This window comes from Scatophagus argus, chromosome 13, assembly GCF_020382885.2.
Source record: "Scatophagus argus isolate fScaArg1 chromosome 13, fScaArg1.pri, whole genome shotgun sequence".
NCBI classification, from domain to species: domain Eukaryota; kingdom Metazoa; phylum Chordata; class Actinopteri; family Scatophagidae; genus Scatophagus; species Scatophagus argus.
The window spans coordinates 16,989,488-17,120,786 of NC_058505.1; the positions used below are offsets into that span (position 1 = coordinate 16,989,488).

The following is a 131,299-nucleotide window of genomic DNA, read 5'->3' on the forward strand; positions in this document are numbered from 1 at the left end:
TGCTGCTATTATTAGTTGGGTTGCTACTTCCTTATCTATTTTTACCAGAAATGTCTCACAATAGTTCCGCAGTAACTTCTTAAAGACACCTTGGTACAACAGAGCCAAAATCAACTCAGTAGATCAGTAGCTGGATTCCAGCTGTCGTTTCACATTGTCTCTCACGAGTGCACAGTGGTTAGTGGAGCTCATTGTTTCTTGTCCACATGCTAGAGATAGTATACCATCCGTGGACTCCCTCTGCAGAGCCCATGGGTGGGACAGTGATATGAGTATCTGTTCTGGGACAGAAATGCTTTACTGTTAGGCCTGGCAGAGGGTGACAAAAGATAATATTCGAGTCAAAAAGGCAAGATTGGTTTACTCAGGTACTGTAGGCCTCTTAAGTACAACGTTTAGGTACTTATACTTTACTTGAGTATTTCCATTAGAGCTCAGGGGCAAATATTGTACTTTTTTAGTCCACTACATTTGTCTGATAGCTTCATTACTTTTAATATTACAATTTTATCCCCTCAATGTGTTGATTGTGAATGAAAAAAAGGAGAAAATTCTGCTTAACCTAAATACACTATTTAAAACTCCACATGGATCATCTGGAAAGTCTGTTGCTTAGCTGAAAACACAGCTGCTTTTCTGAAAAGTTGACTATAGATACACGGTTCTCACAGGACAATAACCTCATATGATCTTGAGGAATATAATGCACTGCTGCAGATTAAACTAGCCAACATTACTTATGTATTACAATGAGCTCAACTTTAATCATCTACAGCAGTAAAATACAACATACACATTAATGCAGCAGTAGCAACACACAGTCAGTGCACACTTGCAGAATCAGTATTTTAATTTTTTTTTTTTAATTTTTCATAATACAGACTTTTATTTAAGTAAGGATAAATTCAGGACTTTTACTTGTAGTGGAGTAATTTTACCATGTGTGCTATTACTACTTCTATTTAAGTAAAGGATCTGAATACTTCTTCCACCACTACGAGTTGTTTGGTGAACTCAGTCTTGATCGGGCTTTCAGATTTACTGTACACTGTGTCGATATTACCAAAATCAGGACAGTGGTATGAGGCTGTGGCAGTGCGAATGGAAAACTCATGATGCCTCATCTTGTCTTGTGTATGGTTTTGTCAGTGCAGCTTGACACCAAATGTGCTGAATAGAACTGGTTTTGCATGTGCAGAGTTATAGGTAGTGGTAAGTGGTTTTGAGAAAAAATCTTTTGGCTTGACTTCATCCACGTCCCCTTTGCAGGTGTTGTGATTGCACAGGACTGTCTGGGTCAGCAGCTGCAGAATCGTTTCCTGTAGGAAAAAAAAAAAATCTCCCAAGGCCAACCCGCCAAATGAACACCTTTTTCAAAGCTAACCATAAACCAAATGCATAAACTTTAATTTGAGACATTTTGGGTCTGTTAGATGAATGTTACTATCAGGCTTTGAGCAGAAGCAGAAATAAAGAGGAGAACAGAACCGATTTTCACTAACTACTTCCCATCTAGATTGTGATTTTGCAGAACTACAACACAGGTGGTCAGTGGTTCATCTATGTATAGCCTACTTCCTTCTTTTGTCTTTAATAAAGTAACAGAGTTTCAGAGTGAGCTGAGCACCTAGTGATTCAAAAATGTGTAAATTAATAAAGTAAAAAGGGAAGACATTAGACAGACAAAGAATGAAAACAAATCTCTTTCTCCTGGCTTTTGTGAATAATGTAATTAACTGTTTTTTGTAAGTTAATAAGTATGCAGCATAAGGTATCATTAACAGGCTGGTTTTGTCAGATCCTCCAACACAGGACTTTATCCATAGAAGATTATACGTCCAGCTGCGGTTGCTGTGAAACCGGCCTCATCTGGTTTCTTAAACAATGGATCACCGCCACTGAGTTTACATCCTGCAAAGCCTGATCTCATAATTGACTTTACCTTTGAAACCAAACAGATCTGAGTGTTAATCGTTTTCGAAGAGGACATAAAACAGTTTTTAAATGGGATTGGGCAGTATTATGGGAAAAGGAAAGCATTTCTCTCTCATAGCGTCCTGAGCTCCCTGTGTCTTTTGTTGTTGTCATTTGTGATTTATTATGTGTGTTTGAGAGGGAACAACAAGAAGAAGGCACACGCTTGTGACAAGCTAATTTTAAGCAGTTGATATTTTACTACATTTGCTATCTTAGTTTAGCATGCAGCATGCACACATTTGCCAAATGGTACTAAACACAAAATATAGGTGAGGCTGATGAGAGTGTCTTAGTTTTGGAGATATTGAGTCATAAACCGCAGTGCTGGGCAAACTACATAACTTGATGACGGTGCAGGATAAAAAGTACTGGGGCCACCCAAGTCAGTAAAATTCTCTGAACTAAAAATGTGAACCCCAAAATTGTGCCTATCATAAAATTTATTAGTATAAATCATCTGGGGACCTTGAATATTCGTACAAAATGTGTGCTATAAGTGTAGTAGATGTAAAGCTATTTCCCTGAATAAGCAGGACATTTGACCTGCTGGTGGCACAACATGAAAAGTCAGCTGATCACCAAAGTCATTAGAATTTATCCTCTGGGGACCTTGGATATCTGCAGCAACTCTCAAAGCAGTTTACTGAATAGTTAAATGCTCAGTGTTCACTTCATAAGGCACACCTGTACAGTCTACAACTGTTCTAACTTGCTGATATTGTTTTCATTTGTTTTGAACACAGAGGTGTTAATTAAATTATATATTTTAGCACCGAGGTCATAGTGATGGTGTTGTACTGGACTGAATCACATGTGTGCAAAGTTAGAGGGACAAATAAAGAAACATATCTTGGTTTGAACACCATCTTCACCTCAGTAATGAACTTTTAATCGAATGTTCACATTTCCAAAAATGTCAACACACTGAGACGCTGAGTGTGTTTCACTCCGAGCTACACTGTCAACGTTGTGAAGTGGGTTGGATTTATCCTTTAGGGATCATGAATGTCTCTACTAAACTTAGTGAAAATGCACCTGATAGTTGTGGACATACTTAAGTGGTGGACCAGTGGACTGATATTAGCAGCTGTAAATCCTTTCTGAAATAAGGTTCATATGCAGATACAACTTACACAGGAGGGAGTTACCTTAAGTTTCTCAAAGGTGTTAATAGTTAACAATATAATCTCCTATCTGTCATCTCTTTGTCAGAGATAAGCTTACTTTTTTGGTCAAGTGTTAACATTTAAAAAACAAATACATTACGCATCTGCTTTGGACTTCATTCAATAGTTAAATGAATATGTAAAACCATATCCACTTAATTAGATTTATTCACAAAAGGAGATGTTTTCACATGCAAGAAGGGAACTGAGTTGTTGCAAGAAGCGTTTCTTAATCATTTCAGCACAGTGGTTTTGGTCTTGTAGCCTCCTGTTCATACTGTACACGTCTTTCTTAGCATATTTTAAGTCCTGATGTTTCCAGTGAAATTCCAGAACCTTGTATTACTGTTACATTTTCTGAGCAAACATTTCCTCGCACAGCCATTTTCACACAGTTTGGAGTATTGTTGCAATGCCATGAGTGGCAGCAGGTGCTGTGGAAATCTGTTAGGGCCAAGGTTAACAATTTAACTGAACCACATGAACTAGGGCATCATTACATGTTCGTCTGTGTCAGCATGACACAGTGTCGAGTAGTGATCACAGAGAAAAAAAGGACACAATTAAATGTCAGTCTCTATGGTGACTTTGCATTTTTGGCCTGCAGCACATGAAACTACAACAACGACTTGGTGTAAAAAATGCTGTTGGCCTTTCGGAACTCTAAATCATTAACTGCTCTTTGTGAGATCGGACGGAAATTAATTGCAATCACGTCTACTGTTTTGTTTAGCAGGAGATATACAGTAGCTTTTTAAGTGTAATCTTAGGTACCGACTTGCATGTTAAAAAAAAACAGTGGACCTTAAGGTGGCTGTTGCTGAATACATAAAATATATCTAGGTATTCAAAGTTACATTGAGCCCTGTTATGCCACTTAAAATGTCAAACCAATGATGGCAAGTGGCCCAAATGTAGGAAAATTAAACCATGGGAAAATGACTGAAACCTGAGCTCAGAGCCCCCAATGACTGTTTTGCACAAAATATACATTAGCAGCCTGGCACCAGGCATCAACATGTAATTACTGAAGTTACCCAAAAGAGTAATTACAAGGACAATAACACAACCTCACCAAGGCTATTTTGGTTAAATAATCAATAATTATAAGTGGTTGTAAATAAATAGGATTACAAAACCAGTGAACAAAAAAATAAAAAGAAGCACCTGTTTACAAGGATTTACTAATAATTTACCACCACTGGCGACTGCTTTGCTCCGGCCCACCACAAATGCCCAATCACAGGACTGATGATTTGTCAACCATGTCTGTGTGAGCATAACAGTGGGTAACATCATAATCAAATTATCAATATTGTCTCCATTGGAAGCTGCTGAAATAGGAGCTGTGTGTTTTTCTGTTGAAGGCCAATCAAAGCACTTCTGTATTTGCACTAAATAATTTACTAATGTTGCCCTAAATTCAAGTTTGCTGGCTTCGGTGGATTTCCAACCTTGTGCTTTATTCTTAAACAGTATAATACTGCTTAACTTCGGGATATTGGAAAAAGGAGCCAAAATGGTCCCAGACAACTTGAACTGGAAAAAAACTGTACATCTGACTTAGTCAGCAGTATGATGACCAAACTAAATAAGCCTGTACTTCCTTTCCTTCACTAAAGCAGATATTTTCACAGCTGCAGCATAAAAAAACCCACTATTTTGTGGACTGTGGGGTCTGAAACATCAACAGTCTCGGGGCACACTGGTCTTATGTTCGATCTCATTTCAAGGTGAGCAGCAGATGGATGTCGCCAATTTGTCTGTAGCACGCTAAGGGTCAATCAAGGTAAACCATGTCTGACGTGAGCCTTAGTCTTCTTCGTAAAATAAAATATGTGTGTGGTTATAATGTTTTCACAAGAATTAAATAAGTCTGTCTGTGAAACGAAACCTAAATTTAAAAGTCTCATTATTTTTACTTTTCATTAAATTAAGTTATGTGTCAGAGACAGCAAGAGATTATATGGCTATAATATCTATACATACTATTACTCCTATGGGCACATTTAAGCACAGCTTGCACATAGACACAGTGAAGCAGAAAGTGCAATGTTCTCCTAAAAAAGTAGGGGTATTAAGTAACATAAAATGGAAATACTAAAGTAAAATACAAGTTCCCAGAAACTGTAGCCTACACCCCTACAACAGTCACAATCTGGGCTATATAGGTACTTTCCACCGCTGGCAATGACCTTAATTACACTTCATGGTTTCTATTTCATGTCATATAGAGCAATAAGCCTCTAAGTTAGTTTGAAAGCTTTCCTGCTGCACTTGATTATCTTCTCTAATACACAATTTACAGCAGCTTACTTTTTCTTTAAAATCACTGTAAGCATATGTGTTAAGAAAAACTGCCCCTTATAAAGCGCTATAACAGCACGTGTAGTCCGGTAGAAAAGCTGCCTGCGTGATATATCCTCGAAATTTGGGGGGGGGGGTGACGTGACGTGACGTCGGTGTGCGTGTAGGGCTGTGAACTCCACCCCAAAGAGGAAGTGACGTGAAGCCGTGCAACTCCTAGCCAATCGGATAGATAAAACTGGAGCGGCATGGTTACCGGCTGAAAGAGAGCAGATAGCGAGGAAGCAGCAAGGAGAACCTCGTGTCAAGGGCTGTCACAGAAGAAGTCAGTTGGTTTGAGCCGTGTTATAGAGGTGAGAGTTTTATCCATGACAAACGGCTAATCTAGCTACAATAGTTGGAACTGGAGATGCGTTCAAGCTTATTGCAACATTACTGAAATAACGACATTTGATGGTATTTCATAGAGTGATTTGTAGGACAAAAGCCTTCATTTTTATTCAGGGAATGTGTTTGTAAATGGCATATGATGTATTTAATGTGCTAATTTAAATAACTTGGGTTACCTTTATGAACGAGATTCTACATGTTCAGCGAAGCATAGGGCACCTGTCACTTAAGACACGTTTCCTTTCTGCTTCCTCTTACTGAAGATAGGTATCACCCAATTCCCTTAACTATTGTCACGTTGCCAAGGGCGCCATAATGGAGAAAGGCTGTAGTCACGTTCGGCGCGATCTGTTCTGGGGGTGGTTGAATACAGCTAGCCGAATGACTCTTTTCTCCTCAGAGGTAACCGAGTTACTAGGTAGCCATTGCACTGTCCCTGTTTACTGACCTTGACCATGACAGCAATAAGCTGCTGCATAGATAAGCTATCTTTACAGCAGTATTCCTAGTTATATCCTCCAGTCTAGACGAGTTTCAAATAACACAAATTGCTTTCCTCCATTCAGGTGGAGGAAAAGCCGATTTGCAACATGCCTCTCAGAGACGTTATGCCATATGGTAGTACAGGAAGTTGATTTGGTTTTGAATGAGTTGTTCTTCAGGCAGTATTAACGGTCATGACTGAATCATTCTACACACTGTTCACACTGGCAGCAGTTGGATTTGACAAGCCCCACTGTTGGCTGTCACTTTTAATGAAAAGAGCAGTTAATTATTGTCTCATTGCATGTTAGGTCACATACAAACTAAAGCAGTTCTAACTTGTTATTTTCTGTGGGAGTGTTGGCTGCTAGAGGCCTGCTTGCAGTTTTAGTAGTACTACATTTGAATATATTGTTTTACTGCGAAAAATTTGATAAGCCACCGAGGTTATGCATACACCATAGTGCCACCTGGTGTTTAAAGAGAGGACCCAGTATTGCCAAAGTGACCTTCAGAACCTGCACTATAGTAAATATAAATATAAATAAGCTAATGAACTGTGCGACTCCTAGACTCTCTTCTGCACAGTATCAAATGGCATCCTGTGCTGTCCCTCATGTCTATAATTCAGAATGTTCTGCTGTTTCTTGTGCAGACCTAATAAATGAGACTGGCCTGCCCAACTGTTCTCCTTCACTTTCCCATGAGCTACTTGGAGCTTTTCCCCAGTGTGACTCTCACATGATTTGCCACTGCACAATGACTCCTACGTACCCCTGACCCCTCTCCCCTTCCTCTGTCCTGCTCCCCCTGTCGTCCTCTTTCTTTTAACATTTCTTTGCCTGACTTCTGTCACCACAAATTTGTAAAACTAGATCAAATTCTGAAATGGCTTTTTTTTTTCTTTTTTTTGTAATGGTGGTGATTAATGGGAATTTTGGACATAAAACAACATTTACAATGTAACTGCTTAATAAAATTATGAAATTAATCAAGTTTTTCGGCAGTGCATTTGTATTAATTTATTTAAAGTAAAATGACTTGTAGTTATATGATTGCTGTCATGTGTCCCATGTCATTGTCATGTCATGTTCTTATTCACTGTGTGTGCTTGTGTCCAGTAAAGGGTCAACCACTGGTTAGAAAACATTTTTCCTTAATTGCATGGTATTTGGATATGTGGCTCTTGTGGGAACGCCCCAGAACTCTTACCGAATCAAGACTATTTTTATCAGTACTTCATACCATTTTATGAAGTGTCATCATAGCTTGTTCTTGCATGAGTTGAGGTGGCTCTTCAACGCCAAATTATTAGGCAGTTTTTCTTTTGCAATAATTACTTGGTGTACACATGTACATAAACAAGGCATATTAACAGGATGACCATTTGCTGATTGCAGAGCCGTTTAGACAAATAGGACAGGTCTTTAGTACCACAATGCTCATAATTATGTTGTCATTGTTGTGGCAGGTTTATTTAAGGTTACACTAACCAGTAATAATTTCTAAAGTTGTTGAAGTGATCATTGATAAATGATCATTTCATTACTTTAAAATAACTAAATTAGACTGTTCATCAACACCAGAATGATACGTGCATGTCCAAACATGTTCTTTTGGTTCGATTAAGTGATAGATTGTGATTAATTCACTTGTTGTTTGAGAAGGACGTTTTCATCTGCGACTTCTTTGACTCCTCTCAGTGACCCTGAGCTAATTTCCCAACAGTGATGCTGTTGTAACGTGAACAATAGGCTCGCTCAATACAGTGCTATGTATGAAGCAAGGACTTTTTTCAAAGGGGTTTTGTTCATTTACTAAGAAGACTATGAGGAAGCTGCTTTGGCAACCTGTTCCGCCACAGAAGTCAGAAATGTACTTGTCAAACACGAATTGCGGGGCTATGCGGTAATTGAGGTCATAATCATAACTATAAATCATTTCTAGGCTCTTACAGACTCTTCTCTGCAATGTTTTTTAAGCTGAACTTTTGTCTTTGTCTTTGAAGTTTATTTTGAGAAAATAATTTCCTGATGTGAGACTAGCAGGCTGTTCTATCTTTTATTTTTTGAGCTTGACTTCAGGTGCTCAGTGTGCACATGAACTCTGTCCAGTATCATTTCTTGTTAAGTCTTAGGGGTCCATGCAGTCCTGTCCACATTTAGCATGTCTAACAGGTCATGCCTATAAGTGCAGTTCTCAGAAGGGCGTGCCTCAAATTGACTCTTACTATCTCTTGCACACTTGGCTAAAATTACCAATGAAGATATGAGTCGTGTCCTTTATGGTTCAGACTCCGCCAAAACCAACTGAACTCCTTCAAGAGTATAAGGGATATGCTATCACGTTTTAGCGGAGATGTTAGTGTTTGTGTTAGATGTGTGTTCTGTTTCATATTGCTAATATCCATAGGTGTCTCAGCTGAAAGAATAGTTAATCTGATTAAAGTATTAAGGCCTGGTATGTTTGGTATGTAAGATTATAGGCACAGTTCTGCCCACTTTAAGAGAGCAATTAGCTTTAAAAAGTCTGTTCTGAGTCCATTATTTTTTTATTTTTTTTGTTAAGTCCATATTTGTCCGATGTCTTTTAGGTTGCGTTTGCAGAACAGGCTACGAATAAGAAAAATGTGAGGGCCGCTCATCTGTTGCAGTTTCAGAGATTTAGGTCTTATATATTATGTTTTTAGTGGAGTTGTGTCACCCTTCCAGGTTATAGAAGTCAGTGGAGTCAGGGGCTGTCTGAAGCCAAGCCATGTTCTAAAGTTAGCTGTACTTCATAATGCCTGCAACAGCCAAAGTGTTTTCTGAGTTAAGGTATTCTATGACCTGGTTCCAACATGTCTGCACCCTTATTTGTTTTATTGAAATACACTTGGCGTACAAGGTTAGGCTTTTTATCCATGCTGTCTTGGAAGCATACTGTTGCAGTGTAGCAAGGCCATGCTTTGGCGCTGCAAATTAGGGCAGGCTTTCCTGCCTGCCTGATCATTTGTGTCCCCTTGGCATTTGCCCACACAAGCTCTCCTCACGCAATGTCCAGTTTGGGATGTCCCTCCAGTGGAGCTTGTAAATTGGCTCGTAGGGATCATTAAAAGTTTTTTTTTTTTCTGTGCTGACCAGGCAATTGCAGCACGCACTGAACAGACGACACACAGATAAAGTAACAAAGTTTTAACCTTGTTTGAGTTGTGCGGTTTTATTGAACCAGTTTGTCAACAAAGCAGTGTTTTATTCAGTCCAAAGTTCAGTCACTGTGGTAGTGGTTTAACCCCTGACACCATATACTTCTCACATAGATTGATTAAGAGCTGTTGGATTAACTCAGGGCTTGATAAGACCAGGGTTGTTTGAGCAGTTTTGGTCTGTTTTGCTCTTCTTTGAAGGTCAGACTGGGTAGGAGAGGCCAAGAGGACTCTGCCAGTCAAATCAACCTGTCTCCTAACTAGAACTGGGATAAGGGTTGCTTCAGAGCTGCTTTGCTCTTGGCTTAAGACTTTAGGTGGTTGGTTTAAGGTGGAGCTATGTGAAATACTGCTAGCTTTTCATGGCCATGTCTTTGTTTGGCAATTTAATGGTTACAGGTGAAAGTAATTTGTAAATGCTTTGAATGCGTAAGCCTCCTTTTATTTGCACCCATTTGGGTGAAAATGCTACAGGCAAGAATATGGAAATGTAAATTTCTGTGCAGCAGGCATTCGTATCCCCTGTCCATTGTATATGTAGGAATACATTTAAAAAAAGTGAGTGGCTCCATGTGAATAGAGCAACCTGTAGTCAGATGGAGACAAGCCAGAAAGGTGCATTTGTCCAGCCTGGTTATATGACCTTTTGTTGTCTATTATGATGGTGTATTAACCATTAAACAGTCTACCCCAAACCCCATTTGTTTATTCTGTTTTTATGTTAATCAGGGTATTGTGTTGTAGAAACAAGGTGTACCTTTTATACTGCATCTATGGTTAACAGTATAATATACTGTCAACTGTTAAACCACAGCTCAATTCTGTATTTCTTGTTGACATGTTAAGTTGAAATAATAAATGCATTGTGTTTGGCTGCTTTAGGTATTAGTTAATATTGTGACCTGAGCTTTGTAGTCAAGTGGATTCACAAAATTGTCACCATTGTTACTCAAAGACACTCCTTAGCCAGCATTAAGAAACAAGGACATGAAGTGACCACGCACTGTCCCATGTGTCAAATTTCAGTGAATCAATGAAAATGTACAGAGGTCAGAAATTCTATACTGTAACGTTGTTTCTCTAATATCTGAATGTGCATTTGTAATATAAACGATGACTTTTCTGATATGTATATTATGAAATGTTTAAGAACAGTGCAAGAAAAGCAGGATATGTGAAAGCAAGTTGTTATCAAAAGTTTATTTTTGTGATATATGCATTAAGAGATATAGGACTCATCTGACCTTCCATAGGTGAAGCACCTTACAGAGCAGGCCTACTGAGGATGATCACATGCGCGGCTTTTATTCCACTGGTAGTGCATTACTGTATCTAAGAAAAAATATGCAGAAGAGTTGAGTTTCAGGTCTCTTTACTCTGTTAAACTGAAACCTTGCTTTGTTTGGCTTGTCTTTTGAATCAAAGTCAGTAGGAAGTTAGTTATTCTGTTATTATATTCTTCTGGCAATGGAGTTCACATGAAGGCATGGACTCTGTTTTGACCTGTGCGGGACACTGGTCTTTTGTGTCCAGACACAGTGCTGCCTTTCTAGTTAGGAGCAAAGGAAACCCCAGGGATGTTTAGACAAGAGGCGGGACATGTTCTTTGTACACCTCATTATTCCCAGGAGTGAAACAGTAGCATACTGTTGGAAGCATACACACTGTACAGAAATCTTTAAGTAAGTTGTACTCCATCTTTTGAATATGAAACACTGAACCCTTAGTAGGCTTGAATGGTGGCTGTTATTTATTTGAAACTAAGTCTGAAGGGGGTGATTATTTCATAATCAATGAGTTTGGGTAGATTGCCAACACAACAACCATACATCTTGAAGCCTGTTGCTTTACTTTCTGTGTTTGTTTCCCTTTTTAGAATCCTGTGAAGCAGCTATGGACCAGGCAAGGTCAACAATATCCAAAATTGTGAGTATTATAAATAGTATTACAACCCGAATCCTTAAATAACAAGCTTTGCGATTATTACCTCAATGGAAATGAGTGTTATTGTATCTGTCTATGATCCAAACAAATACTTTTTTATCTCATACTGCATTGTTCTGTAATTACAGTTTAATGGGGAGCCGCACTCCTATACACGTTTCAACTTGACTCAGAACATGGAAGGTGATAACAGCCAGGTGGAGATGAAACTGTCGTCCGACATGGATGAGGAGGTTGGGACAAATGGCGTGGGAGAACACCTTAGTCACAACTCCAACCGAAAACCCTACATGGCTCAAAAACTTGGAGGCACCCCCAAGAACCTCTGTTTCTTGGCATCTGCCATCCTCCTCATCTTCATCATTGGTAAGAGGGAATGACTGTCTTTCTGTTTGCATCACTCAAAAAATAACTTATTAGTTTGAGCATCTTGAACTCAGAAAGAGAAACTGAATGCCCCCTGACTTCCCACTAGCTCTCAAGAAAACATGTATCTTTGGCTTAACTTCAAGTCAACCACTATGCTTTAGACATATGGCAACCAAACCTCAAGTGTGATCAAGTCTTTAGCGTGTCGTAATTCACCTTTTCCTCACATAGTATAAGGTATACATGCTGTGTGGTGCTGTTATGGTATAGCTTTTCAAAATGCTAACTGTGTAGTCTTGGCTGTAATTTGATGCCTTTCGTCTTTCTGTCCTTGGGTGTGTTCCCTCTTCCTCTCTGTTAATGCAATTGCTCTTCTGTCCCTGGTTGATTTTCATTTCAAACAACTACCAATTTCAGGGTTCTTGATTGGCTACCTGGTTCAAAAGAAGAACGACTTGGCTCCAACCTGCGCCTCTTCCATTGCCAGCATGGAAAAAGATGTTCCCCACGAGACAGGTGCTGCCCCCCTCATGAACTGGGATGATGTGAAAATGCTCCTTTTTCAAAAAGTCACCGCCGCCAACATTGAACCTGTCTTAAGGTAAATATAAAGCCCACACACTACCTGTGGAATCTACTGTGAGCATTGGCTTGTTTCCAAAGTAACTGTTCTGGGAAAATGTCTTTATTGACATTACAATTTTAAAAGTGAATCATTGTTTCATGTTTCCTTTCTTCATTTTCATTTCCCATCTTGTTTTATTTCTCACTATCCTAGTGAGTTTTCCTCAACCAGTCACCGAGCTGGTTCTCCAGGTGATGAGGTTCTGGGGAACAAGGTGCTCAAGAAGTTCAAAGAGTACGGCATGAATACCTGGAATGATGAGCACTTTATTAAGGTTCAGGACCCACCAGCTTCTGGCTTCAACAGAGTTGCTTTCAAGAATGGGAATGCAGAGCGTCCAGATGGATTCCTGTCCTACAGTGCCAATGGAACAGTAACGGTAATGGACAAGCTAAATTAACCAGAGATTTTTTTAAATAAGTGGAGAAAAATGTATTTTAATTTTAATTTTTTTGCCCAGGGTGCTATCTTATATGCATATTACGGGCAGGAAGATGACTTCAGGTTGCTGCGTGACAAAAATATAAACCTGAGTGGCAGGGTCATGCTGGTCAGAGCTGGTAGGATCAGCTTTGCTGAGAAGGTAGGTGCTTTCAGTAAGAATAAACAGTTGTCTTTCTTTTCCTCAGTCACTCAGTCCACTCAATTTCCTCAATCAAAAAATAAATGTCTTTTTCATATTCTTTTTTTTTGTTACAATAATAATTGATCATCTGTAGTGATTTTTTGTAAACATTTGTGTTCTCACAGGTAGCCAATGCTGCCAAAATGAATGCCTCTGCTGTGTTAATCTACCCAGACCCCGACGATTACTTTTTTGAAGACACCACCCAGCTTTTTGGACATGTGAGTGTGGGACCAATATGAAACTGAAACCCACTGGAGAAATAGAGATATTTAGTTTGTTCATTGTGCTGATCTTATTAAATATACTGAACAACTTTAAAGGACTACAATTACTGGCATGAATAGTGGCTTTGTGTGCTCTTGTGCCCTAACATACATGTAAGATGCATGTATTCTGCATACTGAATGTAAACATAATTGTCCATAAGGGGAAGCAGGTGCACTTTTCCAGCAGTGGATTTTATTTGGGTGCTCCGCAAGCAAACAGACAAATAATTAAACATTTAAATAAATACAGAAAGGTAAGCGAAAGGTATAAAGGAAACGGTATATTTTGTAATAACATGTCCAAAGTAGAGCCTTCCATTAATGGTAAGCTGTAAATGTAATATTCAAACAGCAATATTTGGTTTATTTTAACAGTAATCTTCAGTGTAAGAGTGTAGAACTCAATGTGAAGTTTTTTTTCATACAGTTTACTTAATTTCAAATGTAGAGGCTTGAGGAGAAAGCTCAAGGCTTCTGGGAAGATTAGCCTGGAATGCTAAAACATTCAAAGTGTCGCTGTTGAATCGTTTTTTTGGTGCACCTTGTGAGTTTCAGTCTAACCCTCTTCTGTCCGTTTCCCACAGGTGCACATGGGTTCAGGGGATCCCTACACCCCAGGCTTCCCCTCCTTTAACCACACTCAGTTTCCACCTGTCCAGTCTTCAGGCCTGCCAAAAATCTTGGCTCAGACCATCACAGCACGGATGGCTGCCAAAATTCTGGGGTAAGGTTCACATACGCTTTGGACCAGCTGACACAAGACACTTAAAATAGACAGGTTATAATAAATACAGTAGCTTGTCTGTCATTTTCAAACATGCCTCTTTCACTGTGATTGTCTTCTATGGTTGGCTCTGTAGTCGCTTACACTGTGTTAATGTTGATTGTCTGCATTCTACAGTCAGCTGGGCGGTCAGAGTGTGCCCCAGGGGTGGGGAGGCATGAGAAAACTGGGAGACGAGAATGATGTTGTTACTGTGGAAGTCAACAATGTCCTGTCTGAGAAGAAGATAAATAATGTCTTTGGTGTCATCAAAGGCTTTGTGGATGCAGGTACGATGAGATATTTATTCAGCGAGAAAGTCAGAATTTGATTTAATGAACAAGAACGAGGAATGAATGTCCTCTCATCATATTCATTTTTTAAAAACTTTTAGATCGATATGTGGTTATCGGCGCCCAGAGGGATGCTTGGGGCCCAGGATTTGCTACGTCGACTGTCGGCACCAGCATTCTTGTAGAGCTGGCACGTTCTATCTCCGACATGGTGAAGAATGGTGAGTCTCAAGTGGCAGCTGATATTTGGGCTTTAGTGCCGGCTTTTGACTGAAACAATACTGATGTCAAGTCATCAAGCAGCTGAAGATGGATTTCAAAGCACTGCTCTTTTTCTTAATATGGATTTCTCATTATCCTCTTGACAGACGGATTCAAGCCAAGGAGAAGCATTGTGTTTGCTAGCTGGAGTGCTGGAGAATATGGGAGTGTTGGCGCCACCGAGTGGTTGGAGGTGAGAGTCGCACAAAGGATTTATGTGCTTTTTTTGTACTGACTGGTGTTAGCACTCTTTATATATTATTTTTATTCTTTTTTTATATCCAGGGTTATCTTTCTTCTCTGAACATGAAGGCCTTCTCCTACATCAACCTGGATGGAGCTGTAGCAGGTATTTCTGTCTGTTTTTAAATTGTAGATTTGGCTATTAAATATTTAACACCTCCCTACACCTACAGTATGAAACTATGTGTGATTTTAAGAATAACTGAATAGAAATGTTCTTTTCCAGGTCGGAATGGATTTAAAGTAGCAGGCAGTCCCTTGATGCACAGACTGATCGAGAGCGCTCTGAAGGAGGTAAATCCACAGCTGCTGGACTTTGAGGCACATTTAATAGAAGCCTGGTATTTTCATTAGTTAAAAGATTTGTCTGTGTATTTGTTTTTCTTAGATACAATGTATGCAATTGTCTTCCCCTTAGGTGCGCTCTGCAAACAAGGATGTGTCTCTCTTGTCTCAATTTGGACGGAGCAACTGGCAATTAAATATGTAAGTCTGATCAGACTGTTGGAGCAGTCGCATCCACAGTGTCTAGTCCGTTTTTATACGTCACCATGACGTCCAAGCTTTTCTCACTAGTATCACATACACAGCTGGAATGTGTCAGATAGCTGCCTTTCCTATGATCTGCTGAATGTTCACTACCAAATTTTCTTTTTCAAAATATTTACTTATGTTGAAAGAAAGCACAGCTAATGCGCCAAATTGCATGTGTTTATTTTTCAGATTGGAGCCTCTCAAGGTGGACAATGCTGCATATCCCTTCCTTGCCTTTTCGGGCATTCCCTCCGTTTCATTTAGATTCACTTCTGGTAATTCGGTAAGTCAGCTCACTGTACACTGAGCCATTACAGTGAAGCTTCGCTCATGCTGGCGTGCATCATTGCTAATTTTAATTCTCAACATATGATGGTTTTCCCTTTCAGGAGTACCCATACTTTGGGACTATGCTGGACACCTGGGAGAAACTGAATGCGGCCACATCCAACAAGGTTCCTCAGCTGGCTGAAATAGTGACCCGTTTTGCGGGTCACATAGCGCTGAGGCTGGTCCATGATCATCTACTGCAGATGGACCTGACGAAGTACAACAACATCATCCGTACTCAAGTGGCTCAGATCAATGTGAAAGTCAAGGATATTAAGAGGGTGAGTGTCCAGTTCTCTCCTGACTGACTTTGATTGAACTTTCCTAACTGGTGTTGTAAGGGTTGTGGCCTCAAAGAATGTGTTCATGGCACATCTGTCTGCATAGAGATAAAAAATCAATAAATACATGTAACTCCCCATTTCACTGCTGGTTTTGTAAAGCAGCTTATGTGTTTTTAATGCCTTTTTAAATTGATTTTTCTTACTGTTTTTGCCGAACTGCTGCTTTGATTATGTAACTCAGATATGCTCAGAAGATGCATATCCGTTTAGTTGATATTAATCGGAACATTAAATTCCCCCTGTGCTTGGTGTATGTCCTTCCAGAGGCAGCCTGAGCTCTTTCCCAAAGACCTAACGGTGCAGTGGTTGATGTCTGCCTTTGGGTCATACAGCCGTGCCTCTTCCAACCTGAAAACAGAAGTCGACAACAGCGACCTGGAGGACATCGAGATGTGCCGCATCATTAATGACCGCATCATGACGGTAAGACCTCTACAACTTGGTAGATCTGTTAGATAAGTGCTGAAACTATTGTTGATGCATATTCTGTGGTTATGCACCCTCGCTCAACATGCCTGAACCGTATTTGGACAAATGAATTATAATTTATAGGCCATGGATGCTCTTTTAAAAGCCCTGAAAACTTATTTTCTTAATTAATGTCTAAGAACAGTAGGTGTCCTACATGAACACAATTTTTATTTTTTTGTGTTGAATGTGTTGATTACTCAGGCCGGTTGCTTTGCATGACGTACCAAAAGAATCATCAAAACAATATTCCGGTGACTTCAAAGAAGGCTTATTAAATATCCTTATTCCCATCATCCCTTGTTCCTCTTCTTGTTTCTGCAGGTTGAAAGGAACCTCCTGTCACCGTACATCTCGGCCAGAGAGCGTCCTTTCCGTCACATCCTGCTGGGCTCTGGCCCTCACACTCTGAAGGCTCTGATCAGTCACCTCGAGGCTCTCAGGAATGACAGCCCCGAGGCAGATGCCGACCTGTTCCGCAACGAGTTTGCCTTGGCCACCTGGACCATTCAGGGCTGTGCTAACTCGCTAGCAGGGGACATCTGGTCTTTGGATAATGACATCTAAAAATTTTCCTGTTGCCTCCCTTTTTCATTTTGTTTGCCCCTTAATCACAGCTGGCAGTGTGACAACCAGTAGGCCACAATGATTCACCAACACTCACAGCTACACAAGTTTTTCTTGTTTTTAATTAAGCTGATTGAGAAAAAGAGAGAAGTGGAGCCGTTTCTGAATGTATACCAATAACATCATTACTTCTGTTCCATAATTCTTAACATTTCAGTGATAGTTTGCCTCATCTCCCTTCATTCTGATTTATTCCATAAAGCCAAACATTAATGATATAACACACATAAACCTTCTGCCTTAAGGCCATTCTTTCATAATTTCAGGTCGCGGTTAGTAAATACCGCATTTTGAATACTTTCGGTGCTAGAAATGACTGCCTTCAAACAGCCACGTTCTGTTACTACTTAAATGTTTGTTTTTACCCTATGGTTTTCCAGCACGGTATCAGGTCATGATCACAGAACATTTTGTGTTTGCCAGCTCAGAGATTAATGGAACACAAAAGGCTCATGGCTTTTCCATTTGTTTACCATAATTAATACAAATCAAAAAAGCTGGCATTTCCACTGCTCTCATAGCCTTCCGTTCAAACCGGATCTGGTTTACATTGGTAGCTATAATTTCATACTGTGCTGAAATCTGCTGCTCAACTCATTGTCGGAGATTCAGAAGTTGCTGAAAAGGACTGGAGATTAATTTCCTGCAACATAGCTGTTGTTTTTAGAGAACACTTTGAAATAGATTTTGGACAATAAGCTATCGTTGTTTGACATTACTTGGCTCCATTTCAATCTTTTTTTTTTTTTAAAAAAGTCCTAATTACATGCAACCATAAAAAAAAAAAAAAATCTTATTCACTCATCTGAATCATCCACCTCCTGACATGAGAGCAAATCTCAAGGCCTTTCAAAAACCAAGGGAGGATGTCTCTAACCATGTGGCACTGAAACAGAAACCGTACGTCTATTTATTGTGTTATTTATTTATCAGTGGCAGGGTTCACTATAAATAGTTTTTTTATTGCCTTTTATAAAAAAAAAAATAAATGTATAATTATCGGGAGCAGTGTCTTCCATAATTATGACAGTTATACTGTCGAATTGACAAAAGCAGCATCTGCTAAAAGAAGTTTACATGTTGACCGACGGGCCACTACTGAACACAGAACAACTGGGCTCCTTTCAACAAACCACACAACTGAGGTCATCTTTTTCCTACTTAACTGACATCTGATTGGTCTTATAGACTAGACCAGCTCACATATCTCCCTGGAGAACTGAAGACCTCTTACTGTCTGTTCCGGCCCCTTGGTCCATGTACTCCTCTCGTCATGACAACATTATCGGGAGCAGTGTCTCCCATAATGTGAAAAAGAAGAAGGTAGTTTTTGCCTACCAGTGTGTATCCGTATCGGAGGCAGTGCCCTCCATATTTCACTGTAGGAGTGGTTGTTTTTATTATCGGGAACAGTGTTTCCCATAATGTGTGTACATAGAATAATATGCTACGCCATGCACTTGTTTGTCTGCATCCTTAGATCCCATCTATGATGTTTCCATGCTAACATACCCTCTGTAGTTTGCTCTGAGGTCTGCAGCTTCTGATCACTGAAAGACAGTAGGAAGTTTTAACATCAGCTCTTTTACAAACATGTCTCATCTGTCTCTGTAGTGAAGTTAACAAGCTGCACAGCCTTAAATTGTTCTGTTTGTGTTATTTGAATCTGAGAATGTGATGTCTTTTCTTTGGGCTTCATATGGAACTGATATGGAAGGTCACTTGCTTTAAAAAGCAAGATGTTACAAACATGTTTGGGACCACTGGTTACTGCAGCGTAGTCCAGTGTTTCCAGTAAAGATCACCACTTCAAAATGGGTTTTGTTTTTAATGATTCAGTCAGTGTGGAAGTACGTTGTGCTTTCTGTTTTGATGTGTTTATTCTTGTGAAAGAGATTTCTTTGTGCCTTTTTATTTCATGACTGCATACAGTACTTAAAGAGGTTTTGGAAGATATATATTTGGCTTGTTTTGTTTTAGTTTTGACATTTCTGTATTTCCTTTTGTCCCTTTTCTATGCTATAATGAAAAGTTACTGGTTTGTGCTGCAATTTTTTTTCAATAGTTATTGGAAGAAATTGGTAAAAAATGAAAGGACAAAATCAGCATAAATGGAATTTAAAAATTGGAAAGTGAATTTTGAAGTTGTTAACGTGGTCCTCCTTTAGCCAATCTGCAAAATGAGGGACCATCTTATGTTATGCTTTAGTAGAAAAACAAATTTAATCCCTTTTTAGATGATCTTTTAACCATTCACACATTCCTAGTTTGAGTGATTAAACTGACCTGTTGGGCTATAATGAGGCATATACTAGAAGTTGCATCTCTAATATTGGCCTTCTCTGTATTAGAGATGATGCAGATGTAGAAATTGATCCGCCAAATTGGTCTTTGGTGAGCTTTTAAAATTCAGACAAAGTTGATGAAGTTCATGTTTGGAAATTGTTAAAATTATGCTTTTCCCCCATCAAACTGTATGCAAGTTTGCTTAGCTTTCCCTTTTTGTTGCTGCAATAAACAATCACATCACAACTGTTGAGTCATGGTATGATTATTGCACATTATTTGTATTCAAGAGTTAAACTTATTTTAGAGTTACATGACAGTGAGATATAAATTGCTTTGTTTTATGTCAGACTAAAAGGAAGCGCTCATTTAGACAATCTTTTCAGTCATGCATGCATTTCTGAAATCCATTACTTCTACAGAATCCACTATTTTTAGACAGAAATCTGTGTTAAGTGGATTTTTATAAGCAGTTAGATATGTAAACGTCCTCGTCCATCACTCGCGTTATTGTTACTTCTGGATGTTTGAAATTCACTGTGCTGTGCAAAGTTTGACAAGATTTTTTTTCACCATATGCTGAAGGGAGGGAAGTTTCTCTGTGCTCGCCTGAAATCTTGTATGTACAACATGATTTTGTGACAAGTTTTGAAGAATTAAAGTGTGTTGTGCAGTTAAACTTTTGAAATAGAGAATATTTAGATATTCTCCAATTCTAATCAGGACTTAAGAATTCTTTCATGTGGGAAACAAATTTACCTGTTGTTCACAGTATCTTTATGTGTTTTAAAACATGTCAGGAGGGACCCTTTTAATATTCCTTTCTGTTTTTCACCTGTGATACCTGCCCAACCAGTGCACACCTCTTTGCCCAGGGACCTGAACAGCAAACAGTAAAGAAAAGTCGATGTGACAACCTTTGACCACACGATGGAGACAAAGCAAGCCATATGTTTAAAGCTGTCACTCACTGCCTCTCACTGCAGTTATTAGTGATTATTTATGAGGTGACGTTTAGGATTTAAATAAGATATTGCCATTAGAGGCTCCCAAAACGTTTCCTGTCAAAACACAAAAGGTTTTGGTGAGGGAAATTATTTACTTGTTATGCAACAGTTTGGACTACCACCACATCAACCATGATTTTAAATGATGTGCGTGAATACGTCTTAAAAACCAAAGCACTAAAGTTGATAGCAGAAGCTGCTGAACGAAGTGTGGTAATATTGGCATGTTCCTTTAAGAGTGGGCTGACAGCCTGAATGTGTACCAGAGATATAATAAAGATAAAGACCTCTCACTTTGATACTGGTTCCTGCTTCAGCAAACATCGACAAGAAGAGACAGGAAATAGATGCAAACAGCCAGTGTGTTATTCTCAGAGGGATACATCTTCAAATACACAGACGATCTTTGTACCATACAAAGACAGCACAGAACTGACGCCAGCAGGCTCAAAACCCCGGCTGTGTTTTCGGACAGGGCTTGTGTGCAAGTAAACCATTCAACGCGGACTTGTGCAAACTTTTTTTCAGTTTCAGTCTTTTTCACGCTATGGCTGAAGGGCTTTGAGTCATTACAGATGTCAGGACTTGTGAACTCGTAGCCGGTTTGTTGGAGTGCCAAAACCCAGCGGAACAGGAGGTGACAGCAAGTGACAGGAGCTGAGATTGACAGGTAGGCGCTCTCAGTGAAAACGTGAATGTAACATATAGCAAATATAACTGAAGTTCATGAATGTTTTTCGTTTATGGCTCCGCAGTTAAAGGATAGCAAGTACAGAAGATGCTATTGTGTGGTAGAGCCACTTGTCGCCTAATTCAGTGCTACCCAGCAAGCAATTTCGGAAAAGTTTGGCGCACATTAGCCAACCTGAGATGGCTACAACCTATACCGCACAAAATGAAAGGTCTAGGTAAAATTCATCATATAATTAAATAAGAAATGATTTCCAGTGGCCCTCCATCAGACTTAAGTACGGTCTCACAATAAATAAAAGTGCGCAGGTATCCTGGCTTTTAGTTTGAAAAATGCGGGTGTTTGGTGCACACAGCGCTCTTCAATGCAGTTTATCATGTGTAACTTTGTGACGGTCACATACTTTTACCTCACAGCATGGTGAGTTTCAAGTTAAAAGCACACCGTCCACTTGTTGATAAGAGTGCATACAAAATATTCAAATTTAACCTCCTGCATGGAAACACAGGGAAGAGGACAATGATCATCTTTCTACCTGGGTGTAAGGAAAGGGCACAAGATGTTAACCAATCACATTCATTGTTCAAATGTCCAATCAGATTCCATGTTTACTTCGTATTGGACAAAAACATCCAATGGCATGTAAAATTCAGTACATGTCAGGCTTTTTCAAAATTCCCAGTTGCAAGTTGGCTCCAATTTTCTGTTTTCCAAAGGATGTTTTGGGATTATTATGCTGCTTGGAAACAGAAGTAAGAGGACATTAAATATCGTGATTATGGTTACAATTAGGCCGAAAATCGCACTCATGTGACACGCTATAAAATCAGTCAGGCCTTTTTCACAGAAGACATTTGAACATGTTACAGACAGAGCGGTGCAGGCGTAAGTGATAACATTAATGAAGGCTGAATTCCTTTTTTAGCTGCTACCTGTCATGACTTAGTGGGACACTACCTCCTCTCTCCCTCTCCCTCTCTCTCCCTCTCCCCCTCTCCCCCCTCACACATGTTCACACACACACACCTGGTGTCAGATCAGAAGCAATGCCTGAGAGCAACAGAGCACTCTTGTATGTAAATTAACCACTACTGCTGGATCGAGCTACACACACACACACACACACACACACACACTACTAGCTTGCTGTAATAGCCCTCATTATCAGTAGATCTGTGAGTAATGCTCATAGTTTTATGCTTGGCATTATGTAAAACATTTTCACATAACTGTTTTTTTATTGGTGCAATTAAGCTTAATGGTTGCCTGTGTTTGACTTTAATATAAGACTGTCCCACTGTCTTCCAACAGGGTAAAGTCCAGATCACTCTGGTACATTTCAGTGTCTTTATAAACCTTTAGTGTCATGATAATCAGTTAGACAGCAAATGTAAACTAGCCCTAACCTAACGCTCTGATTTAATGTTGGCTGTTGTAAACCTCTTTCATTATTCCATTGTCTCTATATTTGTGTTTCAACAAGATGTGCTGTTGGATAACTTTGTGTGCTTGTCACCATACTCAATCATTTCCCACCTGTTTCTTCACTCTTGTAGTACATGAACATTTTGCACATTTTAGGAGGATAGACAAAGATGGTACGTGACACAGACATGATGTGATGTGATGAAGGCAGAAGACAATTTCTTCCACAAAGGCGGCTCGATAAAAATACCTGATTTTTGGCTCTAGGATGTCTTGCTTGAGCTGGTCTTCAAGTGAGCTTGTAATCTGAACGTAATATGAAACTTGTTGTAAAAATGTTCATATGATAGGTATGTAACTAAGTAAACATACCCATGGGTTGCAGGAATGTACAATGCTTACGCTTTATTCTGGCAACTGGGCTGGTATACTACATATATTTGATCTGATTACAAAGTGCATTTATATTTACATGAAGATTCGGGTGTTTTGTCTCAGTTGACCCAGTGTGGTGAGGGTGCTAAATGTGCTGTCTGGTTTTGGTTTGTAAATATCAAATGTCACCTGTTGTAATTTTTCTCAGTAGGGAAGAGTACGAGTCCACACATCATCACAGACTCAGCATGGGCAGTAGCTACTTCTACTTTTCATATACTGCAGCTTGTGTCTCAGTAGGACCACCCTCGGTTTGAAGTGGACACAATCCAGTGTTGCCCACTGTTGGTCTATAATGAGCTCTGTTAATTCAGAATTCCTTTGAACAGATCCTCAAGAAGCACTAAAGCTGCGGTTGAGGTATTGTCGCATACCTTCCTGTGAGGCGATACTGTGATTTCATCTCATAGTATTTTGTGCCGCCCACATATCCTGTAGTGTTTAATTGTATTTGAGTAAAACATTTCACTTTTTTTAAATGGTCCTGAATAAGGGTCACATATTGGCTTGTCAATGTATGATACATATATATATATATGTAAGAAAATGTTTAGTGTTTTGTTGTAATGTATTCTGTTTGTATTACTTGTTTGTATCTAAATCCAGCTCTGATCTTCTTACTTGCAGGGATGTTCCATTAGTTACATTAGCTAGCAGGAGGAGGCTGACAGTCATATGACATAAATGCAGTTAAACACATTTACTGACACAAAGTCAGTCACGCTCTCCTCATTAAAGACTGATTTAATGACGGAGGCCACAGGCCATGATTATATGACTGGTACTGAAGGGTTGACAGTTCGTTGTTCATTTGGCGGCTAACGCCGGTCCACAGCTGCAGTGAAGACACAGGCTTGTATGTTTTGAAATAGTTTTAGTTTTAGATTTATAAAATTGGTTTGTGGTTTCATTTTGCCATATCAGTCAAACCCATCCCCCAACGTTTTCTCACATTAGTGATGTCATAACTTGCTGATATTGTTTTTTTCCCCAAGGATGCACAAACCTTGCTGAGAGCAGTTTTCTTTGGAATTACTTTCTACCCAAAAAGAAGCCACAGTAAATGTTTATCATACCCGTATTTTCCAACACCAGGTTGGTGTGTGTCCTTTTCAACAAAACCATTTACAGTAGAACTTAAAAATCTTCATATTTATGTTGTTGTGTTGACGGTAGATGTCTAGATTTCATACTTAAAGACTGCCATCTTCTTTTTCTGAAATTAGGAAAATTTCAAAGTTTCTGTTGTTCCTTGCTCTATATGTTGACTCTAAATATCAACAGGCGTCATTACATTTTTCAAAGCCAAACATGCGACAAATGAAGCTTTAGAAAGGACGTAAAACTTGATCAGCCTCTGTGTGTATTTTGTTAATATTTAATTATGCCACAGTTGTAGAAATGCAAGAGCGTAATTCTGTATAGCTACCATTCATTATTGTAATGCAGTATGTGCTCATCACCACTGATACCAGGTGCTTCCTCCTTCTAAGAACAGTCTATGAAAATGAAATGAGAGGAACCACACTCTTCGGCCTGATATGTTTAAACACGGACCTCTGAACGTTTTAATGTAAAACTGCTATTTGTGTCTGACAAAGTATGAGTGCAGGTGACTGGACATGGATTAAGAGGAAACTATAAATTCTGGCTTGCTGCCCAGTGAGCAGTTACAAGAGTGTGAAATGCAACTGCTGCCAACTCCCCAACCGGATGTTAGAGCCTGCAGGAGTATTGCACCACCTTCCTGCATGAGAGAGAGAAAAAAAAAACTCTAAACACAGTTGATGATTCAGAACTATTCGAGGTGTAGTTTGCTGGCAAACGCAGGAGTTACTGTGTCTGTCTGATACAGTAACTGTGACTGGAGGTATATCGATGATGTTACATTTACTATTCATTCTCCCTTTTGTGTGTGTGTGTGTGTGTGAGAGAGAGAAGCAGAAATAGAAAGAGTACTGCATTTCCTGTACTCTGTTCTCTGTTGGTAAGAGAAGATTGAGTTTCACTCCCCTCTTTTCAGTGTCTTGTCCTCCTCATGGCAGCTTTACTTTGTCCTCAGGAGAGAATATTGTTGGCTTGGCCTCTGGTCATCTCTTATTACTAGAGCGGCATGGGAGTATCATCATTCAGTGTCCATAGAAACATCATCAAAACAAGGCGAGTTCTGTTATCAAAGTCATTTACAGTTCAATATATTACATTCAGTAGGTTTTAATTCAGTGATAAAACTAGTGTCATGAGCACCTGCCATATCGTTAGTATGAGTATTAACTTACTATAATGAGCAATGAGTAACTAACAGTCATTTTCATTATCATTATCAATTCATTGTCACTTAATTTTATGACTCAGTCAACATTTTCAGATTGCCCCTTGTGTCCAACCAACAGTCCAAAACCCAAAGACTCTTCATTTACTTTCAAAAATCAGTAAATACTTCCATTTAAGAAGTTGATTAATTCTAGTTGGTTAATCAGCTAATTGTTGCATCTCTGTTATTGTAGAAACAGATAGCAGGTGAATATACAATACAGCATAGTGTATGACTAAGGCCTTTGTCACTTTTGATTAGGTCCTGGTAAACTGAAGATGATGCAATTCAAAACAACAGGAAGCAGTGTGAATGAAAGACTTCCGTTGATAGAGGAGTGCATGAATCAGCCGTGACTCTGCAAAGGAAAAGGGAGGAGAGACAGGCTTTCTATTGAACCTGACCAATCCTGGTTAATTATAAGCTTATCTAAAAAGACAACGAACTGGGTGATGGGTTGAAGAGCTTTACGTACCAAAGTATTTTAGTAATGATGCCGAACATGCAGATGACCTTGTCACATTTTGTGGTAAACTGTCATCATTGTCATAAGTTTCCTACAGTTGAACTCAAGGACAAATTTTGCTAATTTTCACACCACATTTGCATCATGAAAACTATCAGACACAGAATACTCTCCCCATGTCCATGTCCAAGACACTTGATCTCCAGTCTTCAGCCATGTTAGCAGCTCTTTGAAGCTATAACAGGGAACAGTGGTGCATTTAGCTAAAAGCTCCCATCAGCATGTTAACATGCTCACAACGTTAGAGCAACATAGAGCAAATGTTTACTTTGTTCACCATCTTTTGTGTTAGGATTGTCGTTCTTAAACCAAAGTAATGGCAAATTATTTTTTTTGGCTTAGCGATGCCATAAGGCGAAAGTTTAAGGGATCACAAGTTGTTACAATTCATCCTGAGGGTGACATGAATGTCCAAACAGCAGTTGTGAAGATATTTCATTTGAAACCACAAATGTCAACCTGTTGGTGCAAGAGGAAAAGTCTGGAAATCATCAGAGTCTTGTGGGTCCATCCTCTGAGGACCTTGAATGTTATTTCATGGTAATCTGTCCAACAGATATTTCAGTCTGGACCAAACCAAGCTAAAATTTCCATCTAATTCAGTCATGTTCATAAACAGATAGTAAACACTACTCTTTTGCTGACGTTGGTACCTACTGTAGATGTATTTGTTCCACTGACCTCAGTTGAGCTGCTTTTCTCATACATTTGTAGTGTTCCAAGTGGCCTCTGTCCTTGACCGTGTTTGTGCAGTTTATTTCTGGCCTTTCTTACTCTCTCTAGGGATTGGGTGGTGTTTGTGTGTCCTAATGTGCAAGAGAGGGGGCTCCGGCCATAAACTACCTTCCTCTCGCTGCCTTGCCCACTGACTGAGTTGCGTAACAAATATGTAAAAACCGCTGGGGCCCTATGATACCGCCCTCTGGCATGTTACAGATGGCTGTCAATAGAACGAGATGCAGCTTACTCTTTTAGCCTGAGCCAATAATGCATGAATAGTGCACGTGTCGATAAACGAATGACATTCCAGTGGCGATTTGTTGCTTTAAAGCCACCAGATTGTTGAGCGTGTGTGTGTTCAGTTATGGCTCACGCCTGTGAGCCTGTACGTGATTGGTGTCCACAGTGCACAGTTACATACGTACTCTCTTTTCCTCACAAACAAAGGAGTCATTTTGTGGAGTGTATGCAGGGAGGGAGAATAGCTTGGTGTTTCTCCTTGTTGCGAGCTTCTCCTCTGACACTGTAGGCTCGAGTCAGCCACTTTACTAGGTGGTGGGTGTACTGTGTCCTTGTGCGTCAGTGTGAATTGCATTGATTCATTTATACTGCCCTCTCCTGCACAGGGCCCCTCAGGCATTTCTACCACAGCCCCCAGACCTGGTCTGGAACAATGTCAAGTCAATTCACATCAAGCACTGGAAGTTGCTTCCGGTTGGGGCCTACTGTAGCTTATTGATTCAGCAGACTACAGTCACACAGAGTTTAACAATCCTTTAAAATGAGTGTTTTCAGGATTTATATAAACTATATATGATCTTGGCCTGTGCTCTGAGTTGATTATTCCAAAGTTGAATCAACAATATCAAATTCATCTGACAGGAGTGGTTATGCTTTTTAGTTTTGCAATGAGAAAGTCCCTCAGCTCTGTGGTGTAACAGCTCAGGTGCTGCCAGCACTCTGTTTGATCATGTGTGTAAAGTGTGAGTGGGTGGATGGTTGTTGCTGAAATCTTGGCTTCCGCTTCATCTCAGTAGCTGTAAAGTTTCATTTGTTTGGAAATAAGAAGAAAGAAAAAAAACCCCAAATACCTGCAGACGTTCAACTAAAATGTGATAGCTGTGTGGTTGATTTCATGTCTTTTTACGAATGTTTGTGTAATAAATGTTGGGAGAAAAAAGTAATTTGCACAAAGTTTGTCTACAATAATTAAGTGTTAGGACTGCCATCCTTTCAAACAGGGAATGACTTATTATCATTTCATTAATTTTCCTTGTTTCCTAAGAACAAACTGTGCCTGTGTGCTCAGGCTGAGTGTGTGTCTGCAGGGGGCCCTCCAAGGCATTGGAGCGCTTTTATGGTGAAACCCTGTAAACCTCACCAGGTTCCTGGCTCTGACTCATTCTCTCATCACAATATAGGGTGACTTTGCACCAACACCCAAGAGTGCTCACTTTCAGTTATTTGGTGTGCTTTGTGGTTCTCTGCCTCATGTTTTTGTGTACACAGGAAATACAGCCCATCTTTAATTAGAACTGATGAGGCAAGCTCCTCGTAAAGTTTTATGAAAGAGTGAAACTGTGATATTTCGACACTGTCAGTGTCATCGTGTGATCTTTTTTTTTTCCTTCTTTTTTTTAGGCAACTCCTGTAGCGCACTCCTGGGTTTGTATTGACCAATGGATGAGGATGAGATCATGTGAGTGTGTGCCAACCTCGCAATGCCATGGACTTGTAGCTGGGCCAGACCTCACCTCAATGGACTGGGGGCCTTGTCTTCATGTGGCTGACCTTCTGTCATCAACCTGAGAGGAGTATCCACGGTGTGAGAGCAGACGCTGGACTACCTGGTAAGAAGATCGTACATGCTCATATGTTCAGTATCTCGGACAGTGTCTGTTTCAGAGCTAGTCTTTTTGCAGCTGGGTGTGACTGCGTGCTTTGCGTGTGTTTGGTTGTGTATCTGCCACACTTTCTGTTTGTTCTTGCATCTCAGCTTGTGTGTGTGTGTGTGTGTGTGTGTGTGTGTGTGAATTATGTAGACATGAGATCATACCAAACAGTGACTGTGCTCTCCTCTCCACTGACCAGCGCATTGTGTGTCTGAATGGGAACTATTCACCTTTGAAACGAGGAGCAAATACAGAGGATGATGTCATCGTGGGCCCCACTGTTAGTGTGAGGAAAGAGGAAAAAAAAAATCTTGCACGTTTTTATCATCTCCTTGCAGATACACACTTAAAAACACAAGATGGATGTGGCTGATCATTTGCTGTTTAATTACACTCTGGGAGTCCGTCACATCCCAGATTTATTTTATTTTCCGCAGTGTTTGTGCAACACAGCAAATTGTGAGCTTATGAGGCAGAGAAGGAGGAAGAGACAGTCATACTAATGGCTTTAATAGAACCCACTCTGTTCTTCAGGAAACAAACCGCACCCAGGACACCGGCAAGCCAAACAGATGTCTACATCTTTGGTACAAAGAGAAATAATCATCAAGTGTGTGTCTGAGAGCTCAGACCAGACTGAGTGTGTAGGGTATGTTTGTCAATGAATGTAGGAATTGAGCCAGCATGTCTGTGTGTGTGTCAGTAGTGTTAAGGTCATACCATTGGGATGTAACATATCATTTAACTTACTAACCATATTTTTTGTTTATATAAATAGAATTGATAAAATCATTGTAAGTATTCAGTGTGTGCTTGGCAATCCACTACGAGCACTGTCCAATCAGTAGACGTTATTTGCTAAGATTCTTCATAGAAATCTTAGGCACCTGCTAAAACTGGAGAGACTTTTTGATTATTGACGCTAATGATTATGTTCCACTACTGCTCGTGATGTTCCAAGAACATGCTTCCTGGAAAACTGGTGATGTTACTTGTTACTCAGGATGTAAATAAAAAAGTGATAGTGGGAGGAAAGGTAGACAGAGAAAGTATGAGGATGGAGGGAAAGGCACTAAAAGGGAGTCGAGGAGCGGAGAGGAAGCTCCCAGAATAGCAGCAGCCACCAGTGAGCATGCTTTTTGTGACGAGTGTCTCTGAATACTTGAAGGGCCTTGGGGGCCCGAACTGACAGAGGAGAACTCAGAGGAAAGGGAGCCTCTGGGACTCAAAGTGTGTGTGTGTGTGTGTGTATGTGTGTGGGTGGGTATGAGAAAGAGAGAGACTGTGGACGGTGTTATTTTAACCCTGAACTTAACATTCGGCTGTCACACTGTATCCCCCCGCTGCTCCAGTCTGCTGACTTCTCAGTCAGTCTACCTGCAGACCAGTTGTCACAGGCCTCACTGTTGTCGTTTTCACTCCTCCTTTTCTCTCCTTTCACCTTCAGCTGTTTTTCTTCATTATCTGTTCTCTTTTTTTCTGTTCCTTCACACAGATACACAAGTATTGCGTTACCAGCCCCCCTGAGGGCTGGCATGCTGTCTGACACTTCCGGGTGTATTGTGTGTTTGCTGTGTTGTTAGCGCCTCAGGTTTCCCAATGAGGTGACCCTGTAATAGATCACCTGTAATAGATACTGACTACTCACAGCCTCCATCAATAAAAACTTTTAATTTTTGTAGTTGTTAGTTCTCTAGCAAGCCTAGAAAACTAGTTTTCCACTACTGAAGGGGTTGGCAATATTGATACAATACTCTACCATGCTGTTTATCATTTTATGCACAGCTATTGATACATTTTGTGGTATAGCAAATATTCTGTAAAATTATTGTGACTGAAATATCTGGACATGAGCTAATCTCTTTTAAAATAAATGTGTTTCATTGAATTAATGCAAAAATCCTATCAGAACCCAATACTGTCTGAAAACAGTAATGTTCATTGACTTACAATGTTGTCTGACCGATGGATGTAAAAAAAATACCAGAATTTCCCTTTAGTGCATGCATGTGAGAGGCCTAAAGAAGTCCATGCTTCACACACAGTTTACCACCATGCAGCACAGGGACACTTCTGTGTGTTTGCTTGATAATGTTGAGAGATAAATCATGATGGAGACAGAGGAGTCTCACTGATGTTTATCAAGGTCGTCTAAGCGCATGTGGACTGAATTCAGCTCACTTTGTTGTTTCTCTTCAACCTTATTTTCACTGTGCGTTTTTCTGTAGTAAAGGAATGCTTCAGTTTTTTTGATAAGCTATATTTCAGTCCTTATCTTTGCACTTCCTCTCTTGTTCTCTCTCTCTCTGAGGGTGTATAAGTGTATTTCACACACACACACACACACGGACACACACTCTCTCAGGGCCACAATGTACAGTGCGTATTGCTGTCTCTCTTATCTGCTGTTATTCTGCTCAATCACTCACTCCTTCTGGATAGATAGGACCGGAAGAGCAGCTTATATATTGACCAGGCACACACACACACACAGCTACGACACAAAGTTTGCAACATACTGTGTGTTGCAATGTTCTAGTCCTTAAAATGCCATCTGACTGTTTCTGAGGCTGTGTTAAGTGTGTAGGTGGAACATAAAGCTGGCATTTTACTTTTTATCATTGGAGCTGAAGGATAAACAGGACATTTCTACACACTGATATCAGTCCAAGGGAGGGATGTCTGCTTTTTCCAAAAATAGAAGTAATTACATCCCTGTAAGCTGCCAACAGACATTGCAGAGAATTATTAACATCCAACGTGGCATCCGTTTGAGCACTACTCTACAGCCTTAACTTAACTAACTGTACTTAAATGATGAAAGGTCCACTATGTTTCCTATATGATTTCAAACACACACTGATTATGTCGGTGAGTTTTGATTGCAGTGAAAAAACTCAAGCTGTATGGTTTAAAATACGTTTCACTGAACACCTCCATTACAGCTGTCCTCCAACTGTCCCCCAGCACATCTAAGACAATTAGGTCCAGATATTATGTGGTTATTTGTTTCTGCTCACCATGTCTTTGGCAAAATAAATCAGATACAAGGGAGAACCTCTTTGCCACAGTTCTAACACCTGCCTGACACATGAATGAAAAATGCTTTGAATTGGACTTTCTCCTCTCATTGCCTCAGACTGCCCCCATGTGGCCAGCTGGAAAAATAACAATAGTAGTTTCAAATACATTTTTCACAGAATCCAGTTTCCAGTTCAGAACTGTGGCTGTGGACTTTGCTCATTTGTGCCCTATCATTAGCTCAGATTCAGTACAGTTTAATATAGATTGTCAATCGGATAATAGGGCTGGACATGTTTGAAATCAATACCGTGTTATCAATAAATTGTTTTTATGTGATACATCACGGTGTGGCAGATGTATGTAAAATCTTAAAATGCATTAAAAATGACAGAACTTATCGCATCTGTAAAACCAGAACTCAGTAACAATTACTAATTACTTGCTCAGGATCATTTTTGTAAAAGAGTAAGTCCCACATGTGGGATCTGCCTTGATTGGCATGTTAGCTGAGGGTGTGAATGAGTCGGTGTGTTCATTGTTTCACTGCACTGTCAAAATCACACACACACACACACACAGAGCCTCTGGAATGATGTACAGTATGAGCAGGCACCCAGATGGCAGTGAAATGCAGAGAGCTTTAGCTTCCCATGACTTGCATACTTCTTCACCTGTGACCTTGGCACTAAAACACATACACACAGATTAGGTGAGACAGCGGGACCCTCGTTCCGTCCTCCCATCCCCTTAAGCCTGTCCTTTGCTACCCTGTATGGCCAGCAGGCTTTAGATGACCCTCTTAAATCCCACCTGTTTGCAGGGACAGAGGAAAGCCGACACCGTACACACTCACGTGCCCACTCAACACTTCCCAGAAAGACAGCATTAGAGCTGAGGATTATATAGCACGGATTTCTAGTTGTCTCTCATATTCACACAAACACACGCACCTCATCTCTCTCACACACCTCTGTCCACAGTGGATTTTGTTCAGCATGCATGTCCACCTCTGGTTCAGCTGAAGTGGAAATCTTTCTGGGAAAGGGGTGATGAGAGAGGATTTGTTGGGGATAAAATTTCTCCTGACCACTCGGTATGAAATACTCTGTGCTCTCCAGCAAATGGAAGCCATTAGGACGTTTGACTCTGTGCCCAACCATGATTGATCTCAACTGAGCGTGCTGGGGTGGGGACAGACTGTCTTTCAACCACATCCTTTTCATCAGGTTTACAGTTTGGACGTACTGTTTCAATCAACAAATGGTGGCTTTTACTGTTGATAAAATGGCATCTTATAGGAAAGTCAGAGCGTGATACTTAATTTACCCACATATTGTAGGAACATTTATCTTTATGCTCACCACTATCCCAGGGTGGTCAGAGACAAAAGACGAATGGATAAAATAATTGCCATAGCATAGATCTTTATGTGCCAAATTTGTGTGTTACTATGTTTGGACTGGACAGTATAAAGAAACTTTGAGAATTTGTCAGATATGGCATGAAGCCCCACTGAAACAGATTTTTTAAGTATGGACAGGGCACAAAGGTTCAAATGGATTTGACAGACTAAACAGCTAAACAGTTTAAACTTAACAATTGTAGTTGCTAACTTGAAAGCTGGGACTTACCTGGCATCCTGTAGCTGTACTCTAAAGAACAAACATATCTGCTAGATATAGAAGTCCATGCTTCACACACAGTTTGCCACCATGCAGCACAGGGACATTTCTGTGTGTTTGCTTGATAATGTTGAGAGATAAATCACGATGGAGACAGAGGAGTCTCACTGATGTTTATCAAGGTCGTCTAAGCGCATGTGGACTGAATTCAGCTCACTTTGTTGTTTCTCTTCAACCTTATTTTCACTGTACATTTTGTCTGTAGTAAAGGAATGCTTCAGTTTTTAGATAAGCTATATTTCAGTTCTTATCTTTGCACTTCCTCTCTTGCTCTCTCTCTCTCTCTGAGGGTGTATAAGTGTATTTTTTAGACTTTGTAAATTAATTGAATAATGGTAAAAAATAACTGACAGTTTATTGTTAGTGTGATAATCATTTCCACTAGTTAATCTGTTGGTTATTTTTTTTAATGAACTGAAAAGTAGCAGTTTTTCAGAGCCCAAACATGTCACGTCTTTAAAATACATTTACAACAATCTAAAACAAGAAAAGCAGCAAATGTTCACGTTCAAGAAGCTACTGTGTTTGGTGTTTGAGCTTGATAAATGACTTAAAAGATGAATTAAATATCGACGCAGCTGGTGTGACTTCTACTTTAAGTAAGTAAGACAATGAAGATTTTCGGATATGTGGTAGTTTGCAGAAATGAGGCAGCAACAGAATCACATTTGTACTTTAAAATCTTATTAAGTTTTTTTTTTTTCAGCATATGATGCGGATTTCAGGAGAGAAAAGAGGTTTAGTTATGACAGACGGCACGTGGATCAACAGTCAGGTTTTAGTCCACTGGTATTGACGCTAAAGGTACAATCACAAGCAAGAACAGAAATGCTGAAGAAGCTGCTGTACTGTGTCTCATCAGTCCACACCCTGACCACAGCTGCATCAGCTTCCTCACTGGCCCATTACGTTTTAACTGTGTCAACATTTTCCCCAGAAGCACTGACCTCAGCACAGTCGCAATCTTAACGTCTCTTTTTCATATTGTAGGGTAGTGAATCATCTGGTGGCAGAAGTGGGTGTTCTTACTATGACCTGTGAAGAAATATTTCTCTTGGGAGACTTTTTAGGATCTGGAGCCCAAATTGCTGTGAAGTCCACCAGAAACAGGTCTAATACCTATTTAGTTCACTTACTGCTCAAGGAACAGAATTTTAATGTTTAAAGGTTCGCTGATTCTGATTCTGAGTGATTTTATTTTGAAGTTATTATCATTAGAAATTGCTAGAATAATTAAGTTAGTTGTAGTTATGATTTTGTTTTTCTTCACCATTTTAAACTGGTGCAAATGAATTAAAGGACAAGTGATGTAACAGTTTACTAGTTAGCCTTTATACATTTCTGATTAATTTTCATAGTTGACTCATCATTACTAAGTTTTCAACTTCATGGCACTGCGATGTGGGAGATGTACACACAATATATCAAATATAGTGTATGTAATATACAGAATGTGAACTGAATTGCAATTAGAGACAAAAAACCCCCCAGAAAATCAGACATTTGGAAACCAGTATGACTCGTGTGACGATTATATTTACACTCAGTGTAAATATATTGTATATAATTTCCACTAATTCATAGTTTGATGATAGCATTGATTATTTTATCAGTGAGTCTATACAATGGAAAAAGGTCCATCTTAAGTGACCACACTTTCCTATATTTAGTATGCAAGTGGATTTTTAATTGGTTGTTGATCAGAAGAAATAAGCAATTTTAAGTCATCTGTTTGAGCTGAACAACATCATCATTAATCTTTAACATTTTTAGATGTAATGATCAGTTAGTGGAAATCCTTTGACAGATTACTTCCCCACATATAACACACACGCACATTCACAGATACAGGACACCATAGCCTCTTCTTCTGCCCTGTCCAGTCACTAAGTAGGCTGATTATATTTCCACCCTACGAGCACCACATCAGTAGTAGACCACAGGGATTTCATCCAGCTCCTGTTCAAAAGCTTACTGCTGCCCCCAGAGCCTGACCTCTACATACTGATGGTCGTAAAGAGACAGGAGGGACCCCAGAGCCCCAGTCCTTTCAGTCTGTAAGGGCTCTAAATGGTCTCTTATACAGGAGGTTTGAAGGTCCTGCAATGTTTGGGCTGGGAACACTGTGCCGATACACCCACAGCCTGTCTGCTCTGCTTCTCCTTGCTTTCCATCACAGGGACAGAGAAGGCGTTTACATGTTTTAACAGGCTCAGCTTTACCTTCCCCATGACACAAGATGGCTGACAAATGAAGCTTCGAAGGTCAAGGATTAAAGCTCCAGCATTAGTTATTAAGGGGATTTTCCAGGTTTCTGGATGAGAGTGTGTGAAATGTGGTCTGTAATGGAAGCTGAGAGATCAGAGGTGAAGGTGTGCTTCTCATATTATATGTTACTGGAGTATTCTGTTCTCTCTGCAGTACTCTGTTTTGTTTTGTTTTAACCTAGGCATTATACTTACACACTATGGTGTATAACTGATTCCTACTTACCAAAAGGTTTGGAATTGGTCCATTAAAAGTGGGACTTTTTTTGGGGGGGGGGGTATTCACAGGCTGTGATTGTTATTCTAAATGGGTGGCAACTTGCAAATGATCCCGACGGAGATGGACCTCTTTGTTAAAGAGTAAAACCTTTCTATTTGGTATAAATATGTCCTAAGGTTTGTATTTTGACTATACCTGCTGACTGGTAGAGCAGGCAGTCATATCTCTGTACCTGAATCAGATATCAACACCCGGCAAGCACCAAATGTGGGTATATTTTCCGTTTGGTGAGTAAATCTTGCCAGGCTGTTTGCCACACTGGCAAAAAAAATGTCTAACCCGTCTTGGTATCAGTGACGAGCTGGCTGTGTCATAGTCTGCGCACACACGGTCAGGGTGTTCAGGATGCATCTCCTGAAGTCTCAATTCTACATCGCTTTGTATGGCAAAGTATGTGCGTGGGGATAAGTACTTCATGGTGCATTCAAGTACACCTCGTAAACCCTGGAATTAATGCTTTAGTGGCCATGGGGGTTGTTTAAAACAAGAAAATTATTTTCCCTTGTTGAAATACATAGGTCACGACTGTCATTTCTTTTTTGTTCTTTCAACACAGTATTTTTAATAATTAGATTCTAAACTCAAAACAATATCCAATTCATTTCTACAGGCAGTTACAGGCAGGCAGGAGTTTAAAAAAAAAATTAGAAAAATCAAATTGTTCTCAGCAAACACCACAATGTTATTGTTCGAAGCTGTTTTACTGCATAACAAAGTCATATCCAATATGTATATATTTTGGCCGTTAAGAAGTATGCTTGGCTGGTGAATTTCATCATCTACCAGTCAACTTGGCGTGTGAGTCATTTCAGTATGTAATGGGACATGCTAACTTCATCAGGGGGAGGTGGTGGAGCGCAGCGACCCCACATGGCCACACAGCTCAGCCCTGCTACACTATCATCCAACCAGGATGTCCCTTCTCCGTCCTCTGCTGCTTCTTTGTCCTCTCTACAGTCTGGCTCTGTGCCACTTTGCTCCTCTGTCTTTTATATTCAATGCTACATCATGCTGTGTTTGTTGTTTGTGTGTGTTCACAGTATTGAGGTCGTATTTATATCCCCCTCTGTACATGCTGTTTTAAGTGTCCAAACCTTGTTTGTTGTTACTGCCTGACTGTGGGTTGTGGATGTGGAGACGTGGATGGCAGGATAAGCTGACCTGGTGTGTAGGGAATGGGAGAGTTGGAGAGGCTGGGGTAGGAGGTGATGGTGAGAGAAAATGAGGTTGCAAGCCTTTGAGGGTTGCACTCAGTGGTCTGATAGGCTGGCTGGCTTAACCAATAAGGAGAAGGAGGGGGGCGACATAACAGAATACTCCAGAGACCAGAAAACAAAACCATTAACAGAGAAAGAACATGGGTCATCACTGGTTCATTCAGGCTCATGTATGGTGGAAGGAATTTGACAGTGCCCTCAGCATGTATATATTTATATAATCAACATGCAGTGGTAAATGTACAATTGCAGGCCTCCGTGTGGCTGTGTGTAGTGTGTCTGTATGCATGTGCAGCATTTCTGTGTTTCTGTTGTGTACAAATATTTGTTCTTTGATGCGTGTGCATCTGCCTTTGTGTGGAGGTGAGCATGTTAGTGTGTTTAAAGTGCAGTGTTGCGTGCTGCTCTCATGTGTGACAGTCGGCCTCCAGAGTAGCAGATTCAACAGAGCAGAGGAGAGGAGAGGCGGAGGAATGAGAGCAAAGAAGCCAGTGTTGCTCAGCAGGCTGCGAATAACCGGCCTGAGGACATCAACAGGACTGGAATGGACTCAGAGAGAGATGAAGGGGGAAAAAAAGGGAGATGGGAGACAAGAGGAAAGGCTCAAAAAATATGAAAAGAGGGAAAAGGAAAGAAGGCAAGTGTAAATGATAGAAAGAGAGAAGAAAAAAAGAGTGAGTGACATGAACCGAGGGGTGGAGAAAAAGACTTATGAGTCAAAGAGTGTGTGTACTGCTGTCATCTACTTGTGTTAAATGGCATCAGGGTGTAGAGTGCAATGTTACTGTTAGTCACACTACCACTGTGAAAGACCAGGAGGTAGTGACACGCACACACACACCACACACACACACACACACACACACACACACACACACGTTGTTCTTTTATTCTGTTTTCCCCTCCATCCAGATGTCCACTCAGCGAGGATCCAGATGGCCTGGATACCCTCCCTGTAGTGGAGAGGTGCTTTTGACGCATGCACACACACACACACACACACACACACACACACACACACAGAGCAGCATGGCCGTGTTTTTCTCCTTCTCACAGGGAGGATTAACTCTCCTCATTAGGGTTCCCCCGCCTCTCGCCTTCATCTCTCCTCCCCCTCCCTCCCCATGTCAGCATGCCTCGCCGCCATTGGTCGCTTCTGTGAGGACCACTGCTGACTTGATCACCGTGACTGCAGGACACAGGGAAGCGGGGAGGAGGTGGTATGGGTTGATGTTGCCACGGTAATAGAGGAGGGCGACCACTCACCAAATCATTGAGCTGGGGCTGAAAGGAAATAAAAAAAAAAAAAACGTCAAGTGGAGGGGTGTGGAAAGCGGGTTAGAGGATGAGGCACTGAAAGGAGGAGAGGAGAGGGAAAACAATAACAATAATAACAACAACAGTGAGGGATTAGGCATCGACCACACAATCGGGAGGTCCATTCAGGACAAAGCAGCGTTAAAAATCCTGGCAGACTTAAGTCGTGATCGTCAGAGCTGAGCTGCCAGTCCGATTGGAGAGCTCCTCAAGATCTGTGTGTGTTTGAAACGCACACAAAGGAAGGATGAAATGAAACAGGTGAAAAATGAAAAACAGCTCCTGTACGATCCTTTCCCTTGGCTGCTGTGATATTTCCCTCCCAGCGATGAGTGAGAGGAGGTAAGCTGGCTTGAGTGATGCCTGGGGCACAGAAATAGAAAGAGAGAGGATATGAAGAGCATGCGTCAGCACTAAGGCAGGGCCAACGAGAGAGAGAGAGTGACAGCAGAGATGAGCAAGGTGGAGCGAGAGAGAGATCGAGGGGAGAAGTGATTACTGTGGTGTAAGACTGGACGACGGAAATAGAGCCTGCTGGTTTTGTCACCTTCAGTGCCACACCTTGGCCGCGCCATCCCGGAGCTCCTTCCTGACTGCGGCAGCTTCTACACATGGGATTTCCTTGTCTAGGAGGACGATAACAATCAGTTTCACGCCTCGGCTGCTGGCACGTGAAAAGGACAAACTGTACTTTTTTTTTTAAAAGCATTGTCTTCTGTTTTTCTTTAGAAGAGGGAGATTCCCTGCCTGAACACAGAAATGCAAAACGAGGGACTATGTTCATTCTACACTGAGAATTATTGTCTGCAGCTTGCCAGAGGAAGGCATTACTAAAACCTATCTCTATAAAGACAAAGCACCTGTGTTTTTACACACTGGTCAGTCAGTGAACACAGCCCTGTTATCATTGTGTAAACATGAGGAACTCATTGTCTGACCATTTTTGGGGAAGGCTGAGTCTCCCTAAATGAGGCGCGCAATGAAGGTGGGAGTATTAGAGGCGTAGTTGGTTGAATGATTCGAAATAATGAACTCAGCTATCTGAAATAATGCAGCGCTGTACCGTGAGTGACACGCAGAATACTGTACTTGTCTTCCTAATGACTGCACAGAGCTCACGGCAGGCTGACTGACCGACTGACTGAGTAAGTGAGTGGGTTTGCTCACTGGCTGGAGCTGTGGCTGTTTGAGGACTTTGAGGACACGAAACCCCGGGCAGGTACCCGTTGGGTGCTGCAGCCCCACCATGGGGGAGACAGCAGAATACCAGAGGCTGCAGGAGACGTCAGAGTCTGACTACCAGCGCCTGCCCAGCGATGACGAAGAGGTAGACCTCTGCAGTTTCTTTCATTATAGTAGTGACATTGCCACAGAGCTAGAGACATGGATGACACATAGACAATGAGCTGCAGTTTCAGAAGGTATCATCCCGCTAAAACAAAATTAAAGGGTGTGAGATGATGTAAGGCTTTTGCTTGACTCACTGTAGAGAGAATTTATTTTAGGTTGAAAGATTTCAGGTTTCAATGAAAGATTTCAGGTAATCAGTAAATTATTGTTTCATGTTACACACACTATATTAGTATGTATCTTCTGTTGTAGGAAATGTCCCAATAGATAATTTTTTGTGGCAGTAACTGAAGCAACAGTGTTGCTTGTTAGTGTGTGACCGTGCAATGTTTGTTTGTGTCAGTACCCAAAAAACTTTTTGTCTGCCTCCAAGTGACTTTACTTAGACTCCTTTAGTCAGGGTCAATGATGTTCATGATATTTTAGTGTATTTTTTAACGTGTAATGGGTTAGCAGCAGGCAGGGGGACGTAGTATTATTTTCTGTAATTTATGTGTTATGTTATGTGTTCTGGTGTAGGGTGCATGCTGACTCACTGTCATGATTTACTTGAACACATAACTGATTTGAGGCATCATTAATGTTATAATTAACACCTGTGCTTTTCCTACCATTTATATGCTATAGTCCAATTATATGCTCTGAGCAGGACCTCGTGTGTAAACTTGAGTTAGAATCATAGATCTCCGTAAACGTTCATTCATCTGTCACTAAGAAACAGCTCTTTTGCACTCATATGTCACCATCACCCTCCTCAGTCTTCACATACACTCTCTCTCACACACACACACACAGCACCTCTCACCCACACAAGGCCAGTCCCTGTGTGTGCTGACTTACTGGGTGCAGGACCATGAGGTCATTGATGAAGTGCTGCTGAATGAGCTCGGTGACAGGCTAAGTATGACATTTTATACCCTCCCACCTCTTCCGCAAACTCCCACGTCCACTCACTAACCATCTGATGTACTGACAGGCCTGACTGTTCTTGCCACTATGCTGTTAGTGTTTTTGTCTTTTTAAAATCTGTATTTGGTAGTGTACTGCAGGATGGGAAATGTGGCAAAGAGAGAGAGCGATGACACGTAAAACGTTTTCCTGCTGGATTGGAAAAGTACACTTCAGCACAGTAAGTTGGCCAATATTAGCTAAATGTATGGACGTATGTCGGCAGATAAGTAACAAGAAACTGCACTACACAAATGCCTAACTAGGTTTGAGAGAATTTAGAAATATTGTCACTATTACATAGTTTGACCAAAGAGCAAGCTGAATCTTAAAATGTAAACTGTGGGATCTAGAAAAAGATTGTGTGTTAATGTTGGACAAAATATTGTAGACTAGTTTGTTTCAGAATTTCCCCAATTTTAGGATGGATTCTATTGTTTTATTTAGGCAAAGTTTTTATATAGCAGCTTTTTTTGTTAATTGGAAAAAAGATGGTTACAGAAAACAGTTATATTCCCTTAACTCAGCACGACTGTGAAAAGACTTCAAATGAGACTCAGCACCATTCCAGAGCACTCGATGACCGTGCACGGGATAAACAAAACAGACGGACAGATGAACCTGTAGATTTGTGCAACAGTTAAAATATCATGAATGTTGACTGTGTGCGGCCTTCGTAGTCAGTGTGCTGGTGCGGCAGAGTTAAGCCGGTGGACACTGCAGCTGTCCTGGTTGCTGGGGGCTGAATCAGATCACTCTCTCGCTACAGCTGCAGCTTCATGCTGAATACAGCAGTTTTCTAGTTTTACCAGACACAACCTTAACACACATCTTTGACTGAGAGTCAAAGATGTGTGAGAAGACATTAATAGAGAAGGGAGGGGGCTTAGTTTACATAAACACCTTGTTTTAATGCTTAATACAGATATATTTCTGATATGTTTTTCCCCCGTTTGGAGCATGGAGGGATTAGTGAGCATCAATCAGCACTACTACATCTGCTGTAGATTTTTTTAAATTGGAACAATAAAAAATATTTTCTGCTTATGTCACTGCAGCACACACTGGGCTGGATTTTTGCTTCACACACTGTTGATTTGTCAGTGATGACACTAAATCAGAATTCAGAGTCTGATTCAGTGTCATCATTGATAATTTCGACTTATGTTTGACTGACATTTTCACTCCCACCCTCCTCTCCCCTCTTCACCAGCTTTAGGGGACATGGCCCAGGACTGGGGTGACGTTAAGAAGCATTAGTGGGGGTTGTTTTGATAGTCTGCCCTCATGCATATTAAGCCAAGCTATGAAAAGGGGGCACATATGTTCTGTGTTTGCCTGGAAGCAGTCTGTTTGTATCCAGAGCTTTATTCATTCATACGGTCGGTTCTTGCCCTGCAGCACCTCTTCTGACTCTGAGAATGATGAGGTGCTGTGGACAGTGAAGGGATTTCAGGAGAACGTAAAAGCCAGACTTTGGCAAAGGGTTGCTATCTGTGAGATCAGGAATGACGCATCTCTGTCTGTCTGTGCATGCAGGCCTCCATCAGAGGCATAGTCTGTGTGTGTGTGTGTAGATATTTTCCTTGCACAGATGTAAGAGGGATTAATAGTGTTTGTTCTACTACTCCTTCACTCTGCTCTACCAGTTTTTGGCACCCGACACCAAACCGCAGATTCATGTTTTGCCACCAAAAGGTTGCGACTTATTTCAGAAATGCACTGGCATCGCGTCCGTCCAGATCCACTAAGCTGTTTTAATTCCCAGCACTGTACGTCAGTGTGAATCCAGCCGATGTGAGCGCATGCCTCTGCGTGCCTGTGTCTGTGTACAGTGAGCATCATATTACAAGCCTTGTCTCTATGTGTGTGTATGTGTGTTGCCATACTCAGACATGATGCAGACCTCACACAGTGCTTTGTTCATTTTCATAATCTTATTAGCCAGCGAGCCGCTAATTTGATGTCAATTCATGATAATACAATCTACACAGTGAGAGATTTAACTTTGGCTTTACAGTATTAGCATCCTTTTCATATTCCAGTTGAATAGCCAGATAGTCATGCTACTGTACGTGTGTGTGTGTGTGTGTGTGTGTACATTCAAGAAAGAGGTGGGGGTCAGAGAGGAGCAGCTGCCCCTGCCTGCACTAGCTGCTTGTACATGTGAAGGATCAAGTAAGTCAGACACAAGAGCCACAGTTCATCAACAGAAACAAATCACTTTAACTTTAATATGAACACATTTACCGATTAACAGGGCAAAGTAAGGCACCTCTTTCTGCATTTACATGCACATTAGTATCAGGTTTTTAGGTCTTATCCTTATTCTTTTAATCTTTTTTGGGCTATGATGTTTACATGGAGCATGGCAAACCTGTTCCAGTATTCATTTTTCTCAATGCCTTGATTCCTGTACATCTTAGCTCATCGGTTTGGTTTCAGCTGTTAAAACTCTGCTGCTTACCATCCGACTGACTTCTCTGTCTGGTGACAGCTAACGGAAAATACAATAGAATTCATGATCTGCATTATGGAAGTCGCACTTTCCCTTTATTTCAGCACCGTAATCATCATTGAACATTACCGTATGCTAACATGTAACTTGAACTGATGATGCCCCTGTGAGCATGGCGGATTAGGAACCTGGATAAGGTGTTTACCTGTCACAGGAGAACTCAAGCTAGCTTATCCATGTTCCTCAAAAGAGGCATGAGAGCTTAAACCAGGATGTTGTGTTTATGGTGCAGCTCAGGTGATGGATATTCCAAAAACCTGATCATGACCAGGAATCTCGTGCACAAATCAACAGCACTCAGTCATGTCGGTCTGCTCAATAAAGAGAAAAATCACGGCTTCACGGCTGTATGGCTCCATGCACCAGTTAAGTTGTGGTTTATATCTATGTCTGTCCAGATTTTTATAATATATGAAGTGACTGCTAAAGAGCTTTGTCACATGTTGCTCCATCAGTCACCTGAAGCTCGATATTAACACCAATGAGCCTGTGGTGGACTACAGGGCTTCAAATATGGACATTGCTGCAAAGAAACCACAGATTCTAAAATGTGGATGCTTCACACACAACTTTAACCCGTCAACACAGAAGATCAATACAATCAGCACAGTTTCAAGGTGGACACCCAAGATTAGTGTCAGAAATTCAGTATCAGACCAAATGTGAAATATGGTCATAATCTGGCCTTTTGTTCCTAATTTATGATATTGAATAATGCACCGAAATTGTGCATTGTGATATCACAGTGAAGTTAATTTTTCCACCTTTTCAATATAAAATGTTATCACTTCATTATTTTATCATATTGGGCAGATCTCAGCTCATAACTGCAGACCAATACAGCTGTGCCTACACACTGAGTAAGTTATCTGGACACCTGTAGGATTTCCAATCTGTTTTGAAGATAGAGGTTGTGTTTTGTCATCATCACAAGTAACTTACTCACCCAGTGATGAAATGTATGGACAGAATCAGTATGAATCAAAGCTGATAGCTTTAATTGTGTTAGGTCGTTCAGCTGACTGGTTTAATCCTGAATCCCTTCTGAATACAGTGCAGTAATAATCACTTGACCTAATGCTGATGGCTCATCCACCCAGCTGAATACTCCATCAGACTGGTGCTACCTAGTGGTGTCTTAGTGGAGCTGCACTTTCACTCAACATTAATCATGTTGCTCAAATCTACTTAGTTGGGAGGCAGCTGACAGCACTGCGACACATTCCTTCACTGATTTAAAACAATTGAGACATACACTGTTCAGTAAACAATGTCACTCAATCAGCTCCCTGCTCCCATCAGGCCTTTTCCTTTTTGTTCCTGCCCATGATCTGTTGCCTTGTCCAGTCACAACTGGGCAGTACAGAAGTTTCAGGCTCCTTGTCCAGCTGCTGATTTGAAGGAATGTGGGCTATTTAAAATCATGTTTCATAGTCATGTGAGTTACATAACTGCTCCTTCTGAAGCAAGCATTATTTTCTGACTTGTTAAAGCTTTAAAGTTGACTTTACTGTGACCCATTCCTTTGCAAAGTACATTAGTACTTGTTGACTTTAGGGAGTTTTTATACCATTAATGGCATAACTCACTTCAGGGAGTTGTTTCCAGCCCCAGAGACAGAGTGTGTGTTTTCCCCACTAATGTCCTGTCACATCCTGTGTGCTTGATGGTTTAGAACCAGATTCTTGACGTCACCTCTGCGTCTCAGTGACTGTGAGTCCAGGAGGAATCCACACTTAGTCTGTAAAATAATGGACAATGGGGTGGCCACACCCAGCAGCTCTCTGAGAAATCATTTATGAAAACACAAGAAGAGTAAAAGGTAGTTGTAGAGGCAGTGGACCTTTAGCACACTGCCACATAGTATATGTGAGGGTGTGTGTTAACACAGTGTAGAAGTATGAGCATTTGCGACTTAACCTCATCACTACCTTTTCTTTCGGTGTGAATAACTTGATTAGTTTGATTGTTAAATAGGCCACAGTGAAAGTCTACACACTGGATATACATTGTGACCAAGCTAGGACATCCTCTTTAAAAGCTATGGCTGTTGAGCAGGTGGACAAGCTGAAGAAGTCTTTAGCCATGAGGGCTCCCCAAAATCCATTTCATCTGGCTTTTCTGATATTAGGGGATTTATTGGTTACATATTATAGTTCCTTGTTTGTTAATTTCCATTAGGAATATGTTTTACAACATAGAGTAAGGTAAGAGGCATCTATCTCCTATGTTCTCCATTTTTTACACTATTAGACAATAGCCTACTATTTCCAGCATTCAGGTGATTTTTCAGGGTTTGTACTACTGTGGTCAGAGAGTTTCGAATTGCGTATCTGGCACACTGCCTTTGACTTGTCACCACTCACTTTTAAACAGCTGAGGTCTTCAGAATTTTGTCTTCCCTTTAATGATCAAGGTGAGCTGAAGCAGGACATCAGGTGCCCAAGCTCACATGGTATATATTTCCACATTTCAACAGTGCAGTTAAAAGGTAGAAATATAGCACTACAAATAGACCACATGTATGCATTGTTCTTTGGTCATATGGTTATATTGCTTATGATTTTCTGATAGATATTCTCAGAAATAGACTACTTTCTTCCAATGAATGACTTTATAGTAAATCAGATAACTAAAAACGCTATGCTAGTCTTCTTGTTCTGTATGGAAGCACACAGACACACACCGACAGACCAACACTCTCATAAACAAAACTGTACTACACAGCACCACATGTCTGTTGTCCTGTCTTTAATTAAAATCAGACAATTTAGGGCAACATCCCTGTTTTGTTGTTGTTTTTGCTTGTTGCTTTCCTTCCCCTCTGTGACTCCACCGCCTGTTCACCTCCCTTCCTTCCTCTAGTAAACCCAAATCTTCCTGATTAAAAGCAGAGTAGACTGACTGTGAATGAGAGCGAGAGGGGCAAAAAAGCTCCTTGGTGAAAAGCTAAAGGCCAAATCAGATGCTGAATGGACTGATTAGCAAAGCAAGGAGCAGAGAGAACAAAAAGCAGTGAAATTAAAAAACCAAAATCTCAATGATGTTAAGCAAGAGACACAATGGGAGGGGGCTAGCTGCTACTGAGGGTCTGAAAAGCAGCTGTTAAGGGTTTGTTTATAGTCAGCAGAGGGGGAGAGAGATAACATTTTTGGAGGATTAGAGACAGGAAATAAAAGGCAGCACCAAATAAAGAAGAAAATGCAACGGGTTGGCTAGACCCTGGGGAGGGAGGGAGTGAGGGGAACAGGGTGAAAGAGAGGGGATTAATGAGGGAGTGAAGGATAGGGTGAGGTTAGAGACTTTTATGCTGCAGTTGTAAAAAGACAGAATGGACGTCAGTGAGATGGAGGAGTGGGGCGTGACTGATGTCAGGTGGGCAGGTTGTGTTAGGCTAATTGACTTGAAGCATTAGTCATCCACTGACAGGCATCTGCTGGCTTTGTGATTTATGCTCACCATTCAGACTTCTCTGTTTGTACTATTGTAAACACAACATAAGTGGATTCAGTCTGGAAAGCTACTGCTGCCTTTAAAACACATGACCAGTGTGTTATTTTGTGACTACAAACAGTCCTCACCCCCACAGTGTATACTGACAGTCTAACTAAAAAGTCAACTATCCACTGTGGTTAATTGCGACAGAAGCAGGCAGGAATATAGGACAACACCGAGCAGTGGACAAGGGAAAGAAGTGGTCGGTGGTAGTTATGTGTGTGTGTGTGTGTGTGTGTGTGTTTGGGGGGTTGCATCACAGGAAACAAGCTCTCCATCCTGCAGTTGAATGTGACCCTTTGGCCCTGGATCAAATGCTCCTCCGGGCTGAATACCATGAAGCCTCTGTCCTCTGCACCACGCACTGCTCTGCACTGCACGGACCGTCTGACTGACTGCAGGAGGGATAGGAGGCGGGGGTGACAGAAAGCTAGGGTGAGGAGGGGAAATGTGCTGCAGGGGGAAGGTAGGAAGAGGAACACGTTGGGGAGAAAGTTGGAGAAGAGGGGGAACAGACAACAACAGAGGAAAAACAGACAAGCACACATTATTGTTCTTAGAAACCACCCAGACACTCATCTTGACGCACCTTAAAATGTGAAACCAGAGACACTCATTCTGGTTCTCGACTCAGCTGCCTGCCTGACTGGCAAGCGACTGAATCGGGGAGAAGTTGCTCCTATTTTTAGCCCCACGCTTGATGGAAGGATGGAAAGGAAACAGATAGTAGCTGCACATGCAAAGACAGAGAGATTGAGATGGAGGAAGTGTGTATGTGTGGGTGAGAGAGAGAAAGAGAGAGAGAGAGGGAGTGAAAGGAAGGGAGAAAGGAGGAGTGACTTATTTGTGAAGTTCTGCAAGTTTGGATTACAGGCTCATTGCTGTCTGAGGAGGACACATGGCTAGACTGGGCACAGGGCAGAGCTGGGTTGATTTCTTTGCAGCGGGCAGCAGCTCCTAATCACACTACAGCCTTTTTTCCAGAAGTTATAGGACTGCTTAAGTTCTGTTTTGCACACTGAAGTGCTACATGAATGCCTCTTTGCCTTCTTGAGGGAGCTGAAGCTAAAGAAGGGGCTTACAGAACGATTGCCCCGCCATGGAATGTAGTAGATTTACGTGCAGGATCATAGGAAGCTTTTCTTCCCCCTCTCGGGTTCGGAGCTGGGGGTCTGGATCCGAGGAGTGTGTGCACTTTTTAGAATACCATAAGAGACTGGGGACGTCAAACTGGGAGGACTGTGGCTCTGGTAGTGGTTTAAAAGGCAAGCAGCCACCTCTGGCCATTTAAACCACGTACACACATTTAATTTTTTTTGCACCCACACTCATCAGGACGAAGGAACTAAGGATGAGACGCTTTGACAAGCTGAAAAAGTCATTGCCGTTCCTGGCACACTTTCACGTGTATCGAGTAAGTCTGGTGTCTGTCTGATGTCGCACTGATCCTCTGAGGGGTTTTTGTCATTTGGAAATATGACATGAACAGTTGAAACTATAGTCAGGATCATGTGGTCTACCCAGATGTTTGAATATAGCATTTGTATCATTAATATGATATAGTGTGCGTGTGTGTGTGTGTGTGTGTGTGTTTGGACTGTCCAGCTGGACTGGGGCCGTCCTCTGGGAGAGTTGTTGTTATTGCAGCAGGATGTTAGAGCAGAACAAATCTGATACAGGACATGATTTGGCCAGGAGGTGTGTGTGTGTGTGTGTGTGTGTGTGCGCGTGCGTCTGTCTGTCTATGGGCATTTCTTCACCACCATGAGGAATGAGTTCAGTTCAGAGGCATTTCTCAGTAGGATCATCATGTTGTTTCTCTGTATCTGAGTCCATACATCCCTCTTTCCCCTCTCTGTGTCACCCTTTCCTTCTTTTTACTTAGGTTACCATATGTACGAGCAGGAATGTTGACTTTTAATCGTTGAATGGTTTATTTGAAAGTGAAGACCAGTTGTGCCATGCTCCATTCTTAAACATTTTATGTTTCCTTAAAACACACACACACATTTTTAGAAATATGGGGAGTTGGAATGACTATTTAGAGCCTTAATACTGGACCTCTGGCCCCAGGTTGGATTCCTCAGACTCCTGCCGCAAGTCACACCTGATGGTTTGAGCATAGCGTTCCTTCTGCTGACCTCACACCTCCACAACATACACCATCTATTCCCCCATCCTATCTCAAGAGAAGTGAAGACAAGCACATGGAGGAAAAATGATCTTTACATATGACAGCATAACAAAGGAAGGAACCTTTTTCTCACCTTTTTCTCTTACCAAAATGTGATTTGGTAGTGTCAGTTGGTGACAATATATGATCTTTGCCAGACTAGACACAACACATATGAATCTCCTCTCTGAGTGAATATATATAATATATACATATATATGTCTAGTTAATGAGACTTGTAAATTATCTTGCTGACAGTGAAATATGATATCAGGGCTTAAGCACCTTGATTTTGACCCCTCATGCCTCAGATCTGACACTGACATGGAAAGAGGCCCAAGAGGAAGCTGCCTTTATACGTCTTTGGCACTGTGCAGTGAAGTAACACTTACATGTTGACTGCCAGGGAGGGTCAGGCTTGGTGGATAATGGTGGACATGGTGGACGCCCCATATAGGGATATGTTTTGCTTCATAAAAAAATGTCCCTTTCATGGATGCAAAGGTTTTGTGTAAACTTCAGCTTCAAACTCTTTGCGTGCACCACAGATTCAATAAACATGTCACATGGTAGGACACATTCGGCACAGCTTAGCGCAGCAGTGGACCGGCCAAAAAAACTGCTGTATCGTCTTTCTTAGGGTAAGGGGTCAGGCATGATGCAGCAAAATGCAAAATATGGCAATGGATTCAGATGACTGCAGCTGTAGTTAATCCTAAAGCAACAGGCACTGCTGGCATTCCGTGTAGCCTGCATCTCTATAAAGTGGATCTTCCAAGCCGTATTATACTGGGTTGGTTTAATAACGGGCTTGTTGTCCCCGCTTCACTCTTCAAGCTAACATCAAAGACCATTCTCACAGTGTGCGTTTGAACTGAAACTATTTTCAGTTGCCCTGTCAGAGTAGACAGAGCCTCCCGCTGACTCGCAGAGCCAAAGCTGCGTGTTTGGATGTCGCTAAAGAGATCAGCTGACCCACTTTTATGTGCATTGGAATGAATTTGTATTAGGATATGGACATCTGTCATAGCCATTGGGGGGGTTGAGCCCATCCAGTAGATTGGATTCCCTCAGACCTTCAGAAATTCAAGGAAAATAAAGGACACTCACTGTGTTGCATGATTCCATTTAAAAAGCAGAAAGATGTTGTCAGTATTTATGGCCCAACATTAGGTGTGTATTTGTGTGAGGCAGACAGACGTTCTCTAACTCCTCAGGTCACAGTCATTAATCAATCGGAGGTGGCCTCTAACCAGGCCTATTATGAAGTTCAAATGACAGAGAGCAAGCTGTGACCCCTCTGACACTTTCCTCTGGACCTTGTAACCTTGGCTCAGCCAGCACAGGAAGTTCCTCATTCACACAATCTAATTACTACTCAGGGGACTGACCCCCTTCGCCCCAGAGCATCCACCCTGAAGGTCTCCCTGTCAGTCCCAGCAGATTAGGAATGTTTGTCATTGCATAGGTTGGTTTACGGGTTCACTGGGGAAAATGCTGTGGCTCAGTGTGAGCTGGTGCAATGGAGGGAGCAGACAAGCTCTTGTAGTGGTTCTTTATTGCCTAGTTCGAGCTCGTGACATTATGTAGATGGTGATGGATGATGTTTTAGGCTGGGATGGTGTTTTTGACATTCAAGATTGATGGTCTGACTCCAGAGAGGGATGTAGTGTATTGTGGAAAGGCTGTAGAGCCTCCTGTTTGTCTGAAACAAATTAACAGCTGACTGTGTACATTAACAGAGCTGCTTTATTTGGCCCTCTGCCCTAGCGTGTTTTGAATGTGTTCAAAACATGTGTAGTTATGAGTATTTGGACTGTGAGCGTGAATGTCTGAGCTTTCTAAGCAGGTATTTCAGTGTGCTGTGAATTCAAATTTTTTTAAACAGAAGAAGGTGTGATTGTTTCAGTGACTTTCTATGTAGTTGTATTTTGCAGGTTTGAGACCAAGCATTCAGAAAACTGTTGAGTGAATATTGATTGTTTAAAACTCAAGTTCCCTGTATCCTTTGTGTGTGTTTTACAGAAACTAGGCAGTACCATGCAGTGTGAGGAAGGCACAGAATGGCTGCTGGAGCTGTTGATGGAGGTGCAGTTGCAGCAGTACTTTTTGCGAATCCGAGATGACCTTAACGTCACACGGCTGTCACACTTCGACTATGTCAAGAGTGAAGACCTGGAGAAGATTGGCATGGGTCGACCTGGTAAGAAAAGATTGTGTGTGTCTGTGTGAAGTTGTAGATCTCATTATACCTAATAACATTAGCAGGTTAGCATTTTCATTTTGAACATGTTAGCATGTTGACCTAAGACTTAAGACACTGATGTTAGCATTTAGCTTATACTGCTGCCGTGCTATGAGCTAAATGTCATAAAGGATCCCCATAAAAGATCTGCTGACACTGTTACACTCTTAGTGTTGATTTTCCTTATCATCTCTTTGATGATTAGAAATGACCCAGCAAACTAGACAGACAGTGTTAATTTTGCACTGTGGCTTGATTGTTTCTTCAAAAGTCTCTTTGGCAGTTAAGCAGGGTCACAAAATCAATTCAGCAGATCAAAGAGTGAACATGAGATGCTGCCAAAGATGCTAGTGTCTGAGGAAACTCTCTGGCTTGTTTTCACTGTGTTTGCTCCTCTTTGCCTCCTCCTTGAATAGTCATAAACAGACGGTAGACTCTCCTCAGCTCCTGTTTTCTCTAGTTAGATTATATCACCAAGTACACCTTGGGACTGGCAGAGTCTCCCAGTCTTTCCTAATGAAATGGTCGTCTCTGTCACATATAAGTCATTTTTGTCCATTAATTATACATTGCAGAGAGATTAAGAGCTAAGTTATAATATTATCCTTCCAATTCTCTTCATTCCTTTGTATGGCTATATAAGGGAGTGTTCTACATCTTTATATAGCCTGAAGTGTTAATTTCGTCTGTGTGTCACTTGGCTCACCCTCAGCCTAGCTCGAGCAAATCCGCCATCACTAACACTCTTAATATCACTTAAAAGCCTCAACTGGTAATTAGGCACAATAGGATGGGACACTGAAGTGCCAAGTCTTTTGTCTGTGTGTGTGTGTCTGTTAAAGGGGATGGCAGCAGTAATGTTCAAAATCCAGTTAGTAAAGCCCTCAAGGCTTTGGCTACCAAGCCGCTTAAGACTAATTACACCCACTTCTCCTGCTCATATATTCACTCACATCTTTCTTCCCCTCTCAGCTCTCTGTTTTCTGTGCTATCCATCCTTCCTTCTTTCTTGAATATGCTGTTTGTTCATGCTTTATCTCCAATCTCTTGTCACATATTAGGTATATATGTGTGTTCTCCATCTTTTTTTACCCATAGGGGAAAAAAGCAGCTGCAGTCTTCATTATTTTGTGTTTACAGCTGACCTTCACTGCATTTGTCTTTTTTCTTTTGATAAAGGACAGAGACGACTGTGGGAGGCAGTGAAAAGGAGGAAAGCCATGTGCAAACGAAAGTCCTGGATGAGCAAGGTGACAGACATAGACAGGCACGACACACTCTCTCTCACACACACACAGAGGACTCATTTATTATGGTACATGGTATGCTTGACATTATGTCGCCATGGTGGCATCTGTCTGTCTGTCTGTGTGTGGACACAAGACCTTTTGAACAATTCATTGTAGAAACTTTACTTTGACCAGTTTCCCCCTGTACAGATGATATGATAGGATTGCATCATCAGTTGTTTTCTTTTTACAGTTTCTTCTCAAATGTAGCCTTTACCACAGTGGTGTATGTTAGTCTGATCCAGAGGGCCAAGCTGACTTGGATATCATAAGCGAAGGGCCACAAAGTGGGCCATTTATTATAGCAAACTGGGGTGTATCTGATCTAACCTTTGTTGTGTGGCATGGTAAGCTAGATTCCTGTACCATACAGTCTTTCACCACCAGAGAAAGGTTTGCCTTGTCATGAAGTTAACTTTTGTTGCCCATTCTTGGGATGGTTGACTGCTTTGTAGAAATATTCTGCCTGCAATTAAGTTGGAATACAGTTTCAGGACTTTTTCTTCCCTTTCATATGATGACAAGGTTGTGGCAGAGTTAGCATGCTTGGTGAAAAAAAGTCCTCCATGTTGTATTCGTTGAACATTGTGGTAATTTACCTCGAGATTCATCAACATAATCCTACCTTTTAATAACGGAGATCATTTTATTTTTCTCTGAGGAAGCTGTGGGCCAAATTGAGACGGTCCATGGGCTTATTCAAGCTCTGGGGACATATTTTGCAGTTGTGTATTAAGGGCACTCGACACTGCTTTGTTAAATCGGGACATACCGGTACTATTCTTCTAATTTCAAGCAACATCAGTCTTTATTGCTAGTGGTTGTCGAGTGTGAATGGCAGAGTTGTTTGGAACACTTCTGAATGAAACCCAAGTGACTTTTCAAAGCTTCAAGATGAGTGGCCAATGTGCACATCTTCATTATAGTTTGTTAGAATTGCATATGTGTGGAGGTCTGTGAGGATTATGGCCTCAGTGTTTTTTCGATTGGTTCTCTGACCTCTTTTCAAAAGAAAAGAACAACACAATGTTCTTTCCAGATGTAGGCACATCTGTAGGGAACATTCCTCTCTATAACAAGACAGCTTGCCCCTTCACACGAGAACAAGTGCATTCGGATGCACACACTGCATTCACAGAAATGTTAAGTTTGTGTCTTAAAGTGACAGAACCACGTCTGACTGTTCATTTTCTTAAAATAAAGGCTGAAAGTTTAAAAGCAGGAAAGGAGAGGTGTTTCACACAAACTCTGATACAACTAGACACACAAGGCTCGGAGGAATTAAGTGTACGAAGGAATTACTGAGCAGACGTTGCCAGTACTCTGTGTGTGTGTGTGTGTGTGTTGGCGGCTCTCAGTGGAAGTCGTGGTGCTCGTCGTCTATAATTACACCTGTCTGTTTTCCCCTCTGGCACCATCCTCAGCAAGAGTAATATGCTTCCTCAGCCCACCCCGTGTGTATGTGTGTGTGTGTACGTGCGCTGCCATAGTCAGAATCATTTGAATGTCGAGCCTCCTATTTGAAACCCCCTTACCACACAGTAACCACAGAGATGTGGTGTTTTTAAAAAAGGTCTGCAGCATTATGTCATGTCTGGTCCAGGGTGAATGTGAAACCACACGCTGCCTGCTACTGTTTATATCTGGCCAGTCAAATATGTTTGGCACGGGGGATTCATTGACACCTCGATGCTGTTTCTGAGCACTGACCTTTGTTTACGAGCCAATAACGAATTCACATTGGTTTCATTCACCTTATTGCCTTAGACTGAAGATTGTTCTGCCTGCCTTACCTTGTTCTATTTTGTATGTTATTTGATACGTAGCTTAATTTCCCCTCAGTATCTAACAGCAGCACCAGATTCTGTGCATTCCTATTTTGGTAAACAGTCCTATTTAGGGCTTCAACAAAACAAAGGGTTCCCTTAGGTTCCCTTAATGGCTCTGCACAGCACACACATTGTGCAGATTCAAATCTAGGAGAATGGAAAGCTCTCCAGGACACACACACACACACGTATATATAGGCACACAGAAACATTCAAGACACTTAATCTAATAGTGCTTCTTAATGAGTACTTCCTAACTCATTCCTGTTGTGTTTTCAGTGAGAAGCAGGAAATTTCTCTCTCTCCTACTGATAAATGTGTGTGTGTGTGTGTGTATGTGTGTGTATGTATTACTCATGTTGTAGGAACATAAACAGATTAATGTGTGGACTCGTGTTCCTCTTCGGGACAAATCTTAAGTCTGTGTAATGAAAATCACAAAATTTTCGGTTGAAGACTAGGTTTGAGGCTAAGTTTAAGCTACTAATGTTTAGGGTTAAGTCTTGATGAAATTAATATAAGTCATTGTCCTCTGAAGTGTTAGAAACAAAGCCGTGTTTGTATGTGTGCTGGGGGTAGACGAGCTGCTCCTTACGTCCCCCGCCAAGGGTTCCCTGGTCGGTGCTGGTGATCCCACTTTTCTGACTGCTGGATTCTCACAAGTCATAACTTGTCTCCTCACATCACACAATGTGTTGTAGACTTTTACAGCAGGAGAGGAGGAAGAAGTTAGGATGACAAGGCTCACTGCTGTAGACACTTTGTTTATCCTGTATTAGGGTTCATACCAGTTCAGTTCAGTTCATATTTATTGTTATACTTACACACAGTGAAACCATGTCTAGTCACTCATAGATAATGCATCTGAACTTAAAGGTATATTAAATAATAGTACAAAAATAATAATAGATGAAATACATTGAAAACACCACCCATACTTGTTTCTCTCATTTTCCTCTTCATTATTGGATCCTTCCACTACAACTCCACACTCACCATACTATTTCTCTTACACACACATTCACACACCAGCTCTCTCCCTCTCTCTGCATTCACTTTCCCACTTTTGCTCACCTTACTGCACGGCCAGCGTCATTCACTCTTATTCTTTTATCCTCCCTAGGTGTTTAGCGGTAAGCGCCCAGAGGGAGGAGACTACCCCCAGCAGGGCCAGCCGGCCTCCTCCTTTCGTAAGCTGTCTCCCACACCTCCACTGGGCCTAGGGGAGGGAGTCCTTGCCACGCAGTCTGGTGGTGCTCCCCTTGATGGGCAGCAGCAGGCTCTGACCTGCCTCATCCCAGAGAAGGATCTGACGCTGTTTGAGAAGCTGGGGGACGGCTCGTTTGGTGTAGTGAAGAGAGGAGAGTGGCTGACACCTGCAGGGAAGGTGGTGAGGAGACCTGCACTTCACATGTATTTACTTCTGTTCATATCCATAAAAAGAACTCCTGTTTGTTGCAGACATCTGTTAAAGAGAAAGAACGGCTCACATTTGGTACATTTGAAATATTTGTCCTTGTTTCCAGCTGAACGTAGCTGTGAAGTGTCTGAAGACAGATGTGCTCAGTCAGCCTGACGCTCTGGAGGACTTCATCTGTGAGATCAACGCCATGCACTCCCTGGACCACCAGAACCTCATTCGACTCTACGGTGTGGTGCTCACACACCCAATGAAGATGGTAGTGGACACACACGCACACACACCTTCACTTTTTCTTTACTACCCTCTCATTAAACCCACATACGCGAACACAGATGTCCCTCTCAGGCACTCTCTCAGTTTGCTTCATAACCTTACAGCCTGTTTGAATCAGGTCAGGCACCTTAAGGCCTTTGTCATGGCCAGAAAGAGTGATGGAGTAATGAAGTAAGACAGGAAGGGAGGAGGTCTAAAATAAAGGCTGACATTTTAGCCTTGTTATTTCATCCCACTACTTCTTGCGGTGTTTTTCTTTCCATTCTCGTTTTTTCTTCTACGTATTTCCTCCTCATATTCTCACACCTTTTCTTTTTTGCATATTGAAATGACACCTCCCTTTCTCATCTAAATCATATACTCCTCTTTCCTTCTGACTTGTTACTCCCATGTACCACTGTTCACTCTTTTTCCCTCCCTCTCTCTCTCTCTCTCTTCTTGTTGCGAAGGTGACTGAGCTAGCTCCTCTGGGTTCTTTGCTGGAGCGTCTGCGATGTGTCCGTCCACAGGGCCCCGTGCTGATCCACACTCTGTGTCAGTATGCAGTGCAGGTGGCCTGTGGCATGGCCTACCTGGAGCAGAGGAGGTTCATCCACAGGGACCTGGCAGCCAGGTAGAAGACAGACAACTTTTTACATAGGATTTAATACATTTTATTATATAAAAATCTTATTTTTTAAAGCAGGTGTTTTATTCACATTCTCTGTGAAACCTATTTTCCTTTCATTTTCTTTTTTTTTTACTGGTATGTTGAATTATTTGTATTGCTTCTCCTTCTCCTCCACCCAGAAATTTACAGGCCATTAAAGGGAGACTTGGCCCGAAAGCAAGATGAGTCAGTGGTTGGCAGCCCGTACTGGGTGGTCCAAGCTCTTGGCTTTGCCCAACTTTGTCACTTTGACTTAACTGTTGACATGATGTAGATGCTTGAGAAAATCTTAATAGTCGGTAAAACTGAGTCATTTTCCTATTTAAGGCTGTGATAAAATGGTAATGCTTCGACATGGTTGTTGCAGTACAGCAGACACAAAGAAGATTTCTCAGGTCCTGCTGATTTTAAAACCCTTACAGAACCTGATATATTGCAGGTTTGTTGATGCTTTCAATTAAAACCTTTAGCAGGTCCTGAGTTGTAGGGCTGTATTGAGACAATATACACATTATTTAAGAGTAATGACACTGTATAGCAAACAGTTTCACATGACTGGATCACATTCCAAACGTTGGCCAGGACGGACTCCCCCTTTTTTTGCTAGCTGTAGTTTGATAAATCACTTAAATCTGTTTTTGTTCATCTCCTGCTAAGGTTGCAGCCACTCACCAAAACCATAATGGGATTTAAATTTCACGTTTTAGGTCAAGTTTAGTTTGATAACTCTTTCTCTTCTCAACAACAACAAAAAACCACATTTCCACAACAGTAAAACTCTTATTTAGGAAAACAGTTTTTTCTGCCTCATCTCTGTTGTTGCTATGGTATGTGGAGAGTTTTATGAGCATCAGTGGAAATATGATGGTCAAATTAGTAATATACTAAACAAGCAAAACGCAGTTAGCCAGAGTTCAAATCAAACAGCAATGTTAAAACTATAGGTATAAGATTATACAGTAAACAGCATTAGAAAAGGTGTAGTTACACGCATGTTGAGATTAAAAATACACAGAAAGTTGTTCAACATTTGACCCTCTCTTTTCAGGAACATACTGCTGGCCTCAGCTCACAGAGTGAAGATCGGTGACTTTGGCCTGATGAGGGCGCTGCCGAACAACCATGAGCACTATGTCATGCAGGAGCATCGGAAGGTCCCCTTTGCATGGTGGGTGGACTGAGAGAGCAACACAATAATCAAAGCTGTACTTGGATGCAATCCAGGGATGGATATGAGTGGTTTTAGGGGTTAGGCTGGGAACCTGATTTATTTTTTTCCACATCTGACTGGTCACCACTACATTTAAGCCATGATGATAATTCTCATAAAACAATCCTTGCTCCTTTGCCAGATTCTGAGTCAGCCAAGAAGCTATCCAGCAGTCTTTCTTTCTCTCCGTTCATATACATGTATGATCTTAGTTGATGTTTCCAAACACAGTACACCTTTTAAAAAAAGAAATAAACAAATGCCTTTAATGTTATATATGAAATATATTCTCTACCCAAAGTGAGCATGACCTCTGAACAGACATGTAAATAACTGATTAATTGTACAGCACATGTTGAAGTTTGTCAACCGCCCTGCTGCAGGTGTGCCCCAGAGAGTCTGAAGACCAGAACGTTCTCCCATGCTACAGACACATGGATGTTTGGAGTCACTCTTTGGGAGATGTTTACACATGGCCAGGAGCCTTGGCTAGGCCTTAATGGGAGCCAGGTAATCAAGCACAGGCAGAAAATTCTAAACAGAGAATATACCAAAACATTTTGATTTTAAAGTAGCACAGGTAAAACTAGTTACATTTATTCACAATATATTATAACATATTATTTCCTCTTTCAATTGTTTTCTCCTTTGTGGGGAAAAAAAACCCTAGATCCTGCACAAGATTGATAAAGAAGGTGAACGCCTTCCTAAGCCTGAAGACTGTCCGCAGGATATCTACAATGTCATGCTGCAGTGTTGGGCTCAGAAACCAGACGACAGGCCAACGTTTGTCGCCCTGCGCGAGTTCCTGCTTGAGGTGGGAGGGCTGACATTAAGGTGGCTACAGGAGTCTATCCAGAGTGTTAAACATGAGGGGTTTTTGACCTTTTTAGTGTTAAGGATACTCTATTCATTAGCTTCTCCGTCTGCATGCAAGTCCTCTAAGAAAAAGACACTCTGTGGTAATCTTTAAACCACTACTCCAGAGAGGGCCCAGTGTTCCCTCAGAAATCCATCATTGAACAAATTGACTTTAAGCTCCCCCTGGTGGACTTACTGAAAAGACTTTGACTATCAGCTTACAGTGTGACCCACTCATCAGTTTAATGTGTCCAAAATTACATTGGTCTCTTGTGTTTATTTTTTCTTTTCAGACCATGCCCACAGACATGTGTGCTCTGCAGGACTTTGATGAGCCTGACAAACTTCACATTCAGGTCAATGATGTCATCACCATTATAGAGGGGAGGTGGGTACTTATCTAACAAACCTGCCAACCAACCTTACTTCTGTTAAATATTATTTAAAGGGTCTGTTGGTCTTTTGCAGTGACATTTAAGATATTTTCATTTAAGGAGCTCATCCATGATCACTATTAACAAGATAATGATTTATATTAAAGTAAATGTAATACATTCTAACTAGCAAATTGTTAAATATCCAGTAGAGTTACTTGGTTTGGTCAGATGGTAAGTCACCATGTCCACAGCTGTGGTTCATCCTGTTTCAGCGTCTGTATTTCTGTGTTGCAGGGCTGAGAACTACTGGTGGCGAGGTCAAAACAAGCGGACCCTGAAGGTCGGACAGTTCCCTAGAAATGTGGTGACATCAGTCGCAGGTTTGTCTGCTCATGACATCAGCCGGCCTCTAAAGAACAGCTTCATCCACACCGGACACGGAGACACCAACCCTCAACGCTGCTGGGGCTTCCCTGACAGGATTGACGAGTGAGGATACCCTTCTATCTATGAACTTTTAGTCTTTAGTTTCAAAATGTACCCAGAGAGGCATTTACTTTGTTTAATTGTCTCCTCGTCATTTTATAAACATCTGTCAGATGTGATAGAGGTCTTATTAGTTTTTGCTGAATTGTAGTAATAAACTACTCTCGCCAATAGATGGCAGTAGCACAGTATTACAAATGTCTACAAGAGTAGTAGGGCATCTGGACTTGTTAGGGTTCTTGAAGACGTTTCGCCTCTCATCCAAGAAGCTTCTTCAGTTCTAAATTTTGGTGGGGAGTGCAGAGTATTTAACCCCTGTGGGTATTGTATTCCTAAACAAAAGGGGCTGTAAGCCTATAGTCTCATCCCTGAAGTGGGCCTTACTTCCACCTGGGAGAGGTGATGAGAGTCGTTAGGGGGTCTGATGACCCGTTGACCCCCCTAAGTTGTTGACTGAGTGGTTGTCATCTGAGTCCTTCTGGTAAAAAAGGGGTCATTAGAATGAGTCTGTGCTGTGAATCTCCTGGGTAGAGAAGCCAGGAGGGCCCTGTAAGTGGGGGACAGGTTGTGGTGGAGCCCACCTCCTCTGTTATGACAGTCTACAAGGTTACTGCCAGATTATAACACCCAGGTTAGTTAGTATTTTGACAATTACTGTAATTAAGTCTTTCTCTTTTTCATCCAGTTTGTACCTCGGGAATCCCATGGATCCTCCTGATGTCCTCGGTGTAGACCTCAATGGTGCTCGGCCCACACAGCTACCGGGACGAGCTAAAAGTGAGTAAAAGAGGTCTAAATTAAACTTAAAACTTAAACTGTTCTTATGCTACTGTTCAGTATCTACCAAACTCTTTGGTTGGCACCACATTTACATCACAGATTGTGGGTTTGAATTTGAAGGTTATGGCAGTGCAGATCTTGCTTTGGAAACATGGTCACCGGACAGCTTGCTTTTCATTTTTGTTGACGCTTTCTGGCAAAGCTTTGTTTTGCAATCTGACATTTACTTCCTGCATTTTTCATCCTAATCTTATTAACTTAACTGCTGTCTCCGTTTTTCTTTTGCTATGGTGGGATTTGCTTTTATTTTTCCAGAGGAGCCTCCTCCCCGCCCTCCTCAACCAGCTGTGTTAACTAAGAGTAAGTCTGGTTTCCCTCAGCAGCTCCTCACCCATTGTTCCTGCCCTCTCTGTTCCCTCCTTGCTCCGCTCCTCAAAGGTACATCCCATGCTTTTTTTTAATCCTTCCTTTGCTTGTCTTTGAAGTGATTCTGCCATCTACTTTTATTTACTCCCTTAACATAACTGTTTCTCCATCTTTCTACCCTTCTGTGCTTCTAACAGGTGTGCGGTGTCCTTGATGTGCACTATAGGACTAACTTTGAACCTGAAACCTTTTTTTGAGAATGGAGGGTGTCTTGTGGATTTTGTGGTTTGAAGTGATCTTGAAGAAAATCTGTGTTGTCACTCTCCATTTTTTTCCAGTCATGAATGTATTGTTTATTTCTCCAGAGCCTTCCTATGATCCAGTAAACGATGATGAGGATCTGACTTCAGCAGGACTAAAGAGATTATCACTTCGGAAAACGGGTTCTGTCAAAGGCCTAAAACTTAAACCTGCTGCATGGGTCGCTGCTTCCAAACAGGGGAATGGCCGAACTTCAGGCTCAGGCTACAATCCCAACACAGAGGTGTCCCTCATTGACTTTGGGGAGGAGTTCCCCCCATCCACACCCTCCCCTGTGGTTGAAATTCAAATTCCTTTACTGGCAAAGCTCGCTTTAGAAGCAGAGAACATCCTGGACCGGACTCCACCTCAGAGTCCATGTAGATCATTGCCTCGCCCCCTTCACCCCACTCCAGTAGTGGACTGGGACGCCCGGCCATTACCCCCACCCCCAGCCTATGATGATGTAGCTCAAGATGAAGATGATATGGAGGTATGGTAGGAGGTGATAAAGCACATTCCACATTTTGCAACGATATAATGGAACTAAGTTGTTTATCTCCTGTTCTGATATCACTTTCATCCACAGAAGAATGTATTTAAGTGTAAGTCTTCTTTCCCCAGGTGAGCTCCATCAACAGCACAGAGCAGCAGCATGAAGAAGAGCAGAGCGATGTCCATGATCCAGATGAGGCTTTCTCCCCTGAGCAGAAGGTGGAGGGTGAGGTTCTTGTCTCCAAGGGTCCAGACAAACCAGCCCTCGAGGACAACCTCTTTCTCCCCAGTAAGCAGAACCAGGGTCTGTCCTCCTCTTTCTCCCAGTCAGCGGAGATCTTCCAAGAACTCCAGCAAGAGTGCATGAGAAGGCTTAACGTACCGACTGGAAGTGGTGCCCGGTCAAGTTCACCATCCCAGGTCTCAGCTTCGTGTCCCCAGAGTCCACAGACACAGGAAGGACACCAGCAGGCTGTCCTCTCCTGCAATGAGGACAAACCCCAAATCCCCCCACGCGTGCCCATCCCCCCTCGCCCCATAAAAAAGGGTGACTACACATCAGCTCGTTGGTCAAGGGATCTCTCCCTGTCACCGACGCCAGCTGACACCACAGAGAACTTTTTAGGCCCAGGCCAGGATCGACCACCTCAGATCCCTCCCAGGGAACCTTTGTCCCAGCCAGGCTCCAGGACTCCCAGCCCCATGGGCCTGGTTGTGGGCTCCCCCCAGCAGAGAGTCTACTCTGTCAGCCCTACCACCATGCAGGCTTCACTTACCTCCTGCTCGTCCACACACACCTATGGCTCCTACCTCTCCACCTCTCCAGGTAAACTCATGCCTACCACACACAGCTTTGCCTCAGATCCTAAATATGCTGCACCAAAAGTCATCCAGGCACAAGGGAAGGATGCCACCAACAAGGGCCCCTGCATCCTCCCCATTGTCCGTGATGGACGTAAAGTCAGTAACACACACTATTATCTTCTACCTGAGAGACCCCCTTACCTCGACCGCTACGACCGCTTCTTCAGAGAGGCAGAGAGCCTGTCTGCCAGCAGTGTGGATGAAAGGCCAATACGGCAAGCCAACACTGCCACTGTCAGACCCATGGTGGTCAGCAGCCAGACTCTCCAGGGACACACCCAGGGACAGGGGCTTGTCCAGCCAGGCGAACTGAAGGCTAATTTCTCCTCTAACAATAACAGCAGTCTAGGAGGGCCACGGTCAGGGATGAAGACATCAGTTAGTCTCCCTCGCGTCTGTTCAGACGGGCTGACAGCTCAGATGGTTGCTGCTTCCTGCACCAGGACAGATGGAGGAGGGAACTCAGCTGACAGAGTGAGGATGGTAAGGTCAAAGATATTTGGATTGCCTTTTGCTGCTTCTCATTTGAAACACATGTATTTTACGACTTATGCTGAAAGGTTGCTGTTTTTAGTTTCTAGCGTCATTATCACACAACAAAAAGCTAAAATATCAGTGCCCTGTTCTCTGTAATCCAGTAGGCTTGTAATAAGACTTTAAATGTGATATAATAGAGTGTGGTTCATATTTGATACATGACTTGTTTGACTTCTCTGAATTAAAATTTGTATTTTACAACAGTTAATGTAATGGTACTGTTCACATTTTGACACTGTGAGACCAAGATGGCACCTAACAAATGATCAACAGTACCTGGCCATAGCAAGGCTTCAAATGGGATGTTCTCAGGGGGAAGTTGTCACTGAGCCTGGAGTGTCACAGAGTGTCATAAGCAGGCTGCAACAGAGACACAGAGAGACAGGAAAAGTCACAGAAAGGCAGTGGACAAGGAGGATGCTATGCATCATCAGACAATAAGTTGACTTGTGAACAGCGTGAGATGTCATTGTCAAACTGTAATTGATGCTCAAGGACACATGACAAGTTATTGAGACATTTTTTTGTTGTGGTATACCCACCACTGGTGTTAGCTTTTGTTTCAGTAAATTGTTGGAGGTGAAGATGAAGATGAACATTGTATGTTTCTACTTAAATGCCCTGCTTTCATAACATAATATCACTGTAGCGTGAACTTTTTACATTTTCCATAAATTTCACCTGGAAGTCGAATATCCCTAACTTTTGTGAGTAGTGTATATAACCATAATGATGAGCAGTATATTAGATTTTCACATACACTGAACACAAGGGGGCAACAGAAGGTCATTTTTATTGGTGGTCTTCCCTGGCCATACTTCTGCAATTTGCAATTTCTAGCACACACAGTAGCAGGTTTTAACTGCACAAATCTGTTGTAACTGAAAGAATTTCCTCTCTAATCAACTTCAAATCATTATTAGAACTAAACTGCGATTGATGTGTAGCAGCAAAACATCATTTCAAGCTTGAGTTGAACTTATGAAAGCCATTGAATCAGACTAATTAAAGTGAAAGTTACATCTGAATATTTTTGTCAGCACAAAACTTGATAGCATACAAACACTTTTTTTCCTCAAAATGAAAAAGCACAAAAATGTTATAACTTCTCTAAGTTATTTAATATAGTGCTTCTGTGGAGACAGGGGAAACATTAATTTTGTAGTGAATTGAATTTAAAAGACATGGAAGCAGAGCTTGATTGTTTTTTTGGTTTTTTTTGCTGGTCAATTGATTCTGACACCGACTGAACCTGATTGAACTGGAGATCGAATCACTGCGAAACACCAAAGGCTCTCCATCGATCAGGCACTTGGCATTTTGTAATGGATACTGTGATCTGTGGCCACACAGGAGGACTTCAATGCAGGCTGTGGACATGCACATCACATTTACAAGCTGTAGCAGTTTAAATAATAGTGTATAAATAAAAAAATAAAATCAGTGGCTTTGCTGCAAAGTCCCATCACATACAGGAGGACAGTATGTGTGATATAGCTCAGTTAGTGAAGATATAGGGACTATACAAAAGGCTTCATCAGATCCAGTGATGCTTAAAGCTCCTCACTTGGTTTCCTACCATCAACTTTCTATGAAGCTAAAGCTAAACAAATGAGCTCTGATGAGTACCAAAAAAAGTTTAACAAGTGCAAGACCTAACTCGATTGTCAAGTGTGGGAAGTGTCTGAACATAATGGATGAATGCTAAATTAAGATGATGAGATGATTTCATTTCAAAGAAAGCACCTAGTCGTGTGTGCAGGTGTTGAAGACAGTATGGAGGTCAAGTGAGGAGCCAGAGGAAGGAGAAGCCAGGTGTTCTAACACTGTTGATGCTGTGTGATTCAGGTGCAGGAGGCAGTTCATGGTGTGACGATAGAGGAGTGCCAAGCCGCCCTCCAGAACCATAACTGGAATGTACAGAAAGCTGTGCATTATCTTAAGGTGAGAGCATTTATTAGTACGCTATGAAAAAGCCAATGTGCTGCAGCCAGTTACTGATTACCAGTGTGTGTTTCCCGTTGACCATACTGTGCTTCTATAGTGATCACAGTAATAAAGGATTTTTAAAATGGTATTGTCTGGAGCCTGAAATTGAACACATCAATAAATAATAGTTAAAAAAATAAAATGAACTGTAGAAAGAAAAATAAATCTTTCAATCAATTTGTTAAAATAGTTTAATATATAAATATATATTTCATCTATCTTTGTTTTTGCACACATTTAATAATTTATTCCCCTTCCCCCCACAACCTTTTCCATTTTTCTCATGCTATGCTTTATGCGTATATGATAATGAGATGGGTGTGTCCATGCCTGTCCAAGCCAGTGACTGGTTCAGGCTGAGTGTTAATGTGTGAGTGTAGCGATGAAGAGCAAGTGTGGTTGTGTCTAGCTTAAGTGAAAACACTGGTTCAGAGCCCCGGCCTTTTCCACTAACAGTAGTAGCAGTAAAAGGGAAAAAAAATAAATGAATAAGTTTCTGGATTTATAACAGCTGATTTGTTTGATTTTATACCTCACTTAAATTATTTAACTAACGGTATTAATTATTGATGTATTCAGTACAGAAACCTTTTTCTGACTGAATAAGGTTTTTGTCCTTTGTGGCATCAAAGTATCATACAAAAACAAAAACAGTTAATAAATAATGTTCCAGACAGAGTCAGGAGCAATTATAAATAATAATAGTCTCAGTGTGTTAAAAGAAAGTAAGCTTTCACACAAGAGAGGTGAACTGATTTGGTAAAGCTAAATTTAACACAAAGTAAGATCAGCAAACATGTCGTGGTTCTAGTCCATCAAAATAAAGACCCTATGAAGTGCGTGATTATATGTAGCACTGCAGAGCTGCTCCTCAGAGATCCAGTTTATTGCACAGACCGTGAATCCTTTCCTGTAATAACCTTTTTTATATAGGATATAACTGCAAACAGGTAGTCATTTAAAGTTGCTGAATGTCATTTTTATTTTATGGGTTCATATCATATGATAAAAGCAACTTTGTTGAACTTTAAAGGAAAATCATCTCAGAGCTGCAATGACCCGGGTACAAATAATAATAATACTGCTAATAATAATGATGATAATAACAACATATACACTGATGTGTCTTCAGTGTTGTGATGGTCAGCACCATCTTAGCTGCCAGCTGGAAGAAGTATTTGGATTGCAGTGGGCACAGGGGAGCACTTGACTGCTTCTTAATAGCTGCAAAGTTTAGGGGACAGAAAAATACAATCAAAAGGTCTAAGATTCAATCTGAGCAACACACTGAGCTTGCTGTAAGACTGAAATAATGTCACAATATGCTTACTGCAATCACACTCCCCTGAAGAAGTGAAAAAAGACGAATTGCGCAGTTCTGTCTTAACAGTAACTGTGGCCCTACTGTAATGCCCTCTCCCGCTCTGGCTGCTCATCTTTGTTATCTGTCTCTCTGCAGGTGGAGCAGTTGTTCTGTTTGGGTTTGAGAAGCAGGTCAGAGTGTTTAAAGCTGCTGGAGATGTGTGACTGGAACCTGGAAGTGGCCAGCACTCAGATGTTAGATAACTACGGATCTACAACCAGACAGAGGTACTGTATTCTATAGCTCAGCTCTGAGTCAGGACTTCTCATACAGAATCCATGCATTTTTAAAGGACTCTGCTCTCTGGCCAGCAGTGACTATCCATCCATCCAACATATTTAATATGTTGTGCTGTCTCTTCATACAGCACCCAGAGCCTACATGTAAAACCTTCTCTGCTCTGGATTGGGGCTGTCAGGATATCAGATTTTCACTACAATATTATTGTCAAAACAATTAATATTTAATTGTAAATAGAAAATGAAAGTAAATAAACAATTTCAGCCATTACTCGTACATTCATGCACTAATTCTGACAAAATTTTACACGGGGGCGACAGCGTTGACCCATCTTGGCACTAGGTAATGCCTACTAAAACTAACTGATGCTAAATCAAACAACTCTCTAAAACACACTAAGTTAAACTACAAGCTGAAGCTAGCCTGCTACCTAACAACTGTCTAAAATCGCTAACTAACCTACTGAATACTTTAAACACAGAACTAACTATAAAATTAACACCAAAGTATCTATGCTTACATTACAATGAAATAAGTCAGTCACAATATTAAATCCATGTAATCCGCTAAAACTGCTAATAACTCTCAAAGGTCGACAAAGTGTGTAGTCCTCGATTTGCCTCAAGCTCAGCCACCCACAGAATTCTGTTGTAATAGCCGGGTTTCAACCTGTAGAGGGCAGTCACTATACATATTTATAACACAAAACGGAAAATTCAAATACCATAATTTCCGGACTATAAGCCGTTACTTTTTTCACACGCTTTGAACCCTGTGGCTTAAACAATGATGCGGCTAATTTATGGATAAGACTACTAAATATCTATGTAGATTGATTTTCAACAGAAAAAAAGTGGTTTGTGGGTTTAGTTACCCTTTAAGCTTTCTCTGCAGTGTGTGAGTGACAGCTGCCCTTCAAACACAGGCTTCAACAGAACGTGCTCTGGATTTTTAATAATGAAAACGTATCGTAGGCAAATCTCTTTAATGAGATACAGAGACAAGAGATAAAATGAGCAAAATGACTTTTATGCATCAACTGTAAATATGAAATCTATTTTCTGAACTCTAAATATTCTAAACCGATAACATCATATTTTATCAATACTACGATCTTCATACATTTTTTGTTTTGGTACCCATAGTGGTAATGTGATGCCTGCTGTGCCTGTGCAATACCTTAGCAGTCAGAGCTGTCACACATGCCCAGTCAGGAGCACAGCTTTTGACTGCTCGACAGGCTCGGGCTAAGTCATCATGGGATTGGCAGTGCACAGGTAACAACCATGCACGGAACAGCAATAACAGTTCAACAGGGAAAATCAATAATAACATTCAATATTGGATTTATTCAATTCAATTCAATTTTATTTATATAGCACCTTATACAACCAAAATTGTCTCTAGGTGCTTTACAGAACCCCACAGCCTGAACCCCCAAGCAAGGAGACAGTGGCAAGGAAAAACCCCATTTAAAAAAGGAAGAAACCTTGAGCAGGCTCACAAGGGAGAACCATCCTGCTGATAGTCGGCTAGGTGAAGGGGGGGAAGAAAAGGTAGACAGGACAGAGAGGATGAAAGAGAGAGATACATACATGCAGTAAATATCATACATTACAGGTTGTTATAATTGGAACTGGACACACAGTTAGTGACTTAAAATAATTAATCTCATCCTGATGAGAGGAGAGGAGGGGAGAGGAAGAAGAGGAGAGGAGGTGGGGGAGCAGAGATGGGCGTGGTGTTGTGAAGGTGGGGGGACTGCTCGGTCGATCATGTTTATGTCCCCCAGCAGCATAGGCCTATAGCAGCGTAGCTATGATAGAGATTAAAGATTAACACTTAGTCAGAGCTATTCTACCTGTGGCTGTCTGTCAAGAAGTGACTGTAACTATGCCTACCAGCCCTACACACTTTGTTTGAGGCTAACTATACATTTTACTAAACAGAAAGGTTTTAAGTCTAGTCTTAAAAGTGGAGGTGGTGTCTGCCTGTCGAACCCAGATTGGCAACTGGTTCCACAGCAGGGGTGCCTGATAGCTAAAGACTTGTCCTCCCGTTCTACTTTTATAAATTCTGGGAACTGCAAGTAAACCTGCACTCTGTGATCTGAGTGATCTATTGGGAATATATGGGACTATTAGATCCTGCAGGTATGGTGGGCCTAGTCCATTTAGGGCCTTATATGTAAGTAGGAGAATTTTAAAGTCTATTCTGAATTTTACTGGAAGCCAGTGGAGAGAAGCTAAGATGGGGGAGAGATTTTACTGACTCCTGTCAAAACTCTAGCTGCTGCATTCTGGATCAGCTGCAGGCTATTAATAGAGTAATTTGGACATCCTGATAATAATGAGCTGCAGTAGTCCAGCCTAGAAGTAACAAAAGCATGGACATGGTTTTTCAGCATCACTCTGAGAGAGGACGCTCCTAACCTTAGCAATATTACTGTTTAATGTTTATGTTTAATGTGATTGAATAAATGACACGTCCTGATCGAAGATAACGCTGAGGTTCCTCGCAGTCGTACTGGGGGCCAAAGTAATGCTGTCCAGAGAGAGAATATTATCAGCTTTTCTAGTTCTGAGATGTTTGGGGCCAGAAACAATGACCTCAGTTTTGTCTGAGTTTAATAATAAAAAATTGGAGGTCATCCAGCCCTTTATGTCCTTAACCCTTAGAAGCGAAGAGGAAACATCATTACAATGAACAAAGTGAAATCTATCTGATAATCTATCTGATATCTGATGTCCCTGTGATCCTAGTCTCATGTTCTAATCTGTGTAATAAAATACTGTGATCTACAGTGTCAAAAGCAGCACTGAGATCCAGTAGAACAAGTTTGGAGACAAGCCCGCGGTCTGATACCATGAGGTCATTTGCAACTTTAACCAGTGCTGTTTCTGTGCTGTGATGGGCTAAAACACTTCAAACAGACTGTTCCTGTGTAGGTGATCAGTTAACTGACTTGCAACCATTCTTTCAAGTATTTTAGACACAAATGGGAGGTTGGATATCGGCCTATAGTTTCCTAAGATGTGTGGGTCAAGTGAAGGTTTTTTAAAGTAAGGCTCTGATAACAGCAGTTTTAAACGCCTGTGGTACATAACCTGTTGTTAAAGACACGTTGATCTGATATAAAAAGGAAGCGCCACTCAAGGGAAAGATGTCCTTGAGGAGCTTAGATGGGGTCTAAGAGACATGTAGTTGGGTTAGATTTATTAATGCTGGAGGTCAGCTCAGGGAGGTCTAAGGGCAGGAAGCTGTTCAGAGATGGATTATGACTAAAAGAGATTTCTAAAGATGGCAGTATATTGGTTATTGTGGGGAGATCTTTATTGATTTTCTTCTCTAACGTTAGTGGTTTTATTGGTGAAGAAACTCATGAAGTTTTCACTACTATGAGCAGCAGGAATACAAGGCTCAACAGAGCTGTGACTCTTTGTCAGCCTGGCTACAGCGTTAAAGAGAAAACGTGGGATGTTCTTGTTTTGCTCTATTAATTATGAAGATTAAGCTGTTCTGGCTTTACGAAGGGCCTTTTTCTATGTCAATAGACTATCTTTCCGAGCCCTCTGTTATTCAACTAATTTGGAGGAGTACCACTTCCTCTCCATCTGTCTTGATACCTGCTTCAGTGTTTGTATATTTGAATTATACCATGGAGCTGGCATCCTATGATTTGTAACCTTCTTTCTCAGTGGGGCAACCATATCTAAAGCTATTATAACTATTATAATATATAATATATTATATCATATATATCATATATAATATATCAATATGGAATTATTTAATGAAGTCTCGAGAAAGTAACTGCAGTCCAAGGCTGCATTACAGACCTTCTAGAAAGGATACAATTGCAACATGAAAAACACAATGGGATTGTTAGCCTTTCCTGCTTAGATTCCAGACCTGACTTCAGCTTTTCCAGCAATGGCAAAAAACAGACAAGGCTTTCATTGAGTGACACACTGTAGTCTATACTGCATGTTTACTGCCACACTGACACCTTACTGCTACCCTTTTTCCTCTGCTCTGCTTGTGTTTTTCACCACCCTGCTTATCCCTTCAAGAAGCCACACTCCTCTTATAACTGCATCCCTTGGTTGGTACTGCGTTAAACTACCAACCCACAGGGATTGGTTGCTTTTCCGCAGCAATAAGAAAAAATCCATGGTGTCACAGCCGTATGGCTGGAATATCATGACACCCATTCTGGGCTTTTAACCGCATCTGTGACATTTTGTCTGCCATTGTGACAATACTGCTCAATTGGCCCACGTTTGGACAATGTTTCACGAAACTGAATTCAGTTTCTGATTACCTTGCTCCATAGCAGGTCCGTTTTTGTCATATCTGTCTTTTTAAACCATGTCATTAAAATCTGCTTCCTTGCTGGGCTCAGCCGCTCGAGCTTTTCCTCCAAATATGAATTGCTGCAAGTTAACTGGAAAAGTTACTGAGTGACTGGCAGCAGTATGATGCCATGACAGTGCTGGTCTGCTCTATTAATGAGGCTAAGAATCATATTTGGCTGCTGAACTGAGGAGGTTTCCTGCTTTGTTGATCTTTTCTATAGTATCTCAACTTAAAAGCCTCAAAAGTGGAAGTCTGTTTTGCAAGACAATGTAAATATCATTGAAGTTCTTTTCAGAGGATTTAGCATTTCATCTCATGAAATTTTTCAGTCTAATCTAAAGCCTCTTTTTATTTGCAGACGGTGACAAAAACCTCAAGCCTCTGAGCTCTGATTGGAACTTCATCCTCAGTAAAACATCATCAGAGGAAGTGAATCCGCTCCTGACCCTTCACTTTTATGCTTCAGACACGTCTACAATCAAAAGACTGTGATTTGACTATGGAAGAATCAAGGACACTTTATCTGAACTAAAACAAAATGCCAAACTTTATTATAGCTCCATTCATACTTACAAGTTTTTGGGTCATGTTTTAACTTTTGTCTGAAAGATGTGATTGTTGCACTTAATAAGAAATTGAAGACTGCTGTCTACTATCTTTTTAAAGTTGTTCTAAGACAAAAATGGTACTGTACTTCAATTTCATCTGGCCAACTGAATGTGTCGTCCTAACAGAGGCCCACAGTGCTACAAGATCCACTTGCTGGTATCCTCACTGCCACAGTTACACTGTTGACCATCTAGAGAACGACACTTTAATCTTTTCTTTTTTTAATGGCATTAAAAAGCCAGTTTAAAAGTAAATCTGAAGCGGTTAAATCTGAAGTATGTTAAATAGCACAATATTGACTTCCTGAAAAGGTCGGTAGATTTCCACAAGCTCATTGTATTTTGTCAGAATATGGTAAGAACCAGTTCAGTTTGACTGAAAACTCATCTCTCATTTAGTGAACCGTGTCAGAATTTCATCTAAATTTAAATAACAAACATTGAAAAGCACAACCAAATATGAAGTTAACATTTTATTGGCTGTCCTGCCATATTGTACAGTAAATAGTTTGGTCTGATCCTGCAGCTGAAAGCTTGTGGACTCAAAGAAAATATGCAGGGAAAAAAGAAAACAGTTTGCAAAAGACTCTACAGCTAAAAAAAGCTCATATCTTCAGTAATGTGTGTTACATGTTTGATAGGTTGGCAAGGGACATTTGTCAGCATTGACGCAGCATTGCTACACTCTGTGCTCAGAGTCAAAGGTCAGACTGGCCTAGTGCTGACTAGCATCTACTGAATTAGTAGAAATTGAGGATCTGAAAAGCAGTTTGTCCAGCATTCACAGCTACAACACTGTTTAATTTATCTTCAAAGGATACAAATAGTGTGCCCTTCATAAAAGTATTTGTGAACAAAACATATTATCTTACCTGTTATTTTAATATATTTTGAACACTATGCTGAGAGACAAGAGTAAACTGTTAGGTCCATTACTGGGCAGGCCATTTGTGAAATTATTATTCCTTCAGTCAATCACAAATCTATGACTGTTGCCACATGTGACTCAAGAACAAATGTGTCACCCAGACCCAGTCGGTCAGTCAGTCAATTAAAACATCTGGCAGATATAGTCTTTCCTTATTCCATCCCTCTAAGCACTTTGCCCACACAGAACTCGTGTGCATCAGCTGAAAACTCCCGCGAGTTGTTTTCTGTACATGCCCAGACTACACTGGCAGCTAGTAACAGAAACGTTGGGAAATTTGCCCCAAGGTACACATCCTGCCCCATAATCATCACGTGAAACCACAACTGTGATATTCTGGTCAGCAGCTTTAGGGGCAGTCATTTAAAACTGGGAGGACTTGTCAGCTTTGGGTGAACTCACTCACCGTTGGATGGGACAACACATCCTCTGACGGTTTGAATTCAGTAAGCATAAAAAGTTTTTGTTCTCCCATTTTTTTTTCTACTAAAAGGAAAGGAATAAAAGGCATTCCACGTGCTTTGACTTCTCAAATTCACTTTCAGGTGGTCAACTAAATGTCGAAAACAATACTTGACAGGCAATTTATGATCAACACACATGATCCCTACGGTGCTTCTCTTTGCCAACTGGTACCCATCTGTTTAAATTACAGTACAACTGTGTGAATGTGCACATGTAGACATTGGCTTTGCTCCAAACCAACCAGCTTCTCCTTATGTCCAACCCAGTATGTGACAGGTCTGACCACAATCGGTTTGGGCAGAAACTTTAAAGGGCCTCTGAAAAGAACTAATATAGAACAACAACAAGCCTTCTGTCTGTCTGGGCACATTTAGAGGCATTCAAAAAAAAAAAAAAGAAAAGAATATATTTATAAAGGATGTACAGGACTGATTTTGGATGACAACCTCTAGTAAAAGCTTTCTCCCATGTGCAATAAGGCTGCTGTAGAACCTGTAACCTCCCTGTCTGTCCATCCAGTTGTGTAAAAAGAGCTTTCATCTATGTCATCACATATCCCAGTCCCCGAATGTACAAGAAACACCATTTTCAGTATCAAATGTTTGGAGACCCGGTTTTCCTCCCCAAAGTAGGATGAAGTTGACCTCAAGTAAGTTTTGCCATTTCTGCCCCTGATGTGTTGTGGTAAAGCTGATTATCAACCAGTGAATTGTCAACAACTGGATGTGAGTGGTGCCTCCACGGTCTGTTCATGTGTTTGTTGTCTTATACCAAGCTGCTGTAGTTGTATTGAAGGACTCAAGTGAACCTTGTGGTGTTGAAAGCAACATTCTCCTGTTGTGGTGTTAGAAAACTCTGTTCAGTTCTGTTTAGTCGTTCTTTGCCAGACCTGTTTCTTCATTTATATTGTTTTTGCTGTTTTTGTTTCGATCCAACTTGCCATTTCTTCCTCATTTGTACGTATTTGCTTCCCAAAATGTGTTTTATTGCAAATGCCTATTGTACAGTTGGTTTTCATTGTTTCTCTCCTCCTGGGTTGGTGGAAATCTTCAACAGAATTTCATGCTGCCGAATTTATAAATGTATTTTTTATTAAAGAATTTATTATTTTTTACCTCTTTCCTTCTGTTAATTAATCCTTTTCATTGGTCCCTTTTGTTGTCTTTGAATAATCGAGTACTGCTCAAAAGGGACCATCAAGCAGGATTTTGTTAAATTAAGTCATGTTCCACACCACGCTCAGATACATAAGAGCTAATTACTAAGATGAGACAAACACTGCATTGATTAGCATTAACAAAGTATTTTAATGAACGCTAAAATCTTTCAGTCCTTTTAGTAGTAATTAAACTCGCAATAGACAAGTTTTTGCTTTCAAACATCACGATGAAGTAAATGAGTGCACAATGTAATTGGCTAGAAAATAATGACAGCATCAGCAATTAGACTGGGGCCTATTAACATCACTTTCACTATGCAGTTTCATCTGCCACCAAACAAGAAAAAAAAATCCGGCAAAACGAAGGCTGACTGGAGATCCATTCGGGCTGGCAGCCTAGCACCATTTCTATCTTTCATGTGTCCATTAACAATTATTGTGAAAATAACTTATTAAATGATTTGACCCATTCATCAAGAAACCAATAGCCACGCTAGTGGAGCTCATCCTTAAAGTTTGTGTAAAGCAATTTTAAGTATGTGTTCTGAGTTTTCCACATCACATGAAAATATGTTATTAACCACTTTCAGCCAAATCTAAATGATTAAAAATATTGCTGAGTAAATAAAACAAGGTTTCAAAATCGTGAAAAAATGAGCAGTACTGTCTGCAGGGGGCATGTGAGCTAAAGCCACCAAAACCACTGCCACTCACAGGAAGTTTCCGCCTCTCTGAGCTGTCAAACACGACTACAACCTGAAACATGGACGCTCCCTCTAAATGTGTTATTGGACATGTACAGGCATACATGTTATAGTCATCAGAACCAGACTTCAATTCAGAGCCAGAGGACAGTGGTTCATCTATAAATCAGCCTCGTTCCTCTCAGTCTGCAACAGAATGGTAAGTTTTTATTATTAATATTAATAAATAAGAACAAAACATTTTTTCTCTTTTTACCTAATAGTTTTATTTGTCTATTTAGTCAGATCAAATCTGCACCCATCCTCACTCTACCATGAAAAAGTATTTGTTGCATATTACACAATATATATAGGTGTAAAAACAATTCTTATTATTTATACTACATTCATGTAAAATTATGTAAACTACACTTTCACAGGTGTACCTGTGGAGAATTCAGGACAGAATGAAGAATGTCTGCTGCAAAGAGCTTAATGCTCTATGTAATAAAAATAAATGTGTCTTCCCCAATGATCATTAAAAGTACAAGTATACAACCAATAGAGTACTAGATCTCTAGCACTAAAACACTTTTATAGCACATACTCCCACAGGCTCTGAACAGATGTGGAGAGCTTCATGATGACTCTTCATCCAGGCTTTGAGCCTGTCTGCCTGAAGTCCTACTCCCTACAGGATGCCCTGAACGCATACCAGGCTGACAATGGGACACTGGAGTTGCAGGAAAGAGCCGTGTAAATTAAACAACAAAATCATTTTTATTGATTTTTTTTTTATACATAGCTTTGAGCTAAAAGCTGCTAATGTGTAGCAGGTACAGCATAACGCCAAATTCAGACTACACTACATTTCTGTCTGTTACAACGGAATAATGTTACCATGGTCACCATCTTAGTTTAGCATCTTAGCATGCTAACACTGACTCTGATGGTAATATATTGTTAGTATTAATTTAAAACCAGTATTGGACAGGTATTGAAGAGGTAAGATTTTGACCTGACGATGGTGTGATAACAGTTATTCCCGTGGCATACATGAATGTCAGTCCATCCAATAGTTCTTGAAATATAATAACTTTATAATAATAATAATAAGTCATTAGGATTTGTGTGTCTACCATGAATGTCCATGCGCAATTTTATGACCATTCATCTGATATTTGTCAAGATATTTCACTCTGGTACTTTTCACTATTTTTTTTATACATTTTATGTACTACTAAGCAATTAATAATTTAAAGTTTTCTTCCAGAAAGTATGTTATACTCTGCTATGACTAAGGTTTTACATTTTACAATGTATCCATGAGCACATTCACATGACAGACGTGTTGTTTCCACCATATGTCCAATTGCAAATGTAGAAGAAGCAGAACAGCATATTTTACAAAGAAAGAGCAAAGTATAATATTATGTAAATATGACAAAATTCAGCACATGATCCTGGCTAAAAGCAACACAGTTACTGCTGCCAAAAGCAGAAAGGCCAGCCAGAAAACAAATCTGTGTGAATGTGTAAATTAATACACATGATACCACTGCCCTCTCGTTAGGACATGACTAGATCTGATTATAATTCCAGTCATCTATTCCATTAAATTAACATACAGAGACACTAGGAGAAGCGATGCTGTTCTCTTCTGTTTGTTTTCTTGCTAAGAAATGGGCAGGTAGTGAGGTTTTAATTTCCGTTTTGGATTGCTTAAAGAAGTTATTTTCAGCTCTTATTTCTAAGAGCAATCTTATAGTTACATTTACTTATTTGATTTGAACGGTGGGCAGCATGGTGGTTAGCACTGTTGCCTCATAGCAAGAGGGTTCCAGGTTCGAATCCCGGTCTGGGCCCTTCTATGTGGAGTTTGCATGTTCTCCCTGTGTCTGCATGGGTTTTCTCCGGGTACTCCGGCTTCCTCCCACAATACCAAAAACATGCACATTAGGTTAATTGGCTACTCTAAATTGCCCCTAGGTGTGAGTGTGTGCGTGTGTGGTTGTCTGTCTTTGTGTGTGTTGGCCCTGCGATTGACTGGCGACCAGTCCAGGGTGAACCCCGCCTCTCGCCCGTAGTCAGCTGGGATAGGCTCCAGCTCCCCCGCAACCCTGACGGATAAGCGGTATAGAAAATGGATGGATGGATGGATTTGAACGGCATCCACCAGTGATCCTTTTATTGATTTGTAAGCTCCTAATGATATTGGTCATTGGTCGTTCTTATTTATCAGATCTGCTCTTACCGACGAGTAAGCTTTCAGAGAGGAGGTGAAACTGCTAACTTTCTGGGGCAGAGCCAACAACCTGTTTCTCATCATAGACAAAACCAAAGAGACGGTTGTCAACTTCAGCAGAGACCGTGGGGACCGCGCTCCACTGACCATTGACAGATCCTCGGTGGAGATTATCAAAACCACCAAGTTCCTTCGTGTTCACCTAGAGGAGAACCACACATGGTCCCTCAACACCAGCTCCATCACCAGGAGAGCCCAGCAGCATCCCTACCCATCTGCCACCCCACCTCCTGACCACCTTCTACAGAGGGACTACAGAGAGTGTCCCGAGCAGCTGCATCACTGCCTGGTTTGGGAACTGCACCATCCAGGGTGGCACCACCGAGCATTCGGACCCTCACAGCCAGACTCTGCAACAGTTTCTTCTCCCAAGCCATCAGATTTCTCAACTCCCAGGCACAAGACTGACATAAATACACACATACACTCACACACACACAATCAAAAACTTACTAGCACACCACTCACTTTGACTCTCATACTGTCACTTTATCTAATATCTAGAATGTCACTTTATTATCTATACCTTCACTTTATTTAACCATTCTGTGACATCACTGTTATATGGTTCACTCTGCGCTCTCTACTGTCCATATTGTATTGCATCCTATTGTACCATACTGTGTTAATAATCTTGTCTTGTTATTGTTATTGGTGTTGGATGGGGAGGGGGGCCTGGCTGACGTTCTTAGTTTAGCATTGTCCAAAATGTGTTGGTATGCTGACGCATTCCCTTCATTGGAAGTAAGGGCCGAGAACAGCTGCATACCACGCCCATACTCAATAATAAAGAGGTGTGTCCAAATACTTTTATCTATGTGTTTGAGTGGAGGGGATTAAGCTGTAATGAAAGCCACAGCTGCATTCTGTTGTGGACTGGATTATACATCGAGTAACTATAAGTATATAATTGTCCAACTCTCCTTCCACCAGCCCTCATGGCCATGGTTTGCGTGATGTGACAGATCAGTCTGAATCAATAAGGCTGTGTTTACGTTCGTGATCATCGACGTTCTGACAATGTGAGACCTTGATCCCTGTGAGAAACTAAAGCACAGACCTTGTGTCCACAGTATTGATCCTCACAGAACACATATCAATTGACTTCATATTGTTTTTTCATATCCTCTGCTAGCACATTACAGTTCATACATCATAAAATGTTTCTAGCACCTAAATTAGCATGCCACAGGGATGATATGGCTGGAATCTTAAAGATGAAAAATGTTCTTGGGTCTGTGAAACATAAAACTTCATTACAGAATGAAATTAGACAATGTGGCTGAGGGGAAAACAGCTCAGAGTGGAGGAGTCGAACAAGTTTCATCCTGGACCACATCAACAAGTCTCGGATATAAATGTAAGACCATATAGACTATAGTCCCTACCTGTTATCACACTGCATAACTGTCGCTCCATTCTTATTAATTAATAACTAGTTGTGAAAGCAGTTGGAAGACATTCAGTTGTACAACGTCTCACATACCTTCAGCATACAAAGCTTCAAAAATGCACCTTTTAAAAAAATCAAGTGATCAGGTGATTTCTTCAGCCACAATACATGTGGCTTTCAGTGCCGCAGTCATTTTGCTGTCTTACATTTGGAAACATATTCTGTAGATGGCACAGGCTGCCTTTTAATACTCGAACCTCTTGTTGTTTTTCTTGGGGGCCAAGGTTCTGTGTTTAGTGTGAAAATGTGGCCTTAAATTGTGCTCCTCTGGCACTGCCACTGCCTCATTACAAAGAAGACATACTGGCTTGTCTACATTAAGCACAAACAGGTATTCATGTTCCCATCCATCATTAAGTAACTTTCCCTCTGTGTCAACTTTTCTTTTCTTGGACATTTTTGCAAGGCTGCTACTACTAATGTTACAGCTACAGCTGGAAATGGCTATGTGATACTGAGATGCTATCACGGATAACAAGATGCATTCTGGGACATGCAGGTTATGACCACTTTATGTGTAATGCAGAATAGAGATAGTAAATTATACTTTCTGCAAGCTCTTTGCTAGCCTGGATTTGACACCTCCACGTATTCTTCCCTTTCTTCACACACACATCCTCCTTTGCTCTTAGACCAGAGGAACTTATGCTTACTAATGAGACACCATGTAGGCCCATTCATCTCAATGGTGTGTGTGTGTATGTCTACAGAATCATTACTCAGTCCCCCAGCAAATTATTATTATGTATATTGTCTGTTGCTCCAGTTGTGTTGGGCACCAGAGCAATGGGTTCACAGGAACCCCCAGAGAAATTATCGAGTTTTTCCACCAAACAGAAGAGGACAAATAAGGAGGGAAAAGAGACAAAGCAAGAGGAAGGAGCCGATAAAGGCTTACCTTGTGCCATCTTGAAAAGAAACCCTCCCGCAGATATATTTATATCTATGTGTATGTGTCTACAGTTTTCTTTACAGAATAAGAATTCAATACCACTTTGCTCTTATTTCTGTTGTTTTTTTTTTTCTTATTTTTTAAGGAAGGTATATTTTCCCCAACTCTGTTTTTTCCATCCTCGCCATCTCCTTTGTTGTTCTGAGATGAACGACTCAGCTTGGAGTGGCTCAGGCACAAACCTTCGGTTTGCAGTGGTGCAGAGAAAGACGGCGTGATGACAGGGTGACGGCGAAGAGGAGGAGACACTTTTGGGAGAGACAGACTTTTGAGAAGTTTGAGGGCAGAAATGACAAAAGAGATGGAGGGATTGGACTGAGAGGGAAGTGGTGCTGTGCAACACTACATGGATCTCCTTAATATCTCCTCAGTTTCTCATTCTCTCCCCTCTGCCTGACTAACCGTTTAACTAATCACTGTATTAAGAATTATTTCCCATTTAATTAGGGCTGAGTTGTAATGGAGCTGAATTTAATCTCATGATTTCTAATACAGATCATTTTCAGATATCAGTAAGTATCGTAAGAAAAACCTTTAACCCTTGTTCACGATATGGCTTATGCATGAAAGGACATTATTTTTTTCTCTAAATGCTGTAAATGCAATGAACTGTGTTCCACACTACATTTGAAAAATAAAAACATTCACCTCCATAAAGCAAATTGTTCACTAAAATCGGATACATGATATTATTATATTTATTTTATATGATCTTAAGTACTGAGTGTTTAAAGCTGAATGAGTAGATGTTGCAAACTCAACACTGACATATTATCACATTTTTAAGTTGATATAGCAGAGATGTTAGCGACGAGTTGCTTATTTACACATCTAGACTAAACATGGAAACTAGAGGTGCACAGACTGCAATTTTGTTATCCAATTGTTTGTTTGTTTTTTTGTTTGTGTGACTTGCCAATACAGACTATTGCAGATTCTGATTGTCTTTCTAAGAACTATAATTGACGGCATATACAAAAACACAAAAGAACAAAAATCAACTTCTAATTTTGTAATAAAAACAAAAAAAATAAATTTCACAATTTGTGCAACTGCAAAGAGCTACAAATGACAGTTAACTGAAAATGAGCTGTATGTCTAAGTTTATCTCATATATTTTCACTGTACCAAACAAAAGCAGGTACAACAAATTTATATAGCAAAAGAAATGCCAGTTACTTATATCATTTTACAGTATGCTTATAAATTCACCAGGGCTGAGGTAAATTATCAGATTTCTGAAGCCTCCATTCTCAACTATGAAGAACAATTGATCATCCAGGGCCATGAATCCCATTTACAGCCATGACAGTACTCAGCTGTCAGTCAAAGTGTTTGAATCCCTTTTGATAGTATCACATAATAAACTGAAACAAAACTTACCAGAAAAATAAAATACTTCAACAAACATCAGTATGTAAAGCACCCCAATCTTAAAATAAAGGGTTTATCATATATCATATATATCATCCATCTTTATACACAGTGAATGGTTTGAAACAGCAACCGGTCAAGATTAGGATTAAACTTGTAAGAGTCAGAAGCGGTTGCTGTGAATCACTGTGCAGGTGGCTAAAGGTAGCCTTTTGTTTGATGTTCTCACGGGCTTATGGCTTATTACAGAAGTATGTAATGTTTATGAATGTAATGATCGCTTAACTATTTATTATCTTATTATTAAAACCTCCTCGTTATAACCTGTAAGATTAAGTTATACAAAAATGTATCCAATAAGGCCTGAACACATGACATGATGTAATCATATGCATGCTGTGGAGCATGTCCTATCACCTGACATAATGATACATGGACGTGAGAACATGAGCTGTGAAATGTTTAGAGAGCCGGGCTGTTACTGGCCTTATGAATGACTGTCTGTCTGCTATATTGGTACATTATGTGCATGTTCCCTTCGTCGACCTCCACTCATGGATGTAATTGGATTTCTGGAAGTGCCAATACATGTGCATACCCAGACGTATTGTACAGAGCAGGTGCACGTGTGATGCGTGCAACAGTGGCGCCTTATAGGTGAAGATGAATAGGAGTGTGATGTTATTAAATAATACACAAATACAAACTTTTCTACTGCAGAAGACAGCATCAGTTACTGCAAAATTAAACAGGGACATGACATAATACTAATTAATTAGTGCAAATTTAACTGTTATGATGTATTAAGAACCGCCCAGATTTTGGAGTAGTTCCAAATGATATACTGTTCCAGAATATTAATCCGTACAAGAAAAAAAGCTTGCTTCCAGTGCATTAAACTTTGACAACCTCTTTAAAACTACAGAGACAAAGGATGAGCAAAACTTAAGACATACAACCAACCAGAGGCAATTTTGGATATGTGACAAGAAAAGTGATATAAGGAGGTACCTATAGGGTAATAAAAAAAAATCTAAACTCTCTAAATAACCTCCAAGTAATAACTTTAAACCTCAGAGAGTTTAAACCCTGAAGTGATGAGCGGAGTGACACGTATGGGGAGCTACAGTAAGTCGAGACTGCAGCACAAACACACACTGCCAATAATTTGAAGGTTTGAGGACGGCAATAGGAGACAAACCCAAAGCTCCTGTGTGGGAGACTTTCATGGAGGGAGGGGGAGCCTCCTTCTTCTCTGCCTCTGGCTGTCTCCCTCTGGGTTGCTGCACTCACAGGAGAGCCACTGCATGGCTTCTGCTCTCTCTGTGTCCACCTGCTGCGGAGACACCAGGCAGATCCCAGATTCAGCTTTATTCCCCGATAGCAAGCCTCTGGGCCCACTGCTATTACTTCTGCATTAATCACTTTCTAAATCTGTTTTACTGCTTGATCTTCTGCTGTGCCACATTTGAAGCTCACTAAATTAAATCATTCAAATATAAAAAGTTCAATAATTAACAAGTTCAATATTAACTTGAGATAAGTATAATTACAGTAAAAAAAAATGACAAGGGATGCTGTGAAATTTTCTCCCAAACACAGTAACATTTACTCTCATTGTTTCTCACCACACAGCACTGTGTGTATCCTTGAGGCCTGACAAACATTTCTTCACTTGCTTAATTAATTTCTTCACTTGCAGACAATTTCAAAGTCTGCCTTTTTTACATCCATGTTTGCCAGCACAGTGGTTCAGGCTTTTTTATGCCAAGGACTCTCAAACTGACACAAAGTAGACTACATTCTCCAGTCTGGTAAAAATGGAACTTTTATACATTCTATTACAGATGTTTCAAACAAACTTGCTTGCAACTTTTGATCTACTTGTTCTTTTTCTATGTCCCTGTCTCATGAAACAGACATGTGCTCTGAAATGCTATTACAGAAACTGTATGAAATCCATGACCAACATTGTCATACATTCTGTTACTGTGTTACTTAGCGATGGCAATAAATTATTTTCCTTTTTCCTGGGGAGCCCCTGGAGTCTCTGAATCCCCATTTTGAAAACCACAGCAAACAGTCTTCTTTTTCCCTGGCTTTTGCTGGCACATTTCTTGAAGTGTGACCGCCATGTAGGGAGATGTGCATCCTTGTGCGCAATAACGCACAACAAAAACAGGGCCCACTCATCAAAACATTAAGCCTGGATGTCTGGATGATACCTTTAAACCTATTGGTTATAATGAAAGACAGCAAAAAAAAAAAAACAACAACAAAACAAAACAGCTTGCAACAGCAAATGTTGCCGCTGCCCCCGTTTATGAAGAATTAATAAAATGACTGGAGTCTGTCGTAGGGGCCACTCATTTCTTTAATACTTAATGTTGTTGGTATTAATGATGTTGTTGATGATCATAACTGCTATTGTGACTCAAAATACACAGCACCAATAAAGCAGACAATGCAAGACAACACTTATGTTTGAAAAATGCTACAGGACCTTTAAATATTTATGAATCTCAGTACACTGAATAATGAGTTAACTAAGCATAGTTATTTTGTATGAACTCCCCCTATGCCGACTGTCTACTCACGTATCTTGTTTTTGTGCATTTTTGATGCCTCTAATGCTCGATTAAAAACTAGAATCTGAAGACAAAAGAACAATACCCAGACCTGACTTATGAAGCTCTCTGCCGTTAAAACATTTAAACAAAATTTGTATTCCAGTGTTTGCTGCCTACAGCATTCAGTGCTGTCTGCCAGCACCGCCAGGTGAGTAAACTGATCTGTTTGAAGACTGAATCTCTGTGTGTCAAAGTGTGTGTGTACAGAAAGTAACAGCTGTCCATCATCCCCTGTTCCCTCTGCCTGTTTTATCTTTTCCTGTGTAATCTCTCATTAACCCCCCCCCACCACCGCCTCCCACCACCGCCTCCCCATCCCTTTGGTATTAGCTTGTTGCATCACAATCCCTATTCTAAAAGGAGCTGGACATTTAAAGGACTAGTTTTTCAAGTGTTTTGCAAAATGCTCTCATTAGCTTTCCTACCAAGATGAGCAGGCAAATACATCGACATCACTCTCTAAATATGAAGCTACAGCTATTTATTTATTTTTTATTTTATTTACTTTATTAATCCCAAGCTGGGAAATTACTTCTCTGCATTTAACCCATCACTGATTGAAACACACACACGCAACATGCAGTGAAACACACAGGAGCAGTGGGCTGCATCAAATTTTTCCTGCCCATCCGGTGGGGGAATCGAAGCAGCGACCTTCCGATCAAAAGCCACTTCTAAAACCTCTAGGCTACGGCTGCTAGAAGTCAATTAGCTTAGCTTAGCACATAGTGGGAAACAGTAAGGCTGACTCTGTCTAGAGGTTACAGATGTTACCTGACTCTTGGATCAGTGCTGGTAGGTAGATTTATTTTATTATAATGATTTTTTAATAATGTATTTTTCAACCTTTGGACAAAGCCAGGATAGCAGTTCCTCCTTTTTCCAGTGTTTGTGCTAAGCAAAGCTAAGTCCTGCCTGTGTCCTGGCCTCTGTAGGGCTACTGGACGTGACTAAAATCTCATATCCCAATATAAGTGATTTTATACACAGATAACAATAGACATCACAATACAGTACTTTTTGTGTTTGTTTGTTTGATTTTACAAATTTAATGAATAGAAAATGACCAGACAGACAGGCCCTGGGTGCTGTCAAATTAAGTTTCCGGATTATACTCGATTTTCCAATAAAAGCAGATGAAGTATTTTCTGAAAGTTTAACTGGAACACTGAACTGCATGACTTTGTGTACTTTAGTCACTGAGTGTGTTTTTCTTGTGACTGATATCTATATATACGTTTACAGCATTATGATTTTTTTTTTCTAGAACCACTAGTCATTAACTTGCACACTGGCCTCCTCTCCCAGACAATTTCACTCCTTAATTTCAGCTGGCATCTACATCTCACCCCCTGGCAAGAAATGATGAAATGGAATGCTTATCAGGGGGACATACTGCAGAACTGGACACCAGACATTCCTACTCCGCAATCTTCATTCCCACTGTTTTGTGCCAGAACTGGTTACCTTTCCAACCCGTGAGGACAAAATATTCCATCTTCTTTTTTTCCTGTATTTTACAATATTAAGGGTCCATCTCGCCTGAAGCAGTTCTAACCAGGCAGTTATTCAGATTGTGCTGGCAGAATTTCAATCAAGCCAAACCAATGTGCACCCTGAAAGAAACTAAAAAAGCTCACAGACCGCAAAGTAGTCCCTCTCTGGGCTCTCTGTCCCCCAAGGAAAGCTGCTGATGGAAGATGTGCACTTACATCAACAGCTGTCTTGACTTCACCATCATCAAAAAGAGATTCCATCATTACTGAGGAACAAGAGGTCAAGACAGAAACTCCTTCAATAGCACACAACAGGCATGCTGAAGGCCTCTCCAGTATCTCCTGTCTACAAGCTTCTATTCAGCCTCACTTGAACGGCCACAGACCAGTCAACCTGACCTCAATTACTCTCCTGTCTGTTGATACAGGTGACACAGACCTGCTGTCAACCTCCACAATGTTGCTTTCTTGCAAAATGTCAGAATGGGCCTTCACACTGTCCTGTAGTACCAACACATTCTTCTTTCCTATGTTTTTCTGAATCCTGCTTGTTTAGCACATAGCCGCCCTTCCATAATATATCCATAGATAACATGCTGTACTTTCTGAGGGATAGGAGTCAGCTTGTTCACCAGCACCTCTTTTGGACCACAAAGTTTTTGGATTCTTACCATTTCAAGGTTGGTATTACCTGCCAATTAAGTAGTTTGAAGTTCTGATAGAAAACAACTTATACATACATACATACTCAAAAAGATGGAAAAAGTTACACACTGCTGTCAGGTATCAAATTATTCTTCTTCCAAATGGCCAAGGCTACACTGTATGTGTTGACTATAGTCTTCCTCAGGTCAAGCTGAGGATGTAAGTGCACCATAGCGATGGCCTATAATGACAAATCAGACATCATCTGTGAATTAGAGACATGATCATATGAGAGGACAAAACACCCAATCATTCACAGAAATAACCTTGTGGTATGATTGGGCAAAAACTGACTCTTTGCAAAGCTCTGCCACCCTCACACACTGCTGCTGGTTAGAATTTTGTGAATTTGCAGAAACCTCTCACATTCTGCCTGTGTGAGATTCACACAAAATTGAAACTTTTCAAATGCTCTCAGGCCGTATGTTCATTTTCTCACGTTGTGGAAAAACAAGTAGTGACAATTTCGCAATCAATGACAACGCAAGACAATACAGGACGTACGTATGTTCAATATATGTGAACAAAATTCAATCAAATCCACTCGTAGTACAGTATAAACTATATTCAACTCATTGAACAATTCATTGCTTTCATGTTTGTATCTTAATGCCGTAGTTTTATTTTCAAATTATGTCAGGAGGGGAAGACGGGAGGGGCAGGTCAGGAGCACAGCCAGTGAATGACTAACAACCATGCTAACAACAACTGTTTACAAGCCAGAAAAAAGGGACATTCACTGTCAGTTTATCATTACTGATTTATTTTATAAGGTCTCCAAGAAGACTCTGCAGTTCAAAGGGATGAGAATTGCACTGCAGTCCTTGTTGGAATGATTAATGGTTAGCTTCTGGGCAAGAAAAGTAAGTCTCTCACAAGCAGCTTTCCAGAGATATTTAATGTTAGTAACATCATGTAGTTTATGACAGCACTGACTACAGAGTTAACTTCTTAGGTGTGCAGTTAAACAAACTTCTGTGTGCGACTCAGCTGGAAAAGCACAACTTCTACAATTCAATACACAGTTTATTTTCAGATAACATTAGATATCACAGCCAGTGATGTGACTTGAAACATTTTGAAAGCAGTTGACTTTTTTTTTTTTTTTTTAATATCACTCAGCTACTCTCATCAGTATGAAGGAAAAGAGTTAGAAAGATTGCAACTATTCTGATCCTGCAACACCATCTATCTAACAAACCTAACCGTCCCACCAACCTTTCCACACATCTGACACAACAGCTGTCAGAGACACCAAGCTGATGCAGAGTGTTGGTATGCCTAACATAAACCCTAATCAATGGTGAAAAACTCACAGCGGATTTGACGTTGAGCAGATTTGAATTGACAAAATGAATCAAATAACAAAATAAGAGGAAACGACAACACAGCTACACTGATATACCACAAATTAAGACAGCACTTCCGAGACGTGTGTATCTGCATGCATTTTTATCAATTCCTCCCAATTACAGGCTCCAAAACAGATGGCTGTATTTTAAATAGCAGTTGTGGCCAAGTAGATAAATGTTAGAGTCTGTAATTTGCCCCACAGAGCTGTTTGTGAGCTGTTATACCTGCTTGGAAAACATTAAGATGCACTGCGCTGCTGATCTCTGCTCTTACCTCTGAGTAAAGCCAGCATTGCTGAAATGTGAAATAGCTGCAGATGACAAAAAAGTTTGTGTCAATGCATAAAATGTGTCCTTTGGAGGATCTCTTAGTACCTTTTTCTTGGTATTCTGACCAGGATTATGTCTTCTCCCCCTGTAACTATGTTGGCACACTTAAACATAGAAGAGCATGATAAGAACTACCTAAATTGACAGAAAAAAGATCTATTGGGAAAAATTCATTTGACATGTAGCTTAAGTTTTTAGTTTGGTCCATGTCCCTCTGCTAACAGGGAGGAGTTTATGACCTGTACTGAAGAGGACGATGGACATGTTTTGGCTTTACTTTTGGGGAGCTCTGATGTCGCCCATCTCTGCTTACAGTCAACGGTTTTCAAACTTAAAATGAATTCTACATCACATTTATTTTGGTTCAGTTTAATTTATCATGATTTATTGTCATTAAATTGAAAATTGATTTTGAATTTTACAGTATTTGAGTATCTAAAGACCGACTGTGTTAGAATAGAAGTTTTGTTCTGCGTTTAAGATATAGCAGACTACTAAACAGAAGACTTTATTTGCATTACATACAAATACACAACAGAAGTGACTATCTTTGCTATTTTGACCATCTTGGTTCACGTCAGTTTCTGACTGATCTCTTATATCTGATCAATTTGAGCCGATCTCCCATCTGCTCTTCATCAAGCTGCTTGTTCCAATATATCAACCAGGTTAACCTATCTTTATTTTGCTACTGTGCTTTGGAAAGCACACACACAAGGACAAACACACACACAAAAACAGAGTCCTTCATGCAATTGATCCACGATGCTAATACTGCTGTAGCTTGTAATAAGGGTTGAAGGTTGCTCATAAAGAATGAGCCTTTTCCTACCAAGTAATGGTCAGTACTGCCCTCACCGAACTGCTTCTTCCTCCTATTTAATGTGACATGTAAATTCTTCATAAATCTAAATGACTCTTCAGGCTTCAGTATCAGAGTGAATAAAAACTGAATGAGAACAAAGCTAATAGGGCATCTTGCCTCGATGCTGTGGCTGACCTTCCCTAGCTGTTTCTACCCTGCCATCTGTCTGTTTATTTCTGTCATGAACACAGAACTGCACAACAAAGCAAAACCATGCAGCCTGCAGACCCAGGCTGACCCAGGCCCAGTTTCTGATGTTTAAGCACACAGATCAAAGTTCCTCTAAAAGCACCAGATAAAGCAGATTTTAGCTCTCACAAATAACAACAGAAGAGGGCAACAGAACAGACTGTGGTCTACATATGGCCTGCAGTTCATTTTATGAAAAACAAACTGGTATTGAGGAAATGTAACACAGTACAGATTTTCCCCACAATATAATCAGAACAGAAATTAACAATAATCATGAGGTGACAAAAAGTGCAACGCCAAGATAGTTTAGGAAATATGTCTGTAAATAAGGAGTAAAGGTGAGATAAATAAGGAAAAAGATTCATATTAAGCAATTTTCTACGTAACGTAACTCCAGGCCTCTAAGACGCCAGTGTCGCCAGTGGATTCATGGTATGTAGGCAAAGCTTCAGTCTTACCTATATACTGAATTGAGAGTGGACAAACACAAAATCAGCTTTTTCTTCATCTAGTTAAAGGAAACATTGAGGGCCACACCTTGGAGGGCTACACCTACACTGGAGAATCTGGATGTGGAGTTACAGTATGTTAAGCTTTGCCCTCTACAGCTATCACAAGTCGGATAAGGGTGAAGCAGTATGTATGTCCACACTCAATCATACACATATACACATATACACACACACACACACACACACACACACACACAAATCAATAACCAGTCCATATGATTGTCGATGTGTAACAGCAAAATGGACCATCACAGTATCTCATCTGTGCACAAATGGCACAGACAGAGACAAGACAACACCTGCTATTCACCATCAGGGAATGAAACTGGAAAATAACCCAGTGCTGTGAGAAGCTGAGAAGATGGTTACACACTGTAAGAGTCCAGCATAGGGCAGAGTGGGAGAGAAAACCACTCTCTAACAGTCTGACAAAACACTCAGCACAGAGCGAGTCAGAAAAATGAGAGACATCCGCAGATAGAAATGAATGAAAGAGCAGGGGGGTTAAGAGATAACTAGAACTGTTGTAATTACAAACAGAATAAGATCTTTTTTAAACCTTAACACACAGAGATGTGACTGCAAAGTTCTGTTCTTACAGCTGCATTTATAACCACATCGTGTGATGCTCTACTGCATGAAGAGAATTACAGGGACCACCACCTAAAATTGTAGATGAACATTTAATATCTAGGAATTCACATGATATCCATTATCAGTGACTATGGAAGAACTTGGCCACAATATGGCACACTGAGCATACACATTCAACTATAACACATTCGAGCTACAACTATCAGGGTATCATAATGCTCAGCCTCCAAGGAAAGCTTATGCCGTGGTGCCGGAATGGAAGTTCCAGCTGATTGCTGAACAGGGAACAATGACGATTCCATCTTGGCTGCAGAAGTGCCAGTTTTTATGGGAGCTTGTACCTCTGATGTTATTACATTTGGCCCATGTATAACTGGAAGTCAAGCATGTTCCCAGATGGCATACGACACCACTAGGTTTGTGCCTTGAGACTCATTCAGGGTGTGATTTTCTCAAAGGAAGGTGTGGAGAGCACCCAGTATGGGATTGCATCTCTGCATTTTGTGTCTGATGTGGTTCAGTTCGTCATTTCAGTATGTGACCTCCAGCGCACACTGGAATGGTCTGCAGTTGAGTGTAAAGCACCTATAACTGTGGAGTACCAAGATGGATAAGCAAAAAGAAGGGAAGTGTGAAGAAGTCACAATAAAAAAAATTAAGAATCTAGTTGTGGATGCAACCAAATAAGAAATGTTTGCTGGAGGGGATGAATGAGCAGGAGGAGAGTATAGTTAAAGTGATATGAGGAAAGAGCGTGCTGGGAAACAAGGACCCTTAAGATGAGAGATAAAGTGATATGCCAGCTGCTGGTGGTGCTCAGTCAGTCAATGCCAAATCGTGCAGAACTTGGCAGCCTTGGGGGAATATTTAAGGGGACCTCAAGTATGGTTTACTTGTGGGTGCTTTTGACCACCTGCGGGGGGGCAGCCTCAGTCAAAAATGCCAGGGCCAGGTTTGTGTCCCAGTCCAGCCTGCTCCCTGCTCCTAGAAAAGGAGTTTATGTAGGTTGGGTCTTGTTCAACAGTGAGGGTAAGATGGAGCAGAGCAACAGGCAGATCGGTGCAGCAATGGCTGAAATGTGGACACTTCACCAAACTGTTCTCAGTTGATTGTTGTTAACTCCTAACACACTCGTCCATGCCACCATCTCCTCTTGTGGGCTCATCTGTGGGTTTGGAGTTTTGGGTTTGGGTGTGAGTAGAGACAGCCACAATGAATTTTCTTCACAGGAATTACCCTCATTTCTGGGGGAGGGCCCACAGACTCCACTCTTCAGAAGGAGCTAGGACTAGAACTGCTGCTCCTCCTCCTCCCATCCCACTGGGAGGAGACCATGGGGCAGACCTTGAATATGTTGGAGGGATACATATCTCATCTGGCCTGGGAGCACCTTTGGATCCCCCACAGGAATAGCTGCAGTACACAGATTGGGAGGAGAATGCATGGGTTACCTTGCTTAGCTTGCCACCACGTCAACCTGAACCTGAATAGTCAGATAACTGATGGAAGGATGGAAAAGGCCCTCAAGCTGCATGCTGGTAACGAGCAGTGAGCAGTGGTGGATAGTGTAGCTTTAATGCAGCGTACTCTTATTTGAGTAGATTTTTTTTTTTTAGAGAAAAATCATTACTTTTACCGCATTATGAATATTTCACCTACTCTCACTTTATCTGGTGAGCCCCCTGGACAGGACAGGAAATCCTGTTCAATAATATTACACATCCCCATGCTACTTTATTGAAAAACAGTAATCAATTAGAGATTTCACATTCAGGCTGATTGTTATTTTGTTGTCACACACAGAAATGAAATGTCGAGCGATGAGACTGAATGTGATGGTGTACAAGACACATTTCACCCAATGATGCTGGCTCACACCAGAATCGACAAGGGATTAATAGTGACCATTTTAACCCTGCAGACTGAAGGAGTTAACATGAGCATGTTTTCTGCTGAATTTTGGCGAGTGTACAGAATGAGGCAGATGGTAGCTGTTAAGTATATTGCTTTGTCAGATACAGAAGATTGCACAGTAGATTTTTAGTAACAAAAAATAAAATCCCACAAACAAATCAACCAACTCCCAATCCAACTGAGTTAAACAGAGCAGAACAGATAAAATACGACACAGTGTAAAACTCATATCTGCACTTGCTAGTCTCCACATCATCTCTTTCTCATCTGAAAAGAAAACATAATTTAACTTTCTCAAACAATTACTCTACTTCTAGGAACTTCTACAATGGCTATGGCTGAAGACCAGACCTCAGGGACTGATGCAGCAGTTTTATGTTTGTTTATCTACGCTGTGCTTTATCACAGTTTACATCATATTGTTGCAGTGGTATTTCACTTTGGTTGCCTGCAGCACACATACAGTCGGCCAAAATTATTGGCTGCCTGCAGCGAAGTCATCGCATTTAATTTGAAATCGCTCTGTAAAAGTCACATTACATTTCTCACAGGCATATAAACTAAGCAGGTGTGGACTTTAAGTTTGATTGTTTCCTGTATTTATGACTGTTATTTTTGTGCATTTTCTGATAACAGCCCTGACACACACACAAACACACACACACACACACACTCAGGAGAAGCAACAGTACCTATAGATCACTGAAGCAGCCAAACTGCTCTCTGACTTCTTTTGGAAGACTAGGAAAATGAAAATGTGGGCTACACTGCACATTAGTATGTAAAAAATCACCATAAAACTTGAAAAAAAAAAAAACCCTATGAAAATCGCAATAACAAATCAATAAAAGTTAGAATTTGCTCCCAATGAACACTGTCTGGGTGATCAGATCAATCAGGTATTTGACACTCGAGAACCAGCAGACATCACCTGCTGGGTACCCAGCATGCTGCCTTGACCATGGGGCTCTGGGATCGATCAGTCTGCCTGTTTTACCACACCACACAAAACTCCATCGTCCCTCTCTCTTCCTCTGTGTGTCCCTGTCTCTTTCCCTCCCAGTGTCCCTCCCCCTGACTCTCTCACAATGCCTCAGTTAGAGCTGTGAACAGCCGTCAGGGATGCCCAGGGCTGCTGGGTAAACCACTGAACAGAGCTGACAGGAGAGAAGGTGGGGAGGGCAAGAGAAGAAATATAGTAGGTTGATGAGAGCAGGAGGAGAAGCCAGGTGAACTTGTGGTGGTGAAGAAATGTATCAGGACAAACACAAACACACTGTGCTCTACGGTGTACTGTTTCTGTAGGTAAAGAGAGAGACTTTTCTGGGAGTTCTCTGGGAAATTCTCGTTGTGAATGTACTTTTTCTGCAACTTTTTCTGGTAGGAGAGCCTATACTTTTCCCTCAGACGAGCGTTAACATAGGTTTGCTCCTTGTAAGACAAATCTGACTTCTTTCCTATTTTTTTCATCTTCTTTCCTCTCCCTCTGCATTGCTCATATTTGCTTCTTTCTAAACCTTAGAAGTGACTCTGACCTCCTCCTTCTCATCATGGTCATCAACATCATCACTGGTCTGTGATTGGATTTGATTTGGTGATTGATTTATTTATTTATTTTAAACCTGCCATCTGCTAAACTCTGCTCGACTGGTCTTTTCTTTTGGGTTGGTCTTTAATGTGATTAAAAATATTCACAATAATCTGTGTGTGAACCATCAGGGAGTCCATTTCAACTGTGAAATGAAGCCTCAGCGATGTCACACATACAATATGTACACACAGATAATTAAGCATAATAAAAAATGTATAAACACTATGTGTGGTATTTAATAACCTATACCTTCCCTGTCAGATGGGAGCGGGGTGTGTATTTATGCATGTGTATCTTGTCTAGACGTACTGTATGTGCAGCTGCAGATTGACAGAGAGAGAAAGTAGATTAACAAGGCTAGCTGTAAACTGATGACACTTGGGAGGATCCTGCTGACAGCTCTTAAGGAAATACCTAACCTCACCTCTCCTCTCCTCTAAACAAAGAACTGATGGAGAAAAATACCAGATAAAGATCACTGAGATGACATGGGCAGCAGAAAGGCCTAAAGTAATAAAGACTTGTTCAATAAAATGAGGGTTGACAACCTGCAGATTAATCGGGCCGATTGTGAAGGCTTCCTGAGAGAAAAGACTGTTAGCACCAACGGAATCATAAAGAACAGAAGGTCTTTCTGTCTCTCAGTCCCATGAGTCTATCATGCAATTAGATGTGGAGTTTGAAGGAGGCTTGTGTCTTTCCACGGAGCTAGTTGGTGAATTACTGTCAGTGACGTGTGACCAAGGGAGGCAGAGGAGGCAGTGCCTCACCTAAACTGAAAAGAAATGTTGTACCTTTAATCATTTCATAATTTTCTATATTTTATTTGACATTTTGATTATTCATAATTTGCCTCAGGATTAAACATATTCCAGTAAAACTAGTGAGAAAAAAATTGTACGCTCCTTTTTCCACAACTTGTTCCAAAAAGCTACCTTTCCTGAAAGCTGCGGCTGACGCGGCCTGTTCTCTGTCTGCCCTGAGGCCAGCGTGTCGGTAGATTTGTACATGTGCAGTCTGTTCTAACGCCGTGTTCAACGATAAGCACCGAGGCTTGTACCAAGCCTACCTCAGCTCTACAGTCTGTGGCTATTTCATGTCACGTGAAGTGACACACACTTCTTGCTTCAGTCCACACTCTTGCCCACCTGACCAGCAGCAGTGTTCCAGGTAGGAGTCTGTACACCAAGAGTTACCGCGGAAGCTAACAGACCTGAGATCGATCGACGATGTGCATCATTTTGCAATGGTTTCTGGGGTGAACAACATGCTTTCTTGAAATAGTGTGAAACTATGTTCAACTGGCTTTAAAACACGTTTTCTCTTTCCTCTCTATCCCTAGACCTATCCCCACAGCGTCATGTCAGCGCTAAAGAAAACCCAAGCAGCAGCAATGTGTTTCAATCCTGCTGCATTAAAGTGGTGTACCACTGTTTCTGTTTCGCTGTTTTGTGGTTTAGCATTTATTCAACAGGTTTAACCATCCAAATTGTATTGTGACATGTTGTCAGGCTATTTCATTTATAAATTGTTTGCCCTTGTTTGACACTGAATATGGATTACTACCCTGCAACCTACTACCACTCTAGGCTGAAAAACATTTTTAGAATTACATGGTCAAATATTATCATTTCCCATTCTGATCCAGCCAATTATGGTTCTTGATTCATTCTTTATTTTCATGGCACCGTTTGGTATAAATAATCTGGACTAGTGTGGGAAGCTGTTTCTTGACTTTAGCCACATGGTTCAGAGTTGAAGAAATGCAAGAAATGTATTTTTTATGCTGGAGCACCCACAGATCCAATCGTCTGTGGGTGACAATTATGAAATTCTAAGTTTGCTTCTCTGTTTTAATACATAACTAGGCACCCATGACAATATTCAGACAGTAATTCAAAAGACAATTCAAACTATCAACTCCCATAGCTGTTTATATAATATTTTCTGAGGATCCTACTTGAACAGAGAAGGTCATATGAAAGTGGATGGTATATCTAATAAGCTAGAATGGCTTCCTTCATCTTTTACTCTCCAGCACACCATTCCATCAAAGGTCAGCACTGTCAGGACAGCTTGCTGTTGGTCAACTGAACAAATCTGGGTGTGAAAGTTCACTAAAGTTGAATGTGAAGCAAAGAAATTGCCTGATTCCATTGGAATGAAATTCTAATCTATGTTTTATATACTTCTGAACAGGTGAGGTACACATTATACTTTTTAACCTTTGAGGACTTGCTACAGTACCTATAAACCCTTTCTTTGCCCGTGGGAAGTGACAAAATGACACCTCAGCATTGATGCAACACGTGTATTAATAATACCTGAGTGTGTGTCCATGTGCATGTATTTGCCTGCTAAAAAGCAAAGCGTATTTGATCTGCAATAACTTGATCCAACTTTTTCACCTTTGAATGTTAATCTTTTTATACTGATATCACTTCAAATGCAAATGTAATTCTTCCCACACAATGATTTGCATCGGAATAAGACTGGAATAGAAAATAATTAAATAAGCATGACTGAAATTTTAGTCTGACAGATTTCTTTCCCCTCTTTGGCCTTTTGCATCCTCCCGACATGAAAGATTTTCATTTCACCCATGAAAGATCAACAATTTGAAAGAGATAGCTTATTCGTTTTTCATTGCGCAGTTCAACATTCAGTGCAGACAGCTCACCTTTCCAATCAAAGGGAATGGGAAGCACGCAGTTACCTTTGACAAAAATCTAGTCAGTAATGAGTTCACACATACGGACAGACTGGCAGACACTGAACTCTCTCAGCACTGAAGACAGATGTTGCACTGTCTGACCAAGAAGTAAAAAATGTTGCTGGTACTGTCCACAGCACTAACTGGAAGAGATAATACATAAACAAATAATCAAGCGCCCTTGAGAAAGATACAGTTTACAGTACGTAGTTTACAGTATGAGTATGCAGTCCACAATGCATTGAAGATGAGAGCGCAGTGAAAAACAAGGTAAATCTGTCAAGATGACAAGTGAAGTTCTTACCAATATTTACTTTTACTGACAAATGCTTAATGGTATCATGATGCAAAACTAACATCAAAAAACTGCTTTTATTCAAATTCTCAAAGTTCTGTTTTCTAAGTAAATTTTCTGCTGAATGAAAGCAGAAAATGAACCAATACATCTTGCCTAAATATACATTAGGGCTGCAAAAGCACAGTGCTGTTGCCTTTGCAGCTTCATTTGTTAATTGTATTTTGCATGTGTACTTGAATGAAAAAGCACATACTGGTATATGCTATATTTCACTGATGCACGGCTACCTGTACCAAGGTGTAATTGCAACATCAGAATCTGTCCCACAACACTTCATACACCCACATTCACATTCATTGTAGTGCACACATCACAGGCAGCAGTCACTTCACAATGTTTCAACTGGCATCTGCAGGACTATCCCCTGGGACACCTGGACCTGGATTGAGACTCACTGAAATATTCTACACATGCTTTTTATGCTTTTGATACATGTGGGAATTGCCAAGTTCCAAAGGTTCAAATGCACTGGAAGCTCCCCAAACTATAACATATGCTAACATGTATTAAATTACAACAAGCAGCAAAGGAAAGTCAAAGGAAAGCTTCAAAGGGTTGCCACACATACACATTTGGACTCAATTTACCAAAAACAAAAAAGAAAAAGAATGCACCTGTTATGGAGACGAGAGCTTAGGTTTTGCCTGACCAATCCACTCCGCCCAAACTTCAAAAATACGGGTTAGTCACCCAACCATACCCATCTGGGCCTGCAAAACCTCCATCTTCATGCACTGTAGCAGCACAGCTGTCAGGACTGAGAGAGATCCATGTATCATTTAATTATTTTAACTGCTGTTGACTGTTTCAGAAGCATGTTCAGCACCATGGATTTCACCAATAATTTGCTCAAACAGACAAATAATGGATTAAAAAGTAATGAGCACTGAACTAGTGGGGCAGACAAACAAAGGTAGAAGGCAAATGAATACACAGTTCAACACTGAGTGATGTTTTTGCCAGTAATATGTGGCCTTCCCGATGTGACCAAGCAAACATGGCAGTCTGCAACACGAGCAACAACAAGCCACAAGTCCAGCGTTTAAGACAAACCCACCATCACAAGCAATGGAAACGAAATAACTTACCAATGATGTTACATCCAGCTGTTGTCGGTTTGAATCCAATCTAATAAAATAGCCTATATAAAATGTCACATGTTCAAAATGTGCATTATCCAAAAAACTGCAACATTTCGTCCTCACGACCATCATCAGCGGAAGTAGCTTTCCTGCATATTTTCTACAGCTATTTGCACCGGGTTAGCTGCGTGCTTGGCTAATAGTGGAGCTAGCAGCAGGACACTTAGTAGACATGTAAAAATGAGTTGATTAGACTGACTTTAACAGTGGAACACACACACACTTTTCCATTTTACGCTTTACTGCGCCCGACTCGTTTCGTCATTTTAGCCAACTACGCGCTTGGCTGCTTGAATGCCTGTTCGACAGTGTGAGCAGCTGTCCAATCAACACGGAGATAAACATAACGCACCAATCAGAGAGCTATGTAAGAGCCCGTACTCATAGAATCTGGGGTCGGGTACGTAACCATCGTCCACTTGGTTTGGACTATGCCCATAACGTATTCATTCGCCTGTTCATCTGTTGCTCATTAGGCGTGAGAATTGCGTGGGCAGCGTGAAACTTAACTTTGTATTTTCTACCGTAATAAAATAATAAAAGATTTCATTCTGACTCAAGGCTTTTGGGCTAAAATATCTGAATCATGTATGCTCGGTACATAACATTTCTCATTATGCAGCTGTGATTGTTCCTGACACCTGGAACACATTTTTTTGCTAATGTTTGGCCAGCTGATTCCTGATCCAATATGTTCACATCATATGAAATGTAATTTAAAATCAAGTCATTCTCAATGTCTCAGCCTCCCTGTGAAATCATATACACCGTTAATAATCCCTTATCGGCTTTGCAAAGCAGGTTCAATCCTTCGAACAAAGATGTAATGAATGTTTTCTTGTATCAAGTCTTCTGCAGAAGACATTGGAGCTTAATGAAGTTTATTGTGCAGGCATTGAATTTATGCACCATGTTGTTAAAACTGTACAGTAATCATGTTGCACTGCCTCCCACATCATGAAAGACCTCATCATCTCTCTCTCTCTCTCGCTCACACACACACACACACACACACATACACACACTTAACGAAACAGTGCCAGACCTCACAGACAAGCGAGAGCTGAGTAAACATGTGAAATAGAATTCTAATTCGAGAGCGTTTTACCCAGGAGTCCTCCCACAGTCTTCCCACTGACACCATGATGAATGGCTTTGTGTTTGCTATATGCACTTGTCTATGTGTGTGTGTAGCAAGGTTCAAGGCACGGAGGTCGTCATCCCTGGAAAAAAAAAAATCCTCTCCCCCTCCCATTAAGTTGCCTGTGGATAATTAAACCTAGTAAACCTAGAGATACTCTTATTTATTTGCCTGTTTGTCTCACATGATACATGAGAAGAGAGAAAATAAGAGGGAGGCATGGGGTGGATTCTGCCAAGATCGGCATATTTGGAACCTTGCTCCCAGTTAATGGAATAAAACAATGAGCAGAAGTCATGCACTTTCATATGTTTTGCGTGTGTGTCTGTGTCCCCCCAGCAATTCACTTTTGTCCTATGAAATGAGGATGGCCTCGACTTGAGTCTGAATCAGAGAAAAACAAAACAAAACAAAACAAAAAAAAACAAAAAACAGCTAGCATTCCTGACTGCAGGAAAGAAATTGCTAGCTTAGCACTGTATACCTCCAATACACTCACATATTCAACATTGTCGAATAGCAAACACATTTCAGTTATCAAAAGCAACAATGTAGCTCAAATGACTAAAACAATTTTTGTACCAAAATTAGCAGGTACGTGCGGGATTTTAAACACAGATAAACCCACTAAAATAACTGATGGACTCCTTTCCCATGCAGACAAGTTTGCCTTTCTGCTTTTTTTTCCTAGAGTGTCATGTTTGACATCTCAAATGTGGTGGGAGACAGGGAACATTAGAAATCAGCAGATCATATAGTATGCAGTCATCAGACTCCAGTCTGAAGATGTTAAAACTTGTTTCAAAAAAGTATCAGTAACATCAGACACATTGATTTTTGCTGAGCTGATGACTGAAGTAGCTAAGGAGTGAGACATATTGCCTCCTCCTCATCTCTGTTCAGAGCTGTACACATGCAGTACTGAGCGGTGCTGAAATGGAGGCCAGTGACAGTGTTACTGTGGGCCGCCTTTTTATATCGTATATTTGGTCTCTCCTTCAAACTCAATGCCAACCGAACAATGATCAAGTGGCGCTTGAAAGAAAACAGGTGGAACAGTATTTACATCCCAGTGTTTCCATCACAGCTGGTCAGGGCTGGAGTTGATATACTGTATATACCCCCAACTACTGCTGGGCCACTTAACCCATGAATGAATGCTGATTTCCTACTGAAGACAAAAGCCCGATACTAGTGGGTGTTAGCGGACTTTTTGACCAGTATGAAAGGGTGTGATTATATTTCTTTTCAGTATTACTTTTCCTCATCTACACTACACATTTCTCCCCACTGAAATGGCCTTTGAGTACTCTTAGTTTTAACTTAAATTCCAAATGTGTCTAAGACCTCGTCCATACTCACAGTTATTTTAGAAAACAACGTCCATCTAGATAAGTGTTTTAGGACCATTCAGAAATAATAACACACCACACCACATGACCATTCAAATAGCCTGAGCATGGACATGCCAGTGTAAACAGGAAGCAGATTCTTTGTTCTGTGGTCAGTTACTTAGTTGCAAAAAATGCAAATGTTTTTTTACTTTCACTCACTTACTTACTTTTATTTTTACTTTCTATTATACATATTACGAGTACCGGGACTGGTACCGAGCAATAGACAGCCTGAATATTACTAGAAAATAAAGACACATGATGCTGATCACAGTCCTCTTGAACAATGCCATGGTTCTTCTGTGTATGTTTTCCTGAAAGAGTGTAACAGCACATGTGCCAAAGGTCAAAACTCACAGAAAGTGGAATTGTGTTGTTATGAATGTACTGCAGGGAATGTTTTCGCAATGGATCCAGTACTCAAAAGTTCAAATATAATAATCAACACGTAATAAAACATACAGCATCTGAAATGGCAATTATCATATATGATTTTACCCAAGCAAAAATCTGAGTGAATACACACACAACCATACATGTACACACGCACACACACAGGGAGTGAGAGAGATGCACAGTATATATGTCTGATAAGAAATAAAGATTCCACAACCAGATAATTGGACAAGAACAATCCCATTCTCCAATCACAATCCTTGCTTGAGCCGAGCCCACCAAGCAAAGGTCTCAGGGCTGTCAGAGACATTTTCTTTTACTTACTGACTTTATCGACTTTCTTATGGATGTTCTCATTGACTTTTCTGAGATTAAATAACGAATTTGTTTTCTACACAGTACAGAAAATAAACCGGGTAGCTCATTATTGAACCCATTACAGTAAGCTCTTCAAAACACTATTATCAAAACTGACTTTCATCCCTGGAGGCCAGCATAACATCACCTCATCAATTTATGTGTCTCAGTATCTCTGACACAAGCTCAAAGAATGAAAAAACCTGAGCTGACATATTGTTGATTCATTACTGTAACTCCGCACTGTTAATATGATGTGATTACTTGATGATGCCTCCACAATTGGCATCCAAAAGGGACAGTCACACAGCTCAGGTACTCTCTGTGTGGAAGTACTCCTTTGTGGCTCTACTGAACGCTATGTTTAAAGCACAGCTCCCATGGTAAACCATTACCATGTCTGCTGGTAGACACAGTTCCCACTCGGGGGAGAACTGCAACCAATTAAAAGAAACCTTTAGTGGGAGTTGCTCACAGGGAAGAGAACATGCCAGTCTGTGACAGGTGGACAATGGTGCCATGTTGGTTTTAGTACATGTGTGTGTGATTTCTGATGGAAGAGAGCTATAGGAGGAGGTTATTATGTCAGAGTGTTTGCACATGGGATCTTTTGCTGCATCTCAGCCAGCTGTTCAGAAGAAAGGAGTAGGGGGTGGAAAAAACACGAAATAGGACGTCAACTTCAAGCTCCTGTGACTGTTATTTATAAATAGCTTGCTGTGTCCATTTTCAGCTGATGTTCCTGTCACTCGCTCTGTGACAGTGAGTAATGAGCTCCATTCACCTCTGCATTTCAGTTACTGGACAGACCTTCTTTCTCTGTTTCACATTTAAGCTTTCACATCCGTTTCATATTGTTTTTATGACCAGTTAGTTAACGCTTGTACGCATCAAAACGGTCATTTTTTGTGGATGTTTTCTTCTTGGCCAGAGACTACTTGCATGTTTTTTCTTTACAAAGAACCAACCCATCTTCTGAACAGTGACAGACAATTAGCTAAGCAACATGTTTATGTTAAAATGAAGTAACAATCTGGTCGTTTTTCTTGTTTATATGTTTATAATACTAGCAACAAAACAATGCTGTGCTGACTCATTAACTGATGAAAATGCTGACCTTTTGCCTGGAAATGCTTAGCTTTAGCCTCATTCCCTAGAACAATGTGTGCGTAGCAGTCTATTGTATATTTCCAGTGCCAGTTTACAGAGTTCTTGTTTTAAAACGTTTTTTTTTTAAAAAAACCCACCAGGAGACAGCGTCAGTAACTGACTATTTTAAACTACATAATCTACCCGTGACTGTTGTCATGTCAGCTGACAAAATCTAGAAATCCAGCGAGAAATGAGAGATTGCTTCTGTCTGAAATCAAGGTCCCATTTTTCAAAAAGGTAAATCTTCCCCATCATTATTATAAACTGCATGTTTACCATGCAAAAATGAAACTGTGACTTCGCTGTGTCTTTAAATGTACTTGAGCTTTTTGATTTGAAAATACTCTATACCGTCCCCGAAGCCGAAAGATTGAAACATATGTTTGTTATAAAGTGCATCAATCAACTACCATTAATACCATGGATCATCCACCAAGCACCAAATATGAATACATTTTCTGTTTGAGTAAATCTCAGAAAGGTTTTTCATCACACTAGCTTGGAAATGTTTATACCACAATAGTCACATAATCTGCCATGTTTTGGTGTCATGTGCAGGCGCTTTGCATCCAATCCTCTGCTGTCTGTCAGCTTTGGGACACACAGAAACAGGGACAGGGACTCATGGTGCATTCAAGAACACCTCGAAAACTGTGACATCTATATCATTTTGTATGGCCAAGAACATGTGCACCAACACAGACTTCCAAGTGTATTTAAGTGAGTGGTAAGTTGAGGCTCTGTTGATAAAATGGCATTATGTTTGATAAAGATCACGATTTAACTTGTTTAAGACTTGACACTCAAAATTTGGTACTTGGGACTTGAGACGTGCCTGCCTTTGCTCAGCATTTAGGAGTGTAAAGACCTGAGACTTACTTGTGACTTGCATGACAATGACTTGATCCCTTCACAGGGAACACAGCAGTTACTTGCAGGGGCAGGGGCAACTTCATCAGTCTCATACTTATTCAAAGAAAACGTAGCACATTCATGTTGAAAAAGAGAGATGTCAGATGTACAGTACAATAAATGCAACGGCTGATTTTTAATTAAGCTGTTAATGGAAAGTTCAGAGAAGGAAAACAGAGGAACAGCTAGAAAAAATGTATAAGAATCCAAAGACACGCATAGTGAGGGCATGGAAAGCACTGCTGCTGAATCAGTTGGTTCCCCTGGAGGTTGTTATCAGCACAAACATATATCTGACGTGGATTATCTGACTTCCCATTCTCTACAACACACATGCATCATGTATCAAATCCCCTCATGACCAGCTGCAACTGCTTCTATTAACTGAACAATAGATTTTAGATTTTTCTCACCCAGATTGCTGGTAGGTGATCAGTATCAATGGTTACCAATATACTGAAGATTGATGGTTAGAAGCACATACACATAAACAATGTGATGATTTACTGACTTATATTGCCTGGTTAAGCTATCCTGAGGGGTCAGGTCACAGGCTTCTGTTAATATCATTTATCAAATGTTTCAAGCATCCTGCTTTGCACTCAATTTAAATGATCAATTTTGTTGTGGAAGTCAGATACCTTCTGGTCTTTCCTATGTGCCGCGTGCAAAACATTATCTGATTTCATAATACAGTCTAGTAGGTTAACATTTGGTTGTTTGCAATCGGGGAAATGATAAAGCAACAGTAATGATGTACAAGAGTAATGCTAAAGATTAATATACACAGTTTATATACCAGAAGGCTTTTTGGATCTGTGAACCATCCTCCAATATAGTGATACAAAAATAATACTAATATACTAAGATATACATCGCTTGCTTAAGGAAGGTGGCATGAACGCCTGACATGCCTAAAACAATGCAAACCAAAACAAGGTTCTGAAAGCACTTATAAAAAAGTGTAAAATCAATTCTGGTATTCTAACTTTTTTTTTTTTTTTTTTTAGTGATAATTTATAGTATGTCTCTAACATTTGTAGCGTGTGTAGCACTGATCTGATGAGCACCTGGTTATTCTGCACAAATAAAGCGAGTGACAGCAGAATCATGAATACTGTAGAATTATTGTTTGTTATAAGTTGACTGTGACCCAGAAACAGTAGTTGTACTTACAGGACATCTGTTTCCCAAGTAGAAACTGGGTCAAAAATCAGCACACTTATACATTGTTATTTACAAGCTGAAACATTTGCTGACAATTCCAACAAAGGTGATATTTTTCACAACTGAATGCATATACACACTGTACATATACTCAAACACATACATAGATACCCCAAATCTCTATGTTGCTCAGACAGTGTTATGACATAGTAACTATAAAGGACATCAAATGTGAGCACGGAGATGCTGGAGATTCAAGGTATTTAATGTCCAGATTGTAGAGAACAAGCACTAACAGTTATACCATGCACCTGGAGAACACGAGAATACTTGGTTATGATTGCTGTGCCGCGACTGAAACTTCTGTGTTTGTGTATATATATATATGTATATATATGTATATATATATATATATATATATATATATATATATATATATGTATATATATATATATATATATATATATGTATATATGTATATATATATATATATATATATATATGTATATATGTATATATATGTATATATATATATATATAAATATATATATGTATATATATATATATATATATATATATATATATATATATATATATATATATATATATATATATATATGTATATATATATGATGTAGTGCTTATTTTCATAGCTAAGAGATTTATGTATGATCTGTTACACAATTGGTATCATCTTGTCCTATTATACGTTTAAGTTACAGACAGGATCACTCCCTGATACAGTTGATTCTATAATAACAGCCACTATGTAATATTAGTCAAAAGTTTAGTTTAAGTATTAAGAATTTAAGTATTGCTAGTTGCTTTTTTAAATAAATACGATAAGAGGGTCTGGCAACACTGTGTATCAGATGCCTGCCTGCAAGGGAGGGATAGTTACGTATGTCAAAAAAGACTGATTTTTATGAGCTTATAATTCACATTCATACTACATGTTTTGGGAGTGAAAAAAGCCTTGTGACTCAATAACCACGCCCTAAAATCTGATACCTTTAAATCTGAAAATCAGTCAACATACTAATTTGCTTGAGTTTCTTTGAGTCAGTCTCACTCTGTCCATCTCTGCCTTATTCACACACAGGCACACACAGTCACACACCTGGAGTACGCCATTTACATTATTGCCTTTGAGAGGTTATGGTAAGCATCTTATAATTTCCATGACAATGTGTGAATGAGTGTTTAGCAGACAGCTGCCATCTTCTCATTCAAAACGACAACAAGTGTGCGCAGGAAGTGTGTTTTCATGCTGAATGTCATCCTCACCTAATCTTCAGAATATGTCACCTCTTTGCACACAATGCTGCCACTGCGCTGGAGGAATGTCAAGTACTCATATTTCAGTAATGTACACATTTTCTCAAGGTATACTGTTTCTCCATGTCTCAAAGCACTTTTCTTTCCCTTTTCTCAGTAGAATGTATAGGTGGAAAAGGTGATTATCCCTCCTTCTTTCCTCTCTGTTTTCCCCTCGTTTCATATAGCATTCCCGTTCCTGACCATGACGCTGGCTATTGAGGTGATGAGTTTGTCATTGCAAATGGTTTTTCCTGATCAATGGTGTATTTGATTGGTGGAACCTGACCTTGCCTGGCATGGACTGGCTTTGTTGTTTTTGTATAAATCATAAAGAAAAATCTCTCAATAAAAAAAAAAAAAAAAAAAATCTCATAATTGATGACTGTGCCCAAATACCGTTGGAAAAAAAAAGCTGAATAGAAAATAAGAAGCTTTTTTTCTCTCCTTTTCTAGGCATTTATAAATGGATGTTTACTCAGACTTAGAAGCAAAAGTTTTCCTGAAGCTTTTAAGCATGCAGTCATTATTACTGTATAAAAATACTTGCTTTTCTCTTGAAAAGACAGATGGGAGGAAAAAACTTTTTTTTCCATGCATGCGGCAGTTGTTGTTGTCTTGCCTGCTTCTGTAACAGAACAAATACATGTGCAACCTTTACATGACACACCTGAAGGGTGTCTTGTACCAAATGACATCTCATTCTTCTTTGTTCTCTCTGTGTCATTGTCCTGTGAGACATGCAGACACATCATATATATATATATTTTAATCTTTTCTGGATTGTGGTGATCTGCTCTTTATGAACTGCACTGGCCTGGTTTCTAAAGGTGTTGGATAATGTATGCCATCATGCTTTACATCTGGCCGTACAATGGCTGTGTACATGCACCATGTTGTACACCACTATATGGTACACTACTTCTGAGTGGCTATTGTTCCCATTGGCTGATTTTATAGACAATTTTCTTAATTATTGGATACTCCTTTGCTGTCTACATAATGGTGTAGAAACAAAAACTGTTTTTCTACAGATGGAACTTTCCGTTAAAATATGCTGCTTCCTCCCCCTGGGACAATAGGATAAAAGAGACATGTAGAAGGGTTGATTACTGTTGAAATTATTCTAAAGAATGTGGAATAATGATTCTGAGTCACTTTATTTGCTTTTAAATTCAGCAGTCTTTCTTTACTTTGGATAGTTTTAGAAAATTTCACCTGTTCTTGCAGCTTAACTGGATTTTGTTTCCACTGTACTCTTATTTCATAAAAGACTATAGCCATAACTGTATGTTCTTTTGCAGGGTGTGACAGTTGTCTTAAAGATTGTAATGTAATGAGATGCATAGATAGTTTACTCTGTGAAACAAAATAAAATAAAATAAACATGTGCAAGGATATGATTTTAATAATTAAGAACTTAGATTTTAAATTGGAAAAGGAAAGAATAATGAAAGACAGAGGTGGAAGAAGACAGCTGTTGAGAGATGAGATCTCTTCATTTCTCTTTACTTCATTTCTTTGACTTTGATCAAGTTTTATCCCCAAATAGGACAGAGCAAACACTGTTAAGCATACCAGGCATATATTTTTTTCTCCAAAACACATTTGAAAACATCATCACTGACCATCCACCCATCCATCTTCTATACCGCTTATCCGTCGGAGTCGCGGGGACTGACCATACAGTGACACCAAATAATGACTTAAGACACTTATTGTCATCAACACACCAGTCTTCCCTGCTACCTACTCCCTTGCACACAACCCCCTGAACCCCCACCACCTCTCCCCACCCAGGATGATATGTTAGCCAGATTCGGTGGAGGTATTAAAGGACATGCACTTCCAATACATAATCACCCATTTCATTTTCTCTGCTGCTTCAGCCTGTTGTGTGTTGAGGACAATAGTGCAAAAGCCTGACGGCAGGTTATTATCCTGCGCCATGTGTGCTTATGATTGGGATGTGTGTGTGTGTGTGTCTGTGTGGCAGTCCCTGTGTGTAGGTGGTCTTGTTGGATGTAAGGAAAGGTAATCCATAAAGTCCATCTCTCTCCAGGTTACACTTCTCTCATCCCTTGTTTTTCCACTCCTCCTCCTCCTCATCCTCCTCCTCCTCCTCCTCCTCTTGCTTTTCTTCTGGGGCTGCAGTTTCTTTGGTTACTGGTGAAATGGCCTTTTGCAGCAATCATATCTGCTAGTATGTCATGGCCCAGAGGACCATACATTTATTCACAGCACGTGGAGGAGAGCCAGTGAAATGAGGCCTGAACCAAGTTTCCAGTCTACTGTACACAGCAGAATTCTTTATGGCTGGTCGACTATCGACTTACATCCACCCACACATGCCAAGATATACAGTAACTGTGAGCGACAGTAAAGTACCAAAGCATTCGCAGTGCTTTTCAGTCTAAAACGAACCAAATAAGTGTGTTCTGAATGACATTTGAAGGAAGTCTTTTATGGTGGCTCACTGAAAGCTGAAGTCAAACAGAGGATAGAAAAATAAAGTCCCATTTCCCTCTCTTTCTGTTTTTCATGGCTCAGTATGCACACATCTTTGAAAAACCATCTTTGAAGCCCATACTCTAGGCTAATCAACCTGTCCACCACTTTTTTTCCTTGCTTTCATGTGTCGCTATTGATTCCTTTTGTCCACCCCATATGCAACTTTGCCATTAGCAAAGTCATTTTGGCTCTTGCTTTGACAGCTTGCTAAAAAGAAATGTGTTCTAACCACCTTAATGATTAGTACTGAATGCATTACACACAGGCCGCTCTATCCAAACTGAGACCCAATCAATGATAGCAAACATCATGGATAAACAGAAGCAGAAGAAAAAGCATCTAATCTGTGAAACATGAAGGAATTTGTTATTGATTTCCAAAACAAACCAAAGTGAGAAGGAGAAGACAAGGGTAATGATCCTGAGGAGTGAATAAGGGTTAATAGAGTCCGCTTTTCCTCTGTGTCCTTTGACCAGTTTGTTAGTTTGCAAACTGTTTATATGCAATAATAGATGGCTGCAAAGCACCTTTTTATTTTTTTTCTTCCTGTCACCAAACCACTTCAACAAACCTGAACAGCCTGTTATACCATTATGTGAAAAATGCAACTCCTACAGTACAACTAACCTTTCTTTCCATGTATTTCTTTCCCTCTGTCCATATGTTATAAGGGGGAGTTTGATAAATGGCCACATGCTTTTTTGATAAACCACGGAAGCCACCCAGACCGTCCCTATTATATTTAGAACAGAACACTTAGTTGATGTATATGGCCTTATCATCTCTGAAAAGTACAATTAATTGTCCGCTCTCAGCTGAAAAAAATGAGGAATTGAGTCACCTCAGCAAACTTACAAAGAGTAATTTACCTGAGTCGCCTGCTTGAGAAACCATTTGTACTATTTCTGTACATGGAAAAGAGAATCACATTAACTGATTCAAATATATATATTTATTTGAGTCACTTAGATATAACTGCAGCTTCCACTGATGTATAATATTTTATAAACACACTGCAAAAAAATTAAATAAATAAAAATTGGTCTCTCTGAAAGACAGTGATATCATTTATTCTAGATAAACAAGGCCAAGTTTTATGTAACCTTCCACATTCTGACATAAAGTCAAGTTAAAAGCTTAAAATAAAGGAAAAAAAAACTGAACACACAACACAATGTGCTGGTTTAATCTTTAACAATATATTATATTTTATAAGATTATATATTTTGATGTAAAATCTTAATCTGAAAAGTAACCAACAATCATATCTGTTAAATCAATTAAATCAGTTGTTTATGTATCCCTTAAAATGAATAGCTTCTCTGAACTATTTATTGACACAAATGCCAATAATCAAAACTTATGACCTATTTACACCTGATGTATTCACGTTTCTTTGCTTATATGATCCACAATTGTGTGTAGTTTCAGCTGTACAATTACACAAAAAAATGATAAAAAAAACGATAAAAGAAATCTAACTTGAATCATCATACAAATATGAGTGTGGTTGAACTGCCACCAAGCTATCCCAAAATATAGCTGAACTACTAGCATATTTGCATGTAGTTCAGCACTCCGCAACGCTCATCACCACACGCAGTATCTGAGTAACATTGTAGTCATTTCTTTTCTCAACTGCCAATGAGAGTGTTGTCATACATATGCATACACTATATAGACAAAAGTATTGGGACATGCGCTTTGCAGCTGTAACAGCTTCACTGCCCATTCATGCAGTAGAGCATTTGTGAGGTCAGACACTGATGTTGGACTCAAAGGTCTGTTCCAGTTCATCCCAAAGGTGTTGGATGGGGTTGAGGTCAGGTCAAACAGATTTCACAGTAATTAATCAGAATGTCAATGTGTTGAGGTAGACTGCACACAAAGTGCGTGAGAAACTGTTTCAATCTGGCTGCAGGTTGCACAAATATTGCTATTATTTTGAAATGTCCTCTAAGAAAGTACATTCAAAGTTCTCATTAATTTTGTTAATTAATACATGTTATTGGTGATGAATCCCATGATATAACTTTGGTCCAAAGTCACAGTTTGCAGGATTGTCTGCTATTAGTCACTAGAGAAAACAGCATACATTTGACAAGGATAAATGCAGAGAGGAGGCTCATTTAATTGGCTCTAATGCACTTTTTAATTGTGAAGCTAATTTTACATTAACCAGAATGATGCTACAGCCTCTGCTGCCAAAAGAATGCATGCTTTGAGTGAGACACAAGCTGAAACTTTATGTAGAAAAAAAAAGACAGGAACTAACTTTCATAAAGCCATTAATTTAACTTGAATAAGATTAAAAGGATATTATTATATAATAATTTACTGGATTCAAAATAACATTCTTGCATCTGGGTTTTTTGGTGTGTGTTTATGTTTATATCTTGCTGGCGGATGGTGACAATTTATCTACACGCCAACAGATAACTACTTTAAGACATGTTGCATTCCTCATTGCTGTTTGTGATCAGCTACAATACCACTTGGGAAATCATACATCTTTCTGCCTAAGGGACATCATACTTTTGTAAGATACCATCAAACATGCAGAGTGTACTATTCTCACTCCACATTTTACCACAGGCTTTTCCAGTACAGCCATAAATATCTGTGGATATGGTCATCCAGGACATGGTTACGCCTCTCAGATGAATTTGTAATCTATTTTCTGAGACAAAATAGAGTTTTCAGCTGGGTAAAGGTCATCCACTTTCAGCAGGTCAGGTCAGATGCAAACACAAGGTAACAAAATTCTGCTGGTCTCCAGTCTGGGGATCAAAGACAACCTGCTATGAACCTCATTAACCCTTATGGCCATCCATTGATGTCAAATGGTCTTGTTTAATAAAGTTGTTTCATTGATAATATTGATAACAATGGTGCCCACATGTATAAAATGTATTGAGTAGATGTAGCAGAAGCAATTTGGTAAAAACAACATGAAAGTAGGACTTTTGATGGACAAATTCATTAAATTGAGCTAAATGTTTAGATGTAAGTATTGGCCTTTATACATACAAACAGTGTTGGCTTGCAGCTACGACTGCAGATGAAGTTGGACCTCACATCTAAACACAAGCCTTTTCTTTATAAACATGTCCTCACATTTCTTCAGTATATAACTGTCAGCACTGAGGACAGGCGAGTGATGGAGCAAACAGGTGGTGTAGTCATCCACATGGAAATTGGAAATTTTGATTCCTTGGTTATACAAGGCTGTGATGATGTGGGAGAAAAATAGATATTTTTCTGATATTACTCATTGGTCTATGACAAAATGCAAAGGGGGGAAAGGGAACTTGGAGAAAATAAACAATTTAGAAACAAACTCTGGTAAGATTAACAATTATGATACCTTTCAGTCTCCCAGGGTGCCAGTTAATGCTATAGCAGCTTTAGAACCAAGGTTGCTGTTAAGGCTCACCTGTTAGCTAACCACTGGCTCAAGAAGAAAGGGACACAAGATAACTACCAGGCTGCAGGATTCTAAGCCATTTTCAAAGTCAAACAAGGACAAACAATTGATAAGGCCTTTTTTTCAAAGTCTAGCAACTGCAACAAAGTACAAATTGGATGAATTAAATTGCCTTACAACAACTTAAACAACAACAACAGCAAATTCCTGTCCCACCTGTTTATTTTACACACAGGTCATAGCAAGTCATTTATTTTGTTCTATCTCTACTAGCTGGTGTAGCTGTCATGGTATGCATGCATATAATGTTATTAACAAGTCCAACTTTTAAAGCAGATCATCTTAAATTACATTGTCTCAAATCAAGAATTGTTTAATGCACAACACAAAAGGTGACTTTTGAAACTCGTTGAAACTTGGGGTGAGGGAGAGAGTGAGCGAGCAAATTAGTCTCTTCAAAGTGTTGTGCAAATGTTTCACAATAAAAAGACTAAAGGGCTTTTAATATGAAACAGATTACAGGAAGGGTTAGGGTTAGGGTATTAACAGTGTAATGCATTAACTTTAACAGATTAAACAGGAGCAGAGAGCAACAGCGCAGACTGGACTGGAATCAGTGGACCAATCAGTTTCATTCATCATACACTCATACTCTTTTTCTATTTCTATTTTCAACCCATCATCACGAATGACATGTTTTCTTCCACAGAAAACAGTCACACTACCATGTGGAGTGACAGATTGTGATAGACAGCCAAAGCATGCTGTGGCAAATGATTAGTGATGGTTTCGAGTGATCCAACACAGAGGGTGGTGCAATATGTGATTTTTTTTTTTAATTATTTGTTTTTGTCCTTTGGTGAAAACAGTAAAATAATATATATAATAATATAGGCTGCTTAAATATAACCACCTGATTACAGGGACTATATGGAGATAAATTTATTTTTAAGATGCCAAAACGTGAGGTGGCAAAACCATAATTTTGCCCCACTTTCTCCATTGCTCAGGTGCTTGGTAAATCATTAACTTTGTTTTGTGAGGATATCAATGCGAAAAATCTTATACATACAGTGCTTTAATATGGAAGATGGTTAGCCTAAAACAGTATCATGGATATTATGAATATATAAACAGAATTTATTAATAATAAGGTCACATTAACATGTATTTTTTTTTTCTGTGTTTTTGTTACATCTTCAGTTGTGTACATATTATGAAGGGTGAATACTGAGGTCAGCATATATGCTGTACTCATTTTATTCTGCCACTCTGCTGCCAGCACTTCACATCATTGTAATGAGGCCCTCCATGTACTGGTTCCCAGTCTAACCTCTGGCCTTCAGGAGAATTTCAATTATTCTAATTTCCATTATTCTCATTCCACACACTCTCCCATCTCATTACAAATGCTGAACATGGTCGCACCTGGCTGACATAAACACACAATTGTTCGAGCACATACACAGACAGACAACCCACACTACGCTACTGAAACAATACTGACAAAAACATTGGAGTCATTACTGTACTCCACAGTTGTAGCACATTAATCAACCGTTGGCACAATAATACAAGAGAACAAATCTGAATATTTTTAGAGGAACTGTAGGGGAGGGTTTTCATGGATATTATTGTGCAGGAAGGTCTCTGCAGCAGTTCAGGCAGACGATGTTCTCAGCTACTGAGTTTTTTTGGAGGGGGGGAAGAATATAATTTTCTCATCTAGAGTCAGAACTTTTTTTTTTTTTTTTACATAATGGACTTAAATCTGCAGTAATCACCCACCAGCAGCACTCCTGAGGAAGTGAACAAGGCAGTCACTATGGCAACCTCCAAGATCTGCAGCAGTGGTTAGTGTAATGGGCTTACATTTGGCATTCCAAAATTTGTTTAAAACTGACAAAACGTTGAAGAGTGCTTTCACAAAATAGAAAGTCTTTACTTTCTGAAGCATGACGTAGAGAGTCAAGAGTAGTGATGCGTGCATGTGCATATGACTCAAACAATCAAGCTCTCTTTTTATGCTGTCGCAATTATACCGATAGACTGCTAGTTTCATCATCTGCATTTTAGCATTTTGTCTGCTTGCACCTGTTTTGATGATTTTGTAGCCTGCTTGCTTTGGGTCCAAAAAAGTGGTACATCTAATGGCGTGTTGAGGCAGCTCTGGTGGGGTAGTGCAATCATCGGTTCCATTTTGGCAGGAAATTTTGTCTGCATGTTTTCCGCGGGTAAACACACTTTATGTAGATCCATTCAAAATCACATTTGAATCAGCCAACAGAAATCTGTGCATAGGCTCTGGTCTTGTCACACCCTGCAGACATACACACAGCTCAGCACAGCAAAGATTGGGAAGTGATGATAACAATATTCATTACATACGGTGCCCAGTGCCAGCCATCATCTTTAATCCAGCACAAGTTGCTGTTTGACCCTGCCACTGCTCTGTAGCTCAGACAATAAGGGAAATAAACTAATGACACTGAGTGATTGGATCTAAACACAGAAATACACCTGATATGCAGCTGCAGGCTAAGACACATCAGATAATTATTGACTTATGCATACTAAGATGACAAATGATTTCGGATTACAAAATTACTGATAAGTAGCAAATGACTATTAGTGTGTGAATTTGAGCTTGATACAGAAATACCTGCTGCTGTACCAGAAGATTAGAGAGTCACTTCTTTCCTCAGGCTGCGAGGTACCTCATTTCACTGCAAGCTCCACCATAAAAAATGACACATTATTCTTTCATCCATTCATGTAATGTTTGTTTAGTGAGTAACATAAAAGGGACTACAACTAGCATTTTGATACACAAATAAATGACTGTTGTACAGTGGCATTTAACCATACAAACACTCAGTGGTATAACTGCCACCGCTGTCAAACATAATAACGTAGCTTCTCTTTAATGCACAGCTCAATATGTGGTATGTGGAGAAAATGTAATTGTGATTTCTTTCTTTTCTTGTGCGTGACATAAGCCATGTTGAGTTCCCAATGAAGGCGGTGTTACAGGTAAATATCTGCAAGTATGTGAATAGACTGCGTGCAAAACAAAAGTCATGTTTGTATGCCTGAAGCCAAAACAAGATCACCCTCTATCTGACTTTGCACAAAGCCAACACAACCCTTAAAAGCGACTGCAATTGCTACTTATATATTACGACTACATAAATCAGCAACATCATGACATTTGCGCTGAATAAGCACAAGAAACTGAGCTCAGCCATTACAATAACTTAATGCCTTAATAACTTAAAACCAATGCAAATGCCTCACACAACTAGACAGATAGCTGCAGCACAAGAACAGATTCTGGCATTCAGCAAACACCATGACATGATCGTCGGCTTCATTGCTCGCTGCACTGACTCATAGATATAAACACGTACACTTTAGACTCCATTACCTGCTATTCATTCGAGCGTGGCATCAACAGTGCCAACATATTTGTACAAGGAAGCCACAGCTCCTCATACATATATGTTTTTCTAAGCAGTATTAAAATCCTCATAACTCTAAAATTTCAACTGATTTTTGAGCTTTTACAAATGCCAAACATGCATTTATAATATCGGACACCTGGTCAAAATCCTGGTTTTCATACCAAAATTCTTTCTTGTGTAGGCAGTAAAAGTTAAAGTTGTAGAATATAATAAATGATATTTACTTACCCAACTGGTTACCAACTTTTTATTGTTGCTCTGCAAAAGAATTGTCATGATGAGAGATGGGTGGAGATGCACAGGTGAAGGGAATAAGGTGAGGAAACAACAGGAGCTGACTGGCTGAGGAAATCCCTGGCATTAAAACAGAACTGAAGAGGCTGATACAGGGCAGGTGTGCAAAAACAACAGGTGGAAAACCAGGAGAGTGAAGGAAGGAGACCACACCCACAGAGAGAGTCACAGGGGAGAAAGGAAACCCAGAAAAACACAGGAAACCACTCAAGGCACAAATCTGACCACATGACAACATTTACCTTGAAAGTAAATTTCTGTCTGGCTTTTTAAGTTACATTTTCAGCGAAATATTCACATTTTGTTAAATTATAAATAAAGTAACACATTATATATGAAAGGCAAATATCCAATGTATCAGCAGGTTGTGCAGAGTTGCGGTGCAACAGCGACACATTCTGATTAAGCAGTCTTACAGTTTTGCTCAAGTGAAAATAAAAACACCAGGGAAAGGAGAATTACATCCTCATGTGTAAACAATGGAATGGGCTGCATGCCAATGACTCCTAATGACATAAATGACCACTGCTAATTACCGGTGACTGATCTACCAGACATGCATGTAGTTAAAGTTGTGAAGGTTGTTGTGAAATGGCTACAGTTTTCTTAGGTTTTGGAAAAGATTTTGTTTTGGGCTGAAATTAGTAGGTTGGTTCAGTTATGTATGTTGGTGCATGACATAAGGTATGTCATATAAGTTAACTGTGCGTTCACACACTTCCAGGACAAGTTCCTTTGACTTTGGTGTGTGCATGGGCGTTCAAGTCGTAAAGTCACAACCACATGCATTATTGACTTTTGGCCACCATCTTTCCGATGTTTCTGTGTAAATGATGTCAAAGTAGGCAAGCTGAATATCAAAATTTCAGCTGAATTTTAATTTGCATCTCTGACTTGAGATTATTTCGACAACACATGATTAAACTGTAACTTATGTGCGAAAATTAAATTAGGTCTGTGCTAACTGGATTTCATGTGTACAAATTCAAATACAGAACTCCGATGTGCTGTGTTGATAGATATTTTTCAAAGCACACCCACAGGAGAAAGAAGAAAAGATCACATTTAAGTAAAACAATAGTGTCTGCCTGGAAGGTAGGAAATCAACCAATACATTCATGATATTCTTTGGAAAATGGTCAGCAGTAATGTGAAGTAAATGCAATTTGTAGTTAATGGGCAAAAACATGCAAAATCACTGATACAGGCCATTTTATGACCATTTTACAATCATTTTTATTGGCATCTATACTTTTGAACACAATTCAGCCAACATATTCCACCAAATTATTACTGAAATTAAAGTAGTAATAGTAGTAGTTTAAGACAAAGCTTTTCCAAGGCTGAAAAACAGCAGGTCTGACAGCTTAACAGTTTTTTTCATCTTCTGAATGAACACAGTATTTACACAGTGTGAAAAAGGCCCGACGGTCACCAAGTTTACCTAGCTCCTCACCTCTCCACACTCTCTTCCCGTCAGTCATCTAAGCTGTCGGCACCACATCCACATACATAATGAATGCAGGGTTTGTCCTGTCACTCCTCCATCCTTCTCTTCATGCTGCATCTCTTAATCAGGAAGGAACCTGTGGGGGTGTAATGTGGACATAAGTCTTTTTCTAAGCGACGCATGCAGGTTGACAGGGGAGGTCGCCTTTCCCCTCAATCAAACGAAGTCGATGCAGGCGAGGTAAAAGCCCGTGCGTGTGGATGCACACATGCTCCACCACCAGCAGCCTCCTCAAGAACAGCTTATATTTATGTAAATGTGCAAACATATGAGAATTTATCCTATTATGCTTTTGTGTCATTTATCATGGCACAGCTGATTGGGAAAGTTCAATCAAACAGTTCTATTCTATTTCTTTATATATCTTAATAATGAAAGACATTGCACAGCTGGGGCTTTCCACTCCTCTGTCTATCAAAAAGATAAACTACTACTTCGAAGTCCCAGAGGGAATTTGCCAAGGTGATACTGCGACTTCCACTTATGCAGTCAGCTTGTACATATCTTCCATTACTCTGGTCCTCACTGGACTGTATAATGTGGTGTCTTCCCACAGACCATAAGACTGTCCTAGTTTTCACCCGAGTTTGAACATATTTGTAAAGTGTGACCGCCACATGCAGTCATTATATATTTTGTGTGTGACAGTGCTAATATTAGCAAGAAGGAAAATCTGAAGAAATCCTTTTAATCAATCAAATGTCAAAACTGTGGAAGTCCCACTTGTGAGTTTATCACTCATCCCACTTGGCCAACTGAAGCGCCTAATTAATTCACCAGAGTGATGTCTAACTCTATTAGGGGTTGCATCCCTGCCTGCTTACTTAATGGGCTTCTTCTTCCTCTTCCTCACCACCTGTCTGTTATTCTTCATCCTATCTTCCTGTCTCCCTGTGTCCCTGAGGATGTGATTAGAAGTGTTGGTGGTCCAGGTGGGAAATCACTCATGTTACTCCTGGTATGTCTATTGTGACAGATTTGGCCCGGGACTCTCTCGCTGCTAAATTACTCCGCAGAGCTGCCCGAGTCCGAGGAAAAAGGCCAGGTGAAGAAGGAGGAAAGAGAGACAGATGAGAAGCTGGGGCAAAGGGACAAGGAACATGAGGCTGATGTGTGAAAAGAGGTGCACAGTCAAGAGGGAGCACTTGAGGAATGTGGAAATGGAAAAGCAAGAAGAGACAGTAGAGTAGAGGAAAGGAAGGAAGATGGAGATATTAATAAATAGGCACGGTGCCAAGGGGAGAGCAAGTATGAACAATATAAAAGAAAGAAAAGAACAGAGAAGAAGGAGAAAAATGAGAAGATAAATGAAAGACGAGCACAAAAAACAAATGAAAAATGAACAGAAAGCCTGCATTCCAAAGCTTTGCAAACCAAAAAATGTGCTAATTTTAATAAAAGATTTGTTTGTTACACTGTCTGAATTATCTTGATTTGTGATCATCAAGTCATCATCAAAATTGGCATGGAAAGAGATTATTGGAGAGTACCTACAGTGAAATGTTTTATATGAATACTGTAAACTTAGAAGTGAATCAGAGCTGTAACCTCTGAGTTTATGCAAAGCTTACCTATAATTTGTCTATTATTTAAATAAGAGCAGTGTGGCATTGTAAAAAACTAATTTTTTACAACTAATCCTACAGGTTTCTGTGGATATTTTTCTCCAGTGTTGAAAGCGGGACTCATTGGAATCCATTTAGTTGTGTGAATACAAGCTCAGGACCTCAGGGACAAACTGTAGAGAGCAAGTGCAAGTAAGTTGTTTGCAGAACATTCCTTTAACTCATTTCCACAGTGCAACATATTTCATGTTTCAAGCTGCAAAACAGTGAGCAGGCCCCAGTGCATGTAATTAATTCAAACATGATTAACAGCTGTTTTTATGGCCATCTGTTTGAGCAACAAGAACATTAATTCTGAGGGCCAACTGTTTTTTGTGCAGTTTGTAACAAATACATGTACTGTATTCCAAGAGGAGAATATTGTAGGCCCAGGGGTCTAAGACACATTTCATGCAAGTGACATCCTGGTTCCAGTCTGACTGTTGACCTTTGTTACTTGTCTGCCTTCTTCTCTTGTTTCTTGTTGATAATGGAAAGGAGTAAATGAAATGAAATGGCTGATCTTAAAACAGCAACGCTGATGTACAATGCATCTGGAAAGTATTCACACAGCTTTGCGTCTTGCACATTTTGTTATGGCACAGTCTCATTACAAAATGGATTAAATTCATTTTTTCCCTCAAAATTCAACACAACATATCCCACAATCACAAAGTGAAACATGTTTGCTTGAATTTTTTTTGCATATTTATTAAAAATAAAAAAGCAAAAATATAACATGTACATAAGTATTTACACTATGTGATCTTTATTGAAGCCCCTTTGGCAGCAATTACAGCCTCAGGTCTTTTTGAGTATGATCCTATAAGCTTAGCACACTTATTTTTGGGCAGTTTCTTCAATGCAGAACTGCTCAAGCTCCATCAGGTTAGATGGGGAGGGTCGGTACATCTGCATGTTCAGATCTCTCCAGAGATGCTCAATAGAGTTAAAGTCTGGGCTCTGGCTGGGCCACTCAAGGACATTCACAGAGTTGTCCTGAAGCCACTCCTTTGTGATGTTGGCTGTATGCTTAGGCTTGTTGTCCTGTTGGAAGATAAACCTTCACCCCAGTCTGAGGTCCAGTGCACTCTGCAGCAGGTTGTCAGCAAGGATGTCTCTCTACATTGCTGCAGTCATCTTTCCCTCGACCCTTGCCAGGCTCCCAGTTCCTGCTGCCACAAAACATCCCCACAGCATGATGCTACCACCACCATGCTTCACAGTAGGAATGGTATTGGCCAGGTGATGAGCAGTGCCTGCTTTCCCCCAGACATGACGCTTGTCATTCATGCCAAAGAGTTCAATCTGTGTTTCATCAGACCAGAGAATTTTTTTTGTTGTGATCTGAGAGTCCTTCAGGTGCCTTTTGGCAAACTCCAGGTGGGCCTTCATGTGCATTTTATTGATCAGTGGCTTCTGTCTGCCCACTCTACCATACAGGCCTGATTGGTGGAGTGCTGCAGAAATGGTTGTCCTTCTTGAAGGTTCTCCCCTCTCCACAGAGCAACGCTGGAGCTCTGTCAGAGTGACCATTGGGTTGTTGGTCACCTCCTTGACTAAGGCCCTTCTACCCCGATCACTCAGTTTAGTTCAGCAGTCAGCTCTAGGAAGAATCCCGGGCTTCCAAACTTCTTCCACTTATGGATTATGGAGGCCACTGTGTTCTTTGGGACCTTTAATGCAGCAGAAATCTTTCTGTACCCTTCCCCAGATCTGTGCCTTGACACAATCCTGGTTCTTTTGACTTGATGGCTTGGTTTGTGCTCTGACATGGACTGTCAACTGCGAGGGCTTATATTGACAGGTGTGAGCCTTTCCAAATGCCCAATCAACTGAATTTAATGCACATGGACTCAACTCAAGTTTTAGAAACCTCTGAAGGATGATCAATAGAAACAGGATTTACCTGAGCTCCATTTTGAGTGTCATGACAAAGGGTTTGAATACTTACGTACAAGTTACATTTTTTATTTTTAATTTTTAATAAATTTGCAAAAATCCATTTTGGAATGAGACTGCAACATAGCATTTTTTTTTGTCTGAACATGTTCTTAGATCTAACATAAATATGCATATTTGTATTTCAAACAATGACTTGTTTCCTGGTTTATAGGTATTTTCATTAGTGTACACTGCACAGTGCTGCTCATTGTGCTTTAGTTCATTAAAAAGGCTCCTTTGACAGAATTTGATTCAGGCCTTTAACAACAAAGCAGTGTGTACCACTATATTATCTTATGATATGACTATTAATCTCAGCACCCAGTCAGAGTCACAACTCCCCTGACAAATCACTTCATTCCATCATTGCCAAATAACAGAACAGCACTCTCTGTAATTTCACACTCTCCAATATCTGTCATGTTTATTAAATGGCAAAGGAGTTCCCTCAGGTAAAATGATGAATAATTGCATCACATTGATACATCACAGATTTGTGCTTCCTAAGCTTGCATCTTTGAAAACTGCTGGTGATCTGTGATGTCTGAGGGCACAAACTGAGAGAGAGAGCCCTCTCAGTGTTTATTTTTCACTCGCTTTGCTTATTACCAGTGACAAAGAGTAATGTTTGTGAAATGAAAAGATGATGCTGCAGGAAGAACATTGCTCCCATGAGGATATGACCGAAACATCCTGCCTGCCAGAAACCTCACATGCACAGTTGTGTTTCCATCACTTTGAGGAACATTTCATAGCTTTACATTTATTTCCTGAAGATTTACCCTAACCACATCCATGACCAGTACTTGCCTAACCCTAGGCAAGTACTAACCCTGACTGCATAAACAGTTTTATGTCCCTGAAATGTGAGAAATACATGCCCACATGCACGCACACACACACACACACACACACAGTCTTGTTTCCATGTCCTATGAGGACATTACATAGACTTGCATTGATTTCCTGGGCATTTACTCTAACCATAACCACAACCATTGCTTTCCTAACCCTAACCTTAACCTCAAATCAAACCTAACCTAAAACTAAGTCCTCACCCTAAAATTTAATCATTTACATCATGAGCACTTGCATTTTGTCCCCATAAAGAAGGTGAGTCCCTATAACTGTGTAAACGGATTTTTGTCCCCACGAGATGAGTAAAACACATCCACACACACACACACACACACACATCCTTGGATCCTTGATGGGAAATTGAGAGCTGTGCAGCATTTTCATCGATTCACTGCTTCCATAATAGTAACATTTCATTTAAATGGAAAGTATGATTGTCCCATGCAGTTGTAATGCGTATAGTGCTGACTTAGCAAAGGCATGCAGACCTTCTGCTGCCAGGTTACTGATGGAGACAAAACCGCCTCTTGTGATCATATTACTCCTGTTATAACTTGTCTGTGTCAGCTGCATATCAGTTTTAAATTTGACTGTGAACTGGCCATTTCGTATCACTGTGAGACTTTCATACATTGTATCTTGTTATCAACCTGCTTTCTAATTGCATCCCTTTTTCTGAACAGTTTCCGCTACTCAATAATGGACAATGCCACCAGGGAACAGGATCAGGAGGTCGTTTGTCCTCAAGCAATAAAAGAAAATGACAAAGCAACATTATTGTACAGAGTTAAGGCACTTAGCAGGATGATGCATAACCACTCTGATTTTATGTCTTCAGATATGTGCTGTAATTAGTGTGCTTTATTGTGAAAAAATAAGCCATAATATTTCTATCTCTTCCACCTGCTTTTTATTTGACAGTGAACCCGTTTAAGGGACTGGAGCTTAGACCAGAATGTGATGTATGCTTGTCTTTTTGTTAACCTATTTGTTACTCTTATGATTTGTAAAGCATTTTCATATGTTCTAGGAATGCCAGATAAAGTACACTAATTAGTCCATTGGAAATATTTGTCCACTGTTCTTTATTCTCTAACCTTCTGTTTCTCACACACACATTAAAGTATTTAGCTGACTGAAAAGATGCAGTGGCATACAGTATATTGGTCATTGCTCTATTTAACTGTTCAGTGTCTAGGATTCTGTGTCAGCCTTACTCAGTGATTTGCTGTAGGTCGTTTCTTTGTCAGCCCATAAAACAAGAGATGGATCATATTGACTGAAAAAATCAAAACCTCGCTGGTCATTAGTTAGACAACATTTTAATAACTGTCTCCTACACAGTGTGGTATGGTCACAGGTGTAATGACTGTAACATGGTAGCTAGCTTTGGTGGTAGCAAAGTTATCTACTGCTGCAGGTGCAGAACAGCACTGCATTCACAGTATGGAATTATTGACATTGTCACTGCTGACATTATACATTTCAACTCCCCAGAGAGTCTCAGGGGTTCGTGAAAGGGAAAAGCAGTGGCAAGGCAGTGACCACTGAGGCTGTGCAAAGAATGTATATGTGTCTTAAAAACACACTGAAAACAGAAACTGTGTTAGACTCTCTTCAGTTTGCATACAGATAAAGTAGATGAGAAGAGGATGCTTCTCTGACACTATTCAGTTTCATCTATAAATATCTGTCACAGCTTACAACATGCCCTCCTTCTCATGTCCTCTACTATATGTGCAGTTCCATAGATAGCAGAGCAGGGATTTGACTGACACTCTTCTTGACTGAGGATTCAAATCAGCATTTAGGGGACAACTCCACGGCCCCCTAAAAGAATTTAGGTTTTATCTTAAATGCTAAACTGTACCGTAGCTCAGGTGGACAAGCAGACGATGTTTCCACAGTAAATATTATTGTTTTTAAGAAGCAAGGTAATAACCAATAACCAATAATCAATAATCTGTTGCTTGTAGCTAACAGTGGTCTGTACTCAGTTTTAATTCTCCTTGACTTCAGGTCAGCATCAATACAGTTGACCACAATGTCTTAATCAACAGTGGCATTGGATTGGTTCATCCATATCCCAGCAACCCCCCCCAAGACCTTCTTTAACGATGTTCAAAAAGAGGACTGTAACCTTGGTGGTTTTATCTTTAACTCAGAACTTCTTTGATGCTTAGGTGACTGAAATGGTGAAACTGAGACATTTCACTAAGATCAGGTCATTCCTTTCCTCTGCTGATTTTTGAAAAGGTCACCCATGCTTTTATCTCCTCCAGACTCCAATGTTGCAGTGCACTTAATTCTGGAATTACATCCACAGACCGCAGTTGATAAGAAATGCTGCTGCCAGGTTTTAATGTGTTGTAAAATAATTGACCCCATTACACCAATTATTGCTGTCTTTTACTGGTTACCTGTGAGTTTTAGAATTGGTTTTTAAGATTTTACTATTTGTTTTGGAAATCTGAATTGTTGGGGGTCCTGCCTATATCTTTGATTAGCCAAACCCCTAAGAGCCTGATTGCTGCTTGAGATCCTCTGATGGGCCCTACTTACGGTTCCCAAATTTTTGTCTTTCACTCTAAACTAAACAACTAAGTTCTATCTAAACAATTTTATTGTAAAACACTCTTACCTTGTTTTTAAAAGGTGCTATGTAAAAATATTATTGTTATAATGCTAACAGTCTAAAAGTGCTGTGCTGTAAAAGGGCAGTGCTGCAGTCGAAAAGTATCTCGGGGACACATTTGTAGCTCCAATGTCACTTCCATCTAACTAACAGCTACACGTACATAAAAATGTGTTCTGTTTAGTTTTATCATGGTGCCATATCGTAAACTGAAGGAAGCTTTTGAAAATGATGACAAAAATATTTTTTTGATGTAGCATGAAAAGAGGTTTCTTTACAATTGCCACCCATAGAGGTGCTTGTCATTGCTTAGTGCTTTTAGCACTCAGTCCCTCTCAGACTGTGCTTATAGCCTTTTTTCATTTGCCTGTGGCTGACCTGTTCAGCTGACAAAGATTAATGAGACACTTCATAAGGGTGATCTCTAAAAAGGTTTTAATGTTGAGTAGACTGACAGTAAACATAATGTGCGTCCTGGGGTAAAAGGTGAGGGGCTGTAATTAAGAAACCCTAAAAGCACAGATTTCTGGTGCTGAAAGAAAAGCAAACTGAACACTTTTTCATTCTGGTTGGTGAAAGGCAAAATGTGCGATGTTTAAAGGCGCAAAAACCATCTCCACATGGTGCGTCAGAGTGGACTGAGTGGAGTTCTTTCCTCTCCAAAAAGTGTCCTTTAAGGCGTTTCAGCTTCAGCTGGAGTTGGGTAATAATTAAGGAAAAATGAAATGCATTTTTTTAGCTGGCCTAATTACTAGAGCCTGTCCAAACAGTGACCAAGGTGCATGTAAGTGTGATCCCATCAACCGCCCTCAAGGTTTCTGTTTTCCATACACTCTGAAGACAGAGAGACACAAAAGACCAACACTTTTAATCCAGTGCTGGTCTTTATTGCTGATAATATGACCCCTCAACAGTGTACCTTTGATGATTTGGCTAATTAACCTGCCAAGTCTGTTCTTACACTGAATTACAAGTGGACTTTTATCTCTAAAGCCATTCTGGCTCTCTTCCTTGTGTTTGTGTCCTTACATCTGTAGAAATAATGATAAAAATAACTATAAAGGTGCCTTTTTATATACTGAGAAGGGTTTAAAGCCTTTGATTTTCATCTGTGCCCAATGTTCCACTTTGATTAGACATAAAGACTTGCACATGCTGCTTTTCCTTTTTTCTTATTTAACACTGACAATGGTTCTTTTTTTCATTTAAAAAAAATGCATACCCTATGGTTTGTTTTGCCAAGACCCTTTGGCTCAGTCTTAAATCTGCTGGACTGGTATTGGCATAATGCCCTACTATGCCGTAGCAAGTGATAATATTGCAACTCAGAAATGGTGTCATAACTTGTCTAAATGTAATAAAATGTCTTGGGGAATTAAATTAAGCCTATCAGTGGAATGGTGCATGGCACATTTCACATTATTACATTGACAAAGATCAGCAGAATGGTTCAGTTGTCATCTCACAATGATCAGGTCTGCATTCAGATCTCTGCTCTGTGTTGAATTCGTGTGGTTTCAACAGTCAACAAAATGAAGGTTTTGAACTTGAACATGTTAGATGCACCTTTTCCTAACAGAATAAATTAATACTGATAATTTCACTCATCCAGGCAGGGACAGATTTCTACCTCTCTTCAGCCTATGGTATCTTTTTAATGCTGACACCTGCTTTGCTTAGCTTAAAAGGCCTGCAGACAAAAGTACTCATGTGATTACGGATGTAAATGTGAGTTTACACCCTCAATATATCAAGGGAAGGCTTATTTTCTAAACTAAGAATTATCAGGTAGGGAAATGAATCAGTGAAAGAAATTAAGAGATGCATACATAATACCACTGCTTACACTAAAGTAGCTTTTTGTTTGGTGATACAGTTTCACATAAACCCAGCTTTAAAATAACCGTAAAAGGCTCAATTTGTGTGAAATATAGAACACTGGTTTTCATTTCATCAAATTCCCTTTCTCTTCTACAGCATAGAAAGAAGAAGAGAAATAAATGGTTTATTTTGGTGATGTTTAAAAAGAAAAACATCACCATGACTGCAAGCCTGTCTTAAGACCACAATATAAATACAAATAGACAAGAATCAATAAAACTCCCAAAAACTGAGGTGAGCAGCTGTGCTGGTCATACAAAGGATGACACCAATCCTCCTGAATTGTGCTGGATGCCCACAAGGTACGTTTATCTTCCACCACAGGGGGGCTGTTAAAACTGTTGAGATAGCTTTATTAAAAAGCCTCTTTTAGACATATTTTCGGTATGACCACGCAGAATGAAGTGTGCATCTACTCATGGACGAGACACTAATTAACTAAGATAACTAAGCTTGCTAACGTTCAGTCAAGGTGGACTCCTGTAATGTTTACATCCCGCCCTGTCGGAGCCTCTCCTGTGCAGTAATGCAGTGTAATTTGGTGGAAAAAAATAGTTCATAGGTGAAACTAGTCACAACAGGGTCTGTGGATTATCTTGAGTAACCTGGACATGATTTCTGGAAAGAGAAAATCTTGTTGAGTTTTTCACATGGATTTTTGGCACCACAAGTGGAATGTCATTATATTTAAGAGAAGGCAGACGTGCATCTACAGTTGATATCTCCAAAACTCTGCACAAAACACTCTGTAAAAAACACTCTACATGTTTTAGTAGCACTAAAGACAAAAGAAAAAATGTATGTATTTGTGAACTGTATGATTTTGTGAACTCTTCCTGTAAGTCCTGGTAGCTGTTTTCGTGCTGGCTGGTGCAGTCAGTTGTACACTCAAGAAAGTTTGGAAAAAAGAAATATACTGGTCTTATATACTGGTCAACTCACTGTCACCCTGGAAGATCTATTATGATGAGAACAATCTAAAGGCCATCCAGCTAATTTAATCAAGCATGTCTTATGTTATCAGGGGAATTATGATAATAAACCATCTGCACATGTCATGTTTTCACCTCAAAATAACCTCAAAAAATAAATCATAAAGCCCCCACTGAGTAAAAGGGCAAAATAACATGGTTCATTCCATACAAGTCTGCTGCTGCATGACTCTTTAGGTTGACAGCTGCAAGCACATCACACTGACCACATCACAATCAGTAGCAGGTGACAGAAGACATCACTTTCTGGGGTCAGTCCAGAAGTGGTACATGTATCAAAGTTTCAGCAGAATTTCGTACAAAATTAGTTTCCTGCCTTATGATGTTTTACTCTTTCAGGATTCCCTGTGATGCAACACAGATAAAAAACTTATTTTGACATTTCAGTCCAACTCTGTTCACTTTACACCCAGGAAAAGAATTGCAATACATACGGTCCCTCTCCTGCAGTAAATCCCTCAGTAGACACTTTGGTCAAATGATACTGGCTTTTGCAGGAAGCGCTGGTATAAAATTAGAGTTTTCACTCAGAGCAAACAGAGTCAGAGCCACTTGTTTGCACTGTCTGAATTTCAGCCTGAAGGCTTCACCTCAGGGGTTTGCACCTCTGGCAGGTGTGACCATGTGTGGACAGTTTTCACACCAGAGAGCAATATGCACTTTACCAGCAGGAGCAAAGGATCAACGTTTTGTCTAACTTCTATTTCTCATATTTATATATCACATGCTCCTGTATGCCTCTCCTCCTCTCTATGGAGTGTGTCGAATAACTCTGTTGAAAAATCTATGAATCCACAATGAAAACCAATAAAGTGGAAGCTTACTGTATATGGTGCATGTCAATGAAACAATCCTGAGCCATGTGAGGTTGGAATGAAAGAGAGGGCGATAACTGCCATTGATTTGAACAAATACCATTTGACCGGCACAGATGCAAATAGTAAAACTACACTGACACAGTTGGCCTATGAACGATTTGTGGCAGTCCTTAAAGCTGCAGTAACTGAACTGCATGACTAACTGTACAGTGACTAAAATGCAGAGAATTATCACCTCAGTACCATGTAGGGTTTCACTGGGGTTTCATACAACTTGTTGTTTTGGTTTCAAAGACCCCAACATTATTGTTGTCATTCACTCTCTTCACTCTCAAAGTGTCATTTTGGGCACCCTCAGGCATCTGTTTTCAGCTGAAAAGGTCTCATAAACCCACTGCACCCAACAACAAACTAACAATGTCAGTGACTAGCTGGTGAACAAAGTGAAGCAACTAAATTAGGATTGGACCAAAAACAGGGCTGAAAGGAAAGTTGGCAGGGCACTTACATTTACTGGGAGGCCAAAAACACAATGTGTACACAATGTGATCCATATGGATAGTACTTTATGAAAGCTAGCTCTTGGCCAGTACATTGTTGATGCAAATTTGAAACTTTACTTCTTTAACAGAATGCTGAATAATATTTTTAATATTCTGTTGATTATTGCATTCACAAGAGAAAAACAAAAGATTGTATTTGAGAAAAAAAATTCACATTAAAGTTCATAGTCCACTTACAAGAATCTTGAGTTTGCTCAGCTGTCATGAGAGTTAAGATTTTCAGTTTCACCCACAGCTCTTAATTTCCTTTGCTCTACAGCGAAACTAGTGGACAAAAAAACTCCACAGTGTTCATTTAAAGACACATTTTTCATTGTCTTATGATGAACAGTTGAATGTTCTAAACCTCATGCTGGGGACAGATAAGCAGGCACATGCACTCAATATGACACCTGCCAATCTGCCACAAATGTCTTTCACCATGAATTGTCACCCACTGGCCTCTCACAGTGTATTCACACACAGCTTTTCCTCACCACCTCTCCTCACCCATCATTCAAAATATATTCCCCTCATCCTGTATCACGTCATGACAGGCTCTGTGTCAAGCATTTAAAGTATGGCGCTCGAGTGACACATGTGTCCAGATAAACTAGGGGCTGTGGCGAACACGACTATTAGACCTGTTGACAATAAATCTATATGATCCATGGCACCGCACCCCATCTGAGCTTTCCTTAAAGCCTCAGGCATATTAAGTTGCAGAGCAGCAGTGGCCTTTCTACCAAGGTCAAGGACTGGGCTGGGTAGAGGGATTAAGAGGGTGAGAGTGAGGGACAAAGAAATATGGTTGAACAAAATGCCAATATGATGGGGGTTTTAAAATAAACTTTCATTTGAGAAAAATGTTGTGTAACAGAAAACACTTACCAGCTATAGCAAACTCTTTGACACATCACTGAACCTCCTGCTGTTTGGTGACCTTTCATTCCTCCCCTCCTTATGTTTTTTTTATACATTTCCTCTCCTTCGCTCTTTTAGATGTTTTTGTGTTTTCTGTCTCTGATAGTGTGGCTGTGGTTGAACCATTTTCATACCAAGATCTACCGCGTATGCTGGATTATTAGATTGCTTGGCAGCGATACATGGTGACGCTTACCTTGAGTTGCAAATCCTTTGGGGCCAGCATAATGTCCACACACACACACACACATACACACACACACACACACACACACACACACACACAGCACCAGGGCCTCCATAATCTTTTCTGCAAGGCAGGATAGACAAATGCAAATGATTTGAAGACTGATATTGAGACAGTCTGGAAGAGAAAAGATGAAAAATTACAGAAATATAAGCAGATATGAAACCAAACTGAAGAAAACTATATAAGCAGTAAAAACAAGAAAACAAACATACCTGAAGTCAATATTTCTTAATAGATAATTGCGTTTGCAATAGTGCTGCATCCACCATGAACCTGAAGTTAACTGTGATCACTAAAGTTTTGTCTGGGTGGAAGAAATGATTGTATATTGATTTGTTGTAGTTGTATGCTGCGTTGCTTCTGACTTACCATCCTCAACTTGTTTCTCCGCACTCATGTAAATATCAGCGTCAAGGAATGTTATATAAGGTTGACTTACTTTGCATTTTATATGTGGACAACTTATGTATGGTACCATGTTTCTAGTAAAGCTGTCTGTTGTCCAAATGTATGCATTCATTGAAGAATCCTGGTCTATACAACAGCAGCTTGAAGGAAAAGGGGGGAAGGGACACAGCACAGCTCACCTATTCAGTAAAATACCTCAACATGCCTCAATATGAAATGTCTTGACAACTACTAGATGGACTGCTATCAAATTAGATTCATGGAGCCCTCAGGATGATTTGTGATGAATCTTGGTTGACTTTAAATCGAGTGCTACCATCAGGTGACAACATTTGTTTGCCTAATACTTTGGTTTGTGACCAAATACCTGCAAAAAATAATGACATTCCCATCAGGCTCAGCTGCACTTTGTATTTAGTGCCAATTAGCAAATGTTAGCTTTCCAACACACACAATTAACTTGGTCAACGTGCCAAACATTATAGCTATTAAACACCAACATGTTAACATTATCATTGCACATACTAGCATTTGAGACACTGAGACTGCCTCAATGTTCTGCTGTGAGACAAAGCAAAGTTTGGATAGCTTGATGTCCCCTACAGAGAAACAATGACCTGCACTGGCCTTGGTCTTTTGGGATGGTAGTGCAGATTTAATAAAAATGTAATTAGAGGCTGAATCTGTGGATGTCCTCTAACTTAATTTTGACCAAATCTTGATCTGCATTTGCACATTTGGCTGTTGGAGACTACAGGAGACTGCATAATCATAACAAACTAGGTAATGAATGCACTGAAGTGACATCATGCACCTCAATGCCACAAATGACTGAGCAGCAGCAGTTAGAGGGCCAGTTTAATTTGTTGTTGTTCATATGTTAACCCCGAGTAAGCTGGTCCAGATAGGACCTGTCTCTGCACATGGAGGCAGGACAACAAGAACAAACTCCTTTCACTTCATAGTTATGCTGGCCATCTGTAAATCTAACAATCCATCCATCCTGTTAAGAGGCAAGATATGTGGCTCTTCAAAAACAAGACTGAATTAATGTGATAATAACAGTCCTTGAGAAGTACATGGGATAATAATAACCATAAAACAGCATTCTCTGTGTTGACCTTCTAACCCCATTTGTACTTTATCTTCCTGAACATTTCCCCACAGTGCAGCCACCAAGCTGACCTACATATTCAACTAAATACCAGCTGCCCAGTCCCACTGAGATAATTTAACGGGGGTGGTATTCACAATAGCACCCAAGTGTCTTAATTCAACCCAATTACAGGTAGGACTGTATGTGTGGAGGATGTCAGAGAAAATGTCACCGTGCAGTTTTTACACATAATTACTTCGCTCCAGTGTGACAGAGGGGCTGTTTGGTGGGAAGGGACTACAGCAGGCCATAAGGGGGAAGAGTAAGTTTCCATCTGATTCTGTAGCTTTACATTAACATTCAGAGTCAAGTGTTGCAGAGGGCACATTTTTACTTGTGTAATTAAGAACGCTGCTTTAATATCAAATGCCAGTCCTTGACCACATGGGTTTGCTTTTACAAGCTAATTGCTGACATTTTGACCCTGTGCTTGACTTCTTTTTTTTTGGGAGCATCATATTGTGGACATTTGTGTTGCATTGTGCAAGTTTAGCAGCAAGAGGCACATACACAGAAAAACATCCGAAAGCGACGTGAGCTTCTGTGTTACCTGCTGCCCGATGCAAAAGTTATTAAAGCGTATTTGTATCTAGACACTTAAGTTTAACACCTGAACACAATTTTTTAAATTTGAGTCTGCCTTGCTAAAATCAGGGTTGATGTTAGGCCATGCAGATTTTTTTTCAGCCTGTGGTAGAATGGTACAGATGCCATGAGATTTAGATGCCTGACACTCATCACGTTTTAACATTTTGCTGCTCCTCATTATTCCGGTCTGGAACTGCCGTCTCTGGAGTAGTGCTGACAGATGGAGAAAATGATAATTAGATTTTTACGGATCAAATCAACCAAAACAGAAAAGAAAAGATCCAGCAGACATGGCAAAACTACTTAAATTGATTTTCTCTGTGAATTAAAGCAGGCCAGATATCCACATATGCAGATATCTGTGACTTCTGCCTTACCAGGTGACCTCATCACTATCTTCTGGGTCAAAACCACATGGTGTCGCCTGGAAATCTCATCTTTGACATGGGAGTGATTCAGCCTGCTGTGTGTGTGTGTGTGTGTGTGTGTGTGTGTGTGTGTGTGTGTGTGTTTGTGTGTGTGTCAATGAGTCAATGCCTCATTTCCTTGTGCCAAGACTTCCCTCTGTGCCAAATAATGAACAAAGTACTTCATCTTAAAATAAACTTAAGCGGGTGTGGATGTTATAACTC

General features: G+C 40.3%; 2 protein-coding genes and 2 long non-coding RNA genes across 12 annotated transcripts; 2 read left to right on the forward strand and 2 right to left on the reverse strand.

Annotated features, from left to right (window-relative positions):
- Positions 1 to 5,656: 5,656 nt before the first annotated feature.
- On the forward strand, positions 5,657 to 19,734 carry tfr1a (transferrin receptor 1a). Its single transcript, XM_046408402.1, has 18 exons — positions 5,657 to 5,803; positions 11,384 to 11,433; positions 11,580 to 11,817; positions 12,238 to 12,421; positions 12,599 to 12,824; positions 12,906 to 13,028; positions 13,196 to 13,291; positions 13,924 to 14,063; positions 14,241 to 14,392; positions 14,497 to 14,616; positions 14,764 to 14,849; positions 14,942 to 15,005; positions 15,126 to 15,193; positions 15,318 to 15,385; positions 15,623 to 15,716; positions 15,823 to 16,044; positions 16,372 to 16,530; positions 16,900 to 19,734. Exons 2-18 carry the CDS (start codon positions 11,401 to 11,403, stop codon positions 17,140 to 17,142), a joined length of 2,316 nt encoding a protein of 771 aa, XP_046264358.1. The 5' UTR covers positions 5,657 to 5,803; positions 11,384 to 11,400; the 3' UTR covers positions 17,143 to 19,734.
- A 1,124-nt stretch (positions 19,735 to 20,858) lies between these two features.
- Positions 20,859 to 73,819, forward strand: tnk2b (tyrosine kinase, non-receptor, 2b). Of its 9 annotated transcripts, XM_046407781.1 has the most exons (21): positions 20,862 to 21,165; positions 28,248 to 28,456; positions 34,195 to 34,314; positions 39,398 to 39,612; positions 50,795 to 50,972; positions 52,194 to 52,264; positions 55,256 to 55,522; positions 55,659 to 55,811; positions 56,278 to 56,441; positions 57,526 to 57,645; positions 58,071 to 58,197; positions 58,358 to 58,504; positions 58,842 to 58,936; positions 59,220 to 59,414; positions 60,097 to 60,188; positions 60,507 to 60,629; positions 60,923 to 61,350; positions 61,482 to 62,699; positions 64,602 to 64,697; positions 66,202 to 66,332; positions 71,063 to 73,819. In XM_046407781.1, the coding sequence occupies exons 4-21, from the start codon at positions 39,532 to 39,534 to the stop codon at positions 71,067 to 71,069; spliced, it is 3,693 nt and encodes a 1,230-aa protein (XP_046263737.1). In that variant the 5' UTR covers positions 20,862 to 21,165; positions 28,248 to 28,456; positions 34,195 to 34,314; positions 39,398 to 39,531; the 3' UTR covers positions 71,070 to 73,819. The 9 variants fall into 9 exon arrangements, with proteins under 9 accessions (XP_046263738.1, XP_046263743.1, XP_046263737.1 ...); XM_046407782.1 differs by lacking the exon at positions 34,195 to 34,314 and having other exon boundaries at positions 20,859 to 21,165; positions 55,256 to 55,519; XM_046407787.1 differs by lacking the exon at positions 39,398 to 39,612 and having other exon boundaries at positions 20,861 to 21,165.
- Positions 56,015 to 62,496, reverse strand: LOC124069067. The gene is made up of 3 exons (XR_006845015.1): positions 62,358 to 62,496; positions 60,104 to 60,182; positions 56,015 to 56,430 (listed from the first exon to the last, which is right to left on the reverse strand). It is a non-coding gene; the product is annotated as an uncharacterized LOC124069067 (long non-coding RNA).
- Positions 62,515 to 97,017, reverse strand: LOC124069068. Its single transcript, XR_006845016.1, has 3 exons — positions 96,972 to 97,017; positions 63,030 to 63,084; positions 62,515 to 62,650 (listed from the first exon to the last, which is right to left on the reverse strand). It is a non-coding gene; the product is annotated as an uncharacterized LOC124069068 (long non-coding RNA).
- Between the last annotated feature and the right edge of the window lie 34,282 nt (positions 97,018 to 131,299).

Coding starts and splice junctions, on each gene's coding strand:
- tfr1a (XM_046408402.1), top strand. CDS start 11,401: ATGGACCAGGCAAGGTCAACAATATCCAAAATT. Junction 11,434..11,579: donor GGTCAACAATATCCAAAATT/GTGAGTATTATA, acceptor CTGTAATTACAG/TTTAATGGGGAGCCGCACTC. Junction 14,850..14,941: donor GCGCCACCGAGTGGTTGGAG/GTGAGAGTCGCA, acceptor TTTTATATCCAG/GGTTATCTTTCTTCTCTGAA.
- tnk2b (XM_046407781.1), top strand. CDS start 39,532: ATGGGGGAGACAGCAGAATACCAGAGGCTGCAGGAGACGTCAGAGTCT. Junction 58,937..59,219: donor ATCACCATTATAGAGGGGAG/GTGGGTACTTAT, acceptor TCTGTGTTGCAG/GGCTGAGAACTACTGGTGGC. Junction 64,698..66,201: donor AAGCTGTGCATTATCTTAAG/GTGAGAGCATTT, acceptor GTCTCTCTGCAG/GTGGAGCAGTTGTTCTGTTT.